At 36.3% G+C, this 144,179-nt stretch overlaps 10 protein-coding genes and 3 non-coding genes across 18 annotated transcripts in view; 6 read left to right on the top strand and 7 right to left on the bottom strand.

Moving 5' to 3' along the window:
* The first annotated feature begins 13,070 nt into the window (after nucleotides 1–13,070).
* On the top strand, nucleotides 13,071–14,499 carry LOC106390544 (homeobox-leucine zipper protein ATHB-12). Its single transcript, XM_022700838.2, has 2 exons — nucleotides 13,071–13,619; nucleotides 14,030–14,499. The coding sequence occupies exons 1-2, from the start codon at nucleotides 13,269–13,271 to the stop codon at nucleotides 14,363–14,365; spliced, it is 687 nt and encodes a 228-aa protein (XP_022556559.2). The 5' UTR covers nucleotides 13,071–13,268; the 3' UTR covers nucleotides 14,366–14,499.
* Nucleotides 14,500–37,314: 22,815 nt separating this feature from the next.
* LOC125585978 lies at nucleotides 37,315–37,872 on the top strand. The gene is made up of 2 exons (XM_048755726.1): nucleotides 37,315–37,333; nucleotides 37,427–37,872. Exons 1-2 carry the CDS (start codon nucleotides 37,315–37,317, stop codon nucleotides 37,870–37,872), a joined length of 465 nt encoding a protein of 154 aa, XP_048611683.1.
* Nucleotides 37,873–51,209: 13,337 nt separating this feature from the next.
* Nucleotides 51,210–51,941, top strand: LOC125585216 (secreted RxLR effector protein 161-like). The gene has a single exon (XM_048753881.1). The coding sequence runs from the start codon at nucleotides 51,210–51,212 to the stop codon at nucleotides 51,939–51,941; it is 732 nt and encodes a 243-aa protein (XP_048609838.1).
* A 3,527-nt stretch (nucleotides 51,942–55,468) lies between these two features.
* LOC106390665 (cytochrome P450 78A9) lies at nucleotides 55,469–57,579 on the top strand. Its single transcript, XM_013831178.3, has 2 exons — nucleotides 55,469–56,542; nucleotides 56,680–57,579. Exons 1-2 carry the CDS (start codon nucleotides 55,484–55,486, stop codon nucleotides 57,310–57,312), a joined length of 1,692 nt encoding a protein of 563 aa, XP_013686632.2. The 5' UTR covers nucleotides 55,469–55,483; the 3' UTR covers nucleotides 57,313–57,579.
* A 5,332-nt stretch (nucleotides 57,580–62,911) lies between these two features.
* LOC125586563 lies at nucleotides 62,912–63,018 on the bottom strand. The gene has a single exon (XR_007323100.1). It is a non-coding gene; the product is annotated as a small nucleolar RNA R71 (small nucleolar RNA).
* A 19,762-nt stretch (nucleotides 63,019–82,780) lies between these two features.
* Nucleotides 82,781–85,082, bottom strand: LOC106394701 (dof zinc finger protein DOF3.7-like). 2 transcript variants are annotated; one of them, XM_013835269.3, is made up of 2 exons: nucleotides 84,731–85,082; nucleotides 82,781–84,108 (listed from the first exon to the last, which is right to left on the bottom strand). In XM_013835269.3, exons 1-2 carry the CDS (start codon nucleotides 84,752–84,754, stop codon nucleotides 83,161–83,163), a joined length of 972 nt encoding a protein of 323 aa, XP_013690723.2. In that variant the 5' UTR covers nucleotides 84,755–85,082; the 3' UTR covers nucleotides 82,781–83,160. The 2 variants fall into 2 exon arrangements, with proteins under 2 accessions (XP_013690723.2, XP_013690727.2); XM_013835273.3 differs by having other exon boundaries at nucleotides 84,630–84,735.
* A 6,193-nt stretch (nucleotides 85,083–91,275) lies between these two features.
* Nucleotides 91,276–91,382, bottom strand: LOC125586657. The gene has a single exon (XR_007323193.1). It is a non-coding gene; the product is annotated as a small nucleolar RNA R71 (small nucleolar RNA).
* Nucleotides 91,383–101,715: 10,333 nt separating this feature from the next.
* Nucleotides 101,716–105,210, bottom strand: LOC125585217 (lysophospholipid acyltransferase 2-like). 4 transcript variants are annotated; one of them, XM_048753885.1, is made up of 5 exons: nucleotides 104,981–105,210; nucleotides 104,289–104,574; nucleotides 104,126–104,211; nucleotides 103,984–104,047; nucleotides 101,716–102,030 (listed from the first exon to the last, which is right to left on the bottom strand). In XM_048753885.1, the coding sequence occupies exons 1-5, from the start codon at nucleotides 105,002–105,004 to the stop codon at nucleotides 102,020–102,022; spliced, it is 471 nt and encodes a 156-aa protein (XP_048609842.1). In that variant the 5' UTR covers nucleotides 105,005–105,210; the 3' UTR covers nucleotides 101,716–102,019. The 4 variants fall into 4 exon arrangements, with proteins under 4 accessions (XP_048609842.1, XP_048609839.1, XP_048609841.1 ...); XM_048753882.1 differs by having other exon boundaries at nucleotides 101,716–102,068; XM_048753884.1 differs by having other exon boundaries at nucleotides 101,716–102,162.
* On the bottom strand, nucleotides 104,683–104,778 carry LOC125586776. The gene has a single exon (XR_007323307.1). It is a non-coding gene; the product is annotated as a small nucleolar RNA R44/J54/Z268 family (small nucleolar RNA).
* A 195-nt stretch (nucleotides 105,211–105,405) lies between the features above and the next one.
* On the bottom strand, nucleotides 105,406–108,564 carry LOC106396799 (auxin response factor 18). 2 transcript variants are annotated; one of them, XM_013837284.3, is made up of 11 exons: nucleotides 108,308–108,564; nucleotides 108,049–108,164; nucleotides 107,867–107,965; nucleotides 107,726–107,782; nucleotides 107,498–107,650; nucleotides 107,342–107,426; nucleotides 106,945–107,035; nucleotides 106,697–106,861; nucleotides 106,506–106,619; nucleotides 105,811–106,440; nucleotides 105,406–105,727 (listed from the first exon to the last, which is right to left on the bottom strand). In XM_013837284.3, exons 1-11 carry the CDS (start codon nucleotides 108,348–108,350, stop codon nucleotides 105,613–105,615), a joined length of 1,668 nt encoding a protein of 555 aa, XP_013692738.2. In that variant the 5' UTR covers nucleotides 108,351–108,564; the 3' UTR covers nucleotides 105,406–105,612. The 2 variants fall into 2 exon arrangements, with proteins under 2 accessions (XP_013692738.2, XP_013692741.2); XM_013837287.3 differs by having other exon boundaries at nucleotides 108,304–108,538.
* A 103-nt stretch (nucleotides 108,565–108,667) lies between these two features.
* Nucleotides 108,668–110,279, top strand: LOC125585218. Its single transcript, XM_048753886.1, has one exon. It carries the CDS (start codon nucleotides 109,630–109,632, stop codon nucleotides 109,768–109,770), a length of 141 nt encoding a protein of 46 aa, XP_048609843.1. The 5' UTR covers nucleotides 108,668–109,629; the 3' UTR covers nucleotides 109,771–110,279.
* Nucleotides 110,280–127,286: 17,007 nt separating this feature from the next.
* On the bottom strand, nucleotides 127,287–130,260 carry LOC125585979. The gene has a single exon (XM_048755727.1). The coding sequence runs from the start codon at nucleotides 130,258–130,260 to the stop codon at nucleotides 127,294–127,296; it is 2,967 nt and encodes a 988-aa protein (XP_048611684.1). The 3' UTR covers nucleotides 127,287–127,293.
* Nucleotides 130,261–142,489: 12,229 nt separating this feature from the next.
* Nucleotides 142,490–144,179, top strand: part of LOC125585219 — a 2,823-nt gene continuing 1,133 nt past the window's right edge. Inside the window, exons 1-7 of the mRNA XM_048753887.1 lie at nucleotides 142,490–142,575; nucleotides 142,640–142,769; nucleotides 142,844–142,963; nucleotides 143,049–143,225; nucleotides 143,332–143,553; nucleotides 143,631–143,893; nucleotides 144,170–144,179. The exon at nucleotides 144,170–144,179 is cut by the window's right edge and continues 1,133 nt beyond it. Of these exons, the coding sequence (XP_048609844.1) occupies nucleotides 142,490–142,575; nucleotides 142,640–142,769; nucleotides 142,844–142,963; nucleotides 143,049–143,225; nucleotides 143,332–143,553; nucleotides 143,631–143,893; nucleotides 144,170–144,179 (1,008 nt within the window). The remainder of the gene's footprint in view (nucleotides 142,576–142,639; nucleotides 142,770–142,843; nucleotides 142,964–143,048; nucleotides 143,226–143,331; nucleotides 143,554–143,630; nucleotides 143,894–144,169) is intronic.

Below are 144,179 nucleotides of genomic sequence, written 5' to 3' on the forward strand. Positions count from 1 at the left end.
GAGAGCTCCGACGCGGCTTGAGCGACGCGGGATGCTGTACCCGCTCGCACGAAGTTGGAGAAGCGAGACAACACCGCGACGCGGGTTCCCTTACCCGCGTTGTCGAAGAGAAACCGTCCATGGATCACACGGGGACGAGCGGGATGCTGTACCCGCTCGAATGATCCGCAGGCGTAACGACCGTCCGACGCGGGGAGAGTGACGCGGGTTGGATCCGATCGTCTCTACCCGAGTCGAGATTTATCCTTAGTCGAATTTTAATGTTTTTAAAGGGCTTTTTAGACTTTTTAATGGAAACCATTAGGTTTTCCAAAGACATATAAATACTCTTGTAATCCCAAGGTTGGGGGCATCTTGTTTTCTATCTAATCAAAAAGGAACCTTTAGGTAAAAGACCTAATCTTGATCATTATCTTTTGGGGATTGCTTAGTTAATTTGATCACTAATCATGATTAACACCAAATCATCATTGATTCTTGGGTTTATCATGAAGATTAGTAAGTAGTCATATTTGGATTCATGGGTTAGGGAGACTAAGGGTGATTAGGCTAGATCTAAGGTGTTGTAGCACAGATCCATCTTGTTCCTTGCTAGTAAAGTGCTTTAATACAGTTTTAGAGTTGGCCTCTCTAAAGTTGAGCTTTAGGCATTTCACACCCGAAAGGTGTTTGATGAAATGCCTGAACCAACTCTACTAAGCTTTTAACATTCTTTACCAAAGAGATTTGATGTTAAAGGTGTTAAGATGGCTAATGGACTTGAAATTAATGATTGCTTAGATAATATTCAACCAAAGAAATTTGATGCTTGAGTTATCTTAGTGAATGAGCATTCATCTAGAGATAGAGTTTGTTTAGAATTGTGTCTAGGTCTAAGGTTGATAGATTGATAGATTGATTGAAAGATACTACCTTTAGATTGAAACTTGATCACCCAAGGTCAATTCCCTTAGCCCATGAATTCTCCCATCTCGTAAGAAAGAAAAGCTTTGTTCTTTATTGCATTTTAGTAGTATTCTAGTTCAAAATCATCTTGCCAATTGATAGCATTTAGATTAAGCATGGTCTTGTATTCTCTTTGCTTTAGAATCACTTAGAACTGGTTTGACATCATTTATACTATAACATTTGATTAAGAGTCTCGAAAATTCTTAACATCAGTAAATTAACGCGGCTAAAAAATTTTATTTTCCCGCGATACCAAACATAGCATTTTAAATTTATAAACGCTATTAAAAAAGTCAGTGTTGGTATACAATAGCAGACTGTCATAAACGCTATAATCTGATGCTATTAATACCTACGTTTCCTATAGTGGATTGTTTTCTTTGGCTAATAATAATAAGTTTCAAACGTTTGTATATTGTTTTGAAGAAAATTATGTGATGTTTGCATAACTAAATTACATAAATAGTTACAGAATGAAAAGATTAAAAAATAAAAGGACTAAAGTATAAATAAAAAAATTTACTCTATAATAGAGTAAGAAATAGAGTTACTCCAAATATAGAGTAAAAATAGAATTACACTATTTTAGAGTGGGATATAGAGTGGAGTTGGGGAAGATTTTACTCTATAATAGAGTTTGGTGTAGAAAATAGAGTGTAGTTGGAAATGCCCTTACAACGACCTTCTTAATCGACATGCCAACTCCGTTTTGCTATATATGGCTACATCAAGGCATTCTCTTAGAAAGTTTAAAAGACTCTAGACAATCTAGAGGATTAGTTCGGACTAAGGTAATTTTTCAACAGTTGGCTATATTTTTTTTTTGACATTTCATAAAATATAGTTTGGCTATCTAGTTAACTTGATGAGAAACGTCGAACAGTTTTATTTATCTTTTTTGGTTTAACCAGAAGATGCAGTTAAACACTAGCAACAGCTCTGCTCTCTCTCTTATCTCTCTCGTATCTTTTAGAGAGAGAGCGTCGAAGATTTGATTGTCGGTTCTTTTCCGACTCAGACTCCCGATGGTCAGTCTTGCGACTCTCTGCGAAGCGGTGGATCCTTTATTACTGTCTTCGCCGGCTTATGGTCTCCGGGAAGGAATGACTCCCATAGTATCGTTCTTCGCCGGCTTCTCACCGGGTTAATCCGGATGTTCTCGATCTACTCTTCTGATCCTCTCTAGTCCATTCGACTCTTGGTCTGCAGTTCCGATGTCTCTTTCCTCACTGTGGTTAGGGTCATAGCCATCTTCAAGCTTATCTGAATCATTAAAGATGGAGTTCACTCAGTCGGAAAAATCGGATCTCAGATCGATTGAAGACCATTGATGTTTTTCTAACGAGTAGATCAGTCAGTTAAATTTCTTTGGCTTGAACTTCCTTGAAGACCACTTTGTTTAGTCGGCTTTTCACCGGTTCGGCTCTGTCGATGACGGAGCTCCATCGCGCTTCTTCCCTAGCACCTGAGGAAGGAAGATTGTCCACATCTTAACGCGTGTTCTTTGAGAGTTGGGCATTCGGACACGTGGTGGCGCGTGTCTCTTTCTTCCCCAACGGGTACTTACCTTGTGGGTTTATTGCCGTAAGCTGCTAGGTTTAATGGACCTTTTGTTCTGGGCCATTTAGTTTTTTTTTTGTTTGTATCTTGGGCTTTCTATTGGGTCTTTTTATGTTTTGTTTGCTTTTGTTTAAATCTTTTGTGTTTTACTGTGTTGGACTAATCTTCTTTGGGCTTTGTTCCATTAATAAATCTTCCAGAGGGAAAAAAAAGAAGCAGTTAAATAAGCCCCCGAGATTTAGGAATGTCAAACAGGTTGATCCGTCCCGTACCGCAGCGGGCTCGTCTTCGAACGGGTCACGGCGGGTCAGGTCCGCGCGGGCTGCGGTCCTTAAAATGGCTGACCAAACCCGTACCGCAAAACATGTAGACCTTTGCGGATCGGCCCACGGAACATAGAATTAGAAACAGACATATGGCTCTTGGACGCTGCAAGACATGATTCATGACGCTTTATCAGCTTCATGACGCTTTATCAGCTTCATGACGCATCAGTAAGTGAGTCTAGTCGAAGATTGAACTAGATAAGGCAATATACTTGTTAGTTGAAGATTTTAGTTGGATCAAAACAATAGTTTAGTTACTTTTGTTACACTCCAAACATATTAAAAATAAACAATGCTTTAGTTGCTGAATCCAAATATTATAACTTATAAGTTCATAACAAATGCTTTAGTTTTCTGAATCCAAAATTAAATAGAAACCAAACACCAAATCAAAGATGCTAATCCCAAAAGTAAATAAAAATAAAACACCAAATCACACTTCTTTCTTCAACTTTATCACCAACAAGCGACAAAAAGATGGAGATTTCTCTTTTTCACCATCAACTTCATCTTCTGCAAATAAGAATAATAGAAGTTAGTTAAATATATATTGAAACCTAAAACTCCAAAATGTATGATAATGTGAACAAATACATATAGGCAAAACTACAAAAGAAGCTCCACTGGTGGAAAGTAAGTTTTCAAACATCTTATGATGGCCCGAAGAAGCTCCACCGGTTCAGATCGAAAGCGCTTGGGAGACCGGAAGTATCATCGACCCTGAAACCACCATCATCGACCCTGAAACCACCATCATCGGATCTCCATAACGTCGAATCGCCTTCTCTTTCACTACAAGAAAACAGCGACATACCGAAGGAAAAAATCGTCGGTATGTCGTCGGAATAACGTTATTCCGACGACATACCGACGAAACAAGTCCTCGGAAATAACTCCTCGGAAATTCATTTTTCCTCGGAAATCCCTCGGAAATTTCCGACGGAATTCCGAGGAAACGAATTTCTGAGGAAACTCCGAGGACCACCAGTTCGTCGGAAAGCTCCTCGGAATATACCGAGGGAGAAATTCCTCGGGATATTTCGATGGACTTTCCGATGGTCCAATCCTCGGAAGTTCCGACGAAATGTTCCTCGGAAATTTCATCGGGAATTTCCGAGGAACCGAGCCCTCGGAAAATTCCGAGGAATGAGTCCCTCGGTATATTCCGAGGAAGAAGTCTCTCGGTATATTCCGAGGAAAAGTTCCTCGGAAATTTCCGAGGGTTCATTTCCTCGGAATTTCAAAAAAAATTAATTTAAAAAAAAAAATTTGAAATTTAAATTCAAAAATATAAAATTAAAATTAAAATTGAAAACATATTCGATAATATTCAAAGTTGTACAAATAAAAATAAAACATTCCGAGTTTTTGAAAAAAAAAAAAACTACGGGTCTTGCACGTTCTGGAACACCTCGTCCGGGTACATCCTCTGCATCATCTCCATCATTTGCTTGTTCAGCCTCTTCTGTGCCTCATAGCCCGCCTGTTGAGCCGCCATCTGGGTCTCCAACAAAGATATGTGATCATCCTTGTCCTTCAACTGAGCCGTAAGTACTTCTGGATCAACAAAGGGCGGTGGTGCAGAAGAAGGAGGAACCGACCAGGTGCGACGACCCAAACCGACCAAACGTCTCTTCTTGTTTGGAACCGACTGAAATAGAAAATAGTAAAATTTAAATCAAGAAATAAATGAATTGAACTTTAAAAAAAAAAGAACTTACGGATTCAACGATTTCGTTGATTCGAAACCGGGACAAGTTGGTCGAAGCCGTCGAATCGTCATCCTCGGTTTGAAGCTGAGACACTTCGTCTTGCACCTGAGTTTGGACGAGGGTGACCACTTCCCTCACAAGACCGTCATTAATCTGGCCGGTCTTCTTGTTGGTATACGCCCTCTTCATTAGGGTGAGATCATCAACCGGCTCGCCATCATTTTCTTCCGCCTTGAAAAAAACATAAATTAAAGAAACATTAGAAATTAGAAGAAATGCACAAAAAATAAAATTTCAAAACTTAAATAATTGAAGAAAAAGCGGCTGAACTTACCATGCGATCCCCCAGAGAGGCAATAGAATGAGGACCCAAGTTATGCTTGAAGATGCCCTTCCCTTTACGGTCGCTCCTGCGGTTGGTGGAGTTGGTGGAAGAAGTTTCTTTCGTCTCTTCCTTATCCCAATGCGCACACAACTCCGTCCAGACCGTGTTGTTTATCGACTTTGGGACCTTTTAATAAAAAAAAAGAAAATAGTTTAATAAATTAAAAAATTATTTAATAAATTAAAAACAACCTCGTTGATTTCCCACTTCTTCTTCCACTCGTGGATCTGCTTCCCATAGTTGTCCATAACTTTATGGACGAAGTGGTGATAGATAAAGAGCGTCTCATTGGAATTCCAGTTGAATTCTTGCTGGAAAAAAAAACACAATTAGTAGAAAATTTATATTAAAGATTAAAAATATAAGTAAAAAATTAGAATACTTGCCGCAAACTGACGAAACCACAGATGCTGCTTGTCGGTAGGAAAGTCAGTGTTTTAGTAAAAAATTAGAATACTTACCGCAAACTGACGAAACCACGATATGGATGATCAGGTGGTAGGAATCTCATGTGACAGTCAAACCAACACGTTTTCCTTTCGTGTTTTAGTTGGAAAGCATCAGTGTTATCTTGACAATATGGACATGATAGCCTTCCATGCGTTGTCCATCCAGATAACATACCATATGCTGGAAAATCACTTATTGTCCACATTAGTACTGCCCGCATTTGAAACTTTTCTTTACACGAAACATCGTATGTTTCAGCACCTTGAGCCCATAGTTGTTGCGACTCATATATTAGTGGCTGAAGAAACACATCAAGTCAAGTGATCTCTTAGGATGCTCTGGTCCGGGAACGAGAATCGAGAACTCTCGTCGCAAGCACAAGTTTGGGGGTAGGTTGTATGGTGTAAGAATGACTGGCCATAGAGAATACTGTCTTCCACTCTTGCCAAACGGGCTGAAACCATCAGTACATAATCCAAGGTAGACATTTCTTCTCTCATACGCAAAGTCGGGATACTTTGATTGGAAATGCTTCCACGCTTTTGCATCTGAAGGATGTCTGATCTCACCATTTGTTGAGTGTTCCGCATGCCATCTCATTGGTTGCGCTGTGCGTTCAGACAGATACAACCTCTGCAACCTTTCCGTCAAAGGCAAATACCACATCCTTTTACATGGCACCGGAACTCTTCCACTCGTATCATTATAACGAGGCTTCCCACAAAATTTGCATGTAACCCGCTGTTCATCCGCCCTCCAATAAATCATGCAGTTGTCGCTGCATACATCTATTACCTGATACGATAAACCAAGACCAGCTACGAGTTTCTGAACCTCGTAGTATGAACCAGGAGCTACATTATCCTCGGGTAGACTACCTTTTACAAAATCAGCAATCGCATCCACACAGTTTTCAGCCAAATTATAATCTGTTTTAATGCCCATCAATCTTGTAGCAGATGATAAAGCTGAATGACCATCTCTGCAACCTTCGTACAATGGTTACTTTCCAGCATCCAACATATCATAAAATCTCTTAGCTTGTGCATTGTGTAAATCTTCCCCTCTAAAATGATCATTTACCATCTGCTCAGTACCTACACCATAATCTACATCTGTTCTAATTGGTTCTTCTAATCTAACCGTTGGCTGAGGTTCGCTAGTACTACCATGTTCATAATCAGTTTTCCCATGATGATACCAAATTTTGTAACTTCGTGTAAACCCACTCAAATATAGATGAGTCCAAACATTCCACTCTTTAATAACCTTTCTATTTTTACAGTTAGAGCAAGGACATCTTAACATACCTGTTTTTGCTTCCGGTTGTCGGTGAACTAACCCCATGAATTCGGTTATACCTCGTTGGTATTCTTCCGTAAGCAATCTCGTGTTCGGATCCAAATGAGGTCGATCGATCCAAGAACGAAAATAATTTGAAGAAGACATGTTTTTTATGAATCAAATTTGTGTGTAAAGAGAGTAAGAGGGAGGATGAAGATATGGAGTGAATGAAGAGGAAGAGGGGTGCTTGTATTTATAGTTGAAATCCTGCCGACAAACCGAGGAAATTCCGACGGAATACCGACTGCAACGGCTCTTTCCTCGGAATTTTCTTGGAATTTTTAAAATCCCCCAACGGCTCTCTAACGGCTATAATATATCCTCAGAATTCATCGGTTTTTTCCGAGGAATACATTTTTCTTCGGTATTCCATAAGAATATTCCGACGGATTGATATTTCCTCGGAATTTCGTCGGTATATTCCGAGGAAATTCCGAGGAAACTAACTTTTGTGTTTCCTCGGAATATCCTCGGGATATTCCGAAGATTTCATTTTCCGTCGGAATGTCCGTCAGAATACCGTTGTTTTCTTGTAGTGTTTCTATCTCAATATTTTAGGTGAAAGCAGAAATAGGGAGTTAGGGTTGCGGGTCTTCAAAATCCTGCAGGTTAACATGTAGTCCATCCCTCTTTCGGCTCGTCCCGCTTTGAGACCGTCCCGCGAGGTCTGCAATATTACGGGCTTACCAAATGGTGACTTAACCCCACTCCGCAACAAGTCTTTACGGATCAGACCTGCAGTCCATGTCCTTGATTACCGTCCCTACCGAGATTGTGCTATAAAATAATGATTACTTTACCAAAAGTTATTTATGAAATTTTTTTTGGAAACGTTATTGTCATCGAATATAAATTGTTTTTAGGACGGTGGTGAGATAAATGTCTTTTCCTTATTGGATCGGCATCTCATCATGGACCCTACTTGAATAAGGTGGATATTAGTATCAGTTTGACGTATCATTATATGTGTATAAGTATAATGTATGGTACACCGGACATGTAAGTTTAAATTCGATCAGTTTTTCATCTTTCATGACATGAGCTCACTCAATGTTTTTTCTAACTGATGAAGCTCAGTCAATGTTTTCAGTTTCAATGTTTTATGTTTAGGTAAAAGTTACTGTGCCTATAATAAATTAACAGAAAAGCAATTATACATGCGGATTACCAAAAAAAGTTATTGTTCGTTTTTCCTACTCTCTTTAGTAAATGTTTTCTTTGGTCTTTAAACACTACATATATAGTGTGATTACCAAAAAAACACTACATATATAAATAATGATTCCAGAAGCTTTACCCGAGTCAAGGCGAAAAAGTTAGGAGAATATACAAGAAAAATACAAACAATACATGACAAGAGGCCTTTAAAAATAAATACTAAAGATTTTGAATAGTTTTATGATCGGTTAGATTCATGCAGATTAACTGAATTGAATCTAATCTATGAAATGATGAAAATTTGAAATTAAAGCCGTATACGATCAGTTTCCTATAACTCGACCTGATGAGAAGAAATAAAGTGATTATACAACATATGAACTAATTAGTTAGGTGGGTCAATACATTAGATTAAAACTTAAACTCAGAGGACCATGTTAGCTACTTCAATAAAACAACTTTTAACATGAGTGAAACGATAATTTGGTAGCTTTGATGTCTCTACAAACCATAACCAATTAAATTTAGAATCGAAACTGAAAAAACAGTCCAGATTTTCTATTCTAATTTAACGATTAACTCTAACAAAAATGAAAGAAAAAGAACTAGAGAATCATCTTCTCTTACGCCTCTTATCAACATTGGCTGTATTTAAGGGAACGTCGACACGTGCTGATATTTGTCGGACGCAATATTCAGTCACAACCACAAATTTATTACCATGTCATCTTTTTGTCAACTTGGCTCTCTGAATGGTGCCAAATGGCACTGCAGCAATGGTTGATTTTGACAACTGCGATTGCTACTTGTCTGAAATTCGTATCTAATTTTTTTTTTTTTTTGGTCGAAGAAATTCATATCTAATTTATTACATTGTATACCAAAGAAAAACCATACCGTTCACTCTTTAAAACAAATCATTCACTCTAGGAGCATCTCAACTATATTTTGAAGTTTCCAAATCTCTATATTTGAAGTTTAAAAATATTTTTCTACAAAATTAAAATTTCAAACTTAACTTCAAAACTATTTGTATTTTATAATATGTTCCTTATATTTGTTATAACTAATTTGAATTCATAAAACTTTTGTAAATAACTAGCACATATTACAACAATATTAATTAATAAAATATTATATTAAAATATAACTTTTTAAACAAAATAAATTAATTAATATTAAAATTCAAACAAAATACCATATTATTCTATAAAGTGATTTTCGTAATGCATATATGACTAGTGCATTTCGAAGTAAAAATAGATCTCCTCATTTTTAATTTTTAGATTAGAGATAAAAATTGTTGAAATTATGAGATATTAATATTTGTAAATACATTAGATCATAACAAAAAAAAGTAAAAGAGAAACATAAAATATTGCTAAAAGACTAAGATGATATTAATACTCGTGAATATATTCAATATGAACAAGAAAGAATTGTACGAAAAGACATCATCAACAACAATAACAACCATCTTCAATTACACACAAAAAAAAAATTGGACAATATTTGAAAATTTTGAAGGTTCCAGATCAAACTTACATGATTATTAGTGTTGTTGTAATATTTAAATTCGTGTGATAGTTATGTATTCATGTAATTTTTTAAAAGTTTTTTTTGTTATATTTTTGTTATCTAAATCTAGTTTTAAATATTTTAAATCTTCTTTTAAAGTTTTATTTAATTTTATGTGTAAACTTAAATTTTGTAAACAAAACTTAAAAAATTTATGAGATATAATTTTTATAAGGATTAAAATAATAAACAAGAAAATATTTATGAATTATAAATAAATGTGAAGTGTAATTGTAGGGACCAAAATATAAATAAAAATATGAAACTTCAAATTTAAAGTTTTGAGAAGTGAAACTTCAAATATAGAGTTTCACTCTTCAAAAATTCAAATTTGAAGTTTTGAAGTTCCTTTTTGGAGAGCAAAAAAACTTCATATTTGAAGTTATAGAGTGTTTTATCCGGGGATACTGGAGGGTTTCTTAGCGTGTGGGTCTCGCGTAGGACCCACTTTTTTTTAAGAAACTGGTTACAAAAACTACTAAATATTAGTTAGTTCTTAAGGGTTTCTTACACTGTTCGCGGACCCCACTAACACGTGGCGGCTCACGATTAGTTCGTTTTTTTTTTTTTTAAATTAAAAAAAAAATAAAAATTAAAAAAAAAATGGGGTTTCAGGATAATGATGGTCTAAGGGTGTTGTGATTGTTAAAAGTTTGGAGTAACCAAGAGAAATAAAAACAGGTGGAAACGAGTGAAAAAGAAATGAAAGAAAAAAGATAAAGTTGGAGTAAAAGTTTTACTCCATAGAAGAGAGAAGGAAAATTTTGCGCCAGAAACTCACGAACAAACAAAATAATTTACTCTGCATCAAATAATATTTTTTATCCTGATTGGTTTTGTTCAATCGTAACTCAGCTGAAAATAAGTTTTACTCTGATTTTTTACTGTAAAAAGGCTATCCAATCGTACTCTAAAACTTTTTGTGATTTTTTATTTTTGAGAAACTTTTTTTTTTTTTTTTTTGTAACTGAATTTTTTGAGAAACTTTCACTCTAAACTTTTCTATGAAATACTACGAAAACATTCGTTATAAATCTTTCACAGATGGCTGACCCAAAAAAGGAATCCATTGCTTTGTGAAACAAACACCAAATTATGTTCAACCATTTGTGAAAGATTTAATGACGAATCTTTAATTTATCTTTGTTTTTTGTGATAAACATTAATTCAATGGCCAAATTATATTCTAATTTCTTTGATTTTTATCACGAAGAAAGATAAATTTAGTTTTAGTAGAGAGATTTGACCCAAGAAAAGAATCCTTTATAGAAATGCATGGTGGCCAAACAAAGGAGTTTAAAAATAAGGAAATATGTTTTACTACTACTCAGTCCCAAAATGAAAGGAGTATATTTTATACGGATATGCAATAATTTTTATTTTTTCCTTTTTAGAATAAAAGCTGAAAAGACCATGTTACAAAGAAATAAAAAGAGGGGGAAAAAGAAATCAAAAGGATTTTAATAAAAATGAGTTAGTTTAATCATCGATTGATATTACAAAAAGTCAATAAATCTAACAATTGAGTTTGCTTGTTAAATATATGCATGAAAGTCAATAAAACTAAAATCCTTTATCTCGTGATCATCTTTCTTTTTCGGAATAAACTCGTGACCATCTATTTGTTTTCCGTGTAGTGTAAGTAAACGCGTAAACTATAAAACTAGTATACCCTATGCGAATGTGAATATAGGCACATCTTTCTTTTTAAAGAATTATAATGTTTGCAGAGACTAATTTTGTACTGCATCTAAACTGAAGACTTGAAGAATTATTTGCTAATAACTTACGGCGTACAATCAGAAATTAACCATGGTTAATTTAGATTTAAATTTGGAAATATAATCAAGATAATTCTTAGAAAAAATATAATCAAGATAAGATTTGAGTTTAGTATATGATAATCTAATAAAAACGTCACATCATAACGTGTTTCACGTAATTGATCTCTAGAGGATTTGCGTGCGAGTGACGACAAATGGGTTCTCAAAATCTCAGAAGACAATTAATCTTATGATTTGTGATGTATTGTGTAACACCCATCGAATATACTGATATGTGAACGTGAAATCTCGCTACGCGATCAAATAAAATTATTGCTTATACGATCTGTTTTACCCATCAATATTTTCTTGACAAAAGAAGTATATCGTAAAGCCGTGCGGTCACATTTTAAATGATAATTGTTGTGCTTTTTTTTTTTGTAAAGGCATTCAGTGATCGTTGTGCTTTTGCATATATAAACATTGTAAAATGATCATTAAGCTGCTAGAAATCTATCACCGATATATTATTTGTGAAACATTACAACTTTTTTTTGTAGCCACGTGTCATCACTAGGATTATTCTTAGAATTATTAGAGATATATGTTGGTCCTTCTAATTATATTATAAGTTTTTTATTAAACTAACCATAAATTCATTATTAGTGTCATTTATTATTTTCTTAAATAAAGATTACGGAATTGTCTAATGTGGCTAAAGTATATATGACAATTAATGATTTTGAATAATAAAGATCTGATAAAAAAATAATATATCTTCTATCAAATTTGTTTAATTTTAATCTATTAAAATAATTTTTAAAAAATCATAATAACCATATTATAAAAATTTAGATTTTTCTGTATATGTTATATTTTGAATTTTAAAAAACGACTATAAATTACTAAAACTGTTAAAAGTCTCACATTCAAATTTTGCGATCCATGGTTTAAAATTTTTGTTATGACAAAATACAAATGATTACAAAATCATATAAATAAAAGTCTAATTTAATTAATCATTCAGATTTAAAATATATATGTATATATATCATTCTAAATTAAACTATAAACCATATTGAATAAATAAATATTTTAATTTCAAAATTTACTTTGAATAAATTTTTTTGATAAAAGTTTTGAACTAACATTGATAAATTTTTTAAAATTATAAATTACTAAAATTATTAATCCCACAATGAAAATTTTGTTATCAGTAATTTAAAGTTTTTGCTATTAAAGATACACATGATAAAAAAAAAAATATGAGTAGAAAGCATCATTTAATAGACATTAATATTAAAAATATACTATGTATGTTAATATCATTTAAATTTAATTACATATCCTATCAAATTTTTTTTAAAAATTGTTTGGATTAATAAAATTGATTTATACGTTCGCACCAATTTAATTATATATGTAATAGTTACTGATTTTTAATTATTCAATATATATTTATTATTTCACTATATGTAAGAACATATAATACATAAAATAATTTATATATATAATGTTTGTCCCGCGCAAGGCGCGGATCTTAATCTAGTATATAGTATAGTAAAATACACTATTTTCTATATAGTAGCTATATAAATAGCGTGGTGGAATAACCGTTCGTAAACATTATTAAAATTATTCTAACTCGAGAAAATTAATACCATGACTCTTTTGAACCAGAGTAAGTATTTTCAGTTGGGAAATTAATATTACTAGTAGTTAGATGACTAGTTCACATCGAAATAAAATACGTCTTAAACTGAAAGAGACATGCGCCAATTCGTGTCGAGCCACAAATTTTGGACCTATATTTTATTTAGCCTGTAGTTAGTTCCACAATGTTTATCACACCCAAAAAAAATCTCAGGCCCTACACTACGTAGCAATAGTGTATTTACACACAGTAACTCGAACATATATATAATGAGGCAATGTCACTCGCCAATACAGAGATTCCAGGAAAACAATAACCAAAAGAAACAAAAGAATCCAAAATTTTCTCTCCTTATAGAAAGCAAGAAACTTCCAGGATCTGGTGAAAACCATGGAAGAAGGCGACTTTTTCAGTTGCTTCAGCGAAATTAATAGTGGCATGACTATGAATAAGAAGAAGATGAGGAAGGGCACTAATCATAAGAGGTTTAATGAGGAACAGATCAAGTCACTTGAGGTTATATTCGAGTCCGAGACGAGGCTCGAGCCGAGGAAGAAGATGCAGTTAGCTCGAGAGCTAGGGCTGCAACCAAGACAAGTGGCTATATGGTTTCAGAACAAGAGGGCTCGTTGGAAGTCTAAACAGCTTGAGAAAGAGTATGATATTCTTAGAGCCAATTACAATAACTTGGCTTCACAATTTGAAATCATTAAGAAAGAAAAGCAAGCACTAGTCTCTGAGGTACATACTTTTCTTCTCATCATCATGTACATCTTTTTTTTTTTTTTGGTCAAACATCTATATATCAAAAAGAGATGGAAACAAAAATTGATCAAATTTATCTAATTAAAATTATGTACTTATATACATACATGTGTGTATTTTATCGACTTAGACAGAATAATATAAATATATTCTAATAGAAAATAAAGTATAAACAAGCCAATAAATCTTGGCACATCCATACATATTCATTGTTTTGGGAAAATAAACTCGATAACATCATTGTTAACCTTTGTAAAAAAACTACATGGTCGAAAAAATCAAATATATCAGAGTGACAAAAGACATCAAATAAACACAAAATATTATAGAATCAAAGAAAGAATATTACCATATTTGGAGTTTAATGAATTTCTATTAATCTGCAGTTGCAGAGACTAAATGAAGAGATGCGAAAGACAAAAGAAGAAAGGAATGATGAGTGTTGTGGTGAACAAAGAGTTGCTCTAAGCAGCAGCACATGGTCAGATAATGGAAAGTATGAGCCAGAAGTCAGGCTAAATCAAGGGATTGTTTTGTGTAATGACGACATTAAGACAGAGTATTTTGGATTTGAGGAAGAGTCCAATCATGAGCTCATTAACATTGTGGAGCAAGCTGATGATAGTGGCTTGACTTCATCCGATAACTGGGGAAATTTCAATTCTGAATCTTTCTTAGACCAATCTAGTAGCAATTACCCTTGGTGGGATTTTTGGTCATAAATAAAATAGTGAAGAGAAAGAGTGTGTATAGTTTTCTAGATAAATAATAAATTTTCTTTTTGCATTGTGATATTATACGGTATGTTATACTTGATTTTACAAAGTCGGAATAAAAATCAATGTAGATTGGACGATATGGTTTTTTATTTATTTTAAGAATTTAGTATTTAAAAAAAAAAGAATCTAGCATTCTACCATATTTGAACTCGAAACTATAACACAAAAGATAGATGGAAGATAAGCTTAATACATACTGTATATATAATCTTTACGAGCAAGACGGTGGATATACGGCTCTCTACAAGAAGCAACCAAAACTTGGAATCCTTGTATTTCCTTTCTCTCAAGATGCTTGCGGATAGCAACTACTTTCTTGATAAGGTGATACAAATCCTCAGGAATCTAAGAGCATTATTAACGCAGGGTTCTTAGTACAAGGTTCTTAACAGAATATAAGAACCCGACTCTTAACTTTTAACTGAAAAAGTTAAGAACCGGTTCTTAAATAAGAGATTTAAGAACCGACTCTTAACTTTTTCAGTTAAAAGTTAAGAGTCGGGTTCTTATATTCTGCTAAGAACCGTGTACTAAGAACCGTGCGTTAATGATGCTCTAAGGAGCGAGACCTTCAGGGAAATTATAAAGAAATGTTAGTTGTCTACCTTGAATGGTTTAGTCTAGAAAAAAAAAACGAACTAAAGGAAACTCTAGAAGGATTTGAAAAGTATCATGAGCTTCCAAAATTTTCAAAATCTTGTTTCAGCCCGTGAGAGCCACGACACCAATCTGAGATAGGGTCAAACCCTTCTTTGCTGAATGGAAAACGGACTCATCAATATTGTTCATCAAAGCAAACTGTGAAGACCAATTAGGAAGACAACACCTTATCAAGAGAGAGAAAACTATATCTGCACGTTGATGACTTGAAAAAACAAGCTTCTCTAACATTACAATTTTTTTACTAAGCACATCCTAAATGCATATGATCCTATCTTACAAAGTTCCTTATCTTACACCAGAATTGAACTTGTGCTTTACCCTTGCGAGAGGTAGCATTACATTCCGAACAAATCGAAATATGAAGTATCAAAAAACAAATACAGACATTATCTACGTATCTCAAATCTTGAACCAACTAGGGGATGCTGGCTTATAAGGCAAAGCAGACAACTAATTTGCTTCTTTCTATCCCACGGTTGTTTGTTCCATGGTTCGTTTTGGTTCCAAAAACCATTACGGGCATTTGTTCCATAGGCCCATTATAAAAGAAAAGCCTGCAATGAATGAATGCATTTGAAACCAATGTATAAACGGTTTATAATAAACACTCGTTGAGCGACGCCGTGCATTGGAGCAAAGAAATTTCTAGAAATGTCAAATTGGAGACAAGGATGTGGCAACAAAAGGACTTCAATCAGCTAGGGAATGTTTAAAAGCACAACCAATAGTGAAGAAAAAGAACCACCAACTACCTGAAAGAGATCGACGAAATCATCAACTCTCAAGGTCCCCGACTTTGAACTGCCTACGATGTTATACGGATGCGGCGTGGAAAAGGGATACAAAACAGGCGGGTCTACCCTGGATTTTCTCAGATTCTGCTACATCCACAGAGAAACAAGGCTCTCTACTACACATGCATGTGATTCACCATTAATGGCGAAACCCGTTCTCTCGGCTCTCGAGTCGGCATTACTCCTAGATGTCTCAGGCATCAAGATTCACTCCGATAACCAAATTCTCATTAGAGCATCACTACCAAACGATAAAGTTTCTCTACATCTTAAGAATGGGCGTCGACAAAAAAATCTATGGTGTGGTTCACGACATCAAAAACCTTTTTGTTATGTTTGTTGACTGTTCATTTACTTCTATCTCCTAGCTAGGGTTGAGAATCAAAAGGCTGATTTCCTTGTAAAAGCCACACTCAGAACCTATGTTAATTTAATGGGCCCGTTGGTGAACTAAAACTATTTTCCCTTCTAATGCATAAATTGTCCCAAAAAAAGACAATCAAAACGAGAATGATCACTTCTGTAGTTCTATGATACAACCAAGAACAAAAATGGTATCACTTCAGTTTTCCCTTTTATCTTCGAATCAATCCAAATCTTGGACCACTGTCATATCCATATATATTAAAGAAGAAGTATCGTAATAAATACATTCAGACTATAGTAGACACGTGGCAGCCTCACAATGATTTGATAATAAATATGCTAACGCGTTCACACTATGTTCATAAATGTGTTCACACTATATACTTTGTATTTTTTAATATAAAACTCACATGCATGGTTCCAATAAAACTTTGGATTTTTCGGTTCGAATCAAAACAAATAAAGAATCAAAAGCTAAACTATATATATATAATTTTTATTGTTTACGGATAAAGTTGGGCAAAATATTTATATATTTTGATTCGATTCGTTATCTGTTTTGATTTGAACCAAAAAATATTGATATCCGTACCTCTACGAAACAAATCAATTACTAAAATACATACAAAAAAAAGCAAATCACAAATACCAATACTTTTAGGAACAAATATCAAATTAGATATGTTATATGCATATATATATATATATATATATATATGTACAGAATTATATATGTATATATATACATGTTATATATATTATAGTTTATATAAGTTTTACAATATTTTTATGAATTAAATTTATTATATTAGGTATTAAAATTTAAAAAGTTAAATAATATTTTATTTTGTAATAAAATGTTATTATTAAATTTTTCAATTATTTTTAAAATTTTATTTTATTTACAGATCAAATCGGATATTCTTTAAAACTCTAAATCATTTTGGATATTAGAGTCACTGACTATCCAGGTGGCTAAAGATTGAATCGACATGAATGCCTCAAAATACTCGGATATTCGATATGTGTCCACCTCTATTTACGGATACAATTGATTTTTCTTTATATGAAAAAATTCACTAATGTCAACGCCTTTTTAATTTTTAATTAATTTTAATTTTATCTTTCATGTATTATTTAGAACAAAAATGTCATTTAATATTAATTAACAATATCTTTATATATTTGTCAACTATTTCTATATACTTTTACATACACATACATGTGCACATTGATGTGAGCACCTTGTAACTAAGTATTTACCACAACTGAAATATCCATTTTTTTTTTTTGAAATTGAAATATTTTTTTCTTAATGCTTCTTTCACTACCGACCAAATTGTAGTGAAATGATTTGTCTTAATAATTTTCTTTTCTTTTTCTTGAACTATTATCCGTTTACAAACTATGATATGAAACCACTGGTTCGACATGACGACTATCTAAAATTCATAACATGAAAATAAAAAAATAATAGTAATTTTTGGTTTTTACAGAAAAAACTAAATAATCAAACATTCTAACCGAATAAACCAAAATAAATATTAATTTAAAATAATAGTTATATTTTAAGAGATTAAAAACCAAAAAATAACTTAAAACTGAACCGCTATCCAGATTAAACAGATTTAATGTATTTTTATTAAAAATCACGAAACTAATAATCACATTCCGCGCAAGGCGCATGTTATTACCTAGTCTACCTATATTTGGTTAAATAAGCGAATAAATTATAAAGACTACTGTTAACATTTAAATTTACACATTTTGATGTGATTCAGCCTTTACTCTTTATAGAAATGAAACTTATTGGATGAGAATATATCGGCTGCCAAAAAAAAGAATATATAAGAATTATGATCACCGGTACGTTTGAGATTCACCTAACTTCTTTGGTGAGATTTTTGAGTTTTAGAGTTAATCGTGTTTTTTTAAACATCAAATCAAATCAAGTCAACTAGAACTTCGTATTCTCTATGGTGCTTACAGTTCTGGAGCTTCTCACCGAAAATTCTTGCAAGTCAACATTCCAATCTTTTTTTATCGGTGCACCAACATCGTTTTTGACTATCATTTGTTCTTTCTTTCGGACAATCGTTTTATAGATTTTTTTTTATCAACCAATTTTTTTTTTTCATAAATAAAAGTTGGGGGAAAAGCCTAGACCCAGGCCCAGGAGGAGTTCATATTACATAAGGAAGTTTTTTCCAAGCCCATTAGACTCTCTCAGAGTGAACGAGTGAACGTGAAAAAACAGAAAAAGAAGGAAGACGTGATAGAGCTTCAATATCTAAGAGAACTCCATAAAGATTCTTTGGTTTACTAATCGAAGCGATGGCTCTGACGAGCCCCAGTGAATCTGAACGAAGCCAGATCTTTGTGACGCCAAGATGAATGGTGTGTAATAGTGATGCTTGAACCGCTAGAGCTTCCGCTACTATAGCTGATTGAACATGGGTCTGAAATTGTGATCCCTGAAGCGTTGAAGTTCCTTGATCTGAGAAGATCTATCCCAGGCATGTTTCCTTGGAGCTCAGATTCCAAGCGGCATCTGTGTTACATCGAATCGTCCCCTGAGGCATAGATAGTAGTAGAGGTATATATGGTACATTTATGTTGTTGTTTGATGTATCCAAGGTCAATTGAGCTACAGACCATTCCATAGTTCCTCCGAGAGCTTTTGTGACGACCTCTGATTGTCAAATTGCGACTAAATTTGAGTTTCTCCATGAATTTTTTTCACACTGCCGAGCATGACTCGCTTTTTAAAGGCTTTATTTTTTATTTATTGTAATATTTTTAATTATACTTTACTGTTAAGTATGCCTGTGTGGGTGCATGCTTTTGTACAGATAGAAATATCACAAATATCGTTGACAAAAAAAAAAGAAATAACACAATCTAAGAAAGAAGAAAGACAAATATCGGTGGTGGGGAATGATAAATTGACCTATTCTAAAATGAGAGCATATATTTTTGGGGAAATACGGATCTAGATTTTTCTTTTTTCTTTTTTTGTAACTTGGATCTAGATTAATTGGTTGTTTCTCTGCATTGATAAACTCCAAAGTTCAAGATTCTTGAGTGCTATTTTATTTTCTTGCTTTTTCTAGTGATAAAGGTGATGAAAGTTTCTGATTCAACCCCAAGATTCGACATGTTGTTTATTTCAACTGATTTTCAAACTCCGAATATATATATGACTCGGTAATATGATAAACCTCAAAGTATATAATTTTAATTTAACATATGGACACCTAATATGTCATCACGTGTATTCTTGTCTAAGCTAGTGAAATTTGAAGTGTGTGTCATATATAGATTCCAATTGTCTGAAAAAAAAATGTGTCTTAATCAGTGAGGAAACAAATGTGTCTTAATCAGTGGAAACCTTTAAAAAAAAAAATTTGTTTATATCATTCATGTATAATAAACTATTGATGATGTAACACCAAAAATTAATTTTATAACCATAACAACTTTTTGATTATGATATTCTTTGTATAATATGTATAAAGATAAAACTGTCATTCATTCCACTGTTTCATCTCACTTTCATTTCCATTGTTAATCTCATTCTTCTGAAACTATTTTTCTTTTCCAAAATTTATATTAATAATGCGATCATTTTTTATTCCATGATTATTTAAAAGTTTTACGAAATTCTTAGAAGTGATATTTTGCATATCGTATAATCATCTGATCCAACAATGTTTCTGATCACGTTTTTTCATATCTTTTGGGTTTACAATTTTACTATTTTTCGATATATGTGGATTAAAAAGCAGAAGACGCGTAAAACTGTTGGAGAAGACGAACAATACACATTGTGTTGTACAATTCCATTTGATAACATAGAATAGTACAACACAACATGTATTGTTACATCATCTCCACCCCTCTTTCTCCTCCTCCAAGCAAAGAATCAAGGTATGTTCTGTTTGATTGTATAGCATAAGAATCCATCGACTATGTTTCGCCGCCATGGATTATTAGGAAATTAATCCAAAACAACGTTTCTTTTGAAGATCCGGTTGGAACAGTCTTCGACGAGTCGCGAAAATGGTTCGTTCAGACAGTTGTTAGTTATTCGAAATTAATGTTATAGGATTCTATTTGGATTCTGAATAAACAAAGTTCGCATATTTGCATCTGTGTTTGCCGCGGTTTTGGCCAGCGAAGTTTCTGGTTGGAAGAACAACTCTGTGTTATACGTGATAAGACTAGACTATAAGATATACATATATAGTATAGAACCAAATATATTTACTAGTTTTTTCTATTGAAATATAGCGATGGTATATTCGTTTGTGCATATTTGCATGCTACTGAAGTATTGTCTCTATGCTTAGCATGTAATAGATAGCACAATTCTTTGTAAGTTATAACCGCACAGTGGCATAGTCACGCAATAGATGAAATCCAACCTTGTATCTAGTTAACTTCTCCGTATGACTATACTATAAAGTATGTAGTATAGTATGTCTCTTTCACTTACATGTGTTACTTGTGAGCTTTTTCAGGTTTTGTGTGTGTTGTGATGGTTGTTCTTCTAGAAGTCAATGCGATAGTGCAACTTAATCGATGAGACACCCTCACAGAAGCCTCCCTTGGCGTCGCAACATAGACATGTGCGGTTGCAGCTTTTTCCAGCGTTAATTCGGACCTACTCATGCAATGAACTATTTTATACCATTTGCTTTCAACTTACGTTAGTCTTATGTATTAACCAATGATGTTTCTTTTATTTTTTCTGACATAATGTTTCTCTCTATCCTGTAAACTTTGTTTCGTGACTGCACCTTTGAGAAAAAAGTAAACTTGATTCCTAATATTGTTGTTATATACATTAACATTTCTAAGCTTTCATATTAACTTTGACCCCTTTTCCAAATTGGTAAAGTATTGTCAGCATACAAAAAAATAAAAAAAATTATGTGTTTGTGTGGAGTATTCTATACTATGTCGTAACCATATATAGTATAGTTTAGTAATGGATGAAATACAACCTCGTAACTGATTCAATCATTTGTGTGACTATATTATATGGTATGTAGTATAGTATGACACCTTTCGCTTTGGAATGTCAACATCACGCGCACGCGCCTGGAATGAGATTTCAGTCAAGTTTGTGTGCAAATTATCTCATCCATCCCACATTACTGTAGCATGAACATATTCTTCATTTTTTTGCCTATTATGTATATTCAGCAAATTCACCCTAAACTATAAACACTTTTTTATAATCAAATATCCATATCTACTACACAAAGAACATGTAGGAACTGTTTTAGGTTTGATTTATATTCATATCATTTAAAATTATCAATCAGGTTATATTAATTTTAAAATATTTAACCAAAAAATATCTTTAAAAAAATTATTTATTAAAACATTTCTCTCATCTCTGCTTTAGAAAAAAATAGGCCTGTAGAAATATTTTTACTTTCTATTTCATTTTCGTTTATTTTTGTACAATTATACAACTATATAAAAATTTGCCCAAAAAAATACAATTATATAAAAAATCCTACAATCTAAATTGCAACTTCATACAATCTAACTAATCACGCACATTATTTTTTGCACAATAATTGCTAGATTAAATTTGTGATTTCCCATTATTACCGTATATACACTGCACATTAAAAAAACCATGAACCTCTCATAATAATAATATAATTTACAGTGTGATTCGATTTTTAAAATATTAAAAAATTAGAATATTTTTTTATTAATGGAATGTGTCTTTATCAAAGTCCAACTTATATGATCTAAAGAGATAATAGCGACGAAAATAGTCTGGTCCTAAAGTTTTAATGGAAAATTGTTTTTTAAGCCAAAAAATAATAAATACGTAATATTAGGCTAATCTCATATAATTTATGTTCTACTAGTCTAAGAGGGGGTTATTGGAACCAGAATTTGAAAAGAGTTGAGTGATTTTAGAATTTGACAGATTTTTAAAAGTTTAGTAGATTTCACAAATGTTTCCAAATTTCTATCAAATATTTTGTATTGATTTCTATAGAGTATTATTGATTATTATGAATTTGCACAATATAGTTTTTCAAAAAGTTTTTGCTTCTAAGGTACAAAAAAAGTTGTAGAAATTTTCAACAATATTTCGATGAGACACTATTATATTATCGTTTGGTGTGTTTACATAGACAAATGCATTTTATGGTATTGGTTATCTGTGTTATGCATGGTTTGTTCTTAGTTATGTTGTGAAAATAATCATTTTTTATCTTCATACTACATGACATATTTTTAACAGTCTTGTTTTCATTGACATTTTTTTTGAGACACCACTCATACAAACGAAAAATTATGCTAGAACACACCAAGTATGAAACTTACCGACAAAGAGATCTTCTGAAAATCACATGTCAAACAAGAAAAATATATCATAAAGTGTGAGAATGTTTTTATTAGTACACAGATTTCAGAAATCTTATGAGTAGACGTACTATTTTCAAAGTCTAGCTTATGAGTTAAAATATAAAGAATTTAGTTCCCAATAACCATAGATTTGAATAGAATAGCAAAATCAATAAAAACTAAATTTTTTGAATAACAAAGGATTTGAATAGAATTTAAAAGTCTTAAAACCAATAACTATGGATTTTGGAAAGACTTTTAAAATCCATAAACCAATAACCATGGATTCTTAAAATTTTATAATTCTTTAAAAATTCTTAAACCAATAACACCCCCCCCCCCTCCCCCCCTAAATATTTTCAAAAAGGCAATATTCCCCTTAATTTCAATTAAAATTTTGAAATTACAATTAATAAAACAGTTGTTAAATATTAAAATATAAATTTTAACTAAAATAATTAAAAATAATATTAAAAATCCCCCCCCCCAAAAAAAAAAACTTAAAGTTCGAAGTTTTCTTTTCCTCAAAGGGATCGACAATCCCGTAAGCGACCGTTCGAGTCTGATAAATATATCCAGAACAACAAAAAAATATGTGGAGCATATACTAATCGAAAGCAGAGGTCAGTCGATCGCAGAAGCTCGATCCCACTTCGATCGGTCGCGTCTTCGGGATCGTCGATCCCATGCCCAGGTAAATCTTCCAAATCGATTTTTTGGTTTTCGTCGGTTAAATCCGGTTTGATTCCTACTTGATTTGAAACCAAATAAACACGAGTTGAACTCTTAAAACTCGATTTCTAATCAATCAAGCTCATTTTTCTCTTCTCTTTGAAGAACAAAGGGGAGAAGAAGATGGCGTGAGAAGAAGTTTTCAAATCGATGTTCTAATTTTTTTAATTTAAAAATTGATTTTATAAATCACGATTGTTTTTTAAAATAGATTTAATAAATATAAGGAAACTGAATATTTCCAAATATTCTCTTACCATATTTTCGGAAATGATTATTCTTATCTGTAGAATCTGTATTCTACTATATGTAGAACACAATAAACATGTTTGAAATTGATTTCTACTAGTTTTAGATTTATAGTAATGTGTAGATTCCGATTTCTACAGGTTTTAGATTTATAGTAATGTGTAGATTCCGGATTCTACAGATTTTAGAACGATAGGTTAAACGCAGAATATGTTTTCCAAATATTTTTAGATTACTATTATTTACGTAGATCACGTATTTTAAACATATTAGATTCAATGAAAAAAAAATTACATTTTTTACTCTGTAGAATGTCAATTCTACTTTTTGTAGAACAAAATATGAAATTATGATTTAAACATTTTTAGAAGTGGAAAAAATACGAGTAAGTTGATATAGGTATTTCATCAGTAGTTACTATTTTTTGAATTTTTTTTTGTTTGTAAAACTATTTATTTGACTTATTTTAGAAAATAGTAAATAGTATTAGAAGAAAAAAAGGTACAAAAAAAGATTAGTCTAATACGACATAGTTATCATTTTTTGGCCTAAAAACGATTTTCCCTAAAATCTATGTTTTCTTTAGTTCATATGACTAAACAGGAGTATTAATTTAGTTCGTGATAAGACTTGAATTCATAACCGAAAGATTTATGCCTTGCTTCAAGTTTTCTTTTTACCACTAAACTACCAAATTTATATCGGTTTATTGGTCGATAGTTGAACTTTGAGTGCCGTTGGAAAGTTTGTGTTAGGACCTAGAAGTTGAAGAAATCTGCAGATTCGTTCTTTAGGTTTTAGTTTGCTAATTTAAATATAAAAATCAAAATCAGATCTTCTCTTTTCCACTAAAAAGAATCTAGCAATGTGATCCATCATAAACTAGGTCTGGGACGGATCGGATATCCGGATCCGGATCCTTATCCGGCGGATCCATAATTTTACTATCCTTATCTGGATCTGGGGTTCTCGGATATCCGGGTAGCGGATATCCTTCTAAAAATTGTAATGTCCGGCGGATATCCGGATCCGGATTTAGATCTTTAAAATAAATAAATAAGTAATATTAATATATATATAAATATTAAAAATAATTTAAAAATAAAAAATATATAATGTTTTTAATGATTTCAATGTATAATATTACAAAATTTACATAAAAATTTACGTATACTATTATTAAAATGAAAATATATTAAAAAGTTAGTTTTTATATATAAATATTACTATTTCTAAAATAGTTATTAATAAAACTTACGGATCCGGATATCCGGACTAAAATATCAAGATATCCGGATCCGGATCCGGTTTTGACGGATCCAACATTTTACTATCCGGATCCAGATTCGGCCCCTCCGGATATCCGGATTTTCGGATTGGATCCGGATCGAATCTCGGATCGAATCCGGATCTCGGATAAAAGTCTCAGGCCTATCATAAACTAGTATGATTTTAATGTTGGACTGTTTGCTTCACACATAGATTAGCAATGTTTGTTATTGATTAATGTCATTATCGATGTAATTTTGTTGATTATAAAACCAGAACTCCCATTAAAACCGGTGAACCATACACTATTCATATCTTAGAATATATGTTTCAAAACAATAATTCTTATTATTTAATTCTAGTAGATTGATCCGCACGTGCCGATATTGATTTTTATCTTCTTATAAATTGATATTTTGTTTTTTATGATTATTGTTGTATATTTTATATGTGTCTTCGTATAATTAACTATATACGTATTTGAATATTTTTCAGTTCTTAGACATCATAATCAAATTTGGATCAATTCGGGTTATACGGTTACATTTGGTTATTTAATTGTTTTCAGATTATTTTTTAGTTTGAATTCAAAATACTCAAACCGAATCGGTTAATATGGTTATTTTTTGTATAAATATCTAAACATGTTTCACACACATTAGTTTTTAGATATTTTAGGTTTCTATACATCAAAATCGAATCCATCCGGATTTGGGAGGACCGATTCGAAACTCACCCAAAAAATTATAATACTCGAATGAGTCTAATTTCAAAACAAAAAAAAACTTGATATTCGAAAGAAACAACTCGTACCTAAACGTGTACCCAAATGTTTATGCTAACTGATTATATAAACAAATAAAAATACTCTTTGTTAACCACTTTAAATTTGTGGGAACCGAAATTCGCACTGTCGATTTCCGTTTAAATAAGGAAACTAGGAAAACCCTAATTTCTCAGAGGTTCCGGATATCTGCTAATACCACACGCCAAGCAATCAGAACACAAGAATAACAACGATAAAGTATAAGAAATCGAAAAGAGAGCAAAGTAGATCTTATTCCGAATTTGCGTTTGGGCGTTACAACAAGGTAAGAGCCTGGGCTATGAGAGCTGTTGGCGAGATTCCTATTTCTAAAACCCTAAGACGGCAATAACCTAGTTGAGTCGCAGCTCGAATAACAAAAACGGAAATATGCCTAATTGCTCTAAGTGCTAAGTTTGCTCTCAGAAAAGTCTTCTCCATGCTTCTCGCCTAGGACTCCTTATATACTGGCTCCTAGGTCGGTTTGCGCTTTTCCTCTTCTGCCCTTAAGCCGTCATAGCGTAAAAATGGAGATATTCCATTTTTTCCGATCTTCGTAATTATCTTCAAAATTTCGTATTTATCCGCGGGAACTTGACATTTATTTTTCCTTGCGAACCAAGCGTAAACCGTCATGCGGCTTACGGGCTGTTGGTTAAGAAATCGTAAGTTGGGCCTCGAGTCATGTCTTAGGTCCCTTTGGGCCGTCTTATGACTCGAAGCTTTTATTACGGCTTCTTTCGATAAAGAACGAATTTTCCGCGGTTTTAACGGTAAAGTTTGATCGATGACTTAGAATAGCGGGGAACGTGAAATGGGTTCGCTACGGTCTTTGGGAGATAACATCGAAGAGTAGACGAGAATGATTGGGTCGGCTCGAGCTCGGTCGCTACGTAGCGACCGAGCGGAACGGACGCTCGGTTGTTACGTAGCGACCGAGCGGAACGGATGCTCGGTCGCTACGTAGCTACCGAACGGGATGGACGCTCGGTCGCTACGTAGCGACCGGACAGCATGCATGTGCGGTAGTAGCGTAATGACCGAGTTTGGTTCGTCCGTGTTCCGATCGTCATACTCGGACCTATCCGTAACCGGTCTGGGTATGTTTCCGATGGCTTATGTTCGATCTAAATAGAATTCGAACGAAGCTTTATCTCGGGAACATACGTTGCGACGTTCTCTTGACCGAGCATGATTTGTTGCGAAAAGACATACTTGTATTTTGCGGGGATTTGGACGTTAACTTCGTCGTAACCGTTTTCGACCCCAACAAATTTTTTTGTCACAAATGAAGCAATTTCATTTAAACATGTCGAATTATTATAATTAATATGTAAATAAATGCTATAGAAATATTATAGTAAATGTAATGAGTGAAATAGTAAAATAAGTGAAAAATGTAAAAGATATAATAAAAAAAATTAAAATAGGTAAATTGTGTTTTGTATTTTTGTAATGAATGATGTCAAATTATTTAGAAAGATAATAAATTAAATGGCTAGATTTGATTAAAAATAAAATAAAAATCTGTAAAAATTCACTTAAAGGTAAGTAAATACTCTCTTTGTTTCAGAAAGATGTATACTATAGGTTTTTCACACTTATTAAGAAAACATATCAGATTTTGTTATTAATGCATTATTTTCTTTTGTCAACTATTTCTCACAACTTTAACCAATAAAATATTTATAAATACCATTATATTTTTTGAAGTTTACAATTTACAATTAATTTATGCATTAAAAATGTAAAACATATATTTTTTTGAAACAATTTTTTTTAAAAAAATAGAGATCTTTTTGAAATGGAGGAAGTATTATTTTGTACTTCAATTTTAATAGAATAGATATATATATATATATATATATATGTTGCACTAAAAAAAATATAGATATATATATATATATACGAAGCTAGAGTTACTCGAAAGGACTAATTAGCATTGTAGCAATACGTTTTAACATTTTAGGTAAGATATATTTTAAAAAAAAATCAAAGAAAAATGCTCTAGATTTATTCACTTTAACAAAAGTTATAGCTACACATTTATTATTCATTTTATCAAGTCAAACTCTACATCAGAATAGTGGAGACAAAAAGATTTAATGTGATCCATAAACATCTGAACAAGTGTGAACTTCTATTTTTTATTTTTTATTTTTTTGTTTAAAATGTAGACTTCTATATATTATGGTAATATATGTAATTATTTTGCAATATTGCATAACCTTTTGAGTTTTGACCAATCACCACACACAGAAAAAAAGCGACTGGAACGATTCAAACATCTTTGAATAAGATTTGCATAGAGCATCGAATCCATTTATTATTCAAACTAAGCAAAAGTGAGTTAGGCCATCAGATATAAATACATATGTATATGATAGTCTTTTGGAGCAAACATATATTATACGATCATTGAGGTAATAATTAACGTATAAACTTAAAATTTGCTGAAAAATAAAATACGTTCATATATATCGATCCTCCGAATTTGCATTTTTTCTTTCATTCGTCTTTAGAGTTTATCAGAAGTTAACTTGAAAATCATGAATGTTATGACTTTTGGAAGACATTTTAAGCCCATTTTGCATTTGTACGGTGCGCATGCATTATAGTTCATTCGTATGATCTCAATTCTTAAGGGAATACATTATACATGTACACTTATTAAATCAATAGTATGCTAGAAAATATAACCTATGATATGTATAAACATGGTGAGTGGTGTGACCAATAACACTACGAAGATTGGTGGTTGCTAGCTAACTAATGTTTTCCATATATAATGGCCGGTGAATCTAGTTCTGGTTTCTTTGTGTCTAAACTTGGTCACATATTTGAAATTTGAACAGATCTCATTTCATATCTTACATGTACTCTCTGGAAATTCTGTAACACAAATATTATGAACTGTAGACACTAAAAAGAATAAAAACTAACTGTAACGAATAGAAAAACTTGAAAACTTGTGATAAACGGAATGATTGATGGACAACAATTTTACACGGCTTAACTACTAAAAGATTGTCTAGTCCCTAATATGTTAAAGGAGAAGCATTGTAATAAATGTGTTTACACTAAACTGGACACATATCACGTGTAGAAACATTGTAATAAATGTGTTCACACTAAAATGAACACATGTTATATGTAGAGAGTTTCTCAGCTAAACTCTACATAAATATGTTCACGCTATATATTTAACGTTTTTTTAATATAAAATTCACGTGCATGGTTCTTCTTTACGTTATTTTTACTGTTTACGAATAGAGCTGGACAAATTATTCATAAATTTTGATTCGATTCGTTATCCGTTTTGATTCGAACCAAAAAATCCGGATATTCGTTACTCCACGAAGCAAATCAAATAATAAATTGCAATATCCGTAAAAAAAAAGCAAATCACAAATATCAATAGTTATAGGAACAAGTATTCAATTTGATATGTTATATGCATATATATACATATATTTAAAGAATTATATATAAGTTATATATTATAGTTTATATAAATTTTACAATATTTTTGTTTTTAAATAATTTCATTTTAAGAATTTTATTTTTCATGTATTATTTTGAAAAAAATGTCATTTAATATTAATTACCAGTATCTTTATATATTTATCAACCAACTTTATATACTTTACATACACATACATGTGCACATTGACGTGAGCACGTTATAACTAAGTATTTACCACAACTGAAATATCTAATTTTTTGGAAGTTAAAATATTCTTTTTCTTAATGTTTCTTTCACTATCGACCAAATTGTAGTAAACTGATTTGTCTTAATAATTTTTTTTTCTTTTTTTAACTATTATCCGTTTAGAAACTATAATATGAAACCATTGGTTCGACGTCACGACTATCTATGATTTATAACATAAAAACAAACAAATAATAGTAATTTTTGATTATCACAGAAAAAAAAAACCAAAAACATCAAACATTTTAACCGAACAAACCAAATAAATATTGATTTAAAAAGATAGTTATATTTTAGGAGATTGAAAACCCAAAAACAACCTAAAACCGAACCGATATCCAGATTAGACAGATTAATGTCTCCTTATTAAAAAATATCGAAACTAATAATCTTATTCCGCGCAACGCGCGGGTTATTACCTAGTGGTTATATATTTTCCATTTAAAATCCCCTATATATTATTTGTGAAACGTTACAACTTCTTTTTGTAGCCACGTGTCATCACTAGGATGATTTTTAGAATTATTAGAAAAATAGGTTGGTCCATCTAATTATATAATAAGCTTTTTATTAAACTAACCATAAATTCATTATTAATGTCATTTATTATTTCCTTAAATAAAGATTACGGAATTACCTAACGTGGATAAAGTATACATAACAATTAATGATTTTTTTTATACATAACAATTAAAGATCTGATAAAAATTAAAGATCTGATAAAAAAATAATGTATCTTCTATCAAATTTTTTTAATTTTAAACTATTAAAATAATTAAAAAAAAACACAATAACCATATTATAAAAATTTAGATTTTTCTGTATATGTTATATTTTGAATTTTAAAAAATGACTATAAATTACTAAAACTGTTAAAAGTCTCACATTCAAATTTTGCGATCCATGGTTTAAAATTTTTGTTATGACAAAATACAAATGATTACAAAATCATATAAGTAAAAGTCTAATTTAACTAATCCTTAATATTTAATATATATATGTATATATATCATTCTAAATTAAACTATAAACCATATTGAATAAATAAATATTTTAGTTTCAAAATTTACTTTGAATAATTTTTTTTGACAAAAGTTTTAAACTAACATTGATAATTTTTTTTTTAAAATTATCAATTACTAAAATTATTAATCCCACAATAAATTTTTTGTTATCAGTAATTTAAAAATTTTGCTATTAAAGATACACATGATCAAAAAAACATATGAGTAGAAAGTATCATTTAATAGACATTAATATTAAAAATATACTATGTATGTTAATATCATTTAAATTTAATTACATATCCTATCAAATTTTTTTAAAAATTGTTTGGATTAATAAAATTGATTTATACTTTCGCACCAATTTAATTATATATCTAATAGTTACTCACTTTTAATTATTCAATATATATTTATTATTTTATAATATGTAAGAACATATAATACATAAAATAATTTATATATATATTGTTTATTCCGCGCAAGACGCGTATCTTAATCTAGTGATAACATATTTTAGGATACTATTTATGATATGGTTGTTGTGTTCACGAGCTTTTTTGATCGGCAAGTTTAAAAACAAATCAGGAGATTTATTCGATATATCTAAGCTCAATATTCCCACATAAAATGATCTAATCAATTGGCATTAATCTATGTAAAAGATTAGCCAACTTTCTAAAGTACAAGGATGCTGTGTACCTAGCTACGACGGTCCACTAAGGTACCATTTATATATAACAAAAAAAAAGCTAATTACCCTTTGAAAGGCATTTATGGTTTAAATATGTTAATCACTATCTAATCATATGACTGTAATCATATCACAAAGAGATTAAGGAATCCATGCAATTTGCTCGCTGATTTTTCACCTTTTGTAAAAGTGGATCGTGTATACAAATTGGTTAAATATATAGCTTACCCACCACCAAGCGAAGTTGAATCATAATTTTCCTTCTTCCGTTTCTTTTATGTCATCTCGTGTGTCAGTTTTAATATCAACTAGGTGGTAATCCGCGCCTTACGCAGAGTGATGGATTAAAAAATATTATAACTTTAAAACTATATAGACTAATTTATTGGGGTATTTTAATTATATTTTATAGAAATACATCTAAAAGAGTAAGTAAAGACTTATATAAATTTATTATGAATTTAAGATGAAACAAAAAAAAAAGCAAGAGCATTATTGTTTTCATAATATAAATTATGAATATAAAATAAAATAAAACATATGCAATAGAATAATAAAATATGAAAGAAACAAATTTATAAAGAAACAAATAAAAAATTGATAAAACCACAACTACTGTTAGAAGTGTCTTCAGAACTCGTGGTTTGCAATTCTATAGAAAGCCATAACAAAGTATCAACTTACCAAACTAAACACATATATTTACCAAATTCAGTAAACGAAATGTTATACCTCTTTCTGAAAACATCGATTTCTGGAACATCGTTAAGTTCAAAAATAATTTTTTAAACCCATCATTGTTAATCACATTCTTTAACCGACCTTATCATGATAAAAAAACAATGTAAGAAAAATCAAAGACGAAATTCATGAATTTTTTTTTGTATGTAGAAAAATAGTAGGTTTTGATGTGGATGAATTTCAGTCTAATGTTATATACAGGGATCACTTATAGGGTTTTGCTTATGAAAGATTAGAGAGAAAAAAATATTATCTCGCCTAAATCAAATCGAATTAGTCCCTAACTTTTAGCTGCCAATTTTAAAATTATGGAAAGTAATATAATTAAGAAATCAACATATAGGAAACAAAATTAACTTTGTAAATTAACTTGATCGAATATAACCAGATTGACGTGTTGTGATGGGTTGAGTCCTTAATTTCAGAATCTTGGTGCTTAATCTAAGGAATTGAATAGAATTTGTATAGGACTTTAAATTAATAAATAATTGTAGCACAAATTGTTCTAATTTCCATACGAATACTGGTCTGAGTCAAAACTTTCCTATAATAATTTTCTGAATGCTAATTTGTGAATATATAATGGAAAGTAAATAAATTTAATAATATTTGCCCAATATATATGGCATTCAATGTCGATCTTCCGCGTTCTAGTGTGAATCAAGAAATAATTTTTCGAATGCCCACTATATATGGCAATTAATTTATACATTCAATGATTTGAAATATTGGGCAAATATTATTAAATTGCATTGAAAAATTGCCATATATATAGTCACTAAATTTGTTTGGGCACCACCTAGTACATACAAGATTAAAAAGGATTAGATTATGCATTATATTATATATAATATTTAAACTATACGCTTACATAGTATGTATACCATTAAAAAAGAAGTTAGATTATGCATTATATTTATGTAGTAAACTATAGTTTATTAGAAATATAGCAACTTTCTACAACGTTGATCAATATATGGTCCTATTTTTTTCAAACTACGAAATGTGTTATCACTCCATATAAAACTCATACACCAGTATTATATTTTGTAGAATGTAAATCATCTAATAAGAAATATATGAAATAAAAACTTGTTTACAATGCGATAATGATTACAATACAGTTGACTACTATTGTTAGGTTGCAAAAAAAAAATACAGCCAAGAAAGAATGAGAAGATATAAGCATGAAAGCAATAAATACATTTTTAAAACTCGCATGAAAATAAGAGATATATGTATAATCCATCAAAACCAATTATATTATGCATAAACATGAAACTTAAATGTCCAATGGCACTATATGTAATTAGTCTAGGTAAGCAAGAGTTATTCACTAAATGTTATGAGAAGAGCTCTCATGATGATACATAAGTAATGACAATCTTGATAATAACACATGAGGCAAAGATTTATTATTTAGAATGCTCCTCAAATAATAGTAAAGGGATTATCTTATTTCTACATAAAATAGTGGAAGTTTTGTAGTCATCGTTTCAAAGCTTGTTGACAAAACAATATAGTAAATCAAGTATACTACTTATATGAGGCCAATTTTCAAAAAAAAGTATACTAATTACATTTATAAATAGCTCTAAGTTACTTTAATTAATTAGTATGGTATTCAGTATGCGATATGAGATTTTTTAGGGTGCAACTGGATTAGCATTTTTTAGAATATAACTGTTTGGAATACCTTATTCATCAACATTCCAAAATAAAACTACCATTTACCTGGAATAGAAAATAAACTTCATTCCATTAATTCTTGTGGAATAAATGGAAACAAGTGGAATGTAGTTGTAAAAGATTCGGGATAAAAAATGATCGTGAATGATGTGGAATGGAATTAATACAAATAAATCAATAATTCTTTTAATTTAGTTAAGATGTTATCCGTTCGCAAAATGTAGATTTACTAAGATTTTAAAATTCAAAACTCTTGTAGATTTTTATGCACAAAATAAAAGCAACATAGATTTTTATGCACAAAATAAAAGCAACATCTTATTTCCTATTTAACACCATATCGTATGTTCTAACACCATATCGTATGTTCATTATGAAACCAACTAATAAAAAGTATTTCTCTCTTACGGGCATGTCTCTGTTCATCATTGTTATATTATATATATATATATATATTTTTTTTGAAAAAATATATGAAACAGTGTAAAAGGTTGTTTTATATATATATATCATATATTAATAGGCTAGTTTTATTTCATATATTAAGAATACTCTTAATAATTTGATCTAAATTCTAGTTACTTTCATTCCATTATGTTCCTTTGAAAGGTTACCATTTATGTTGCAAAATGTTTTCAAGCGACTACTCATTCCATTTAGTAACTTCCTTCATTCCAGTTGTTGACGTTCCACTTTATTTAATTCTTTTGGTTCAGGGTATTCCTAAATTGTGTAACCAGTTATAGCATCATACTACGATATTTTACAATTGCAAGATAGAGCCAAACTTTTTGGACTTCTAAGCAAGCCATTGTAACATTATACCCTCCAAAACCAATGTGGACTGGGCTAGGGGTACTTGAAGGATAAAATAATCCAATACGGTCCTGGTTTTAACTCCCGTTAGCCACCTTGCCGTCTAAATTATGCGTGCCCGGATGCAAGATCACCCAGAAGTTAGGTCTAGTTTATTAATTGTCCTGGGTTTAACCCTTTTTAAAAAAACGATCCAACCATGACTTCTATCAAGAAATGTCTAGTCCAACACACTGTACTTTTTTTTGTGGATATAGTTCAAATATTTTAGAAACCAAAAGAGTGGCTAACCGACATTAACGAGCTCTACAGACGACAGATTAGCATTGATAAGTTTTCTCAAGATATTTTTTTGCTTCTTTTGACCCACGAGCCGCGTTCTGGTACTCGTAGTAGCATTAGCGTGGCAGGGTTATTGTTTTTTTTGTCTTTTTACGCGTTTTTTTATGTTAACACTTATGTATTTGTTTGGTTAGATAACATATACGAGCATCTCCAATGTGATTCATTTTTCACTTTTTACTTCATTTTTCGCTTCATTGGTGTTTTTTTTTTCACTTTTTCATTTTTTGAAAATACACTTTTTTAATTACAAATTGGTCCATCAACTTTAACTTGTTCTTGTTTTTACTTAAATAAACTATAAGAGCTAATATTACCAACTTACTTTTAAAGTTTTTATTATTATTTTTATTATTATTTTTATTCAATCAATTTAAAATATTAAATATACTAGAAACATGTTTTTTAACTAATATTTAGATGAAACACAATTACATAAATAATATAAAAACTGAAAGACTTGATAAACACCAATCTAAATATTAAAAAAAACTTAGCACATCATAAACTAACACTTAATAATCTGGTAAATCATTTCCAGATCCACTAAGATTGTTAAAATATTGTCCAAATGAAGTGGCTGCCTGAGAAGGCTGTTGAGCTTGTTGTTGTTCACTCTTTTCTACTAAAATTCGATTTTGCTCAGATTGAATGTATGCACGAACGCTAGGATCTTGTATAGAGTTCAAATCACGAAATAAAATTTTGTTCTCTTCTTTAAACTTCTTCAAAGCGTAATTCTTGTTTTGAATCTCCAAATGTTGTTGTCTTTGTGCGCTTGTTTTCTCTAATTTCTCCAATAGTTTTTTATTTCCTTCTTCTAAGGTGTTAATAATTATATTGTATGATAATATTTATTTAATATTAATTAGCAATTGTGGTGAAATATTGTTAAAATAAAATATTTGGGTAAAATTAGTAAACTAGCAAAAGTAGAAGATGTTTTTGATAAATAATGATAAAACAGAAAAATAATATATTTGGAATATTCCTTTTTGAAAAAAAAAATTAAAGCAAATCATTGGAGAACATGCTTCTTCATTTTTTGAAGATCTTCATATTTTGAAAAAAAAAATGAAGTTTGCCATTGGAGATCCTCTAACTCGATTGTTGCCGAAGAAACTCGATTAATAAAACTAGAAAAAATAAGTGTGAGCTGCCGACAACACGAAAAACACAAATGGTTATTAGACAGCACCATGCCGAGTTCTGAAACCCGTTTGTACATATATATTTGTGGGTTTTCATTTAGAATAACATATTAACTTTTTGTTCAACATAGAGCCTTTGCTCGTACCTTCTTTATATCGTAGAGACCTCTCTCTCCCCGAGAACGCTCCAACCTCTCTCTACCAGCGGCACAAGGGTTTGGCTTTCTTTTTCCGGCGGTCGCCGCCTCCGTCGCGGCTGCCGGGATCTCGGTGTTTCCCCCTGTTGTCTCCGTCTTCTACGGCTGAGGGAGTGGCTGACTAGCGCTTCAGATATGGTTTGCTCTGGTTCAGATCTACGGTTCGCGATGTCTGAGGCGTCTTGAGGACGGTCTCCTCCAGCGTTGTGGTCACCCAGACTTTGACGGAGTAAAGCCGGAAATTTTCTTTTGCGCTTTGTTAGATGCTTCGAGCGTAGAGGCTCGTGCGGCATCGATAAGCTCCTCGTCGGTCATGTTCGTCCTCCAGCGGTGTCTGGGGGTGAGCTTCTCTGCGTGTCGAGTTGGAGGTCCGGGTTCGCCAGTTCCGGTAAATCTCGTTTTCTCTCTGGTCTGTTTGTTGTGTCGCCTTGTGTTCTCCTTGTTGGCAGCGCGTGGAGGTCTCCGATGGTGGTGGTTCAGTTCGTCCCGCCGGGTCTTTGTGGCAGCGCGTTGGTGAGTTATCTCTGGTCCGCTTCGGCTACGTCCTTAGGCCCAGGAACTCCTCACCCTTCAAATCAGAATAGTATCGGCGGTTGTGTCCTGCTCCGCCTCTTGCTCTTCTCAAATAATCCATCAGCTTGGGTTCGTCACTTGAGGGCGGTTAACGGCTCAGGTTTGGTTTGTGGTGTATCAGTTAGGCTCCGGGTTCTGAGCGTGGCTTCGGATTTGTTTACTTCGGAGGGTTGTCTGTCTTCCGATCTGTCATCTCTATATGAGTTTATGGTTAGATGGGTGTATACGGTCCCAGTGGATTGCAATGGAGGCGGTAATCTTCGGCGCAAGATACTGAACGACGGCATCGTCGGTTTACGGCTTCTCCTCGTACTGCCGATGGTCTCTATTTTCTGGCTTGCTCTGGGCTCGGGTTCGGATTCTTCCCTCGGGTAAGCTCTGGGTTCTTGATGGAAGCTGTAGGAGCCGTTGCAATCAGGGTTTGAGGGCGCCCTTCTCTCGGTAGCTCGGGGCAACCATCGGGTTCACCATCTAGTACTTGCGGTTGATTGGTCTGGCATCGTCTCGTTGTTAACCTGCTTTCTCGCTTGAGTTAGTGCCTCTTTCGGTTTGTTCCTTTGTTGGTGTATAGTTGTTGTTGTTTCTGATTTCCGCTACTTGTTATCTATGTATCGTCTGTCAAAAATTAAAAATGGTAATAATAATTTAACATTTTTACCAAAAAAAAAAAAAAAAAAATCTTTATATCGTAGACACTAAGCGTTAAGAAAAATGATGGTTCACACTCCGGGTCTGTTCCCGTGCTCCTCGATTTACAGTAACCTAGATCATATACTGTAGCGAGCGAGATATTTTGAAATTCCGGATACTATTATTACCACAGCTCCATGGATCATATGGTACATTTGGAAAGCTCGAAACGACAAAGCCTTCAACGGCAAGGACACATCCCCACTGGAGACTCTACAGCTCGCCCAATCCGAAGCTGAAACTTGGCGCCTGGCTCAAATAGTAGACAAGCCCCATGACGACGATGACGCCGCTGAGACTTCTCCCCCTGATGCTGTTCCTCCACCCCACGGGCCGGTGTGCTCGATAGACGCCTCCTGGCACAAAGACGATCACCTCTTCGGTGGAGGAATGGTCCTGAAGACAGAGGATGGGGTAACAACTTATGGTTCATTCTCTAGTAACCGAGTCTTAAACCCCCTACACGCGGAGTTCCAAACCCTGATGTGGGCCATGAAATCCTCTATCCAGCTAGACCATATAGCGATGACATTCGAGACGGACTGCCTCCAACTGGTCCATCTCATCGAAGAAGACTAAAAAGACAACTAGTCATCCTAGTTGGCTGAATTTGATGAGTTTCATCATATTCGTTCTATGTTTATTTCTTGCTCCATATCTTTTATTCCTCGTTCCCTAAATCTCCGAGCCGATAGCCTTGCAAAAGGAGCTCGTTCTCGAGGTTTCTCATTTTTCCATGTAGACTCCCGGCTTCCAAGCTGGATGGCTCCTGAGGCTAACCTCTTGGTAGTTACTTAATAAAATATGGAGCTTTCGATGTCAAAAAAAAAAAAAAAAAAAGGCTGGTTACCAGTTAGTAGTTACTGTTAGCTATTACAAAGTAACTAATAATCAATAGCATATAAAATCTACTTAACATGTTTGGATTAGTACATATCTAATAACTAGAATTTGATCTACACGTTCATGCAGTTTTTTTTTAATAAATATATGATTTTAATATTATCATGAACGTTTTAAATGTATAATTTATATTTTAGTTTTATATATTGTGTGATTCAATAATTTATTATTTAGGTTTTTAATATATAATGATTTGTTTTATACATTTTATTTTGTTATTAAGTTTTATTACATTCTAATATATTTTTGAGTTCGGTACACTAGATTCATAATCTAAAATAATTAAATAGAGAATTTCTTTCAAAATATGTTTTTTTTTAATTTCTACCACTTGCGTATAGTAATTTTATTAAAATTATTTAGTTATACTATATAAAGGATATTTGTTTATGATAATTTATATTTTCATTTTGTGATTAAAATATATACTTTACCTTCTGTTATTTTAGTATATTGCAAGATTTTATAACTAAATATATTGTTATGTTTAAATAATTTAACTCTATTATTTACATATAATCATATTATTTTAGTGTAAGATATTTTTCGAAGTTATGGTATTAAATTTTCTGATTTTTGTTATTGAAATGAGATTTCAGCAGAGAATTTTTTATTTTTATAACATAATTTGTTTTTCTTGTTGCATTTCAAAAACAATTATAGTTTAGCATTTATGAATTTATTTATTTATTTATTAAATTTATAATATTATCATTTTGAGTTTGGAATATTTATTTTTAAAATATTATATTTGGTCAGTAAAACTTTGAAAATTACCAACTGTTTTTTATTTTATAAGATTATATGACTATTAATTTCTTTTTGTTAACAAATTAATACTTTATTTTATAAAAAAATATTTGAAATTTTTGGTATGATTTTTATATTTTCTCATCAGTTTTTTTACCATTAAAAATAGACATTAAGTTTATAGTTAAAATTGATTTGTCAATTGTCATTAATGAATTATTAAAATTTTAAAGTTTTCTAATAACATATTTTATAAATAACACATAAATTAAAAGTTAGTTGTATACTATTATATTTTATGTATAATTTCTTAGATAATATTTTGTTGTGAGTTGCAGAATATTTTGTTGTTAAAAAATTTTGAAAAATATTACATAGTTTATGAATTTAAACCGGTTTTAATGGTGAGTAATATTTTATTTATTTACTTATTGAAATAAAATTATTTTTTAAAACAAAATATTTTAATATCTTAATTTATAATTTAATATATTTTTTAATATTTAATTCATATAATACTTCTGTTGTCATATAATATAGACTATAATTATTAAATTTATAAAAGAGCAAATATTTATTTATTTTTTATAATAAATTTTAATTAATAATAATTACAATAATATTATATTAGTAATTACGAAATTAATCAATGCATTATTTTATAAAAAAAATTAGTTTTTAGTAAGATTTTGCTAGATTTTTTAAATATATTTTCTTATAATTAAAAATAAAATTAAAATTTATAGTTAAAATTAATTAATTATTAATATTCTTATGAATTACTAAAATTAGAAATATTATAAATTTGATTGATTAATATAAATAATCAAATAATAACTATAAGTAACTGTACTTTTGTATTGTAGATTTTTTAGTGATTATATTTTAATAGAATATATACGACCACACTTGGAAATAATTAAATTATGGTCGTGAGTGAAATAAATTAGACAGAAAAACATTTAACAACGATTTTTAGATTGATTTGCCCCTTCCAAAAGGGCAACAAACACACATTTATCATGTAACGTTAAGTTCTAAATATAGGTACGTGTCACCCTACTAAATGGACTTATCATACTCACCAAATGACATCTTCCAGACAAATTAATGGTCGTAATTGCAATAGTGTTCTTTCGTTTTTAGATGATGACAAAACGTTCACATAAAATTTAATTTTGGTCCATATATTTCTGATGGAATTATCTATATATGGAAATCATCTAATAACATGCCTCTCAGTATTTTCTTCTTGAACTGTTATTGGGTGGGAAGTTGCAATCTGCATCTTGATTTGTTGACGCAATTCATCACTTTCTAGTCTTTGGTCCTCACCTTACGAGTACATATTAATTTCTTCTTGACTACATTTAATTGGTCGGTCAAAATATACTATATTTGTCCATATTGATAATGCAAGCTGCTCCTCTAATATGAATAATTCGATCGAATACGAGTAAATGTCGTAATTGTTTTTACAAAAATATTAACTCAATGAAACATATCAATATTGAGTGTGATAACCTGAAAGATGATAAAAATTGATGTGCTTTTGCATAGAAAAAGCTGAAAATTATTTATCTAGATTAATAACAGTCGAGGTAGTGCAATATACTAACAAGAAAAAAATTAGTTTCAAAAAATATATATATATACTAACAAGAAGAAAGCAGATGAACACAACTTAAGTAGCTGTTAATTATTAGATCAACGGTTAGGTACCTCGCATACTTCCATCAGACAATACTGACCGTTGATGTAAGGCATTTGACAAGTACTTAACAGTTAACAGCGAGCCAATTTGTGGGGGGACCAGATGGATACCAGTCATGTGAGTTGTCTGGTTAATATACACTCGAAGACACGCATGTTGGAACCAGCTTGAAGATAGCTTGAAAGTGAAGCAATCCTAATCCTACCGAACTTTGGATATCTATTAGGATTAGGAAATATTGATTGTGTTAAATCTATTAAGATTAGGAGTTATCTAGTCTTATATATAGTGATGCATATTGTGATGCATAAGTGTGACTTTTGATATTGTGATTTGTGACTTTGATTGATTGAATAAGAGAAGGACTTCTTATCAACTTTGATTGTGTGATTCTATAGTTGGTATCAGAGCCACACATATAATAAAGCATTCGATCAACCTACAAAGGCGACAACCATGGGAGACATAAAAGACATACCCGGAGCGGGCATCAAAGAAACCGGACCTACCTCGATCAAATTCCCTATGCTGACCTCCTCAAACTATACAGTCTGGGCCATGAGAATGAAGATTGCACTCAAAGTAAACAAAGTTTGGGAAACTATTGAACCAGGGAACAAAGTAGAGGAGAAGAACGATCTAGCCATTGCACTCCTATTCCAATCCATACCTGAGGCGTTAACTCTACAAGTCGGTGATCTCGATACAGCAAAGGCTGTATGGGATGCAATCAAAGCGCGTCACATTGGAGCTGAGAGGGTAAGAGAAGCTAGACTACAAACTTTGATGGCTGAATTCGATAGATTGAAGATGAAAGATGAAGATACTATTGATATGTTTGCGGGAAAACTTTCTGAGATATCCTCAAAATCTGCATCGTTTGGTGAGATATTGGAAGAGCCAAAACTTGTGAAGAAATTTCTGAAGAGCTTACCGAGGAACAAATATATTCATATTGTCGCTTCTCTCGAACAAGTTCTCGACTTGAACACAACAAGCTTCGAGGATATAGTGGGGAGATTAAAAGCTTATGAAGAAAGAGTATGTGCGGAGGAGGAAGATACAACCGAGGATCGAGGAAAGCTAATGTATGCTAACATGGAAGATAGCTACGGCAATAACTACAGCGGCAATCGCGGTAGAGGCCGTGGTGGACGATCGACGTGGAGAGGACGAGGTCGCGGCCGCTCTAGCAACTTTGAACGACAAAGAGAGGCATATAAACAAGGCCAAAACAGAGAAAACAGAGACATCTCTCATATTACGTGTTTTAAGTGCGACAAGCTTGGTCACTACGCGTCTGACTGTCCAGATAAGGAATTAAAACTACAAGAGGTAGCTGAGAAGAAAGAGGAAGAAACACAAGAAGCTGATGAATTGATGATGAATGAAGTAGTTTATCTTAATGAGAATAAGGTAAACCCTAAGAACTTTGAGAACGATCTGGATAATGTATGGTACCTCGACAATGGCGCGAGTAATCATATGAGTGGGAATCGATCCTTTTTTCAAGAACTTGATGAAACAATTACGGGTCAAGTCAGGTTTGGAGACGACTCTCGTATTGATATCGTAGGAAAAGGTTCGATACGTTTTACATTCAGAGGAGGAGAGAAAAAAGTTCTTAATAATGTGTATTACATACCCGGTCTAAGAAGTAACATAGTTAGCTTGGGACAAGCAACCGAAGCCGGCTGTGAAATTCAAATGCGCAACGATATACTTCTACTTCTTGATCGATCCGGTGAAGTGATGTTGAAAACCACGAGATCAAGAAACCGTCTCTATAAAGTTGTCTTACAAGCCGATCAAGTGCGTTGTCTGCAAGTAATAACTAACGATGCCACTAAGTGGCATGCTCGTCTTGGCCATATTAATACAGAGTCAATGAAGTTAATGGTGAATAAAGAACTGGTTATGGGTATTCCCAAACTCACGTTTGATAAGGAGACATGCACATCGTGCCTCCGTGGAAAGCAGACTCGACTACCGTTTCCACAAGCAACAACACACCGATCATCAAAACCTCTCGAGCTCGTCCATGGGGACCTATGTGGACCTATTACACCTCCCACACCAGCCAAGAAACGCTATGTGTTTGTTCTTATTGACGACTATTCACGCTACATGTGGACTGTATTGCTAAAAGAAAAGAGTGAATCGTTTGAGAAATTTAAAAATTTCAAGATGATTGCTGAAAAGGAAACTCAGGAAACGATCAAAACATTACGTACTGATAGGGGTGGAGAGTTCGTTTCACTAGAGTTTCAAGCTTACTGCGACAAACACGGCATCAACAGGCACCTAACAGCACCCTATTCACCGCAGCAGAATGGAGTAGTTGAGCGCCGAAACCGAACTCTCCTAGAAATGACAAGAAGTTTATTGAAACACATGAACCTACCAAACTATCTATGGGGAGAAGCTGTGAGACATGCTACCTATCTGATCAATAGGGTAGCAACAAGATCTCTTGATGGAAGAACACCATATGAAGTTCTTCGTGACAGAAAACCAAACCTCAACCATCTCAGAGTGTTCGGTTGCGTATGTTATGCGAAAACAGATACCGTAGGGAGGAAGAAACTTGATGATAGGTCGAGAGCATTGGTACATCTCGGAACCGAACCTGGTTCAAAAGCATATCGCCTGTTTGATCCATCAAACAAACGCATAGTGGTTAGCCGTGATGTCTTGTTTTTGGAAGAGAAAGAATGGAGTTGGGACAACAAAACAAACGATGAAACAGAGGAATTCTCCATAGTGATACGAGGATCAAACCGTGGTTCTATAACTGCGGACGAGACGACAAGTGATGATCATGACAACGATCTGGAAGACGCTTCTGATGAATCTAACGGTGATGACGATCCTGATCATGATAACATACAACCACAGCTAAGACGATCAACACGAGCCACCACGAAACCGACATACCTCGAAGATTATGTCTTGCTTGCTGAGACCGAGTGTGAACGTTTGCTGACAATAATTAACGATGAGCCTTGGGACTTCATGGAAGCTAAGGAGTTAAAGGTTTGGATTGATGCTTGCAAGGATGAGATTGCCTCCATCGAGAAGAACCACACTTGGGACCTAGTCAAACTACCCGCTGGTGTGAAACCCATTGGCCTTAAATGGGTATTCAAGATAAAGCGTAATGCTGATGGGAGTATCATCAAATACAAAGCACGTTTAGTAGCGAAAGGGTATGTTCAGAAGCATGGAATAGACTATGACGAAGTGTTCGCTCCAGTAGCAAGGATTGAGACCATACGTCTAGTGATTGCGCTTGCGGCTTCAAGAGATTGGGAAGTTCATCATCTTGACGTTAAAACAGCATTCCTTCATGGGGAGTTAAAAGAAGATGTGTTTGTTGCACAACCGGAGGGATTTGTTGTTACAGGAAAAGAAAGTATGGTTTATAAACTAAAGAAAGCGCTTTATGGTCTAAAGCAAGCACCCAGAGCATGGAATACAAAGTTGAATCAGATTCTTCGCAGCTTAAGCTTCTCAAAATGCTCAAAAGAACCCTCTCTATACCGAAAAGAAGAGAAGCGAGGCTTGTTGATAGTTGTAGTGTATGTTGATGACTTGTTAGTCACGGGATCATCTCTTTCAATGATACTAGAGTTTAAAAAAGAGATGTCGAAGAACTTTGAGATGAGTGATCTTGGGAGATTAACATATTATTTGGGAATAGAAGTACAACAACACGAAGGGTTCGTTGTGTTAAGCCAAGAGAAGTACGCCCTAAAAATACTAGAGGAGACAAGTATGAGTTCATGTAACTTAACACACATACCCATGGACTTGAATGTGAAGTTGGCCAAGTCACCGAAGGAAAAGAGTGTCGATGAAAAGGAGTATAGGAGGAACATTGGCTGCTTACGATATTTGCTACATACACGCCCTGACCTTTCATTCTCAGTTGGAGTTCTTAGCAGGTACATGCAAGAACCTAAGGAAACACATGCTGCTGCGATGAAGCAAGTGCTGAGATATCTGCGCGGCACCTGCTCACTTGGTCTTCGGTTTAAACGCAGCAAGAACCTAGATTTGGTAGGCTATAGTGATAGCTCACATAATGTCGACATTGATGATGGGAAGAGCACCACTGGCCACGTTTTCTATCTCGGTGAAAGTCCTATAACTTGGTGCTCGCAGAAGCAAGAGATAGTTGCTTTGTCATCATGTGAAGCTGAGTTTATGGCTGCTACAGAAGCTGCGAAACAAGCAATTTGGCTTCAAGATCTTTTTAGCGAGATCATTGGGAAAGAGTGCAAACGAGTAACCATAAGGGTTGATAATAAATCTGCGATCGCTTTGACGAAAAATCCGGTGTTTCATGGACGAAGTAAACATATACACAGGAGATTTCATTTCATACGAGAATGCGTCGAGAATGATCAAGTGGAAGTGGAACATGTCCCTGGAGATGAACAAAGAGCCGACATCCTCACTAAATCACTTGCGAGAACAAGGTTCGTGGAGATGAGGATTCTTATTGGTGTCTATGATGTGTGTGAGAGTGAGATCAAGCTTAGGAGGGAGAATGTTGGAACCAGCTTGAAGATAGCTTGAAAGTGAAGCAATCCTAATCCTACCGAACTTTGGATATCTATTAGGATTAGGAAATATTGATTGTGTTAAATCTATTAAGATTAGGAGTTATCTAGTCTTATATATAGTGATGCATATTGTGATGCATAAGTGTGACTTTTGATATTGTGATTTGTGACTTTGATTGATTGAATAAGAGAAGGACTTCTTATCAACTTTGATTGTGTGATTCTATAACGCAAGTGTGCATTTCTAAATTAAACCACCATCCTGCAAAACATCGACGATCAAGCTGCGGGGACGTTTTGCATGAACCTACGCGTGGCTTAAAGAGGAGTAAAGGTTCGTGATTATCGAAATTAAAAACGAGATCCAACGGCTATAAATTAGGAGCTGCAGCTGTATGCACTACACCACGTTACATCATATTACAACCGACAATAAGATTCACATAATCTATTCGTGCCTGAAAAGAATGTCTTCACACGCACACACAGTCAATTTGTGCCCTAAACCTTACCTAAAGGTCAGGTCATAGTTCTCTATAATTAAATATATGTAATTGTTCTTTTCAAAAGAAAGATATATATATCTAATTGTTAATTTATGTGCTAACCATTTGTTTTTCTGTTTGGCGACTATATAACATTAACTTAAATGACAATTTGCTTAAATTAATATTTACATTTAAATAACATATTTGATTGCTTTATTTTTACAAGTTTAAGATATGGTTTTATACAATAATGACTTTCGTTCAGAAACCTATTTTATTTAGAATCTCTCTCTGGATATACGAATATACTCAACTCCATTTTTTTTTGTTTCACTTGATTAAATGTCGCTTTCTAGTTTCGACTCGTTTTTGAATTGCAGTCGATAGATCCCTATTATTAATTTGAATTTCAGCATAATTAGCGGATGTGGTCTGACGTCGGTTTAGAAAATTACGATAAACTTGACGAAACATGACGTTATATGTATTGTTTTATTGTTGTCTGCAAATATACTTGGACGTCGGAAATGTGACGATGCTAGTACTTTGTATACATTAATTAGCGGACCATTGTCTACTGATGAGTTCATGCTAAATTTAGATATACAGTTTAGTATTTTAAAGTGCTATTGTTTTATAGGCCGTATGATTACAATAACAAGAGTATAAAAGGACGGACGTGGACAAACCATTAGTTGTTCAAGTTCTTGATTGCCTCCCACGTCTTCGATGAATAAAAATATGTAGAAGTGTCAGCAGATCAGCCTAGTAAAATACATTAATCAAAGAACTAATCAAACTTTAGATAATTAAAATTCTTGCAAAGTATAGTTTAATCAAATTTAAGTATATAGAGAGAGATAGTAGTTAATAGTTGATTTGGTCACATTCAACTGGAACAATAGTATATATAGCTAAATTTTGAAGTACTTATAATCTATTATGCTTAGTATCTTCTACAAGTTCCCTGATTAATTGACTTCTGTGATTTTATATCAATGGATACCACAAAGCATATATTAATAGCAAAAATAACAAAGTTCCCTGATTAATTGACTTCTATGATTTTATATCAATGGATACCACAAAGCATATAGTAATAGCTAAAATAACAAAAAGAGAGATCTCATCAATGATGCCGTCATGCGTAGTAACACAGATTACGCGTATAAAACCTGTCATTCAGTTCATGACGGCGCAAACCGTTAAGATAAAATCTCATTTGCGTACAATGCAATTCAAGGTTATTATTAGAATTATATAAACCAAGTTCTGGTTAGATTGGTTAAGGTTTCCTTTCGCCTAAACAATGGTTTAGTTTCACAATACTAAACCGTATGTATATATACTTTACTTTGTACAGATTATAAAGTTACTTGTCCATTTTGACAGATTAATAACAAACTCGTTTACTCTTAGCTCAAGCTTTCTAATATGATATCAGAGCGAGAATCTCGCGTTTTTCGCTTCTTTTCTCGAGAAAACGATCGGAAAATCTTCTTCTCTTGACGACGACCTCTCAATCGAGCTCATGAGTCTCTCGATTTCACATCTCGTCTTCGTCAGGATCTTGTTTCAGGAGTTTTTCGCTATCTACGTTTTCTTCTCGAGAATCTATCAAGTTCTGTTTTCGTTTTCTCTCTTTCATTGACCTTCGATTTGTGTTTCTTATCTACACAATCGATTTCTTGGTGATTTGATTTCTTCTTGATTGATCGAGTTCTCTTCGAAGTGTTTTGCATTGATTCTTTGCGGTTACGATGGATAATGGTGAATCTCGCGTTCCGTCTCTGCAAGATCCTTATTCCAATCCGCTCTACGTTCATAGCGCCGACCACGCTGGTATTGCTCTCGTCTCTGAGAAATTAGATGGTTTGGGTAACTTCAATACTTGGCGTAGATCGATGCTTATGGCTTTGGGAGCTCGAAATAAAGCTGTGTTTGTTGATGGAACTTATCCAGAGGTAGATCAGAATCATCCAGATTATGCGTCTTGGTCTCGTTGCAACAATATAATATGTACTTGGATTGTTAATGTTGTGGAGAAGTCGATTGCAAAGAGTATTATATACTTGACTACTGCTAGACAGATGTGGTTAGACATCAATGATCAGTTCAAGCAGCTTTGGGAGGAGTTGAAGAACCATGAGAGTCCATACACCTGCTGTTGTACCCGTCTGAGTTGTGACAGCTTGAAGAGGATCATTGAGCATGATGAGCAAGATCATATTTTGAAGTTTCTTACTGGTCTCAATGACACTTTCACGGCGACTAGAGGACAAATATTGATGATGGAGCCACGACCTAATATCTCCAAGGTGTTTAACCTTGTTTGCCAGGAGGAAAGACAACGGTCGATGAAGAGTACAAGCATTGTTGCTTTCAATGTCTCTCACACTACTCCTGATGCAACTCTTGTGGCGGCTTACAATGCTGGCTATAACAAGAATAGGTCTCGGCCCATCTGTTCTCACTGTGGTTTGGCAGGACACACTATTAACAAGTGCTATAAACTTCATGGTTATCCGCAAGGATATAAGCCTCGACAGCAGATTTCGGTTCAAACTCTAGCTCCTCAAAGATCTAATCAGTCATGGCCACCTCGCAAGGACAATGTGGCTAATATGGTTCTACAGGATACTGGAGGTATATCAATGCACAACCAACAAGGAGTTCACTTGGGGACAGTCACACAGGAACAAGTCCACCAGCTTCTGAACGTCTTGAGTACTCAACATACTCCTCGTGTAGACACTCTTTCTCAGATCTCAGGCAGTATTATTTCTTTATCTGATGGCACAGCTTCTACTTCTAAACCACAGCCTCATCTTATCGCACACACTCTTTCTGATCACCAACCTTCAGGTAACACACCTACTTCTCATTTTATTTCTGCGGGAATGAAGAATGGCCTTACTACTTTAGACCCTGCCTGGATAATAGATACTGGTGCAAGCTGTCATGTGTGTTTTGATTTGAAAATGTTTTCAGATACTAACTCAATTAGTGATACAATTGTCACGTTACATGATTGAACTCGTATTCCAGTTACTCTCTCTGGCAAAATCAAACTTAGTACACGACTAATTTTGACTGATGTTTTGTATATTCCAAATTTCAAATTTAACCTTCTTAGCATCAGTGCTCTTACACATAATAGCTCTATAACAGTTTTTTTTCTTCCACTGGGTGCTTCATTTTTCCTGATAATCCATTCATAATGCTTCAGAAGCGTATTCCGGGTTGCATGATTGGGAAGGATAACCTCCGTAACAATCTATATGTACTGGATACTCCTGCTCTGTCTTCTCATTCATCGTCGCATTTAGCTTCTTTGGATTCTTATCAAGCTCTTTCTCAACATCATCGTCAAGATCATCTCATATCATCTGTTTCTTCCGAGATTTGGCATCAAAGGCGTGGACATCCATCTCTTTCCAAAATTCATACTCTTTCAAAGCAATTAAAGATTCCTGTTGTTAAAGATGATCATCCTACCTTGTGTAAAATTTGTCCTTTGGCTAAACAAAAACGTGTTTCATTTCCTTCTAATCCAAAAATTTCTAAAGATCCTTTTGATTTCATACACATTGATGTTTGGGGTCCTTTTCAACATTCAACTCATGATGATTACAAATATTTCTTTACTCTAGTTGATGATTGCACTCGCGTTACTTGGTTGTATCTGTTAAAAGACAATAGTTCTATTGCTAAAGTGTTTCCTGAGTTCATTCAGTTTGTCAAAACTCAATATCATATGAACATTAAAGCGATTCGTTCTGACAATGCGCCTGAATTGGCATTCACTTCTCTCCTTCGTACTCATGGCATTGTTCATTTCTTTTCCTATCCTTATACACCTCAACAAAACTCGGTGGTAGAGAGAAAACATCAACATATCTTGAATGTTGCTCGTGCACTCATGTTTCAATCTCATGTTCCTTTAGAATATTGGGGAGAATGTGTTCAAACTGCGGTTTATAATAGAACTCCCTCTCCATTGCTTCAGGACAAGTCTCCTTATGAACTTTTAACAAAAGTCATTCCCACATATGAACACTTAAGAGTTTTTGGATGTTTGTGTTTTGCATCAACATTACTGAAAGATAGACATAAATTTAGTCCTCGTGCATCACCTTGTGTTTTTCTTGGTTATCCTGATGGTTTTAAAGGTTGCAAAATTATGCATCTTGATACTAACACCATCTCTGTTTCTCGAAATGTTGTGTTCCATGAATCGGTTTTTCCCTTTCAAAACCATCAATCTTCTACTGATTACTCACGGTTCTTTGATCAAGATGTGTTACCTTTACATGTCCCTGACTCTCCTTTTCCGGCATTTTTTTATCTGGGGAATGATATTTCGGATTCAAGCTTGTTTGTTGATCCTTCTCCTGGCCCTTTTGTTCCTCATTCAAATGATAATATACCTTACACATCTTCTTCTAGTCAACCAAGTACATCTTCTTCTACTAACCCTTTACGAGGAACTAGATCAAAATGTCAAACAAAAACTCCAGCATATCTTGACCAATATCATTGTTTTCTTCTCAATCAATTGCCAACTCTTCCTGTTCATCAAACACACACGACTTCATATCCAATTTCTTCTTTTCTTTCATATGATAAGTTTGATGATGACCATAGGAATTTCATTCTTTCTATCATAACTCATAAACTTCCTCGCACGTTCAAAGAAGCTATGCTATCAGAAGAATTTAGAAAATCCATGCGATCTGAAATGGGTTCTTTGGAAGATAGTGGTACATGGTCTGTGTGTGAACTGCCTCCAGGGAAACAAGTTGTTGGTTGCAAATGGATTCAAACCATCAAGTACAATCCTGATGGAACCATAGAACGCAACAAATCTCGTGTCGTGGCTAAAGGCTACTCTCAGTTAGAGGGGTTGGATTATCTAGACACGTTTTCTCCTGTTGCCAAGATCGGCACATTCCGTCTTCTTATGGCAATAGCCGCTGCAAAGGGATGGTCAATCACTCAGCTAGATGTCAGTAATGCATTCTTAAATGGAGACTTAGATGAAGAAATCTATATGCACCTACCCTAGGGCTATGAAGAGTTGACGGGTAAGAAAGTGCCTTCGAACTCAGTTTATAAATTACACAAGTCCTTATATGGCTTGAAGCAGGCATCTAGACAATGGAATCACAAGCTCTCCGAGGTGATACTTGGTGATGGTTTTACTCAGACGCATTCAGATCATTCTCTCTTCATCAAATGTGTGGATAAGAAATTTCTAGCAGTTCTTGTCTACGTTGAACATTTGTGGGGAATGATGACTCTGCTGTGACTACATTCAAGACGACACTACAATCAGCTTTCAAGCTCCGTGATCTTGGTCCAGGAAAGTATTTTTTGGGGTTTGAGATTGCCAGAAATGAGTCAGGTATCTCGATTAATCAACGGAAGTATGCATTGGAGTTTATTGAAGAAGCAGGCTTACTTGGTTGCAAACCTCTCTCTGTTCCTATGGAACCAAATGCTAAACTTTCAACTACTACTGGCACTGCTTTGATTGATGTTGCAGTATACATAAGACTTGTCGGACGGTTGTTATATCTTACTCATACGAGACCTGATATAACATACGCAGTTCACAAGCTAAGCCAGTACATGTCTGCTCCTACAGACACTCATCTACAAGCGGCTTATCGGGTTTTACGCTATCTGAAGAATGACCCTGCTCAGGGTCTCTTTTACTCAGCTTCGTCTCAGATGAAACTTACAGCATACTCAGACGCTGATTGGGCTGCTTGTCAGGATACACGTCAGTCTATTACCGGTTACTGTGTGTTCTTGGGAGATTCACTGATCTCTTGGAGGTCGACGAAACAACAGACGGTGTCAAGGAGCAGCTCTGAAGCAGAGTATCGCGCCATGGCAGATGCCACTTGTGAGCTTATTTGGTTGACGACTATATTGACAGAGATGCACTGTCCACCATTGGCCCCGGCGACCTTGTTTTGCGACAACCAATCGGCTCTGTATATTGCTTCTAATCCAGTCTATTATGAGCGAACAAAACACGTTGAGATTGACTGCCATGTGGTTCGTGAGCGCTTGAAGAGTGGTTTCTTGAAGACTCTACATGTTAAGTCTGCACTACAGCTCGCGGATGTTCTTACCAAGGCAGTCCAACCAGGTCTCTTCAAGAATTTGATAGAAAAGATGGGAATACATAGTTTATGTCTTCCATCTTGAGGGAAGGATATTAGAATTATATAAACCAAGTTCTGGTTAGTTTGGTTAAGGTTTCTTTCCACCTAACCAATGGTTTAGTTTCACAATACTAAACCGTATGTATATATACTTTACTTTGTACAGATTGTAAAGTTACTTTAGCATTTTGACAGAGATTAATAACAAACTCGTTTACTCTTAGCTCAAGCTTTCTGATAGTTATTATAAGTCTTGTAATTACACATGTATATCACACTTACACTGTTAATTTTTAGATGACAGTGTTTTTTAAGATGACATATAGTGTTGCTAATAAACTAATTCAGATAGATAAGTAATGGATAAAAAGTTAAAAATAAAAGATGAACACACTTTCGTACCACGGGTGAAAATTTAATAATGCATTAAGGCGTTACGATCATGGACTGTGTCGTTATAAATAATAAAGATATACTTATAAATTGCCTTACACGCTTATTGCTAATCCCCTGTATATTATTTGTGAAACATTACAACTTCTTTTTGTAGCCACATATCATCACTAGGATGATTCTTAGAATTACTAGAGAAATAGGTTGGTCCATCTAATTATATAATAAACTTTTTATTAAACTAATCATAAATTCATTATTAATGTCATTTATTATTTCCTTAAATAAAGATTATGGAATTGCCTAATGTGGATAAAGTATATATGACAATTAATGATTTTGAATAATAAAGATCTGATAAAAAAATGTATCTTCTATCAAATTCGTTTAATTTAAAACTATTAAAATAACTTTTAAAAACTACAATAACCATATTATAAAAATTTAGATTTTTCTGTATATTTTATATTTTGAATTTTAAAAAATGACTATAAATTACTAAAACTGTTAAAAGTCTCACATTCAAATTTTGCGATCCATGGTTTAAAATTTTTGTTATGACAAAATACAAATAATTACAAAATCATATAAGTAAAAGTCTAATTTAATTAATCATTAAGATTTAAAATATATATGTATATATATCATTCTAAATTAAACTATAAACCATATTGAATAAATAAATATTTTAGTTTCAAAATTTACTTTGAATAATTTTTTTTGATAAAAGTTTTGAACTAACATTGATAATTTTTTTTAAATTATCAATTACTAAAATTATTAATCCCACAATGAAAATTTTGTTATCAGTAATTTAAAGTTTTTGCTATTAAAGATACACATGATCAGAAAAACATATGAGTAGAAAACATCATTTAAAAAAAAATAGACATTAATATCAAAAATATACTATGTATGTTAATATCATTTAAATTTAATTACATATCCTATCAAATTTTTTAAAAAAAATTGTTTGGATTAATAAAATTGATTTATACGTTCGCACCAATTTAATTATATATGTAATAGTTACTGACTTTTAATTATTCAATATATATTTATTATTTCATAATATGTAAGAACATATAATACATAAAATAATTTTTATATATAATTTTTATCTCGCGCAAGGTGCGGATCTTAATCTAGTAATTATGTATTATATAGTGCTGCAACGGTGCAACAAACACAATGTGTTCATATTATATAATCTGTTTTCCTACAAAATTATAATTAAGTATCAATATCAAAATCTTGAGGTCGTATGCTGTGATCGAATAAATATATTTATCTGCACCAAGATGTAAGTAATTTTATGGGCAACTCAAGTAAAACTAAACGTTGTTTTCAATGATATTAATCATACAATAATTTCCAAAATTTATAGATTTGATATAAATCTCTCGAAAGGGAATAAAATGACTAAGTGATATTATATATGTACAAACTAAGTCAGCTTATTAAATCTAAAGCTTACAAATACAATGAATTGCTTCAAGAGTGATTCTACAAAATTCCATCAGTTTTATTTAACGGTCACAAAAAGTAAAGTTAATTACTATACATTCATCACATTAACATCTCTTTGATATAACGTTTTTAACTTCTTTCTTTTTTTAAAGGCATTCAATTTAAAGACATAAAAACATTCATGGTATAGTTTTGCAACCATTAAAATTTACAAAGCATGATGAGACAATCTTTATATTCATCTAAGCATTAACTTAGAAAAGAGATACTTATGGTACATAAGCGTAGTAATGTTTTTAATTTTGTAACTGTTTTTTCAGTAATCTTCTGAAATAAACACTCATTTTACAGTCAAACTCATTTGTATGAAAGAAAAAACGAACTTACGTTTTGCTTTATAAAATGATAACTTTTGGAAGTGGTTTAAAATCGTAGTCACTTTTAGTGTTTGAACTTTTAAGTTTGATGTGTATTTGTCTAATAGATTGGTGAATAAAGAACCAATTAATTCATTGTATTAAATCAACTTTTTTCCTTGTGGCTGCAAGATATCGCTTTTTAAAAAAAAAATATGTTAGCATAAAATATTGATTTGGCTTATGTTTAATCAATTAAAAAAGGAGTTATTCTAGGTTCACCAGCCAATAGGATTTCATTATTTCAAGTTCGATATCTTTTAAAAAAAGAAACAAAATATTATCGAGTTATGTTATGTTTTTAAAATAAAAAAAAAGTAAAAAAAAAATAGCAGCTACAGAAAAAAGAATTAAAAAAAAATTTTAACGTCGTCAGCAAAAACACTAAACCTTAAATCCTAATCCCTAAACCCTAAACCCTTGGGTAAACCTAAACCCTTGGGTAAACCCTAAACCCTTGGGTAAACTCTAAACCCTTGGGTAAACCCTAAACTCTTGGATAAATCCTAAACTCTAAATAAAAACACTAAACCCTAAAACTCTAAACCCTAAATCCTAAACCCTAAACCCTTGAATGTTTTAGTGTTTAGTGATTTTGATTTAGAGTTTAAGATTTATCCTAGAGTTTAAGATTTATCCTAGAGTTTAGGGTTTACCCAAGGGTTTAGGGTTTAGGATTTAGGGTTTAGCGATTAGGATTTAGGGTTTAATGTTTTGCTGACGACGTTAAAAATATTTTTTTTTGTAATTACTATTATTTTTTATTTATTTATTTTTACCTTTTAATTTTAAAAAGATAATATATGTTGATAAACTCAAGAAAACTACTTTTCATACGTTATTTTTATATATATAGTGTATATATATCCTGCTTTATCATTTTTACATCTAACGATAAATGAAACTGAAGTTATTCTTTTACACCCAAAAAAAAAAAGAAACTGTAGTTCTTATATCACTTAAATACAAATGTTGGTTGCTCGAAAGAAAACAAATGTTGTAGCGTTTCTGTAGCTGCTAGGAACACAAAATTAAATTGAAAAAGTACAAGCTCAAATTTTGTATATTTTAAGCAAAGAGAGCAAAAGAAAGCTTGGCCAAATATATCCAGTAAAAAGTACAATACTTGTGGTAAATAGAGAATGAAGTACACACCAAAGATCATTATTAAAATAGATCCATATTAAATATAAAAGACAACATTCCCCTTGGAATATAAAACAACAAAAATATAAAATAAAATAGTCTTTGAATTAATCTCATTAAATTTTCACAAGAGGGGCCTAATTTTTTCCTATATAAACACATGAAGGCAGCAATTCATCTCAAACCCCACAGCAAAAAAAGCCACTCACCTTTTTCTCTCTATCTCTCTCTCTCTGCTTCCATGGCCACCAAGCTCGACACAAGCAGCTTATTGTTCGCTCTCTTGTCCAAATGTAGCCTCCTTACCCAAACCAACCTGGCTTTGTCACTCCTCGTAGCCTCCATCGCTTCTCTCGCTCTCTCTCTCTTCTACTGGTCTCATCCCGGAGGACCTGCATGGGGAAAATATTTCCTCCATCGCCGCCACCGAACCACCGTGATTCCCGGACCAAGAGGCTTACCTTTTGTCGGAAGCATGTCTCTCATGTCAAACGCTTTAGCACACCGCTGCATAGCCGCAACCGCGGAGAAATTCGGAGCCAAACGTTTGATGGCGTTTAGCTTGGGAGATACTCGCGTGATCGTCACGTGCAACCCTGATGTAGCTAAAGAAATTCTAAACAGTCCGGTTTTCGCTGACCGTCCGGTTAAGGAATCAGCGTATTCCCTTATGTTTAACCGGGCTATCGGTTTCGCTCCTTGCGGCGTTTACTGGCGAACGTTGAGGAGAATCGCTTCTTATCATCTTTTCAGCCCTAAACAGATTAAACGCTCTGAAACGCAGAGACGTGTTATCGCGAATCAGATGGTGACGTGTCTGGCAAAACAGAGTAGCAGCAACGAAGGACTCTGTTACGCTCGTGACTTGATCAAAACGGCATCGCTTAACAACATAATGTGCTCTGTTTTCGGGAAAGAATACGAGCTTGAACATGAGCACGATGAAGTGAATGAGCTACGTGGTTTGGTCGAAGAGGGTTATGATTTACTCGGAACACTTAACTGGACCGATCATCTCCCGTGGTTGTCGGAATTTGATCCTCAGAGAATCCGGTCTAGATGCTCTAGTCTCGTACCGAAAGTAAACCGGTTCGTGAACCGGATTATATCTGACCACCGTGATCAAACTCGTGACTCGCCTAGTGACTTCGTTGACGTATTACTCTCTCTTGATGGTCCGGATAAACTATCCGACCTGGATATGGTCGCGGTTCTCTGGGTATGCACACGTTCCTTATTTTATTTTTAATAAATAGACAAAACAAAAACATAATAAATCATTTTTAAATAATGCCATTTTAGGTAATATGACAACAGTTATGGTAATAACGTAATTGCGATTTATGGGTTTTACAGGAAATGATATTTAGAGGAACTGACACGGTGGCTGTATTGATCGAGTGGATTCTTGCTAGGATGGTCCTTCATCAAGATATTCAGACAACAGTTCACAACGAGCTTGACCAGGTCGTAGGGAGATCAAAAGCCGTGGAAGAATCTGACGTGGCTTCTCTAACATATCTGACGGCTGTGATCAAAGAAGTCTTGAGGCTTCACCCGCCAGGTCCACTTCTGTCGTGGGCCCGTTTAGCAATCACAGATACGATCATTGACGGCCGTCGTGTGCCGGCAGGGACCACTGCAATGGTTAACATGTGGGCTATAGCGCATGATCCACACGTGTGGGAAAATCCGTTGGAGTTTGAACCCGAAAGGTTTGTAGCCAAGGAAGGTGACGTTGAGTTCTCGGTTCTTGGGTCGGATCTAAGGCTTGCACCGTTTGGGTCGGGTCGTAGGGTTTGTCCTGGGAAGAACATGGGTTTGACCACCGTGACGTTTTGGATCGCGACGCTCTTGCATGAGTTTGAATGGCTTGCACCGTCGTCAGATGACAAGACCGTTGACTTGTCCGAGAAACTGAGGCTCTCGTGTGAGATGGCTAATCCTCTCGCTGTTAAGTTGTGCTGCAGGCGCAGTATAAGCGTATGAAAAGATTATTATACACTGAAGGAATAAGAAAATGTATGCGAGTGCGATGCAGAAAAGAAAAGAAAGGAAAACGAAAATAAGAATAGGATGTGAAGCTTTTTTATATTAACATTTTGTTGATACGCAACGTGTGTGGTGGTGTGAGGAGGAGTGGTGCATTGTAAATATAATGAAAATCATGAGCTAATATACTATGTGGATGTCACAGAAAAGATTAGAGCTACTTACGTGAGTTTCTATTTTTATATTTAAACTTAATTTTCTATCGTTTGGATATCTATCTTATGAAAACTAACTTAATACTGTGGATTATTAACTCCGGATTTCTGGAAAATGATACTTGAACGCCAACAAAGCCCTAATTACATGAAAAAATAGTATAACACTCTTTCATCCACTTACTAGGAAACTAAAAGCACATTTATCATCAAGAATATAACTATTTTAATTATTTTTACGACCAGAAAATTAAAAATATAGAAATGGTGATGGTGAATTCATTTTAGGCTACAAGTTGATATACACATGTTGTAATATATATAATTTAAAGTGATTTTAGACAGAATATTAATTAATAATAAATAAATCGGTTTATATCTTTTAAATGTCACTTAATATATTTGATAATTTTTAAGATGATATTATTTTCAGTACATCATTTTAAATGATGGGTTTTCTACACATTTATCTTAAAAAATTTGAATTTAGTTTGAGTTAAATGGTGAAACCAAGGTTTTTTTTTGACAAAAGGGCTTTCTATTAAAAAGGACAAACATACAAGTTATGGTTAAGTTATCATATTTTTAGGAAATATAGAAAACAGAGCAGAAGCTCGTTTTAGCAAATGAGAAGCTAATGCTTATTTATAAGGAAAGATGCAAAATTGCAAATTACAGAAGAAGCAAGATGTCAAGATCTCTACTAGTTAAAGAGTCCATGATCTCCACGCCCTTTTCAACTGGATTGAATATTCCCATTGATCGATGTTTAAAATCAATTGATTTTTTCATAAATTTTTGTGTAAGACATTATTTTCATATAGTTTAAATAAATTTTGAAAAATGCTTAAAATCTGTACATGCTTAACTCTTCAAATGATCGACCGACAATTGTAGTGAAATTTTCAAAAATTATCAGAATAAAGCTAAGGGGTTGTTTTCACGTTTTTTTGCCTCAACAAAGATAAATAAAAGATTCGTCTTTATGAAAGTTGCAGATTTGACATACGCTTGTCTTTATTTAATGTATAACGACAAATCATAATTCTGTTGATCTCGTTTCATAACAAAACTAGACATTTGTACAGATATTTTAACCTAAAAGTGTAGACATTATAAATATATATATATATATATATATATATAGTTATTCATAAACTCTTATGTATTTGAAAGATTGATGATTTATAATTTGTACACATATTAATAAAAATTAAATACCCACTTTGATTTTTGTTTTATTTTCAAAATTTTGTAAACCTCAATAAAATTATACCACTCATATTTTAGTTTTAAATTAATGTTATTATTTAAAATAAAATGCATTAACTAGAGTTTAAAACATCAATCTTTCAAATACAAAAACAAAAGCTAAACATCAAATAGGATATAGTTAAAGCAATTCCAATAACTAACATCTTAATATAGAGAACTAAAATTAGCTTACCAAAATCTACTAAACACCTATTATAGGAGAGTGGATCTTTGACATATGTCATTAGGAAACCTATATACTAGTCGCTTACTTATATTGGAAAAATGAACAAAAACATTTTTTCAAAAATAATATGATTGTTTAATATGAGAAGAATATTGACTGAAACCACTTTAAAGTGTGTGGTGGAACATAAAAATTTATAACTAGTTGTAGAGTATATTGATATATAGTATAAAAAGATTGTGACACATGAATTATTAAAGAGTGGTGCTATTTCTCATCCAATGAGTAGCAGGCACGAAACCATTGGGAAAGAACAAAATATGATAAGATCTGAATAAATTGGGGGTCTAATCATCATATACACTTCAGTGATCTTAAAAGAGGATATAAGTATCTCTAAGGATTTCTTATTGTCGAAGCATCTTCGTAATGCGTCGTCATGTATGTTTCTCAAGATTAAATAGATTGATCTATTACATCACGTAGGGGCATTGTCTCTACGCAAACACAGAATTGTAGACGAAATTCTTGTTTCATCTCAATATTTGTTAAGTAATAATTATTTTTTTATGTATTAAGTAATAAGTTTTTTTTGATCTTATTACGTTGGTTATATGTTTTTTTTTAATTTTTAAACTTGTTATTTTTACCGGACTTTTAAAACAAATACATGAAAACTTGTAGAAATAACTATAAAATGAGTGACAATTATTATATGGGCTTTAATGGATTTTAAACGAATATATGTATTTCTCATAAGAAGACAATAACATTGGCATGTTGACATTGAACATGTAAGCTATTTTCATAAGACAAGAGGAGTGAGCAGGTGGAGATGTTGTTGCCGTCTTTGTGTCTGTTGGGATTGTCTCTTGTATTTCCTGATGTGGATGTGTTTGTTTATCTTTTATTTGATGAGAAATATGTAAACAAAAATCATTGTTGTTGTATTTATCAGAGTTTGTAATTTACTCTACTTTTTTGTTTAGGTAATTTCACTGATCTTGGTTGTCGTCTTCGTATTCTTTGTAAGCATCTTCAAAAGTAAGTTTGTAAATTGTTAAATAGCTAGCCGTGTAGTTTGTATTTGTTTAGCTGGCTCAATGTATGTGTCGTTAATTTTTAGTTGAGTTGATTGGTTTGGTATATTTGTTTTGAAGTTTATTTGTAAGATTAGACAAAAAGAGAGGTGATTATTAATGAGTCGTTTTTTTTTTATTCTAGTTTTTGGTGTTTTGATTGTTTGGGTTATTGTGGTTTCTTTTAAGCTGTAAAATAAAGATTTGTGTAAAATTAGATTGATAAGTAAGGGAGATAAATAGATGACCACAAATCTTGGGTAGAAAATATTTTTGATTATTGATGTTAGCACAATATAGACAGTAATATAAAAGGAATTATGTGTTGATTGTTTCTTACGGATCAATGAGGAGACGGATAACGACTCAAGTTGTTTCTTTGGTGAGGTCAGAGCCCTGGATAGAACGGATTTGCCCAACCACATCTGCGAGTTTAAATATCAGTTATGATATCGAAACATAATATAAACCCAGATGCAATATGATAATATACATGGGAGTTCTAGGTTTGTGTTCGCAATCACTTTGAGATTGTCGAACAGTCTAATCTTGACTGGAGATTGATCTCAGGAGCACCTGTGATGAATTCATCAATAATGGTTAGTGAGATGAAACGAATGAGGAATGGATGATCAGTTATCTTGTACATGCTTGAGCACCTAGCAACCTCAAAACGATCGACTTTCACAATGGAATCTGCTTTCAACGATGGCATGTAATGATTAGCACGTCCGACGGGAGTAAACTGATATCTTGCATATTTACATTGTTTTATCCATTTATTCATGTGCATTTTCATCATATAGATTAGGATTTAGCCATGTCTAGGTTGCATTTTGCATACATGAGTCTTTATCAGGTATTGGAGTACCACATGGAGTTCTTGGAGACATTTGGGTGCGTTTGGAGCTCAAAAGAGGTGATTAAGGTGATCATTGGACGAGCAATGCATGGGAGCGACCTACTGGAGCGACGCCATGAACTCACTCGCCATTTACGCTTAGGAACGACCTCCTAGAGCGACAAGGCGAAGTCGCTCTAGCTCCTAGAGCGACCTCACCACAGCGACACCCAGAGGTCGCTCGGGTTGTGTCGATTTGAGAGCGACGAACAAGCCGGGAGCGACCTCCTAGAGTGACACCCTAAGGTCGCTCGCGTCTATGGTTTCTGAGCAAGCCGGGAGCGATGTCTTCAGAGCGACACAACCAGTTCGCTCACGAGGAGACGACCCGGGAGCGACGTCTTCGGAGCGACACAGCCAGGTCGCTCGCGAAGAAACGACCCAGGAGCGACCTCTCGCAGCGATGTGCCGAGGTCGCTCCGCGTCTATTTGTTTGGCCGATTTCATGTTTTCTCAAAGGCCTTTTGGTCATTTCATTATGCACATTTTTACTTTTCAAAACCTATGTTTTAAGTACCTTTGGTAGCCACCAGAAGGGAATCTCTTTTCGGAAGAACAACTAGTAAAACTTCTTTTGATTCAGATTTGATTGCTCTCATCTTGTGTTCTTGTTGATTTCTTATTTATTTTCTCTACATGATTAATCTGAAATCCAATATGAGTTTAAGAAGAATCATGGAGATTAGTGAGTAATCACCTTTTGAATTCATGGGTTAGGGAGATTAAGGGTGATTAGGTTAGTTCTAGGATGTTTTAGTGTAGATCATTCTTGTTCCTTACTAGTAGAGTATTTATAATGCATCTTCTGAGTTGGCCACTCAAAAGTTGATCAATAGGCATTTCCCACCCAAAAGGTGTTTGATGAAATGCCTGAGACAACTCTCCTAGGCTTTTAGTATACTTTTCCAAAGACATTTGTTGTTAAAGGTGCTAAGATAGCTAATAGACTTGTTAGTAATGATTGCTTTCACATTATTCAACCAAAGACATTTGATGTTTGAGATATGTTAGCAAATGAACATTCATCTAGACATAGAGCTTGCTTAGAATTGTGTCTAGGCTTTAGGTCGATAGTTTGATTAATCATTTGTCATCCTTAGTTCGATACTTGATCACCCAAGGTCTAATCCCTATGCCCATGAGTTATCTTTTCCCTTAGTCAAGAAAGTATCATTCTGTAATTACTTTCTAGTATTAGTAGTAGTTTAAAACTCATCTAAATCATTGATTGCACTTAGATTAAGTGAGTACTTGCATTCTCGGTGCTTTGATATCCCTCAGAACTGGTTCGACATTCACTATACTACAACATTTGTCTTAGGAGACCTGAAAACTCCTAACATCAAATTGGCGCCGTTGCCAAATTCTGATTCTCCTTCTTCACCTCCATTTACTTTACAGGTGTATGAACTTGAGGAGCAGGGGTCCATCAAACCTAGTTCCAAGAGCCGCAGACATCAGAGCTTTAGAGAGAGAGTGTGCTAGAAAGAGAAGAGAAGAAGAGCAACAGTCTCACTTGCAGAGATTGGATACTGATATGGGAGACATACCTCAAAATGATGCCAACAACGTTCCACACAACCAACAGCGAGCAGCTCGACCCATTGGCACTTATGACCGCCCCAACATTCATGGTCATAGATTGGGAATCCGAGCACCAGCCGTGGCAGCCAACAACTTTGAGGTCAAGTCAGGACTCCTCAACGTGATCGAGAACAACAAATATCATGGCTTGGCTTTAGAGGACCCATTCGATCACTTGGCCAAGTTCGACAGCTACTGTGGGTTGTCAAAAACCAATGGTGTGTCCGAAGATGCCTTAAAGCTCAAGCTATTCCCTTTCTCTTTGGGGGATAAGGCACGATAGTGGGAGAAGTCTCTACCAAGCGACTCAATCACCACTTGGGATGAGTGCAAGAGAGCATTCTTGGAGAAATTCTTCTCATCCTCAAGAACTGCTAAGCTGAGAAATGAGATCTCCAGTTTCCAACAGAAGAACTTGGAAGGATTCAGTGAAGCTTGGGAGAGATTCAAAGGCTATCAAACCAAATGCCCACATCATGGTTTCTCTAAGGAGAGCTTGCTCAGTACCTTCTACAGAGGTGTCCTTCCTAAGTACAGAGCCAGATTGGATACAGCTAGCAATGAGTTCTTCTTGGGAAGAACTGAAGATGATGCAAAAGAGCTGGTTGACAACATGGTGAAGAGTGATGCAGTCTACAGTGCAGATCACGACAGAGGCAGTAGAGGTGATGATAAGCAGACGAGGAAAGAGATCAAAGCTTTGGAAGACAAGATCGACCTACTCATTGCTGAAAAAGCCACCCAAGAGCAGCTGAAGTTTGTTGGTAACTCCAAGCAAGAAGATCCACCTGTTGTCCATGAGGTTGAGGGTTTGGAAGGTCAGGAAGAGCTGTGTTTCATCAACAACAATGGTAGCTGGTACAAAAAAGAGCCCAACTTTCAGTACAACAACTACCAACAGAAATCTTATCCCAACAACCAACAGAGTGGTTATCCGCCTAGAAACAACCAGCAAGGCAGCTATCAGCCTCAACAAAACCCCTCGCCTGGTTCCTCTGCTCCTCAAGAGAGCAGCACTGATACCTTACTGAAACAAATCTTGGAGTCTCAGACTAGAAGTGAGAAGCATGTTGGTTATGAGTTGAAGAACCTTCATTCCAAGATTGATGGGAGCTACAATGAGCTCAACAACAAATTCTCACATCTTGCTTCTACAGTCAAGAATTTAGAGGATCAGTTTGCTTCCATGAACACTCACCAGAATCGCCAGCAAGGATCTCTACCTGGAAAATCTGACCAAAACCCCAAGGAGGCCAAAGCTATCACCCTTAGGAGTGGTAAGCAGTTACCTCCTACAACCCTCACCAGGGATGCTGAGAAACTAGGTGAGGAGGTGGCCATCAACTTAGATGATGAAGTGGTGATTGTTGATGAGAAAATCAATGATGAAATCTTGGAGAAGATTGTGGAAGCCAAAGGTAAAGTAAAGGTTGGAGAAGAGAAGAAAACAGTGAAAGATGGTTAAGTTGTTGCTCCAGCAAATGAGAATTCTTTTGTTCCTCCTCCCTATGAACCCAAACTACCATTCCCTAGTAGATTCAAGAGGCAGCTGCTAGAGAAGTACAAGGCTCTGTTTGAGAAGCAAATGAGTGAAGCTCAGGTTGCAATGCCCATCATCGATGCTTTCATGTTGATTCTTCCATACAACAAGTTCCTGAAAGATGTTGTAGCTGCAAAGAAAAAGAAGATGGAAAGCATGATGATTCTTACCCATGAGTGTAGTGCCATCATCCAGAGGCTTGATGTTCCAGAGAAGTTAGAGGATCCAGGATGATTCACACTACCTTGTGCACTTGGACCTATGGTATTTGAGAAATGTCTCTGCGATTTGGGAGCTAGTGTCAGCGTGATGCCTTTGTCTGTTGCAAAGAAGCTTGGATTCACTCAGTACAAGAAGTGTAGACTCTCTCTGGTGTTAGCTGATCGTTCAGTGAAGTACCCTATGGGCATCTTAGAGGACCTCCCTGTGAAGATTGGAAGGTATGAGATACCTACAGATTTTGTGGTGCTTGAGATGGGTGAGGAGGCTCAAGATCCATTGATTCTTGGAAGGCCATTCTTAGCTACAGCAGGAGAAATTGTTAAGGTGAAAGAGGGCACGATTGATCTCCATTTGGGTAAAGGGCATGTTCTCCACTTTGACATCAAGGGGAAAATGAGAAAACCAACTGTGTTCGGGCAAGCCTTCTACATTGAAGAGATGGGCATTCCTGCTGATGAGCACCTTGAAGAGTTACCACCTGAGGACGACGAGGAGGGAGCATCTCCCTCTACTCATTCCCCATAGAAGGTAACCCACTACTTTCCCTTGTATATACCATTTCGTTTTTGCATATTAGTTTTCTCTTTTTGGGTATCTCTCTCTCCTTGACAACACAGAGACTGTGTCATTTAAGTTTGGGGGAGGTACCAAGTATTTGATCACGTTTGCTTTGATGATTTTGAGTCTCATGCATTGCATTATACATATATATTTGCATAAAAAAAAAAATCATTTCGTTTGCATCATTTGCATTTCTAGGAGAGTCTAGAGCATATATGTTGCATTTACTTGCATTGGGAGCAATGATTTGAAATGCCTTGTAAAGAACATTACTTTGCACCTGAGTAGCTTATGCACCTCTCAAAAAGACTTGTATGCTTCGAGCCTTGAAAACTCTTCCTGAAACTTGTTGATTGCTGAAACTCAACCTTTGAAGCCAACTACAACCTTGTTTGAACTGAACGAACTTAATGCTTCTTGCTTATGGTCCCTTGTGTACTGAGTCATGGATATACACACTTGAGTTGTCACATCCTTTATGCCAATCTTTTTTTTGACAAACTCTGGTGGTACACCATTCCCAAAACCCTTCCCTCCTTTTGAGCTTTTATTATTTGATGAGTGAGGCCTTTTTCGGAAAGCCTTACATGTGCATAATGTTGAGAGTATCGGGAACGACAATGCTTGGTCTGCATTCTTGCTAGATTAGGCACTCTATTGTCTAGCTATAGGTGGGGGTGAGTGTGGTGACTATGGTTTGGAAGCATGAAAAGTTCGAAGGAAAAGAATAGACTCTTTATGTTTAAATGGATAATCGTATTGGAATTAATAGATAAACGTCTAGCTCGAGTTTATGAAAAGTCTTGGCCCCCGAAAAAAAAATATATATATAAAAAAAAAAAGAAGAGAAAAAGAAAGAAAAAGGGGCTAGCAAAGTTGTTTAGAGCTAAGATTTGTTTAGAAGTTGAGAAAATCCTTTATAGATTTCAAAGAAAAAGAGTTTTATGTGCAAAGTATTCTTGGGATCTTTTGGTGAGAGATGGAAGTTGAGTTTGACATTGGGAAGTGATTGTGTAACTTGTATGTTTGGGAAAAGGGTAGAACAATGGAGATTGAGCATTGTATGCATGAGTGGGTCCCTTTCTTAGATATATTATGTGCAATGTCAAGGCTACTTGTTTTGAGAGTAAACCACTTTAAAAGATCATGGATTCTGAACCTCTTGGCCCACTTGAATAAAAGCCTTCCCTTACTTAACCAAATGACTTGGACCAATTGACCATTTGCAAAAATTCACTTGATGCTATGCTTAATGAACTTGAGAGTTGGCTGATTTGCATGTGTGAATGCATGATGATGAGTGTAGGGATGAAAAGAGTTGAGATAGGCCTAGAGAAGCTAGAGTATAATAAGAGAGGGTGTACTAATGCTGAATTTAGATGTTGATTTGAGTGCTTTGTGTGTTTCTTTTGGCTATGAGCTCCCACCTTCAAACCTCTCTCCCTATGAGTTCTAGAAAGTTCACTTGAGGACAAGTAAAAGAATAAGTTTGGGGGAGTTGATATCTTGCATATTTACATTGTTTTATCCATTTATTCATGTGCATTTTCATAATATAGATTAGGATTTAGCCATGTCTAGGTTGCATTTTGCATACATGAGTCTTTATCAGGTATTAGAGTACCACATGGAGTTCTTGGAGGCATTTGGGTGCGTTTGGAGCTCAAAAGAGGTGATTAAGGTGATCATTGGACGAGCAAAGCATGGGAGCGACCTACCGGAGTGACGCCATGAACTCGCTCGCCATTTACGCTTCGGAGCGACCTCCTAGAGCGACAAGGCGAAGTTGCTCCAGCTCCTAGAGCGACCTCACCACAGCGACACCCAGAGGTCGCTCGGATTGTGTCGATTTGAGAGCGACGAACAAGCCGGGAGCGACCTCCTAGAGCGACACCCTAAGGTCGCTCGCGTCTATGGTTTCTGAGCAAGCCGGGAGCGACGTCTTCAGAGCGACACAGCCAGGTCGCTCGCGAGGAGACGACCCGGGAGCGACGTCTTCGGAGCGACACAGCCAGGTCGCTCGCGAAGAAACGACCCAGGAGCGACCTCTCGCAGCGACGTGCCGAGGTCGCTCCGCGTCTATTTGTTTGGCCGAATTCATGTTTTCTCAAGGGCCTTTTGGTCATTTCATTATGCACGTTTTTAATTTTCAAAACCTATGTTTTAAGTACCTTTGGTAGCCACCAGAAGGGAATCTCTTTTCAGAAGAACAACTAGTGAAACTTCTTTTGATTCAGATTTGATTGCTCTCATCTTGTGTTCTTGTTGATTTCTTATCTATTTTCTCTACATGATTAATCTGAAATCCAATATGGGTTTAAGAGGAATCATGGAGATTAGTGAGTAATCACCTTTTGAATTCATGGGTTAGGGAGATTAAGGGTGATTAGGTTAGTTCTAGGATGTTTTAGTGTAGATCATTCTTGTTCCTTACTAGTAGAGTATTTATAATGCATCTTCTGAGTTGGCCACTCAAAAGTTGATCAATAGGCATTTCCCACCCAAAAGGTGTTTGATAAAATGTCTGAGACAACTCTTCTAGGCTTTTAGTATACTTTGCCAAAGACATTTGTTGTTAAAGGTGCTAAAATAGCTAATAGACTTGTTAGTAATGATTGCTTTCACATTATTCAACCAAAGACATTTGATGTTTGAGATATGTTAGCAAATGAGCATTCATCTAGACATAGAGCTTGCTTAGAATTGTGTCTAGGCTTAAGGTCGATAGTTTGATTGATCATCTGCCATCCTTTGTTCGATACTTGATCACCCAAGGTATAATCCCTATGCCCATGAGTTCTCTTTTCCCTTAGTCAAGAAAGTATCATTCTGTAATTTCTTTCTAGTATTAGTAGTAGTTTAAAACCCATCTAAATCATTGATTGCACTTAGATTAAGTGAGTACTTGCATTCTCGGTGCTTTGATATCCCTCAGAACTGGTTCGACATTCATTATACTACAACATTTGTCTTAGGAGACCTGAAAACTCCTAACATCAAAAGCCCATGAATCACGGAATCTGCAAATAATATTATTCAACAAAGAATCAGGAAATCAATAAAAACAATTATGTTAAATAAGTGTGATAGATCGAAGATTAGCTTACCTTTTCATCAAGGAAGATAACTGTGATTCCCTCAAACTCCATGTCTTTCTTGAAGTTAAGGGAATTCCAGAAGCGGAGGAAGCCAGAGGCTATGCTCTGACTACTACGACCAAGACAGAGAGACTCGAAGGTTGAGTGACAGACGCCGGGATGCCGGTTTGAGGAGCTGGAGAGGCAGATAGAAACATATTCTAGAAAATGGTTAAAGCTAAGAAGAATCAATGAGTTTTGTGGAGATGCAGATTGGGTTCATCAAAGATGAGAATCATATATATAGGGTTTACAGAGGGGATACAAATCAGGAACATTTATGATCAAGCGATTTAAGATGGAGACATGAAGAGTTCACCGTTGAAAAATAGATTACGAACAGACACACAACGCAGCTATGTAACTCAGACTTGTTTGAGACAATGATGAAAAGAATTCAAACTCATGTTAAACGGCAACAGTTTACAATATGAGAAAACTATAATTGTTGCAAACTTGAGCTTTTTTATATAACATGTTGAATCTCATTTAAAAATGAAACTCATAATACACTTGTAGGCCCGACCCTCAAATGAAGCTGAAGAAGCAAGGGCTTCCGACCTTCATAAATATATATTAGGTTCGGCCATCAATGTACAAAGTATCATTTAACTTAGTGGTATAAATGTTGATGTTTATATATTAATAATCCAGGTTCGAGCCATGGATTTGACACTTTTTAAAAGTGAAACCCACAAAACACTGACGTGACACACTGAAGAGTGAACAAAAACTCAACTATTATAATATAGATTTCCGAGTACGTAGTTGACCCCAAAAGAAGATACTAATTGCTTCCTTTTGCAGAATTTTAACGGTTATTATGTGTATTACATAGATTTATTTGTGAAGCCTTCATTAGTTTAATTAAGTGATAAATTGGGGCTTTGATGCGAATTTAATATATATGTTAATTGTTCTATAAATTTGGATTTTGAAATTAATATGTGAAAGTGAAAGTAAGATTTTTTTTATGTTTTTTTTCTTTGAGATTTTTTATGTTCTCTTGTGACTATGTGTGACTGACTGACTGTTAAAAAAAATATGATGCTCGGCCTCTAATGAATATGTCCGTTGGGAAAATATTTGGTGAATAAACGGAGCCCGTGAACATTTAACTAGCCTTTATTATATACTAAAATCCATTTTTAGGCCATCGTTTTTATGTTGGCCCGTTACATTTGGCCCTTAATATTGATTCTAGTTGGAATTCATTTTCTACTGTTGGTGCTTTTTTTGGTCAAATCTTGATTTCTACTACCTCATGGAACGCCTGTACATCTCTTGTACACTAGACTTCACATACATGCAGATCTTGTACCTCTATTTAGCTGTTTCACATGAAGCTCTCGGTTTGATCCTTTTTAGGAAAAAAGTTTTTGATCCTCATTTGGTTTTCAGGGTGAACGTGGCAGGCCTCGTGGTGATAGGAAGGCAACTGCAAATCAGAAGCCTACAAAGTCATTGTTTGTCATCAACTTCGACCCCCATTCACTACAAGAAAACAGCGATATTCTGACGGACATTCCGACGGAAAATGAAATCCTCGGAATATACCGAGGAATTTCCGAGGAAACACAAAATTGGGTTTCCTCGGAATTTCCTCGGAATTTCCTCGGAATATACCGACGGAATTCCGAGGAAACTACAGTCCGTCGGAATATTCCGAAGAAATTCCGAGGAAAACTCTGTTCCTCGGAAAACACCGATGAATTCCGAGGAAATATTATAGCCGTTGGAGAGCCGTTGGGGGATTTTACAAAATTCCGAGGAAATTCCGACGAACTAGTTTTGTCCGTCGGAATTCCGTCGGAATTTCCTCGGTATGTCGGCAGGATTTAAACTATAAATACAAGCACTCCTCTTCCTCTTCATTCACTATATATCTTCATCCTCCATCTTACTCTATTTACACACGAATTTGATTCATAAAAAATATGTCTTCTTCAAATTATTTTCGTTCTTGGATCGATCGACCTCATTTGGATCCGAACACGAGATTGCTTACGGAAGAATACCAACGAGGTATAACTGAATTCATGGGGTTAGTTCACCGACAACCGGAAGCAAAAACAGGTATGTTAAGATGTCCTTGCTCTAATTGTAAAAATAGAAAGGTTATTAAAGAGTGGGATGTTTGGACTCATCTATATTTGAGTGGGTTTACACGAAGTTACAAAATTTGGTATCATCATGGGGAAACTGATTATGAACATGGTAGTACTAGTGAACCTCAGCCAGCGGTTAGATTAGAAGAACCAATTAGAACGGATGTAGATTATGGTGTAGGTACTGAGCAGATGGTAAATGATCATTTTAGAGGGGAAGATTTACCCAATGCAGAAGCTAGGAGATTTTATGATATGTTGGATGCTGGAAAGCAACCATTGTACGAAGGTTGCAGAGATGGTCATTCAGCTTTATCATCTGCTACAAGATTGATGGGCATTAAAACAGATTATAATTTGGCTGAAGACTGTGTGGATGCGATTGCTGATTTTGTAAAAGGTATTCTACCCGAGGATAATGTAGCTCCTGGTTCATACTACGAGGTTCAGAAACTCGTAGCTGGTCTTGGTTTATCGTATCAGGTAATAGATGTATGCAGCGACAACTGCATGATTTATTGGAGGGTGGATGAACAGCGGGTTACATGCAAATTTTGTGGAAAGCCTCGTTATAAAGATACAATTGGAAGAGTTCCAGTGCCATATAAAAGGATGTGGTATTTACCTTTGACGGAAAGGTTGCAGAGGTTGTATCTGTCTGAACGCACAGCGCAACCAATGAGATGGCATGCGGAGCACTCAACAGATGGTGAGATCAGACATCCTTCAGATGCAAAAGCGTGGAAGCATTTCCAATCAAAGTATCCCGACTTTGCGTATGAGAGAAGAAATGTCTACCTTGGATTATGTACTGATGGTTTCAGTCCGTTTGGCAAGAGTGGAAGACAGTATTCTCTATGGCCCGTCATTCTTACACCATACAACCTCCCCCCAAACTTGTGCTTGCGACGAGAGTTTTTGTTTCTCTCGATTCTCGTTCCCGGACCAGAGCATCCTAAGAGATCACTTGATGTGTTTCTTCAGCCACTAATATATGAGTTGCAACAACTATGGGCTCAAGGTGCTGAAACATACGATGTTTCGTGTAAAGAAAACTTTCAAATGCGGGCAGTACTAATGTGGACAATAAGTGATTTTCCAGCATATGGTATGTTGTCTGGATGGACAACGCATGGAAGGCTATCATGTCCATATTGTCAAGATAACACTGATGCTTTCCAACTAAAGCACGGAAGGAAAACGTGTTGGTTTGACTGTCACAGGAGATTCCTACCACCTGATCATCCATATCGTAGGAGTAGGAATTTGTTTACGAAGAACAAGAGGGTGTTTGACAGTCCACCTCCGGAAATTTGTGGGAAAGATTTGAAGATACAACTAAGAGATTTTGGTGCAGAAAGGACGCCAGAAGTCGGTGGACATGAGCGTTTTCCGGTAGATGCTGTTGGAGAACTACATAACTGGCACAAAAAAAGTATTTTCTGGGATCTGCCATACTGGGAGGATCATCTGCTAAGGCATAATTTAGATGTCATGCATATTGAGAAGAACTTTTTTGACAATCTCATGAACACGATCCTTAATGTTCAAGGTAAAACAAAGGATAATTTGAAGTCAAGACTGGATTTAGTCGATATATGTGCTCGTTCAGAACTTCATGTTGATGAGAATGGTAGGGCTCCTTTTCCCATATACCGACTTGATGCAGCGGGAAAAGATGCGTTCTTTGATTGGATTTCAAACGATGTGGAATTTCCAGACGGTTACGCATCAAATTTGCGTAACTGTATCGACAGAAAGGAAGGAAAGTTTACTGGCTTGAAAAGCCACGATTGCCATGTAATGATGCAGCGCCTCCTTCCGTTCGCCTTCAAGGAAATATTACCACGAAATGTTCATGAAGCAATTGCAGGGATAAGTGGTTTCTTCCGCGATTTATGCACGAGATCAGTGACTCTTGAAGGTATTGAAAATTTGAAGACTAACATAGCCGTGATTCAGTGCAACCTTGAGAAGATATTTCCTCCCTCATTTTTTGATGTTATGGAGCATCTTGTTATTCACCTGGCAAGAGAATTGGAACTTGGTGGTCCTGTGCAGTATAGATGGATGTATCTGTATGAGCGGTATATGTTCCATTTGAAGAAGATGGTGAAAAATTTAAGTAGGGTGGAAGGTTCTATAGTCGCACAGATGATCAATGAAGAAACTTCAAACTTTGCCGAGTACTACTTTCCAGCAGAAGTTCAGACCAAAAACAGAAGACCTGCTCGGCATGATGATAGAGGCGAACGGGCAACATATCATGTTACGGTTCCAGACATTTTCACAGACGTTGGACGACTTAGCGGAAAACCAAAGGACCGTCGACTTACTGAGCAGGAGCGCAGTCATTTGCAAACATATTTGCTCACCAACTGCGAAGACGTTCTTCAATATGAGAGGTAAATAAATGAGCTTACAAATTTTTATTTTAACAAGTTGAAATTTAAATCTTAATTAATTACATTATTGTCATCATATACAGGATTTTCATGGCAGAAAAGCGGTTCGAGTATAGATACGCCACAGAGGACGAACTAGAAGAAATGAAGCAGAGAGAATTTACTGGATGGATGTTTACTTATGTGAGTGCTTTAAACAAATTAAAATATATTTTATCACATATTTATACTAATTCACATTTATTGATATAATATATATATATGTGCTATTAATAGGTGTCTGCTGGTTTGGCCAGAGGTGAAACATTTGACGATTGGATACGTGAGATGGTCGTTGGACCAAACTTTGTTGTGAAGTCATATCCGAGATTTTGTACTCGAGGATATGCATTCACAACTCAGAAGAGGAGACGTTCGAGTACGACTTATGATGCTGGCGTTTGTTCTGCATCAGGAGATGATGTATACTACGGACACATACATGAGATTTTGGAAATCAAGTATTTGGGCATGGTTGGATTGCGCTGTACTGTTTTCTATTGTGATTGGCACGACAACACCCCAGATCGAGGTGTGAGAACAGATGCATTTGGTGTTACATCAGTAAATTCGAGGCGAAAGCTGCAATATTATGATCCTTTCATTCTTGCTTCCCAGGCCGATCAGGTAATTAAATGTTAATTATTCAGAATGATTCATCATCATGTGTATTAATTTATAATTTTTCTAAATGTTACAGGTTTGTTATATCAAGTACCCCCGGGTAAGGAACAGAGATGATCCATGGGTTACTGTTACAAGACTCAACCCGAGAGGCCGAGTTCAGGGAAGTTCTGAGCTGGAAGACCCACTACAACCAAGCACATCCGGCAACTGTAGTGCAGCAGAAGATTTAGCTGGAGTTGGCCTTGTAGTCGATTTAACCGACTTTGGAGAGGAAGCCGTCGTTCACGTAGAGGATGAACCAGTAATTGGAGAGTTTCACCAAGATCCAGATTCAGATTCATCTGGTGATGATGACTCGGAAACAGACTACCATTGAACTTATTTTTTTTTTTTTTAAGAAATACCGAGGAAATTCCGAGGAACACTTGATATAACCTCTTTCCTCGGATAATAGTTATTTGGTTTATCTAGCAAGGCAAAGCTGAATACGAATTAAAAGCTACACAAAACACAACCAAATAAAACAAAGAAACCATGTAAAAGAAATACGAACTCATAATTAAGAAACCTAAAAAAAAACTCAGTTCAAAATTAACAGAAAATAAGACCATAAAACGTTAGAATAGAAAAGAAAATAAAATAGCCGGTGATAGCTCCTACTCCTCGTCTCCTGCTCCAGATGTTCCTGCATCGTTGGGTCTCTTGGACCTCTTTCTTACCCTGTGTGTACCACTCGAACCCGAACCAGAGCTGGATGGAGAGTTGTCCCGATGAACTACATCATCCTTTTGGCAACGACACGGCCTGATACGTGAAATGGCAGCCCAGATCTTGTGTAGCATGTCGTTGTTTGTCTTTATGCTCTGATCTCTCCAATGTTGTTGCTGGCGCGAAGTGGCGTTCGGTGGAAGCTCTTGCAGCTTGTACTGGCTGGAGTCTGATGGGAGTAGCTGATGGGGTTGTGAATCATCTGGAATGGCTTGTGCAGCCTCATCTTGTCCTTCTTCATCAACCACGCCCTTGCCTTTGGTCTGATATTTTGGCGTGAAGAAGGATGGCTTGTCTACTAGTGCGGTAGCAGGGGGTAGGAACTCAACTGCAGCCTCTGAAAGTAGAGCAGTCAGGCCGATCTGAGGCAGGTGGCAGTAGAGTGTTTTCTTCGCTCGGTCCTGGAATACGTAGACGTAAGGACCATCCCGATCGATCCTCGAGTGGGGACCAGCTATGAACTCCTTACTTACTAGAGAAATGACATCCAGGTAGTTCCAAGCAATGTTGTTCGATCTGTCCAGTGCTACCTGGTGGTTCTCACAGTCTACACCCACATGTCTAAGGATCCGAGTAATCACTGCACCAAATCCACATGCATTGCTCTTGGATTTGGTTACTTTCCCCTTGTATCCTGCTAAGTTTGCGGCCAGCACCGCTCCCATGTTGAAGGCAGTAGCAGGTGGGAATGTAGAGTTTCCAAATGCCGGTAGCAAATGCCTCACACCTTGGTACAGGAGGCACAACTCCCATTGCGTGACTGATGCGGCTGTGGTTGTCCCGTATAGCAATGAGCCAATGAGGCGTGTCGCATATCTCAGTACTGGGCTCCGGATAAGTGACTCCTTTGCCTGAGAAGATCTATAAACCCCTGTGCCAATCGTTTCCCAGAAGTTCAACAGCTCTGAAGTCCAATAAAGACCATATGTCCTCTCCCCCGCACTCAATCCAAATAGTCCGCAGAGGTCTGTGAAAGATACCTCATAGTATACTTTCTGCACTACGAATGCCAGAAAACCTTCCTGATGGCTATCATCGGGACGGGTGACGTATGCGGATGCTATGAACTGGCGTACCAACTCCGGATAAGTGGGTTCCTTGAGGTTGCATAGTTGGCCTAGACCCATGTTCTGGAACAGTCCTTCAATGTCTGCTTTGATTCCCAATATTGTCATCGTCTCAGGACATGCTAGTTGTGTAGCCGGAACGGCTACCTTCTTCATGTTGTTGTAGTGGGTGGTATCAGACTTATCCCACTTCTTTGGCCTTTGCTTCTCCAGCTGTGACGAACCCGCTTCTTGTGTGTTTTTCTTTGCTGATGTTTTCGTGCGCTTCATTCTCTACAAAATAGAATCATTGCTCTCAACATGGTTATAATCAATTAAGAAGGCAAAGCTGAACATGAAAATGAAAAGCGAAATCGAGTTGTGATAAAAAAAAACGAAATTGAAAAAAATTCTCTATCCCTAAATCATCTCAAATCATGTTCCAAACTCGTTGATCACAGACAATTGTGTTCTATTCCATGTTTAAACATCTGTTTCATGCATATTTGATCAAGGAATCAACACGGAAATAAGAAATTCACAAAACCCAAAAAATTGCTCAAGAACACGATTTCAGAATGTGGAGATTCGCGGAGTATACCTGTCTTAGGGTGAAGACGAGTGTAGGAATCAGGTAGAGCTCGAAAAATCAAGTGGAATAGAGCCCAAAATTGTTCAAATCGGATGATTATAGAGAGAGAAAGGGGGGGGGCGAATTATAGGGGAAATCGGAGGGGATGAGAGTTCTAAGGTTTAGATCCAAAAAAGGTCGGGTTTTGCCTTATAATTCTGTTTTCCGAACACGCATCGATCGATGCGTTTTGTTTCTATAACGCATCGATCGATCACATTCTTACGGCCCGGGCCATCTTGGTAATCGATCGATGCGTTTTTGTTCTATAACGCATCGATCGATGCGTTTTTAAAAAAACATACAAGATTTTCCGAGGAAATTCCGAGGAACAATTCAGATTGTCGATCGATCGATGGGATACTCTCATCGATCGATCACAATCTTACGGCCCGGTCCATCCTAGTAATCGATCGATGCGTTTTTGTTCTATAACGCATCGATCGATGCATTTTTAAAAAAACATACAAGATTTTCCGAGGAAATTCCGAGGAACAATTCAGATTGTCGATAGATCGATGGGTTACTCTCATCGATCGATCACAATCTTACGGCCCCGTCCATCCTAGTAATCGATCGATGCGTTTTTGTTCTATAACGCATCGATCGATGCATTTTTAAAAAAACATACAAGATTTTCCGATGAAATTCCGAGGAACAATTCAGATTGTCGATAGATCGATGGGTTAATCTCATCGATCGATCACAATCTTACGGCCCGGTCCATCCTAGTAATCGATCGATGCGTTTTTGTTCTATAACGCATCGATCGATGCATTTTTAAAAAAACATACAAGATTTTCCGAGGAAATTCCGAGGAACAATTCAGATTGTCGATAGATCGATGGGATACTCTCATCGATCGATCACAATCTTACGGCCCGGGCCATCTTAGTAATCGATCGATTTGTTTTTGTTCAAAAACGCATCGATCGATGCGTTTTTTAAAAAAAAATTACGTTTTGAAACCCCAAACACTAGTTCGTCGGAATTTCCTCGGAATATTCCGAGGAAATTTCGAGGAAGAAGAGGGTTTCGTCGGAGTTCCCTCGGAATAATCCGAGGAAATTCCGAGGAAATAGGGTTTTTAAACCGAAAACAACGTTTTGCCGTTTGAATAACACCTATATAACCCTTATTAAGTGTCTTACGTTCATTATGAAGTCAAAAATTTGTTCCTTACCGTATAATTAACACTTTTCCGATTGTATGAACGAAATCTCGCAACATAAGAGAAACACTTATACCTTTTAACGAACGGTAAAGGGAATACTTTCAATTAGTTTTGAAATTTGTTATTTCATGGTTTATGCTCATGTATACAAAGAATCCTCAATGGTATGCATTACAATTGTATAAGAAATGAAATACGGCAAAAAAAATTGATGTTTTGAAACCCCAAACACTAGTTCCTCGGTATTTCCTCGGAATATTCCGAGGAAATTCCGACGGATATTTTACTATCTGTCGGAATTTCCTCGGAATATTTTCATTTTACCGGGCAAATATTTCGCGAAAATTGAAATTAGAATTCCGACGGAATTCCGACGGATAATGTCCGTCGGACCCTAGGTTTTATAACCACGAGCCCCTTCTTCTTCCCCATTTCTCTCTTCTTCCTCTGCGCGACTCCTCTCTTTCTCTCCGGCGATTTCCCCCTGAAATCCGACGATATCTCCGGCGATCTCCCTCTTCTCTTACACAAATCATGTAAGGACCCTATCCCACTCTCTTAGGTTCTATTTGTTAGGTTTTTGTGTAGTTTTGATAGATTTTTGTTAGGGTGATTGGTTAGGATTGTGATTTGGTTGTATAATAGGTTTAGAATTGTGATTTGGTTGAATAATTTGTTTTGTTGAATTGATTTAGAATTTTTTTATAATTTTTTTTTTTTTGTATTTATAAAATCGATTTTTGTATATAAAATCGATTTTTGTATTTTACAAAACGATTTTTCTATATAAATTCGATTTTTTGGATTTTACAAAAAAAAATTCTATATAAATTCGATTTTTTGGATTTTACAAAACATTTTAATTATTAAACAATTTTTATTTATTAAAACTATTTTTTGTTTATTAGAACTATTTTTATATATTTATTAAAAAAATTTAATATATATAAATCTTTTTCTGTGATTAAATTATTTGGGATTTTTTTTTAATAAAAAAAATTAATTTATATATTTCTGTATTTATTAAATATATTTTTTTAATTTACAGGTCTCATGATGATCAGACCCGGCCTCGACAGCGTCGTGGTCGTGGTGGTACGGGGAGCCAGTCTCGGGATTCCAGCCATTTTCAGGATTCCCCTTCGCCCCACAGCTCCAACCATACATCTCCCTCTGCTGCACCCGCTCATGCTCCTCTCGCTCCCGCTGCTGCATCCGCTCCTGTTCCTCCGGGTCCTCCGGGAGTGATGAGGGTTGCGGAGTTGGTTCAACAGCCCGGTCGTGACCATCTTCCGTATCTCACTCCGTATCCACATGGACGGGGTCAAACATGGTAATTAAACATTTTTTTTTCTTTAAATTTGGATTCATTATTAACCGTTTGTTCTTTTAATAAGGTTCAACCGATCCGGGAACGGGATCAGCGCATGGATCAACCGTATGATGTACTCGGCCCTCGACAGTGGACATCCGACTTTCACTCACTTCCCAACCGACAAGCAGGTTCTGTGGTTTCGTCAGTTTGCGGTAAGTATTCTAATTTTTTACTTATATTTTTAATCTTTAATATAAATTTTCTACTAATTGTGTTTTTTTTTCAGCAAGAGTTCAACTGGAATTCCGATGAGACGCTCTTTATCTATCACCACTTCGTCCATAAAGTAATGGACAACTATGGGAAGCAGATCCACGAGTGGAAGAAGAAGTGGGAAATCAATAAGGTTCGATTTAATTTATTAAACAATTTTTTAATTTATTAAACTATTTTTTAATTTATTAAACTTTTTCTTTTTTTTTTAATTAAAAGGTCCCAAAGTCGATGAACGACACGGTCTGGAAGGAGTTGTGTGCGCATTGGGATAAGGAGGAGACGAAAGAAACTTCTTCCACCAACTCCACCAACCGCAGGAGCGACCGTAAAGGGAAGGGCATCTACAAGCATAACTTGGGTGCTCAATCTATTGCCACTCTCGGAGATCGCATGGTAAGTTCAACCGCTTTTTCTTCAATTATTTGAGTTTCAGAATTTAAATTTATTGTGCATTTCTTCTAATTTCTAATGTTTCTTTAATTTTATGTTTTTTTTCAAGGCGGAAGAAAATGATGGCGAGCCGGTCGATGATCTCGCCCTAATGAGGAGGGCGTATACCAACAAGAAGACCGGCCAGATTGATGACGGTCTTGTGAGGGACGTGGTCGACCTGGTCCAAACTCAGGTGGTAGACGAAGTGTCTCAGCTTCAAACCGAGGATGACGCTTCGACGGCTTCGACCAACTTGTCCCGGTTTCGAATCAACGAAATCGTTGAATCCGTAAGTTCTTTTTTTTTTAAGTTCAATTCATTTATTTCTTGGTTTAAATTTCTAAATTTGGCTTTTTTCTATTCAGTCGGTTCCAAAGAAGAAGGGACGTTTGTTCGGTTTGGGTCGTCGCACCCGGTCGGTTCCTCCTTCTTCTGCACCACCGCCCTTTGTTGATCCAGAAGTACTTACGGCTCAGTTGAAGGACAAAGATGATCGAATATCTTTGTTGGAGACCCAGATGGCGGCTCAACAGGCGGGCTATGAGGCACAGAGGAGGCTGAACCAGCAAATGATGGAGATGATGCAGAGGATGTACCCGAACGAGGTGTTCCCGGACGTGCCAGACCCGTAGTTTTTTTTTTCCCCAATCTCGGAATGTTTTATTTTTATTTGTGAAACTTTGAATATTAATTAGTATGATTTCAATTTTACTTTTAATTTCATATTTTCGAATTTAAATTTCAGAAATTTTATTTTTTCAAAAAAATTAATATTTTTTACATTCCGAGGAAATTAATTATATTTTTCACTAGATCGATCGATGCGTTTTTGAACAAAAACGCATCGATCGATCCGTTTTTTTAAAAAAATATAGCGAGGGACATTTCCCTCGGAATTTTCCGAGGGACAACTCCCTCGGAAAATTCCGAGGAACGGATCCCTCGGAATATACCGAGGGAACAGTTCCTCGGAATAAACCGAGGAAAAAGTCCGTCGGTATACTCCTATCGATCGATGTATATATGTCCAAACACGCATCGATCGATGAACTTCCGAGGAATTATCCCGACGAAGTTCTACCTCGGTATATTCCGAGGACTTTTCCGACAAACAAGGGATCCTCGGAATTTCCTCGGAAATTTATTTCCTCGGAATTCCGTCGGAAAATTCCGAGGGATTTCAGAGGAAAAAAGAAATTCCGAGGAATTATTTCCGACGACGTGTTTCGTCGGAATTTCGTCGGAATAACGATATTCCGACGAAATTCCGACGATTTTTTCCCTCAGAATCTTTGATGTTTTCTTGTAGTGATTACAACAAACGAGCACCACATTGAAAAGCACTTGGACCCCTTTGGTAAGGTCATCAACGTACGTGTTAGACGCAACTTCTCATTTATTCAGCATGCAACTCAAAAAGATGCCAGGAAAGCCCTTGAAGCTACTCAAAAGCAAAACCGCCGCCTGCTGCTATTTTTTCCAAATATCTAAGATTATTGCTAACTTCTATTTGTGACTGCAGCAAAATATTGGACAGGGTTGTTTCTATTGAGTATGCGTCAAAGGATAACCGTGTGAACACACGTCACTTGTCTTTTCCATGAGTATTAGTGAATGATATCGACTCACAGGTCTTTTATTCCTTTGGTTTCTTTGGCCTGAAGATAACAACTTTCTATATTTTAAAGAAATATATAGTTGACTCATGGATCCATCGCGTTGTGTTTTCTTAATAATCTTGAATAAAGTGACCATGCGTAGATAAATCTGGATTTGTTATAGACTACCAGAATATCGCGTTTGATTTTATCTTAGATATATTTAAATATAGTTATGTATTATTCAAATATAGTCAGTAATTAAACAATCAAAACAATAAGAACCCAATGAAAAAGACTTTTTCTTGGGTTCACCCCCTAGGGTGAACCTTTAGGTTCACCAACCAATAGAAAGTTGTCATTTTAGATCTAGTATCTTTTAATTAAGGAAACAAAATAACTTGCCAAATTATATTATGCTTTTAAAATAAAAAATAAAAAATTAAATAAATAAAAATAACAATAGTTCTAAAAAAAGATTATTTAAAAAAAATATTTATTTTTAAGATTTAGAGTTTAGTGTTTAAGATTTATAATTTAGAATTTATCCAAATGTTTAGTGTTTTTCCAAGGGTTTAGGGTTTACCTAAGGGTTTAGGGTTTACCCAAGGGTTTAGGGTTTACCCAAGGGTTTAAGGTTTTCCCAAGGGTTTAGGGTTTAGGATTAGAGTTTAGGGTTTAGTGTTTTGTTGACAACATGTTTAGTGTTTTTCCAAGGGTTTAGGGGTTTACCCAAGGATTTAAGGTTTACCCAAGGATTTAGGGTTTAGGATTTGAGTTTAGGGTTTAGTATTAGAGTTTAGGGTTTAGTGTTTTGTTGACAACATTTTTTTTTTTTAAATTCGTTTTTTATATATTATTTTTATTTATTTTTAAATTTTATTTTGAAAAAATAATATAATTTGCCAAGTTATTTGGTTTCCTTAATTAAAAGATACTAAATTTAAAATGATAATTTTCTATTGGTTGGTGAATCTAAAGGTTCACCCTAGGGGGTGAACCCAAGAATAACTCAATGAAAAATCATGTTTGGTTGGCGGGCACTATAAAGGGGACATCTACTTCCGCATTTCAAGCCAGCTACTAATCATCATGTGTTCATACACATGATTATCCTTATATATGCTATATACTATATATCCTGATAAGAGTATACGTAGCAGTACACTATTTGATATTAATAAATTTCTAATACATATCAACATACACATAATTATCCTTATATACAAAATATATATCCTGACAAAAGTATACGTAGCAGTACACTATTTGATATTAATAAATTTCTAATACATATCAACTTTTAAAGGTTATGGTACGATTTATTTATATATAGACACTTATTTATTCCTTCTAGTGTAGCTTCAACAATTTTATCAGCTTTTCTATTTTGGATCCCCATGATGTTATTCCTTTTAACAAGTGTGAGAAAATTTCGTGGTGTGCGGGTCATGATAACTTTTACCTAAGTAACTTGTAATTTCTCTGAAAAGGTAGAGCTTAAATGAAATTATGCTACAATATTGTAAGTAATACGACATATAAAATTTATTATATGAAAATTTATACGTCAACTGTGATTACCACTTACCATGAATACATTTGGAGGAATGTTTTTCCAGCTAAACGAAGATTAATCAGCGGATTAGGTGGATGAAACGTGAAGGTACGGTTTCATTATTAGAAGTTTAGAACTAGGAGTATTTATTAAAGATAGAAGAAAAAAGTGTCGAGTGGAATGTGACATTGCGGTAAATCTGGTAATAACGAGAATTCAAGGAAACCGTGCCGTCGTCTCCGAATCTTAGTGGGTGTTTGCTTTAAGACGATGATTAGTTAATAATATGACCAAATTTACAGATCTACACACACTATACAATTATTTATTAGTAAATGCTACAAACGGCTTTTAGTGCGAGTAGGTTAACTTAGCCCTGAACACATTTAAATATTTAATTAACGTATTAATTCCCTTGATCATTAGTTCGTGTAGTCATAATAATACTCACATTAAAGGGATGTGCATAGTAATGAACTTAAGTTGAAATGCTTTAACATAAAGAAAATACTTTAACAGAAAAAAAAAACACCTAGAATTTACGTTGAAAAGGATAAAGGATTGCGAAATTCACGCACGGGCACAAAAGTCAAAAAGCTGAAGAGCAAAGCTCTATAAGTATATATTAATGTCCCCAAAATGCGATGCTATGGGATTTGATAATCATGACTCTTCGTGGATAAAGATCCCGATCATATTTGTTTGTTTTATTTCTCATTATTTGGATAGTACAATTATACTTATAAACCAAAGCTGAAAATATACAACAAAAATCAAAGTTGTATCAATCTTTAGGTTCACACAATATAAATTATAAATTGGATTATGATTTATAGAAAACATGAATAGATTACACAAATACTTCTACAGATAGAAGAAATGATGAATATACACAAAGCCCTCGCATTCACTTATTCTTCTACCCTCATACCCCTCACCATTCCTATGATACAAAGACCCTTTTGCTACTAAAAAAATACCATCAAACCCAATTATGAAATAAATATATATTAAAAAAAAACAGAAAAGATGAAATAAAAAGACAATCTCTAAACTAAGTTCTGACAACTTTAACTAAAGTACCCCATGTGAGAGAAACAAAAGATCATCAAAGTAAAAATATGATAGAATAAGGAGGTAAATAAAGTGAAAAAGAGAAGAAAAGCTATGAAGTTCATGATACATTCTTCACCACGAAGATCCTCCTGTATTACTGAACATCCCACTCCAATATGTATTATGGCTCTTCTCTTGGTTTGTGCTTGAAAACTCTTTCGTGTCAGAAAAAGGGAACAACACCCTACTTGCTCCATTCATATCATCAGCATGATTGTTATCTTCAGCTCTGTGGTTATTGTTGATGGTGTTATGTCCAATCCCTTGATGATGATCAATGGAGAACGAAAGATTATTGTTACTCTGTTTGTAATCAGCCATTGTTGGAATCCCTAAAGATGAGTAAAGGACTGAGTTTGAATCCATCATTTGACCAGGCAATAACGTGTTCATGCCTCTTGAAGAGGCTCCATGAGATGATGAAGCATATATTGAGGATGAAGTATTGTTGTTCTCGACCTTGGGCATATGAAGAAACTGAGACATACCATGATGATGATCTTGCATGACTGGGAAAGACAACAAGTTGAGATCTTTTGACGACTTATTAGGGATTTGGGTTGCAAAAAAAAACGGTGGGTTTAGATCTGGAAGCTTGGGATTAGAAGGTGAAGCTAAAGGTGTTGAGGATCTCTTGTTCTTTCTTGAGCTTCCTCCCACAGGAACGTTACGAAGAGAGCCACCTTCGGTCCAATACCTTCGACAACCTTTGCAGAAGTATCTTGGTTGCGTGAGACTGTAGTTGTTGTAGTAACAAAACTTTGTGTTGGTTGCGTTACATCTTGGACAATTCACTTTCTCTTGCGGCCTCGCCTTTCTAGTACTTTCCATCGTAGTAGCAGTGTTGTTGTCATTTCCGGCGCCGGATCCGCCGTTGGATGCGTTGGGGTTTGGTCTCGCTGTGGTGGCGATGAATGTTTGTTGCTGTTGTTGCTGCTGCTGTTGCTGCTGCGAAGTGTTGTTGCTGGTGTTTGAAATTATCTGCTCCATTGGTTTTACATTTATCATTTCTTGAAAATCCTACAAGAATTGAGATAATGTTTTAGTCACTGATCATGTCAAACAGAACAATAACGAGTGTAAAACGAGTCTTGAATCACGTCAGGACTAGGGTTTGGTGAGATGAATTAAAATTTAAGAAATAATTAAGCACAACAGAAAGAAGAAAATAAAACTAGTTTTTTGTGGTTTAATAAATCGTCGGTGCTTTAAAAGAAAATTATAGGAAGCTAAGTAAACCACAATTTAGAAAGAAAAAGAACTTGGTAAGACCTGAGCACCAAGACCAAAAGGTAAATAACAAATCAAACCTTTTTATCCATTAGTTATCAAAATCTACAATTCATCACATAAAAAGGTGAATATAGAGAAAAAGGTTTCATTTACTCATTCGAGAACTTCGAAAGTTTCGAAAGGATAATTCATCATGCAAATAACATACACAAAAACGTTTTTGTATCTATAAGACTATGCATATAATCACAAGAAGCATAATAAAAAAATTGTTCCATACATACATACATACATACATACATACATACATGTACATGTTAATATCCATGTGAGTATAGAGAGAGGGAAATTGTTAGAGTTAGAAAATAAGAAACAAACAGATATAGCAAAGAGAGATCTTTTGACGTACATGCGTCCACTTCGTAGCATCCATGAACTTTGACAAAGAGAAAGGCAGAGAGAGAGAGAGAAAGGGTAAAGAGCAAAGAGAGAATGTTTTGGAAATAAATTTCTTTTTAGGATGATATTGGCTCTATGGGTTAGCTTTCACTTTATGGATGATGAAAGACAGGAGGCAAGAGGAAGAAGAAGAGAAGAAACCTGCAAAAATAAAATATAAATTTTATATCAGAAAGCAAAAGTAGGGTTTGTTGTTTTTGACTAGCGATAATAATGTCTCCTGGCCTCCCCCTCTAGTTCTTTTCTGGTCCTTCTTTTAAATATTTTTGAAGAAAACAAATTATGGCTAAAAGTCGTTCCATTTAATATTAAAAATTAGTTAGCTAAGATTCATCCTACTATATAAAAGGGACTAAATTACAGGCTTTTGGTACTATCCACCTCAGCCAAAATATTCTCATCCAAAAAGAATTAGAAATAAATATCATTTAGAAGATAATTAACTAATATACCACTTTTGATATTTCTAGAAATTTTAAATTTGTAACTGCTAATTTATTAATAGAATCATATATCTATATTGAATTATGTTCTATTTTTAATCGTTAGATTTCAAGGATAAATAAATTATTAATTTATAATATATATAGTTTATAACTTTATATTGTAGTTATAAATAAAGAGAAAATAACCGGGGAGGGTGAAGAAGCTCATGTAAAATTATGTAATTAAAATGGTAAAATGGTGAGTATAATGAGGTGAATCTAAGAAAATTTGTTGTACAAATTATGGTGCTTTATTTGTCCATTATAATGATTTAAAATAAAATATATATTCACATAAATAAGTCAATATTTGTTGTTTTTTTTTTGGTAAGATGTTAAGATTATCATTTTCTGAAAGGTTACACTGTTGTTTTTAAACAACTTATTACATCAAGGAAACAAAAACAACCAACAACAACTCAAAGTAAAAAAAAGCCTTAAGGAGGTCTTATACAAGAAAGATAAAAAGAAGTAGAGAAGAAGAGAAAGAAGAACTTGCCGGGTAAGAGAGGAGACGGTCACGCATCATACGGTCGAGAGAGGATGACTGATGAAGGTGAGGAGACAGCTGTGAACACACGAGCATTACGCTCTTTCCACAGCAGGTAGATGGCTGACTGAAAGTAGAGCTTGATGACTGGAGTAGCATGCACATCTGCGTTGACGCGAGGTTGATTGATCCAGGATGCAACAGAGTGTAGATCAGTCTGAGGAGAAATCCAAACTTAAGCAGCAAAAGGCTCCTATATCAAGCGAGAGAAATAGCACTCAAAGAAGAGATGATGGTGAGTCTCTATTTCCAGATTACAAAAGACGCACGTTCCGAAGACATTTAACCCCCAACGCCTCAAGCGATCCTTGGTTGGCAGTCTTCTCCCCAAAGCCAGCCATGATATAAACGCATTACGTGGAATATGTTCCTTGAACCAAATAGTCTTGTGCCAATATTTATTGTTGATAGTGTTTATATTCTTTTCTGACATTAGTATCCATATTTTTTTAGTAAACTGATCCAAAGAGATTAGTTTGTGGAGCTAACCAAACGAGGATTATACTGTTTACTTTGGAAAAAGTAATAGGTTGAATGATAGATGGCATGCATGCTTTTTCACATGGAAATCTGCACATATATTAAAATTGTAAGATTTGAATCATAGAGAAAATATAGTGTATATGACTGAAGTTGGTCCATTCCGAAACTAAAGATGGCTAAAATTCTTCTTTGTAAAAATGCATAGATGTGAATCTTATATGAATAGAGTTCTCCATTGCTTATAGCAGTGTAATAAACTCCGTGTGTAAAGGAGAAAAAATGTTATATAAGTGAAAACAAAAATTATGATTTTTTTTTTGTGCCTATAGGCTCTTCGCAATTTGAAGAAAAAAAAAACATATTGTGTAAAAATCTTTGGCTCGGTCAAATTTTATCCAGTTGTTTATAAAACTGTTGTTATCTGATTCATGTAATTTTTCAGTGATGATTTAAAAGCTCAAAAAACCGATCTATACTGACTTTTTGATATTTTTTTCTGTGATTTGAATTTAAAAAGAGATAAAACTTTCGATAAGTTATGTAAACTCAGAACAAGTATTTAGCTTTAGAAAGCATTTACATATTTCAAACTTATAATATATACATATATAATGTTTAAAATTATGCATATAAAACCTGTGTAAAATGTGCATGAATATGTTTCTCTTCTTTAATGTGTTAATCGTACTATATATAACATTATTTTAAAATTTCAAAAAGTTTATGTCACATACAAAAAACCATCAATAAAAAAATATAATTCTCCATCTACAACAAGAAAAATGAAAAATTATAAACATATAAATTTAAATTAAGAAAAACTAACATTGGAAAAAACAAGAAGTTAATGTAAAAGAAAAAAACCGAAAAATAATATTATAAATAAAATAAATTTATAAGACACAATCTGCGCGAAGCGCGGAAAAAATATCTAGTCTTTGATAAAACCGATCGTGGACTTGTTTCATCTATTTCGTAAACTTAGAACATCTCCGACGGTTCTCTATTTCTTTCTCTATATTTTCTTTTCTAATATTTGCGAAGTGATTTATACACATGTCGTTGCTACAATCATTCTCGCTGAAAAAAAGATGACATGACACTTAAACTAGATGACACGGTTTTAGAAAATAGTGACAAGATATCATATTAATTGTGAGATGTAAAATTTCCTTATAAAAATTTAATTTTTTTTTGCAGTGATTTTAAATATGGTAATAAAAATAAATCATATATCATCATTAATGTCAATTTTCCATAAAAATATTTATTTATGGTAAACTATTAAATATATTAATAATTCATATATCACAATTAAAATAATAATATATATGTATATATGTATCTCACATTAATAAAAATAAGCTAAATAAAGTAACACTAATCCAAAAAAATTTGATAGTTAAATATTTAAACATTATTTAAATTTATTCGTTTATCTTCATCATTTAAATTGAAAAAAAAGATTTTTCAGTTTAACTAAAACAAACAAAGTCTCAAATTTATTAGAATTTATATTTATATGTAAAAAAAAATTATATATATATTTAAAATTAGATGGGAAGATATATATATATTTAAAATAAATAATCATTAAACACAATGATATAATTAAAACTATTTTTATAAAATCTAATTTTATCTTTATTAAAAATTAAATCAAATCAAATTTAAATAATTATACCAAATAAAAAAAAAATAAGATTACAAAAATACGTTTATGATTATTTATAACTATTAAAGTTAAAATAGAAATTAATAATTTTGAAATATAAATCAAAATTTTCTTTTGAAATAAAAAATGTTATGTTAAAAATTACTATTTCTGCGCATGGCGCAGGAAAATTCATAGTACTCTATTACAGAGTAAAATATAAATGAATATTACCTTATTATTCTAAAATAGAAAAAAATATGGCATTCTTCTATATTCCACTTTATAATAGAATAAATCTATCGTAGAATAATTATATGGGAGTAAAAGTTACTCTATAATAGAATTATTTTATTTTAGTGTAAATTATATAGGAAAAATAGAGAGTCCGGTGATCTTAATATGAGAAAGATACATGATTTTAGTTAAAAAAAAAATATGATAAAAACAATAATCGGGTTTAACCAAGATGAATCTTGAGATTTCACTCTTGAAAGAAAAATGACTGATTTCCTGGCGCAGGATTTTATTTAGTTGGTAAGTTCAATAACATTAGTGATTATATATTTAGCTTGTATAGAGTTGAAATCAGGAATATACAATACTCTACACATCACGCGGTTAAATTTATTTGTTCGGCAAATTCGAATTTAATCACTTGTCATAATTGCATGTATTGCGATTGCATTGTCAATGGAAAATACTAAATTAACCTCATCACCAAAGTGTACAAGTTTATACAATCTGAGGACGCTCATTACGAAGATGGTTAGTCACTTGTAACATAAATTGCAAAGTATAAGTCTCTAGATCTCCTTTATAAAATTTCCAAAGAATGACACATTAAAATGTTTTTTTAATGAATTTCACATTAAAATAATAATAGAAAGCTTGAGTGGGATTATGAGTACTATTCCCGCCCACCCATTTTGTCAATTACCTTGTCAATTTTAAAATCATTATACCATGTCCATTGTTGAATTACATTTGAAATAGCTTAGAGAACAAGTTAATATTTTCCTAGAATAGGAAAGTGAGTTGTGTTTAGGAAATATTCTAATATGTTAAACCTAATGAGTTTAGGAAGTTTGAGTTATATATAAGGAGATGCAATGGTGTTGCATAACTTATGAGTTTGAGATTGTGAGATTGAGGTTTTGAGTTAGTTTCCTGATATCTTATGAATTTGCATGATTTTAGCCATTCATCCGTATACATTTTGATCATATAGACTAAGATTTAGTTATATTTAGGTTGGATTTTGCATACATGAGTCCTTATTAGGGGCTGGAGTGTGCTATAGAGTTTTTGGAGGTGTTTAGAGATATTTCTGGTGCAAAAGGGTGAAAGATGAACATGGATGGAAGTCTTAAAGATATCTTCTGTTACTAATATTTTGGAAAGACATAGTAAATTGAGTTAGCTTTCTAATGGAAGTGGTTTCAAGTCATTTGAAGCTGTATTGGAGGAGTTATGATCGATTTACTAGAGGTATATCAACCATGGTCGAACCCGGGTAGACCACCGCGGGCGAAGAAGGCTGGACGACAGAAGCTGACGCGGGTAGACCAGCGTGGGTTGGACGACCCGCTACCCGCGCGGACAACCCAGGATGACCCAGCGCAGGTAGACCAGCGCGGGTTGGACGACCCGCGCGGCCGACGGGTAGACCAGCGCGGGTTGGGCGACCCGACCTCTACCCGGGTCACATTTTCAGCTGGTCGAATTTTAGTGTTTTTAAAGGGATTTTTAGACTTTTTAGTGGAAACCATTAGGTTTTCCAGGGATTGTATAAATACCTTTGTTATCCCAAAGTTGGGACTGATCTTATTATCTAAAAAATCAAAGACCACTTTGGAGTGAAAGATCATTATCTTTTGTGATTGCTTGATTGCTTTGATCATTAATCATGTTTAGGCTCAGCTCAACTAATGATTTAGTGTCTATCATGATAATGAGTGAGTAGTCATCTTTGGATTCATGAGTTAGGATGATTAGGATGATTAAGTGATGATCTAGAATGTTTAGAATAGATTAATATGTTTCCTTGCTTGATTGAGTGATCTTAATGCTAATCTAGAGTTGACAATTCAGATTAGAAACCTAGACATTTTATTGCCTGAAAGGTGTTCGATGAAATGTCTGAGCCAACTCAACATGCTCTTAACTTACCCTATCAAAGATATTTGATGTTAGGGGAGTTTTGATAGTTGTATGATCTGTTCTTAATAATTGCTTGATTGACACAAACCAAAGACATTTGATGTTTGATCATTGAGAGTAAATGAGCATTTGTCTTGATAAAGAACTTGCTTAAAATTGTTATCTAGACTTAGGAAAATGTGTTGATTGAAATCTTGCCATTTTAGATTGAATCTTAATCATTTGACATCAAATTCCTACACTCATGTGTCCTCCTTTATCCATTTGATTGAAAGTTGCTAGTTAGTTGTGTTAGAATCTTGTTAGTTTAATCAAACCACTTCATTGAACTGAATGCACTTAGATTAAGTTTGAACCTGCATTCTCTTTGCATCAAAATACTTAGAAATAGATTGACATCTTAAATACTACATGATTTGAATTAGGACCCTTGAAAAGTCCATTTCAAATTTGGCGCCGTTGCCAATTCTAAGTTGATTTTGACATTGAGATTTGGTCCTTACTTGAGACTAAGTCTTATTTTCCTTATATCTAGTTATTGATTCTCTCTCCTAGCCCTTTTGTATCTCAGGTGCATGAACTTGCGGAGCAGAGGCCCAACAGACCTAGTTCCAAGAGTTGAAGACATTAGAGCACTTGAAAGGGAGATTGCAAGGAGAAGAAGAGAAGAAGAGCAACAAGCTCACTTAGACAGATTGGGATTTGTGATGGACCAACATCAAAATCAGCCTCAAGATGGAGAGGGCATTGGCCAAGGAGCTGCCAACCTTAGGCCACAACACCCACAGCGCCAAGCTAGAGCTATTGGCACACATGATGAGCCCAATATCCATGGGCATAGAGCTGGCATCAGAGCACCAGTTGTGGAAAACAACAACTTTGAGATCAAATCAAGCTTGATAAACATGATCCAGAGCAACAAGTACCATGGTCTTGCCTTGGAGGATCCACTAGACCACTTGGATAACTTTGATAAGCTGTGTGGAACAACAAAGATCAGTGGTGTCTCTGAAGATGCATTCAAGCTAAGGATGTTTCCATTCTCTTTGGGAGACAAAGCGCACACATAGGAGAAGAGCCTTTCAAGATATTCAATCACCACATGGGATGAGTGCAAGAAAGCTTTTCTCACCAAGTTCTTCTCTACTTCAAGAACTGCTAAGTTAAGGAATGAAATCTCTGGATTTCATCAAAGGAATCTTGAAGGCTTTGGAGAAGCATGGGAAAGGTTCAACAGCTACATCTCTCAATGTCCTCATCATGGCTTCAACATGGAGAATTTGCTTAGTACTTTCTACAGAGGTGCTTTGCCTAAGTTTAGAAGCCAGCTTGATACTGCTAGCAATGGTTTCTTCTTGGGGAGAAGTGAAGCAGATGCTTTGGAGATTATAGAGAATATGGCTAAGAGTGATTCAGTCTACAGTGATGAGCATGATAGAAGCAACAGAAGCAGTGGAGGTGATGATACAAACACAAAGAGAGAGTTTAAGGCTCTACAAGATAAGATGGATTTGCTTCTTTCGGATAAGCCAAACAAGAGAAAGTAAACTTTGTTGGTGAGCAGAAACAAGAGGAGACAGTTGTGGTTCATGAAGTTGATGGTCTAGAAGGTCAAGAAGAGCTATGTTTTATGAATGCTAATGGGACATGGTACAAGAATGAGCCTAACTTTCAGTATAACAGTTACCAACAAAAGCCCTTCTACAACTACCAACAAGGTGGTTACCAAGGTAGGCAAAACTACTCTCAAGGCGTCTCTTCCAAAGGAAATCAGTCTACACAAGGCCAAGCCGGATCTTCTACTTATGCTCCACAAGAGAGTAGCACTGATGCAATGTTGAAACAGATCTTGGAGTCCCAAACTAGAAGTGAGAAGCACATTGGATATGAGCTGAAGAACCTTCACACCAAAGTTGATGGAAGCTACAATGACCTCAACAACAAGTTCCTACAACTCTCCTCTCACTTCAAGGCTTTGGAGAATCAGTTTGCCTCTATGCCTTCAACCTCCAAGCGCCCAATGGGATCTCTACCAGGAAAATCAGAGCAAAATCCCAAAGAGTATTGCAATGTTATCCTATCTACTACTTCTTTTGAGATTGAGTTGAGTGATCATGAGAAAGAGGTGGATCAAATTGATAGCTTCTTGTATGGAACAGAATTTGTTTCCCAGGCTGCAGCACAGATTCTGGATAAGACTGAACACAAGGCTATGGAGAGGGTAAAGGCACAAGCTGAACTAAAGGTTGCAGCAGAGAATCTGAAGAGAGATGAGCACAAGGCTGAGAATCAAGTTGAAAGAGAGGATGTGCAGAGGCTAAAGGAAGTAAAGTTGAAAGGAACCACTGAGGTTGAGCAGTCACCTTATGATAAGCTCCCATTTCTTCAAATGGTCCTCACCAAAGCTCAAAAGAAGGTGATCTCCAAGTTCAGAAAGGACATGAGTGTTGTAGGAGTCAAGCTTCCAGAGATCTCACATATGCGTGATGCTCATGTTCAAATGATGCTCATCATGGACATTCTAGCTCACAAAGAAGAAGTAGCAAAGCTTCTAGACATCTCTACTGTGCAGCTTGATCCACCAGTCACACCAAAGTCCCTTCCCAAATTAGAAACCCAAGGGAAGTTCACCTTGTCTTGCTCCTTTGGTAAGTTCACACTTGATGATGCTCTTGTTGATTCTGGTGCAAGTGTGAATGTGATCTCAATGGAGATGGTGAAGAGTCTTGGGATTGAAAACATGGAACCAAACACATCTTTACTAATGTTTGGGGACTCCTCTTCTACAACTCCAATTGGTCTCATCAAGGACTTTCCTTTGAAGATTGGAGCTTGCACCATTCCTATTGACCTCACTGTTTTGAAGATGGCAACTGGGAAGAGAGTCCCATTGATCCTTGGAACACCATTTCTCACAACAGTAGGAGCTTGCATTGACTTTGCCAACAAGAAGGTCACACTCCTCAATATAAACAAAGTTGTTTCCTACCCAATCAAGTATCCAATGATGAATGTTGAGTACTGTAGAACCATCACTTGTGGAGAACCTTCCATTGAAAAGATTAAGGATGAAATGGTTGTTAGTGGAAAAGAAAGTCTTGATGGAGAGTCCTCTAAAGAGATGTGTGATGAGCACTTGGAAAGTGCTACAAAAGAGGAGGTGAGTAGAGCCACAAAGGCTGCTCATGACAAGAAGAAGATGATGAAAGAACCTCACCCTCCACCTCTTGATATGATGCCACACACTCTCACTCTTCACCCAACGAAGTTCAAGGATAGAGCTATTGAGTACAAGATCAAATGCAAGGGAAAGTCTACACCATTCTCAAGTGCAAAGGCCATAATCACTCCACAGCTCCAAGATGATCCAATCAAGCTTCAAGAGCTTCTCTCACAAGTCCTCACCATCACTCTTGAAAGTGGGAAGGATCCTCCTTCTCCACTCTCCGCTTGAGGTACCACTCCAACCTTTCCAATGTATATACCAGTTTTTCTTTGCATTTATTCTTTCTTTTGGGTATCTCTTTCAACTTACTAACACAAAGACTGTGTGAACTAAGTTTGGGGGAGGTACCAAGTATTTGATCATGTTTGTTTTGATGATATTGAATTGAGTTTTGCATTGTACATACATATTTGCATAGAAAAACCAAAAATATTTTGAAAAATTTGAAAAACACAAAAAGAAGCATGTAGTTGCATCACTTGCATTCTTAGGATTGAGTCTAGAGCATATAGGTTGCATTCATGAATAGGGAGAAACCTTGTAAAGAACACATGTCTAGAACTCAAAGTGACACCCTAGTTAAACATATCAAGTTGCTTAAGCATCCCTTAAAAGCCTTGCATGGTTCGAGCCTTGAAAACTCTTCTTGAAACTTGTTTGCTTGCTTGATATTGGCATTGTTTTTAAAATCAGCTCCAAACTGAACTTGGCTTGAATGAACTTAATCTCTCTTGCATATGGGCACTTGCATACTTGATCATGGATCTCATACACATTTGAGTTATCTTATTCCATTATACCACTCTTTGTTAACCCAAATAGCACTCCATACCCTACAACCCTAGCCATTCTTTGAGACCAAACATTGATTTGCATGAGTGAGACCTCTTTTGATAGCTTGTCATGTGCAATGTCTTGAGAGTATTGGAGGCGACATATATTTGTTCTCATCTCTTGCTAGCATAATGAGCTATCATTTGGGGATGGTGAGTGGGTTTGTGTATTCTAAATATTAATATTTTGGGTTTGGGGAGTGAGAAAGATGGACAAAGTGTCATGGGAAAAGAAAAAAAAAATCCTAGGGACAAAAGGAAAGAAGGAAGCTCTAGATTGTGTACAAAAGAACCTTCCCCTTATAATAAAAAAAAAAAAAGAAAAGAAAAGAGAATCAATGAGAAGGTGGGGAAGGAAATGAGAAAGAGTTAGAGCTAAGTGTTGTAAAAAGTGAATAAAAGTCCCTAGTTGGTTGAGTCAAAAGAAATAGAGAGTTGTTCTTTGGGTGAGTGATGTGAGTGGGTGCTATTTTGGTTTTAGAATGGGGATGAAAAGGGTAAAGCTTGTAATCACTTAGGAAAAGGGTAGAACGATGAGAATGGATATATGTATGCATGAATTGCTTCTAGTCTTAGATAAATTTTTCATAATGATCAAGCTCCTTGTTCTTGAGTGACAACCACCTTGAAATGATGCATTTGAACCCTCCTCTTCATTCACATTAGACCATTTGCTTGCCTAGCCAAATGATTGAGATCATGTGCCCATTTGTGAAAATTAACCTTGTGTGTGTGTGTGAATCAATGTGAGGGCTGGTTAAAAGAACTTGTTGGTTGATAAGCGTTGCAACTTGTGTAGAGGTTTAAGAGTATTGATAGGCCTAGAGAAGCTAGAGTATAATAAAAGAGTTTGCTCATGTTTTTTGCTATGTTTCTTTAGGATGTCGAGTTGAGTGCTAGAAAGTGTTTCTTTTCGTTATAAGCTCTCATCTTTATATCTCTCTTTCTTGAGTTTTTGAAAAGTTTACTTGAGGACAAGTAAAGGACTAGTGTGGGGGAGTTGATATCTTATGAATTTGCATGATTTTAGCCATTCATCCTTGTACATTTTGATCATATAGACTAGGATTTAGTCATCTTTAGGTTGCATTTTGCATACATGAGTCTTTATTAGGGGCTGGAGTGTGCTATGGAGTTCTTGGAGGTGTTTAGAGACATTTCTGGTGTAAAAGGGTGAAAGATGAACATGGATGGAAGTCTTAAAGATACCTTTTGTTACTAATATTTTGGGAAGACATAGTAAATTGAGTTAGCTTTCTAATGGAAGTGGTTTCAAGTCATTTGAAGCTGTATTGGAGAAGTGATGATCGATTTACTAGAGGCATATCAACCATGGTCGAACCCGGGTAGACCACCGCGGGTTCCCTTACCCGCGCGGGCGAAGAAGGCTGGACGACAGAAGCTGACGCGGGTATACCAGCGCGGGTTGGACGACCCGTGCGGACAACCCAGGACGACCCAGCGCGGGTAGATCATCGCGGGTTGGGCGACCCGACCTCTACCCGGGTCACATTTTCAGCTGATCGAATTTTAGTGTTTTTAAAGGGCTTTTTAGACTTTTTAGTGGAAACCATTAGGTTTTCCAGGGATTGTATAAATATCCTTGTTATCCCAAAGTTGGGACTGATCTTATTATCTAAAAAATCAAAGACCACTTTGGAGTGAAAGATCTAATCTTGATCATTATCTTTTGTGATTGCTTGATTGCTTTGATCATTAATCATATTTAGACTCCGATCAACTAATGATTTAGTGTCTATCATGATAATGAGTGAGTAGTCATCTTTGGATTCATGGGTTAGGATGATTAGGATGATTAAGTGATAATCTAGAATGTTTAGAATAGCTTAATATGTTTCCTTGCTTGATTGAGTGATCTTAATGCTAATCTAGAGTTGGCCATTCAGATTAGAAACCTAGACATTTTATTGCCTGAAAGGTGTTCGATGAAATGTCTGAGCCAACTCAACATGCTCTTAACTTACCCTACCAAAGATATTTGATGTTAGAGGAGTTTCGATAGTTGTATGATTTGTTCTTAATGATTGCTTGATTGACACAAACCAAAGACATTTGATGTTTGATCAATGAGAGTAAATGAGCATTTGTCTTGATAAAGAACTTGCTTAGAATTGTTATCTAGACTTAGGGAAATGTGTTGATTGAAACCTTGCCATTTTAGATTGAATCTTAATCATTTGACATCAAATTCCTATACCCATGTGTCCTCCTTTATTCATTTGATTGAAAGTTGCTAGTTAGTTGTGTTAGAATCTTGTTAGTTTAATCAAACCACTTCATTGAACTGAATACACTTAGATTAAGTTTGAACATGTATTCTCTTTGCATCAAAATACTTAGAAATGGATTGACATCTTAAATACTACAAGATTTGAATTAGGACCTTTGAAAATTCCATTTCATTTCCTCAAGAGATTAATAAGAGAGTTTCTTATTTGTGAGTTCATTGATTTGTGTTCGAGTCTTTGATTTCAATATTTGGTATCAGAGCTTTATATTAAGTCAAAGAAAACATGGGGGATATCGTTGCAGTGAATATCAACAAGAGCAGTGGCTCCTCGTCCATCAAGTGTTCGTTGTTGAATGATACTAACTACACGGTATGGACAATAAGGATGCAAGCAGCATTGAAGGTTCATAAGGTCTGGGAGGCCATTGATCTAGGAGACCTTGATACCGTAAAGGAGATTTGGGAGGCGATCAAGATGAGACATACGGGTGCTGATCGCGTGCGAGAGGCTCGTCTGCAGACCCTAACAGCCTATTTCAACAGACTAAAGATGAAGGATACCGACTCTACTGATAGCTTTGTCGGGAGGATCTCTGAACTATTAACAAAATCAGCAGCCTTAGGAGAGGTTATTGAGGAGTCAAAGATTGTTAAGAAATTTCTCCAAAGTTTGCCGAGAAAGAAATATATACACATCATAGCTGCCTTAGAACAAGTTCTTGATCTAAACAAAACTGGCTTTGAAGACATTGTGGGAAGATTAAAAGCTTATGAAGAAAGAATTTCTGAAGAGGACGACGAGAAACAAGAAGATCAAGGGCAAAATAAACTTATGTATACGAATGCAGATTCACAAGCACAACCACAACAACCTTATCAAGAGAGATACGACTCATCTAGAGGGAGAGGCAGAGGTGGTCATTATGGGTATCGAGGAAGAGGTCGCGGGCACTATGGTTATCAACAGAACGGAGGCTATTATCGTCAAGAAAGAGATGCATCCAAAGTGGTATGCTTTTGATGTGTTAAGATAGGGCACTTCGCTCAGAACTGTCCCGATCGCTTGCTTAAACTCCAAAAAACACTTGAAAGCGAAGCAGATACTACACATGAAGCTGATGAATTGATGGTAAACGAGATTGTGTTTCTCAATGAACGGAAGGTTATACCAAATAAACTTGATACTGCTACTGCTGGAGACAACTTGTGGTACTTGGATAATGGAGCCAACAACCACATGACAGGAAATCTCGAGTATTTTTCACAAATTGATAGAAGGATAATTGGGAAAGTGAGGTTTGGAGCGACTCTCGTATAGATATAACCGGAAAGGGCTCAATTGTTATCGTAACCAAGAATGATGAAAGAAAGATACTTTCTGTTGTGTAATATATCCCTGATCTTCGAAGTAATATTATATCCCTTGGACAGGCTACAGAGTCAGGCTGTGAGGTAAGTCAGGCTGTGAGGTAAACATGAAGGAAGACTTCTTGTTCTTGTATGATCGTGATAGAAGACTGATTGTAAAGGCAAGGCGAGCACCAAATCGCCTATACAAAGTAATCATGGAGGTGGAAAATAAGAAGTGTTTACAAATGGTTCATCACATGGAGTCTTCAAAGTGGCACTCGCGTTTAGGACATGTGGGTCTGAGCAATTTGAAGCAAATGGTCAATATGGATATGGTGATTGGTATGCCTCGTTTTGGAGTTGAGAAGGAGACATGTATAACATGTTTGCGTGGGAAACAAATATGAAAATCTTTTCCTCAAGCCAGCTCATACCGTGCGACAGAAGTACTGGAGTTAGTACACAGAGATCTATGCGGTCTGATCACACCACCTACAGCTGGAGGAAACAGATACGTTTTTGTTTTGATCGATGATCATTCGAGATATATGTGGACCATTCTCATGAAGGAGAAAAGCGAGGCTTTCACTAAGTTTAAACGATTTAAGGACTTAGTTGAGTAGAAGATGAGTGCAAGGATCAAAACGCTTAGAACCGACAGAGGAAGAGAGTTCACATCACTTGAATTCAAAGAGTATTGCGATATCTCGAGTATCAAACGTCATCTTACAGCTCCATATTCTCCGCAGCAGAACGGAGGTGAAGAAGAAAAAGAACGCTGTTAGAGATGACACGAAGCATCTTAAAACACATGGACGTCCCAAACTTCTTATGGGGGGAAGCGGTAAGGCATGCAACCTATCTCATTAACCGGATAGTGACGAGAACTCTGTTACTACATGCTCCATACGAAAGTTTCAGAGGAAAGAAACTGAATATTGGGCACATAAGAGTCTTTGGGTGTGTTGGTTATGTGAAAGTTACGACACCACATCTAAGAAAACTGGATGATAGATCAAGAGCTTTGGTTCACCTTGGAACAGAACCCGGGACAAAAGCTTATCGGCTGCTTGACCCATCGAGTCGAAGAATAATTGTTAGCAGAGATGTGGTCTTTAACGAAGAACAGAGGTGGAAGTGGTTAGAGTTAGAGAAAGAAGTACACAATGATTTTAGTATCATCAACTTCAGTAACAGAGAGTTTGGAGTTGAAGTTGTACCACGATTCAGCGACAAGAGTGAAGATGAAGCTGCTCCCGAGCCTCAGGAAGAGGATAATAGTCAAGAAGAGGATAATATTCAAGAAGAATCACCGGTGATATTACGACGATCTTCTCGTACGATCAACAAACCGAGCTATCTCGACGACTACGAGCTCTTGTGTGAAGAAGACGGGATGTATGAGTCGCTTTGTGAGATAGAATGTGAACATCTCCTGATGCTTGTGAATGAGGAACCATGGAACTGTGAAGAGGCAAAAGAGTTAAAAGTTTGGAGAGATGCGTGTGAGGATGAAATCAAATCGATAGTGAAGAATGATACTTGGGTTCTGGTTGATCTTCCATCTCATTGTAAAGCGATTGGTTTGAAGTGGGTCTTCAAAGTTAAGAGGAACTCTGATGGCAGTATCAACAAGTACAAGGCACAGCTGGTTGCGAAAGGTTATATACAGAAGCATGGAGTAGACTTTGATGAAGTTTCCACGCCTGTTGCGAGAATAGAGACAGTTCGTCGAATAATTGGAATGACAGCTTCACACAGTTGGGAATTACATCATCTCGATGTTAAGACCGCTTTTCTTCACGGTGATCTAAAGGAAGAAGTCTTTGTGTCACAGCTAGAGGGGTTCGTCATCAAAGGGAAGGAGACAAAGGTCTATAAGTTAAATAATACTCTCTACGGGCTACGCCAAGCCCCGAGGGTATGGAACGAAAAGCTCAACGCCGTGCTTCACGAGTTAAAGTTTGTGCGATGTCTTAAGGAGCCGTCCCTTTATCAAAAGAAAGAACAAGAACATCTATTGGTAGTAGCAGTTTACGTAGATGATTTGCTCGTAACAGGATCTAGCATGGATATGATCGTCGACTTCAAGAAGGGTATGACAGCAAAGTTTGATATGTTTGATCTTGGTAGATTGAGTTATTACCTTGGAATAGAAGTTACACAGAGAGAGGGAAGCATAGTGTTAAGTCAAGAGAAATATGCTGCGAAGATTATCGAGGAAGCCGGGATGAAAGGATGCAACCCGACACACATACATATGGATGCAGGTCTGAAGTTGGGCAAAGCCGATGAAGAGAACAGTGTGGATGAAAGGGATTACAGAAAGAACATTGGCTGCTTGCGCTACTTGATACACACGAGACCTGACCTTGCTTGTAGTGTGGGCATCCTAAGTCGTTATATGCATAATCCAAAGGAGTCCCATAAGGCCGCATTAAAACAAGTTCTGAGATACCTACAGGGAACACTATCATATGGATTGAAGTTTGAAGCAAAACCGAAGGAGGGCTTGGTTGGTTACAGTGACAGTAGCTACAATGTTGATCCAGACGACAGCAAGAGTACGACCGGTCATATCTTCTACCTCGGTGGCAATCCAATCACGTGGTGTTCTCAGAAGCAAGAGATAGTCGCGTTATCCTCATGTGAAGCTGAGTTTATGGCTGCAACAGAAACAACTAAGCAAGCAATATGGTTACAAGATCTTCTTAATGAGATACTCGGCCATTCAAGGGAGAAAGTGATGATACGTATTGATAATAAGTCGGCAATAGCTTTGTCCAAGAATCCAGTGTTTCATGGGCGTAGTAAGCATATTCACACAAGGTTCCACTTCATTCGAGAATGCGTCGAGAAGGGTCTTGTGAGCGTGGAGCATGTTGCTGGGGTGAAACAAAATGCTGACATACTAACTAAAGCACTTGGGAGAATCAAGTTTAAAGAGATGAGAGATCTGATCGGAGTTCAAGATGTGTCAAATGAAGATTTCAAGTTTAAGGGGGGTGAATGTTGAAGTAAACTTGAAATAGCTTGGAGAACAAGTTAATACTTTCCTACCGAGTTATGGAATAGGAAAGTGAGTTGTGTTTAGGAAATATTCTAATATGTTAAACCTAATGAATTTAGGAAGTTTGAATTATATATAAGGAGATGCAATGGTGTTGCATAACTTATGAGTTTGAGATTGTGAACTTGAGGTTTTGAGTTAGTTTCTTCAAGAGAATAATAAGAGAGTTTCTTATCTGTGAGTAGTCATCTTTGGATTCATGGGTTAGGATGATTATCCATGACTACGTATATTTAATATCTTCATTATGTGTAATTTAGGTTGCGAAGTTTGGTGGCAAACTTGAAATTCTAATTACTTATTAGGTCATGTGAATTAATATGGCCGATAAAACATATGTTTTTTTCTTTCTATTTGTAAATTATGTAAAGTACTACATGTATGTATATGTTGACTGTATTTAGAGAATAAGAATTGTTCTTTGGATGTGGTAATACTTTATTTTATTAATTGTTGTGTTATTACGACGAAGAAAGGGGACAGCAAAATTTCATCTTTTATTTTGAGATCTGCTTTTCGTAAAAGGACTATTATAAATTACACCACACACACATCACACATGGCTATATAAAGCTAGTATGATTTTATTCTTAAATCGGTAAAGCTATAACAAATCTCGCGTAAATCGGAGAGTTTTTTTATAAAAAGTTTGTAATCGAGGCCGATTATAAGAAACCAAAGAAACTTTCAAACAAACAGTACTGCATGAGTCATAATGTTATATCTAACTTTTGCATTTATGAATAATCATGATAGGAATGTTAAATCACGTGTTATTAAAACGTAAATATCCAACGTGCGACTTTCTCTAAAATGCTTAAAATCTCAAATTTTTAGTCAGATGATCATTGCGTCACTAATTAAAATTAATTAGAGAAAATAATCTAAAATTAATTACAGAAATAGACAGCAAAATTTTGTTTATGTAGCATAATTTAAAGGGAAAAAACAAATTGGTTTAACATATATTCGAAGAAGAATTAGAGATGGACCGACAGGAAGCGACAAAAAGGAAGTGGTAGGCCCCAACATCTTGGGGCGTGATTGAAATGTTTTAACTTTTTTCAAATCTAAGGACTGTTTTCTTTGATCAAGTTCTTTCCCTTTCCTGACGTTGGCACAATCCTCTCTCTCCAACTGCCACCTCCACCTTGCCTGCCGTTTTTCTCCAGCCTTAAACGACCCCTGCCACGTCCAGTTGTTTAGCCCACTATCTGCGTAGCCTAGAAAGTACTCGGTCCACTTTATATTTGGGCTTCTCAACACATTTGTATAAAATATTATACATGAGGTGCCAGCCCCCTTTCACTTCCTTGACTTTGTAGAAAGAAAAGTAAATATATAGTTACTCTCGACAAACGTGTTATACGCTATTCAATTTCATTTTCCTACAAGAATTAGTAACAGTTACCATGCACATGATAAACGATGGGTAGCCAAGTACGGAACAAATAACTAACGAAAGCATCTAAGTAGTAAACCCACTTCAAGATAATATACTCTCATCTAATAAATGAAAACGGACATTTTTTAATCTAGATACATAAGCCAGTTGTCTTGATCGTGGGAGGATTCCTTTGAACTGAACTCGAGGAATCATTCTCATCCTCCATCAATTCATATTCATTAAATTCTAATTATATGTTAAAACAGAAGTCACAACCTTGATTCATGTGTGATTTTTTTAAAAATGGACATATTCCTAAAAAGTAACGTTACATTTAGTCTTTAATCTTATCATTTAAATTTTGGACCTATCAGAAATTTTTATTGGGCTATCAATAATTGGATTTAAACAATAGATGATCCATTGGATTTATAGATAATATAAATTAAATAGATATAATTTAATGTTGTAATACTATACTTCCATGTGTTAAATATTTAAATATTTGTCGATGTTAACTTTTAAAATTATAAAGATTTTTTTTTAAATAACAAAAATCATATTATCTAACAATGATTAATCTTTACTATCTTAAACCAATGAAAAAAATTTTTAAACTATATAGTTTATTTTAAAAATTAAACAAAAACTAAATGTTTAATTATTTACTCGATAATATAAATCTACGAAGCAAAAAGTTTAATTTTTTAAAAACTTTCTAAATTTGTGAAATGTTATAATATCTTTGAATATGACAATAAAATAATATTTTACTAATCTTATATATATAGTTACGATTTTAATAATCCGAAAATATATATATATAGAAGAAGATACAAATACATGTGATTGAAACAATCTATTCCATGAAAAAATTAAAAATTGATAGACACATATATATTATAATATATATCAATTTAGAATTGAAAATAAAATATTTATATAAAAATAAATGATAAAAAAAACACACGCGGTTGCGCGGATCGAGATCTAGATGTAATTTTACATATTAAATTTCAGATCTTCTCGTGAAATGCAAATAAAAAATGATAGAATCTTTTTATCAGGCCTATAAAAGCCCAGTTAATTTGTTGGTCCAGAAAGGTCGAAGCCTGGACGGAGTAAACGCATCTTCTTCAAACCATTTTTCAGCTTATTACTATTCCATGGAACTTTTTTTATTTTGCTAAAACTATTCCATGGAACTTGCAAAAGAAGATACTAATTTTCTTGAATCTGTGGCTCTTTGTGATTGTGACAAAACAGGGCAACATTTGAAGATATAGAAAGTAACTGGCTAAAACAAGTTGAAGTTTCGGGAAGAGTATAGAGTGAAGAAGACGACAATGGCTTAAATAACACGTACTCTTTCCATCCATGTTTTACTGATGTAATGTACTTTGTGGACTTGATGGTTATGGAACATAAGCAAGTCCATTGGTAAGAACCCATAATGGGCTCTAATCAATAATTTAGTAATTAATTTAGTGATTTGAAAGGTTTAGAACCTTTGTTACTCTAATTTAATTTTTCATCATCCAATGGGAGAACCTCATTGAGGTTCTTAAATTTTATTTTATTTCTAAAATTGAATGATTGGATTTTAGAAGAAGCCATTTAGAAGAGAAACAGGAAGTGAAAAAAAATCTTGTTCTTTTAGGTGAAATGGGAAGAGAAACAAAAAGTGAAACATGTTTCAAGATATTGATAAAAACGTGAATGAAAGTTAAAAGGCGAGAGAAGCATCATACCTTTTGAACCATCGATCATCAATGCTGATTGAACAAAGAATATAATGTAGCCAGGATACAGTCCCTGCAAAGAGAAACAAATAGAGATTTTGATTACATAACAAAAAAAGATTGAATCATCATGGAAGAAAGGAGCACTCACATGCCACATGGCACTAACGGTTTGAGTAGCTAGCAACGGGAAGAAACCAGCTGTCTTCCCAGGCTTCACAATTCTTTCATACACATCTGCAATTTAAACACCAAGAAACACCGTTAAAATGCGATAATGGCAATCTCAAAGAATCTCATCCTCAACTACTAACAGTGACGGAGCCAAGTGCTGACTTGTATGTTCCACACAAGAGGAATCTGAACTGCACTCTTAGCAAGCTCAACACCTAGTATATCAACGTTCTTTGCACGGTCCCATTTCGCCTTTGTTTGAGTGTTCTCGTCGGTCCAGCCACTGAAACCCAAACCGGAGATGATGATGGAAGCCTCTGAGATCGACCATATGAAGTAGTACTTCCAACGAGCCGTGAATGTACTGGTAACCGAATCTTCTCCAGAACCCCCATTCATGGTACACCGGCTCAGTGAAAAAAAAAGCTTCAAAAAGACATAACAACATTGGGAAGAAGCCATTAAAACAAAGCTTCAAAAACAATTTCAGTAAAAAAACACAAAGCTTTACAAACAAACTTTTAGATTTTGGGAAGTGCATCAGAGAGATTCCCATTTAGACAATAGTCATCATTCTACTTCTCGCTAAGGAGAATCTGATGTCCCTGTCTTTTTATCGTCACTTGCACCATACACCCCATAAAAAATAGAACACCAAGAAAGAGCTAATCATCATATTCAACTATAATCTATGTAAACAAGAATACTAGCCTCTAATGCAACACTAAGCTAACGCAGAGGAAAACATCTTACAATCCAGAGAAAAACAGATTAATAAGTTCAATACAAATTAAGTATGAAAAGAGATCAAATCGGCTAAACAGCGACTAACCGGAGAGGTGAAGAACAAAACCATAAACAAACTGGATCGTCTTTGAATCGTTTTTATGGGTGAAACAAATCAGAATCGTCTTTGAATCCAGACAGAGAAGATGGAGTGATCGCGATTGGATCGCCGACAAAGATCGAGACAGAATCGAGAGAGAAAGTCGATTGATCGAGATTGGAGGAGGAAGAGAGAAAGTCGAGGAAGAGAACAAACTGATTTCGACAGGAAACCCCGACGAAAGAGAGAGAGAGAAATGGGAGATCCATTAAGATAATGACACGTAAGGGCTCTTACCAATCCTAAAAATCCCACATTTAACACCGGTTCTCTGATTTTTATTCCTTTAGAACCTTTTTTTTAAGACACACCGATGGAGGTGGTCTAAGTTAGTAGTACATAAAAGAAAGATGAGAACCGACACAAACAGAAACATTTAAAAACGCCAACTTGAAAATTGACACGAAAAGAAACCAAACAAGGCCCAAGAGTCCAAGACCATGCAAGCCTTTTATATACACAGAGTGAAAACCATAGTCTAGAGAACCCTTACACGACCATAAGTTACTAATATAATAACCCTTAAACTTATGTAGCTAACCATACTTTCATAGTCATACCTAATTACACGATTATTATTAATCCATACTTTCATCATTCTCTAACGACGAAGAGCTCTTCAACATCGTTGTCATCTTCTTAACCTCATCACTCGAATATATAAATATCTTCTTAGTCATCTTGGAAAACTCACTGCACAAAGACAAACAAAAAACATTCAATAATGCAACCGTTAAAAAGGTAAAAAATGGTTTTACTACTTAGTAGTTGCTTACTTCCATGGATCATCTCCAGCAAGCATCATGTCACCTTCATCATCCGTGAAGACAACGACCCATTTCTCTCGAGTAAGAAGCTGTCCTTTGATCTCAAACATCTCCTCAAGCTCCTTAATCAGTTCACCATACGATTTCAATAGTGTTAAATCAACTGCACGACCAACAGCCACCCCTTGCATGATTACTTTGGTTCTTGTCCTCTGTTTTTGTTGCTTCTTAGGCTCATTAGCTGCGCTTGGAGTGATGGGTTCTTGACACTTGTCTGGAGGAATTGGAGCAGGAGGGTTGCTTGTGAGATCAAATCCAAACAACCTATAGCAACTACTCGCAGAGGGAGGAGGAGGAGGAGGAGTCTCTTGGTTCTGAGGAAAGCCATACAAGAAAGTGGGCGGAGCTGGAGTCAAAACTGATGATTCCACAGGTCTTGACCGTTTGCATTTGGGTTGTGATTGCTGAGCAGGTGTTGAAACTGGGGGAGATGACAAGAAAGGCTCAATCTCCCATGGTGAGACTCTGTCTGGTCTCTGAACTGTTGTTGGCTCATCCCATTGGACCTGCAATGATCTCCATGTAGAAGCTGGCCATTGTGAAGATAGATCTCCAATTCCCACTATAGTACCAGTAAACCTGAAGAAACTCAACGATTCAGAATCAAGAACACTGAAGTAATGATCAGAAAAATGGAGTCTTACATCCTTTCAGGAGACTCTTCTCCTTCAAATCTCATTCTGAATCTTGTACCAAGAGAGAATCCATGCTTCATAGCTTCCATATACTTGTTGACACCTACTATGAACTGGCTTATCCTGAGAAGACAAAAAATTTATTATCTTAAGCCCAAGTCCTAAAAACATAGAAGAGTATAATCATGTAATAATGTTACCTAGGCTTGTAAAACACAAGGAAGATAGTTTTGGTAACAACAGCATGAGACGCTGTAGCAAGGACTCCCAAATGCATGCTCTGGCTCGAGATAACCGAAGTAGGCATTGTGCTCTGATGCCTAGCTAAACGCCTCACTCCAACTCTTAAATCCCCATTCTCACCCCTATAAAAACACAAAAGTGTCTTTCATGAGTTTCATTAAAAACTAAAACAAGACTAGTAAAGTTTCTTCAGAAGTAGTAGTACCTCAAGAACACAAAGGCATCTCCAGCTACAAGTCTTTTTGAGGATACAAATGTACTCCAACCCGTTGTAAGCAAATGCCTCCTAGGTTGTCCTAAACCCAAAAAAAAAAAAAAAAAAAAATTAATCCCTTAGTTTCCAACAAAATCAAGTTTCAGAAAGAAAAAAAATTCCAAAAATACATTTTTTATATTTTCAATGCATTATTACTTACTGAAAAATTGTAAACTTCAAAAGTAATAATTATGCTTATTGAAATTCAATTAGTTAAAACTTGTGGGAAATATTTAGTTACAATAAATAATATATTGATAGTCAAAATTTATTATGTTTTCGAAAATTCTAAAACATATATTTTCTTAAAACGAGAGAGTATATTTCAAGATATAGTGTCAATTACCTCGGAATATATGCTTAAACCTCCATTCAAACCCATGAAGATCTCTAGTCACAAGTTCTTGAGTAGGAGTAGCTTGTCCCATGTCCTAAAACGTATTCAATGGAGTGAGAGAATAGGAGCTAAATTGAGATTATTTTTTATGAAGGAAGTTGTTACCAAGGCAGGCAAGCATTCAGTGGCGTGTTTACGAAGAACAGAGAATCCACCATGAGTGCTTGTATCTGACGCCGTTAGAATCTTTACAAACGAGTGGAACACTTGTTTTGTTGGTTCAACAAGGGGTGGATCAAGACTTGTAAGTTCGCTTTGCTACGAAAAAAAAAAAAAAATTAATCCTTTTTATTAAATACCAATTAAAGAAAAAAGTCTTGTTTTAGAACTTACATCTTCCTCTGGTTTTAATGTGATCTGAGCGTAAACTTCATCTGTGTCATGCTCAGCCTATACACATCCAAACATGTTAAAAAAAAACAGATTCATGGTGGGGGAAAAAAAACAAGAGTTGTTATGATTCAAAGTTTTCACCTTTAACATGACACTGAGAACTCGACAAAGTATCTTGGGAGGAAGTTTGAAATCAGGTATGTCTTCTGATTCAATTCCCTGATTAGTTGAAGCCACAAGCTGCAAGGAGAAAAAAAAAAAAACAGAACTCAGAAAGAGAATGAGGTAAAGAAAAAAAGGTTAATTTGGTAAAAAGGACATACTTGTTCCATGTGACCCTGAGGGAAGTAGAAAACTCTCTCTTCAGTGAGAGGAACCTCCACTAATGGACCTGCACAAGCTTTCCATAGCTCTGTGTATAGCTCATCGTTATAAGACCCTGAAAACAAACCAAAATGCAAACTTTAAAGTGGGTTTTTCTTTAAAAGCGAGAAAAAATGAAGGAAAAATTGAATCTTTACGAAGTAACCAAACATAGACAGCAGAAAAATTGAAACTTTTAAGTCTCTGCGTCTTACTTACTTGAGAAAGAGGTTCTGAGATCATCAGCATCTACATTCGCCATTGAAGAACCCGGAAGAAAACAAACACGAGAAGAAGAAGACCCTTCACGAGCTAAGCACTACTCTTAACACCCATGAAAGAAACACAGAGAGAGACGAAAGAAAAAGACCCATGAAAGGAGGATATAAAAAAAAAAAAAAGCAAATAACTTTATAACAGGACACCAACGGACGGTTATGTCCGTATATTGATTTTGATTACTGAACGTAATTCAGGACACTGTTTGATAAAAATTTCTCTCTCCAAGGTTTTTTTTTTTTTGTCTTCTCCTCTCAGAATCCGTGTTGTTTTGCCTCAACAATCACAAACTTCTCGCCGTTTTCCTCCACTTCTACTCCAGACCTAACCCCGATCTGCAGCAAACCAAAGCTGCTTCCTTTTTTTTTTTCCTGAAGATGTCTCACGGTATCGTGCAAAAGATTCACACTCTTCTTCTCTCTCTCTCTGTATTTATATATTTAAGATTCTGCAGACCTGTTATTTCCACCCTCGGTAATTAAATTACTTAATTCATTTTATTAAAAATTTCTTTAAAAATTTTAAAATTATTTGTCATGTCACCTCTTAAAAGGAAATCGAATATTGTTTCCAAAATATAAAAATCTTTTTGGGGTCAGAATATCCAACTTTAAATTTAAGGAAAACGAAGGGTCTCTCTCTACGTTACATAAATATTACGGAGATATTTTGTAACAAGAGAAACGTAGTACGGTGCATTTAACAACGGAGAGCCAATCTCAGCCGTCCGATAAAGACCACACTGTGTAATAAATGAGCTACCATCTCCATAGAGCATGTGAAGCACTAACGCTAGAAACTGATCCCGTTTCCGTTTAAGACTTGACGGTGCCGTTACCCACGCATCGTTTTATTTTTCCTCTTGTCTGGATCGTGGCAGGCAAACGTGTCGGCTTCTGTATTATACCCCGGCCAGAGTTTTTACTTTTTTCATTACTAGCACTGTGGAATTGGTTAATTACACAATGTGCCTTTTTTTTACTAGGACCCACTGCCATGGCTAAAACCCACACGCCACAAGCCACAGCCATGACTCGTTATGGGACGAGCGCCTTGGTAAGCGTGCGAGTTGTGTTAGCACGTGCCGAGTCAGGTCCAAGTCGCGCATGTGCTTCTTTTTACCCATTTTCTTCACGCGCTTTCTTTGTTTTTGTTATTTACGATTACAACAAAACGAAAGCCGTGATTATTGTATATAATAAGGTGATAATTATGCATATAACGATCATCGTATTAAGAAAAAGGATTAATATAACGTTCAAATGAAAAAACATATAAACCGTGAGAGAGGAGGGGGAATCACGCGCTTCAGGAAACGAGAGTGGAGAAAAGTGAAAATGAAGAAGCCATGCCGAAGTGTCGGAAGAGAAAGTGGTCCCCATCTGGACACGTCAGAGAGATAAATTGCCACGCTGTAAGGTCGTATTCGAGACTGACACATGTCAAATGCTGACTTGTCCTACCAGTTTGCTCAATTACAGAGGAAGAAAACCTGATCTCTCCTATACAAAACTCTTCCATCCCTATTTTATCTTATTTAATTTTCCCGATGATAGTGAAGGCGATCCAAAAATATAAAATATGTTTTTAGTTTATGTATACATTTTAAAATCCAAATTATACTGCATCGGAAAAAGTTTCGACACGACTACTGTAACTATCGGGTTTCAAATATTTTTATGAGATATTACCTATATATATATAACTTAATTTATGTGTTTATAATATAACCTAAGTTCTACCTTAGCTAGAACGATGGAAGATTTTCAACTATTTCATAATATAATTTATTTTTTGATAAACTTCACATTATTTTTTTTTGTAAATTATTTATCGTTATAAACTGGATTGTTTATCAGTGAAAAGGTACAAAACAAAGTTAATATAAACTATTTTCTTAGTGTTTGCGATTTTTACCCCCCCCCCCCCCCAAAACATTTACTTATTAGTTGCTTGGCACAGTTGAGCTTTTTATGTTGTCCTCTGGATAGTTACTAGTTACCACTTACCACTCGAAATTATATTCTAGGGTTTTTTTTTTTTTGTGCAACAATTCTAGGGTTCTCTTGCTGATTAATAACATAAGAAATGCTAGTGTCTTTTGCATCATATTATTAACTATGATGGTTGTCTACATTCTCTAACTAGTTCACTACAAGAAAACACAGTTTTAGCAAGGAAATTTAACGAGGAAAACTATTCCTCGTGAAATTACGATGACTTAACGATGAAATTGCGAGGAAATAAAGTTTCGTCGTAATGGCCTTGTAAAATACCGAGTAAAGCTTTTCCTCGTAAAATCGTCGTAAGTTAACGTGGTTTTTCCGAGAAAAATGTGTTTCGTCGCAAATTCGTCGTAATTTTAGCATGATTTTTACGAGGAAATAACTTACGAGGAAAGAACGAGAAATCCACCAACTTAACACGTTTTTTTTGCCACCAACCTAATTTTTCGTCGTAAATTCCTAGCAAAATTCAACTACCAGATTCGAAAATTTTCTATATATATGGAGGTTTGAACATAATTTTAAGCACACCAACAAGAAAAAAAAAAGTGAAAAAAATGTCGGGCTTGGGAAATATTTTCGAGTTGCGGAGGTGGATGTATATGCATAGAGATGCTAACGGGAGAGTGACGAAAGAATATCTTGCTGGGTTGGAGCGTTTTATGCATCAAGCAGATTCTACACCGCTCGCCCAAGAAAGCGGTAAAATATTCTGTCCTTGTAGGAAATGTAACAATTCAAAGTTGGCAAATCGTGAAAATGTTTGGAAGCATTTAGTAAATAGAGGTTTCACGCCAAATTATTATATCTGGTTTCAACATGGAGAAGGTTATAGTTATGATCAGAATGAAGCTAGTAGTAGTAATAACAACTTTCAAGAAGAACCGGTTGATCATCAATTGCATAATGCACATAGTTACCATCAGGAGGATCAGCCGATGGTAGATTATGATAGGGTTCATGATATGGTAACTGATGCATTCGTAGCTCATGATGATGAAGATGAAGAACCTAACATAGATTCAAAAAAGTTTTATGAAATGTTAGATGCGGCAAATCAACCACTTTACAGTGGTTGTAGAGAAGGTCTCTCTAAATTGTCATTGGCTGCTAGAATGATGAATATTAAAACTGATCACAATCTACCTGAAAGTTGCATGAACGAATGGGCAGATTTATTTAAAGAGTATTTGCCGGAAGACAATGAGTCTGCTGATTCTTATTATGAGATTCAGAAACTGGTTTATAGTCTTGGGTTGCCTTCGGAGATGATAGATGTTTGCATCGACAACTGCATGATCTACTGGGGAGATGATGAGAAGTTGGAAGAATGTCGATTCTGCAAGAAACCACGATTCAAGCCGCAAGGAAGGGGACGTAATAGGGTACCGTACCAAAGGATGTGGTACCTACCAATTACAGATAGATTGAAAAGATTGTACCAATCGGAGCAGACTGCTGGAAAGATGAGGTGGCATGCCGAGCATACTCAGACGGATGGTGAGATGACTCATCCATCAGATGCAAGAGCCTAGAAGCATTTTAACAAAGTACATCCGAATTTCGCTAGCAATAGCCGGAATGTGTACCTCGGATTATGCACAGATGGATTTAGTCCATTTGGAATGTCAGGGAGACAATATTCATTGTGGCCTGTCTTTCTTACGCCATACAACCTGCCACCGGAGATGTGCATGCAACGGGAGTTTTTATTCTTGACCATATTAATACCCGGTCCGAAGCATCCAAAAAGGTCACTTGATGTTTTCCTACAACCACTGCTCAACGAAGAAGAATTTTACGATGCGAGCTATGCTTTTGTGGACCATAAGTGACTTTCCTGCCTATGGGATGTTGTCTGGATGGACTACACATGGGAGATTAGCTTGTCCATATTGTAATGGAACGACAGATGCATTTCAACTGAAGAATGGTAGAAAGACAAGTTGGTTCGATTGTCACCGTCGATTTCTTCCAGTTGGCCATCCGTACCGAAGAAACAAGAATTTGTTTAGGCACAAAAAGGTTGTGAGAGACACTCCTCCTCCATATCTAACTGGAGAACAAATTGAAGCGCAAATCGACTACTACGGAGCTAACGAAACAGTTCGCTGGGGTGGTAATTGGCATGTCCCTCGTAATATGCCTGATTCTTACGGTGTTCATCACAACTGGCACAAGAAGAGTATATTTTGGGAGTTACCATATTGGAAGGATCTCCTTCTGCGCCACAACCTTGATGTGATGCATATAGAGAAGAATTTCTTTGAGAACATCATGAATACAATATTGAATGTCCCAGGGAAGACAAAAGACAACATAAAATCGAGGTTGGACTTGCCGGATATTTGCTCAAGAAGTGAGTTACATATAAAAAGCAATGGCCAAGTTCCCGTTCCAATTTTTAGATTGTCTTCAGAAAAAAAGTCGGTTTTGTTCAATTGGGTGGCATCAGAAGTGAAGTTCCCTGATGGGTATGTTTCAAATCTTTCAAGATGTGTTGAAAAGGGTCAAAAGTTCTCCGGGATGAAGAGTCATGATTGTCATGTCTTTATGCAACGACTTCTGCCATTTGCATTTGCGGAGCTACTTCCAACAAACGTACATGAAGCACTTGCAGGTAGTTTACAATAGGACAATAATATTAAATTGGTTTAGTTTACAATAATAGTATTTGACTAACAATGTGTTTAATTGTTTTTGGAATAGGCATTGGAGCATTTTTCAGGGATTTGAGCACACGCACTCTTAAAGAAGAAGTCGTAGAACAGCTTCAGGAGAACATTCCTATCTTATTGTGCAACTTGGAGAAGATATTTCCTCCAGGCTTTTTTGACGTGATGGAGCATCTAGCTATCCACCTCCCATATGAGGCATTGCTTCGTGGACCGGTACATTACGGATGGATGTATCAGTACGAGCGAGCCATGAAATATTTGAAGGGAAAAGCAAAGAACCTCGCCAAAGTTGAAGGTTCTATAATTGCTGGAAGTTTGACAGAAGAAGTTTCTCACTTCACATCGTACTACTTTGCGTCAAAAGTACGTACACGAAGAAGAGCTCCAAGAAGATATGATGATGGTGGCGTTGCGCCCACATATGCAGTTGTTGGTGTTCCAGAAATCTTTAGCCAGATTGGACGACTTGGTGGGAAATCAAAACAGGTTTGGTGGTCGAGTGAAGAAGACGCTCATAGTGCACACACCTATATTCTACTCAATTGCGAGGATCCATTGATGCGTTATTTTGAAAGGTAACTTAAATTGAGTATACATTATATAATTGAGAGAGATTAATTCATGTAAAATGTGAATTTACAGCATGTTTGTTTCACAAGTCGAAGAAACATTTCCTGGTATATCCACAAGTGACGTAGACAAAAGAAAAGATCAACACTTTGTTAAGTGGTTGAAGAATCAGGTATTAATCAAATACTTTTAAAATTTTCATACATGAATGATTTGTATTTCAACGTTCTTTTTATTTTTAAATAGGTTGATTATGACGACGATGCAGATTATCCTAAGTGGTTACACGAAGTAATTCAATCTCCACTTGTAAAGGTCACCACATCACAGATGTATTTCACACGAGGCTATACTTTTCACACATATGAGTATGGTAAACAGCGGGCAACCAGTAACTATGGAATTTGTGTGAAAGGAGAAACAGATTTCTACGGAATCTTGACGGAGATTATTGAAGTCGAATTCCCAGGGATATTGAAGCTAAAATGCGTCCTCTTCAAGTGTGAATGGTTCGACCCCGTCGTCAATAGAGGTGTTCGGTTGAACAAATTCGGTGTAGTAGATGTCAACGGTGGCCGGAGGTACAACAAATTCGAGCCCTTCATCTTAGCTTCACAAGCAGACCAAGTTAGCTTCCTTCCATACCCACGGATGAGAGAGTCGGGTATAAATTGGTTAGCCGTGATCAAAGTTACACCTCGAGGACGAATCATCGTAGGAGAAGAACCACCATTGCAAGAAGAACAAATAAATGAAGTTCATGAACCTGAACAAGAAATTGATGACATCCTTCTCATTGATCCGCATAATCACGAGTATGAAGATCTTACCGAAGATCCCACGGAGGAAGCTGTTGAAGACGAGTTTCATGTAAATGATGATGTTTCAAGTGATGACGAGAATGTCGATGAATCCGATTAATGTATTTCATATTTGTATGAGTTTGATTTATTATATATAATTAAAGATAATGGGAGTTTATTTATAAATAAGATATCGACATTAATTATAAGTAAAGGAATTGTGTTTTTATAATTTTCGGTTTGGATTAGAATGAATTGCTTGAGGTTAAAGGATAGAAGTGTTTGATATATGAAGTAGAAGATAAAGAAGATGTGGTTTGGGATTTGGGGTTTCGTTTTAGGGGTTTAGAGACAGTCGTCGTACTTTCCACGTTATCTCACGGGAATTTTACGACGATTTATAATACATTACCTCGCATATTCCACGGTAACAGTAAACGTCGTAAGAGCCTCGTTAACTTACGTGGACTAAGAGACGATTTATAATTAAAAAAGCGGACCTCGCTTATTCCACGTAAGACTAAAACGTCGTAAGAGCCTCGTTAACTTACGTGGAATGAGCGAGGTTAGCTTTTTTATTTTACTTTTCGTCGTTAATTCGTCGGTAAATATAAACCCTAAACTAAAATGAAACCCAAATCCCTAAACCCCAAATGTGCAAACCCTAAAACTCCCCATCCTACTTCATATAAACTAAAAAAAAATTAATTTTCAATTTTATATAAACTTAAAAAAAAAAAGAGAAGAAAGATATTGGAAACACATATGACGAGATACGTAAGTGTAGCCCACATAAATCTACATCATTTGTATTCAAATATCTTCTTCTCTTTTTTTTTTATGTTTTTAAACCTTTCATATATGATTTGTAGAGTGTGTTTGATTTGTTGTGTGATATGTCAAATTCAAAATTTGTAAAATTGTTTTCCAACGTATTAAACCTTTCAAATTCAAAAAAATATATATATTGAAGTTAAAGGGTTAGAAATATATGAAGTATAAGATAAGAAATATAAGGAAGATAGGGTTTGAGGTTTGGAGATAAGAAAGATAGGGTTTGAGGTTTGGGGTTTAAAATTTTAGGGGTTAGCAAAAAAAGCCTCGCTATTTGCACGTAAAATCGATGATAAAAACAAAAATCGTCGCAAGAACGACGTTAAATAAAACACGGGCCTCTGTATATCCTCGTTAATTTGCTTGGGCCTTGCGACGAAACAAAAGACGGGCCCACGTAAAATCGATGATAAAACAAAAATCGTCGCAAGAACGACGTTAAATAAAAGACGGGCCTCTGTATATCCTCGTTAATTTGCTTGGGCCTTGCGACAAAACGAAAGACGGGCCTCTGTCTTTCCTCGTTATTTTGCGACGAATTGTCGACGAACACTAATCCTATATATAGGCGAAACCGCAGCCCTCTTCATTTCCTCTCTAATTCCTCTCTACAGCCTCTCCATTTCCTCTCAACATGGTAACTCTCTTTCCTCTCTAAGTAGTTTAGGGAATTTAGATTAGGTGGTTAGTTTAGGGAATTTAGTTTACGAAATTAGTTTACAAAATTTAGGTTTCCTCATTTTATTAATTACGTAGTTAATACTGTTCATAATTTTTTATTTACTCTTGACTTTAATTTAGAAATTTAAATTTTGCAGACTATTCGTAGGCACCAGCGTAGTGCTCACTACTCGCAGATGTTCGGTCCACCGGGTAGTCGGTTAGACCCGTCTTCACTTCCCGGTTCTTCTTCAGCTCCTGGTTCTTCGGGTCAGCAGGAGACCGTCCCCGAGACTCAATCTTCTCAGAGAGTCTCGCCTTCTTCTACGGCATCGCCATCAGTTCCTCATGTGCCTCCTCCGGTAGCTCCTCCTCCGATGCCAGCTCCTCATGTGCCTCCTCAGATGCCCGCCCATCAGGTTCATGCTGATTTGATGGTGCCAGCGAGTTGTCCTTACTCTCAGTACACTGTTGAGGACATTCTCGGTTTGCCAGGCAGAGAAGGCTTACCGATCATAGACCCCGACCGACCTGAAGGAACTCTTTGGTATGTATGTTACATTTATTTTTTAAAATTCATTTGTGACTTTAATAAATATTTAAAACTTTGAATTTGTTTTTTTTTTTCAGGTTTGGGGTTGATAACTGCCTTGCAACAGAAGTAACCGAGACGATTAAAGGTTACTTCTCCATGGCACATCCCAACTGGAAATCCACTCCGATCTACATCAGAAGGACGTGGTTCAAGATTTACGCTGTAAGTTTTTACAATTTATTCCTGATTTATATTTTTTTAAATTTTATTTTTCTAAACTAATTATTAATGTTTTTTTTTTGCAGCAAAAATTTAATTGGTCCATGGGGGTCACTGAGAAGGTGCGGAAAGAGTTTATCGACAAGGCGAAGAAACGTTTGTTGGACACGGTCTCCAACTGGAAGGGTGACTGGATCGTGAAGGGCTATGAGCGGGGCAAACCCTCAACCATCACCACGGACGTGTGGGATGGCCTCATCCGTTACTGGAGGGATCCTGATGCCATGAGAGTCGCCCAGTCTTGCTCCGCCTCCCGTAACTCGGTAGATGAGCATGGCCACAGGGCGATGCAACATAGTACGGGCCAAAAACCACACGCCCGCGTCCGTTTGGAAATGGTACGTAATTTAAATATTTAACTTTTTGATTTTTAATATATATATATATATATATATATATAATAAAAACTTTCTTAACTATTTTTAGGCCAAGGAGTTGGGACGTTTACCGACTCTTATGGAACTTTTCGATCGGACCCACAAAAACAAGGCGGGCGCATTTGTAGATGAGAGGTCTGAGAAGATCTACAATGATGTGGCAGCTCGTATTGACGAGCGTGAGACCCAGCTGGCGCAGGAGTCCGCCGACGGATTACCCGTCGTCTTATCCACAATAGAAGTGGATAGAATTTACGAGGAGGTAAATTTTATATAAATTTTTTATTAATTCCATTTTACTTTAAAATTTAAATTTTAATATATATTTTATTGTTTTTTAAGGTCGCTCCTAAGAAAAAGGGACGTGTGTTGGGGATTGGTTCCGTCAACGATGTTCCGAGAGCGACTTCCTCTTATGGCCAGAGACGGGATGATGAAGTCTCTCAGCTGCGCGACGTGTTGGAGACGACACAACATCAGCTGTCGTCGACACAAAACGAGTTGGCCTCGACAAAATCGTCGTTCACAGCTCGTATGACTGGTCTCGAGAACTTCTTGGACGTCATAGCGGCCACAAATCCGGAATGGGAGGCCATGTTCAGGACCATGAGACAACAAAACCCCATTCCAGGCGAGACATCCGTGCAAGTCAACGAGGAAGATCTCTCGAGAAGGAGCGAGGAATTCTACGACGCGGCAATGCAGCATTAGTTTTTTTTTTGTTATTGTATTTTAAAATTCAAAACTTATTTATATATTATATAATTTCATTTTAATTCGGCCAAAAAAAATTTTTCTATTCGATTTAATTTCAATTAAAATTTTATTAATAAATTAAATAAATATAATTTTTATTTATAAATTCAGTAAATAGAAAACAAAGTAATTTCGTCGCTAATTCCCGATGTATTAACGAGGAAAATTAACGACGAAATATCGAGGAACAATTATCGAGGATTTTACGTGGATTTAGTTACGATTCTATTACGACGAATTGTTTTCGTGTTTCTTACGTTTTTATTACGACGAATTTATTTAGAGGTTTTTGCGTGTCTTTTACGACGAATTATTTACGAGTTTCTTACGAGGAAGCACAACGACCGCGTTACGTGGAAACCCCACGTGGTCTTTACGACGAAAACTTAATTCTTCTTTACGAGGAAAATATAACCTCGCTAATTAACGAGGAAATGGCGACGAATCTTCTCTTACGACAATCATATAACGACGAAACGCCTTTCATCGTCATTTCCTCGTAAGCCTTCTTTTCCGAGGAAATAACGACGATTTTGGCCGTCGTTAAATTTGTGTTTTCTTGTAGTGGTTGATAAACATGGATCAGATGAGAAAAGACGATTTATTTCATTGAAAACTTTTAAAAGCAGTTATTTGCCCAACTTCTTTATGTAAACAGTGAGCCTTTGAGTGGCGGTTGTATTACACGCGCGTCTCCCATCGTTCTCTCTACCCTAAAATCTCCGATTGAAAAGGGTGGAGCCACTGCGGATCTCCGGCGGCCTCGTCGGTGTTTGTAGTGGTCTCCCCCTCAACGGAATCAGCACAAGGAGACGGAATATGCAAGATCTGGTGTTTCTAGAGGTGTTCTCGCTTCTCACTGCGACTCGGGAGAATTTCTGAAGCGGAAATTCCTATGAAGCTCCACCGCTCTGGTGATTCGTCGGTGAATGGTTGGAGTCTACTGTTAGAGGACGACGGCGACCCACTGGAACTGCAAGTCAGTCATCGGGGTGGGGGCTTAATCTCCGATGGGAAGGTTTGGTTTGGCAGTGTCGGTGGATCTCACCTCTGTAGATGGCGGTTCTCTTAGGTCCTGAATCTCGCCGGCTCGTCATCCTCCTTCCTCCGCCATGAAGAGTTGATGAACACACAATACATCGGACCTGTGAGACGGTGAAGCTGTCACAGTTAACGGCGGGTTAGGGTTTTGGAGTTGGCTTCCGTATCGAGGTCGACGTTTATGGCCACGGGACACTCCGAGGGTGGCTCCGTTGAAGGTAACCGGTACGGATCTGGCGGGCCGTTGACACCACCGCCGTGAGAAGTCACTGGAAACTGGATTATGGGGTCACGGTGTCTATCGGAAGAGGGAGTAGTCTTCCTTTGTCGTATTTCCCATAACCTAAGCTCCTCTTTGTTTTGCTTGAGCTGTGTTTTAGTTGAGTCCAAATCACTTGTAACCTATGTATTGATGTTTCTCCGGTACACCGGCACTTGTAAGATTCCGATTGCCCTTCGGGGATGATTTATTAAATGTATATATTTTAAAAAAAAAATGTAAATAGTGCAATAATGTTGTACGGACGAATCCTTGCAAAGCAGCGAGGAGATTTGAAAGAATCGAATTTCATCACCAAATATGAGATTAAAGAGTAAAATACAACAATATTGGAAAAGGCAAGAGGTTGAAATTACCATATAATTTATTCAAAGGAACAAAAATTATTTTCACAGTTTTTTTTATTCTGCATGGGATTTCATTCCATATCAACAACGTCCTAATTGCAACGTCATTTGTAGTTGCGTTCTTTTTCGTTGAAAACTTGAATACTTTTTTAAGTCAGTGGCTAATTTGATTAGCTGCGACGGATATTCTCTCTAGTTGTAAATATTTAAACACAAAAAGGTTGAATAGCAAACTAAATAAATAGGATTAGGAATATATGATCGTTCAAAGTGAATGTGAACCCATGGATGGGAATAAATAACTAAACATTAGTTAATTACTAACTTTTAATTAAAAATTGATTAATGCATGTAGTGGAATCCATTACACAACATTAATTTATTTGTGTTTATTCTTCTTGGTTACTGTTGTACTCCATTTGATAATATAGTTAGTCACTTGTTTAGTCATAGTCGCCACTCACCACGTAATTAAACAAGAATAAACGAATATTCTTTATTTTGTATAATCATATATTGAATTAATCAACGGTACTCATTTGTTATAAAAGAAAAGTTTGTGGAAAATACCATCATGGTTATTAATTATGTTAAATAATGTAACTTGTTTAACCTTAAAATGATTGTTTGGCATGAGTTGAAATCCGGTAGATAAAGAAAGATTTGATTCCAACGTCGTATATAACTCAAACAAAAATAGTTTAACTTTCAACTTTATACATATATAGTGATTGTAAATTATTTTGTACGTTTTCACTATTTGACCGTACACCACATATCTTCCCTGTCTTCCATAATGTTTATATCGATAAAATATACATAATATCAGAAATGTGTACAGTTATATATATATATATTGGAAAAACTTATTTATATACATATTGCTTTCTTTTGCCTTTGGGTGGAGCCTAATCAAGAGCATTTTAGGGGTAAAAGTTTCACGAACCCGTAGCATAGGTCTTGTTAGACAATAAACAATGTAAAATATATAGCATATATTATTCGGCACTCATGTTATATCTATATTAATATGTCTTCCAAGTATCTGTATTGATATTAGTACTCTGTTTTTTGTTTGTTTAAATCATCCATTTTAAGTTATACCAAAAATGACTCTTCACTTCTCTCAAAGGGTAAGGAGTCTAAGAACTCTAAAAGCATCCACAATGGTGGATTAGACGAAGGAGTCCTTAGAATTAGTTTAATATTTTTTTTTTTTTGAATAGTTAAAGAGTCTAATCAAAATAGTGTGTCCAATGGTGTTCTCCAATTAGGAGTTCTTAAGAATAAAAAATATTTTTTTTTAAGTGAACTTAAAATTTTATTTATTGCATGAATAAAAATAAAAATACAATAATTAAACTTAAAGATATTCTTAATTATTAATACTCATCACCAAATTTATTCCAAATATGCTCAATTAAATCTTTTTTCAATTGTTCATGTATACGCCTATCCCGAAGATCTTTCTGATTCTGATTGACAAACATGTTATTGAGATTTGTAGGCCTGTCGGTTTCGGTTTTTACCTGTGAACTTCTGGTGACGCTTCCTTCTTCCAATTTCGATATGTCGATACGAGTGTATCCATTGCGTTCATTTTCGACTATCATATTATGTATTATGATACATGCTCGCATAATCTTCCCTATATTTTCTTTGTCCCAAGTAAGAGCCGGGTTTTTGACAATCGCAAATCGAGCTTGCAATACTCCAAAAGCCCGTTCCACATCTTTCCGGGCTGCTTCTTGAGTTTTAGCAAATAACTCTGCTTTAGGACCTTGAGGAAGTGAGATAGATTGGATAAATGTTGACCATTTTGGATATATACCGTCTGTGAGGTAGTAAGCGAACTTATACTTGTGTCCGTTGACCACGTATTCTAACCTTGGTGCTCGACCTTCTATAATGTCCTCAAAAACAGGAGACCGATCAAGGACATTAATATCGTTTAACGTACCTGGAGGACCAAAAAAAGCGTGTCATATCCAAAGATCTTGTGAAGCTACTGCCTCTAAAACAATTGTCGGTTTTGTTGATCCACGTGCGTACTGTCCTTTCCAAGAGGTTGGGCAATTTTTCCACTCCCAATGCATACAGTCAATGCTCCCAACCATCCCAGGAAACCCGCGTTTCTCTCCAATATCGAGTAGTCGTTGAAGATCTTCTGGCGTGGGTCTTCGTATATACTCATTTCCAAATAACCGTATTATTCCGTCAGTGAAATTATGTAAACACGAAAGTGTCGTGCTCTCACCAAGTCGGAGATATTCGTCCACCGCGTCAGCCGCAGAACCATAAGCAAGCATATAAATTTCTGCCGTACATTTCTGTAGTGGAGAAAGACCAGACCTCCCGGTAGCATCTCTTCTTTGTTGAAAGAATGGAACGTTCACTGAGAGGTTATGGACAATATGCAAGAATAATTCCTTGTTCATACGGAAACGGCGTCTGAATAAATGTGATTCAAATGCGGGATTGTCGCTGAAGTAGTCATTCCATAGATGGTTGTGTCCTGCTTCACGGTTTCGTTCTATATAAGCACGTTTCCGTTGCTTATTGGTTTGGGCCTCGATGTTGATGAAAGTATCTTCGCAGATTTCGTCGAAAATTTCGTCCAATCTTTCTTCCAAATCATTGGATGAAGATGACGACATCCTGGTTTAGAAACATATGTATAAGTTTTTTTTTATCTCAATACACATGTATAAGTTATTCTGTTTTTTTATGTATAATGTATAAGTTAATTTTTTAAACCTTAATACACATGCATAAATTATTCTTTTTTTTTATGAATAATGTATAAGTTAATTTTTTAAACCTTAATACACATGCATAAATTATTCTTTTTTTTTTTAAGAATGTATAAGTTTGTTTTCTTTAATCTCGCAACACATGTATAAATATTGTATAATGTATAAATTGAATTGAGATTAAAAAGAGAAAGAACTTGAGAAACACAACAACATAAGATAGACAAAGTGATAGTTGCATAAGTTAATTTTGTTTATCTATATGCATACGACTTGTGATAGTTGAATTACCTAAACAGAAGAGGAGAACTTGAGAAACACAACAACTTGAGATAGACAAAGTGATAGTTGAGAAAGAGAAGAACCACATTTGATGAAGAACACAAAGTTTGATAGACAAAGTGATAGTTGATAGTTGAGAATATTACAACCTCTCCGAGAAACAGAGGAGGAAACAAGAGGAAACAAGTTTGATGAAGGAGCTACAAACACTACAACTACTTATAGTACATAAGCTAAACCCGTGACAGTCTTCACATGCGGCAAAGACCAAAACCCGTGACTTGGTTGGTCAACAACTCCATAAGCATCCATGACTTGGTTGGTTAGTACAACTACTGCTGCACCTGCAAGAAAGATGAAACAAAGACCCGTGACTTGGTTAGTACAACTCAACATCGCAATACAAACAAGATAGCTAACTACAAACAAGATAGCTAACTACGGAACATCTACAAACAAGATAGCTAACAAGATGCCAATTCCAAAGAGACCACTAACTACGCAAATATGCCAATACCTAAACTCATATCATCTCAGACATAAGTTTGAGTTTAAGAGATGTTTCCATCTCAGTGAGTGGCTCTTTTTTGGCCAGTAGACGTTCAAGCAGTTTCTGTTTAGAGACTATTTTTTTGACTTCCATGATGGCGTGTATCGCTGCCAATGACTTCTCTTTACCACTCTTTTTCTTCTTCATAGCAGCTTTAGCAGCCTTAACCCCCATAGGTCTACCCTGTGGTTCTCCCACTTCATCTGCTGTATCAACCTCCGAGACTTTGCGCTTTTCCTTCCCACTGTCCTTAGCCACATAGGTGAACGACCATTTCTGGTCATGCCTTAGCTCCCTCCAGGCATGTTCCATGCTAAACTTGACCGAGTAATGATTGTAGAAAAGGTCCAGTGCAGCTTTCATCACATCATCATCATTTTGTCCACTTCTCTGCTCCCTCAAAGCTGCGTCGTAGCATCCTACGAACTTGCACACTTGCTCGTTAATCCTAGCCCACCTCTGCTTGCACTGACCAAGCTCTCTAGGTGTTGTTTCCACCAGGTGAGGGCTTGCATTGTAGTACTCGACGATCCTCTTCCAGAACGCACCGGCTTTCTGCTCATTGCTCACCACCGCATCCTTACTGGTGTTAAGCCAAGCACCAATAAGGATCTTGTCCTCTTTCAGAGACCACTTCCTCCTCTCCTTGAACGTGGATTCTACAACAGCTTCTTCAGGACCTTGGCTACCGAACCAAAATGGTTTGGGTGATTCAAGGTCAACAGAACTTTGACTGTTCAAAAGGTTAACATAACTACTTGTGTTCTCCATGGATAGAGAATGGTTTGTGTCGCTCTATTAGCAACACAGAGGGTTAAGTAAAGGAGCTTTAACTACAAAACATTCAAAGGCAATAAAATCAGAGTCGATGAGAAGGTAGAAAGCACACAAAAAGCATTTAACACCTATCAAATCAGACTAACACCGTATTCTACATAGCTAAAACATTTAAAACTATCAAATCTAAGGGGTTAGGAAGGTAGAAAGCAACAACTAGCATTTAACACAAATTTAGCTATTTTTAAATTTAAATACGCTATAGTGTTACCAAACAACACAATCGGTTTCTAAGAAAAGAGAGTACGCACCTTTATACATACACTCTGAAGGTCAGAGACGGTCCTTGTAATCCTTTCAAGCTCTGCCTGAAAAAATAACATATGAAAAAGTTAAAAGTTTTTAGCTCTAACATAAGATTCAGTGAAAAACTCAAGAGAGAAACTAACCATGAAGATACATGACCGCCAAACCTATTAGAACTAACCCATAGACCATTACGTAAACTTCCAATGCGAAGCCATGTATAACCTCTACTTCCTTCTTAGATAACTGCCCAACGGTCCTCTCTAGCATATCCAGCTTCGACGCATTCACATGACATTCATCCTTAAGCTCTCTAAGCTGTCTCTGAAAGTCACTCATCTCTGATGTTGCGACAACAGGATCACCACCACCACCACAACAAGGCGTCGGGATTCCATCATCAACTACTCTCTGATACAGGCTGAGAATCAAGCAAGACCAAGGATCGACCAGAGGTTCAAGAACTCGAACTGGACAGATCGGACAGACGGCTATGGACGGCTAGGCGGATGCGATGGAGAGGGGAATGGCCGATCTGGTTCCTGAAACAGATGAGTATTATTTTTATGAGTTTTTTTATGGATTTAAAATGATGAACTGAAAGAAAACTAAAATGATGAACTAAGAACAGAAACAAATATGACTTTTTATGGGTTTTTAAATTGAATGGAAATCTAGAACTATATGATGCAAGAATGAACAAAGTAAGAGAAGGATAGAGATATGGGGGATGGATCCTTGTTGCTGGATGTGTGTCTCTCTCAACAAGAACAGTGGATGGAGGTGGATAGATATGGGATTTGGCTTGTTGGATGTGTATCACTCTCAAGACAAATCGATGGGTGGTATGGAAGTGAAGAATCGCCACAAGCTTGGTGGTTTGGAGCTTGATAAGACTCGGCTGCTCTCTCTGTTTCTCACAGGGAAAAGACTTAGGGTTTCTGAGTTTGCAAAAGCAAAATTATTTCATAAAGACATGAGGCCAAAAATCGCCTAGCACATAGAGTTATATAGGGTTTTTCCCTTTTGGGTCTCAAAATAAAAAGGCCTTAAAACATGCTGGCCGAAAATAAGGCTGAAACAAAAGCCCAAAGTCTTAACCAAATAAATAAATAAAAATAAAGATAAACCAGACAACTGGTTGTCGGTTTGAGAAGGCCTAAACCAGAATTCATAGTATGCTTGCATGTTGCTTCGTTAAAACCTTTCGGAAAAACCCAGTGGGACAAAACCCGATAAGGAAAAAGAGTACAACAGCATACCAATCCTTCTGATGTCGGCTAGTTCTCAGAACCATGAAGAGTTGGAGTAGATGATTTGGAAATGGGATCTGGTCCAAGCTCGGATGTGGAAATGAGACGTCCGGCTTGGTTGAGTCTGAACTGGATCGGGCCGGTCGCGTCCTGAACCTCTGTTGGGCCGGCTTGATCTTGAATCTTCAACTGGACCATCTCCTCAATCAGCAGCTGGTCCTGGTCAGTCTGTCCATCTCGATCAAGGATTTGTTGGACAGCCTTGGTGAAACCTTCCCGCAAAGCCCTGGTTCCACTCCGGGTAGTCGGACCGCGTCTAACTATGGGAACCTCTACTTGGATGGCCTCATCATTCCCTCCCCCTTGAAGAGGTTCTGGCCTCAGAACACCATCATCTGCAAAATCATCAAAGCTATCTGCATGGAAAGGAGACAAATCCGAGACATTGAAAGTATGTGAAAATTTAAATTCAGCCGGGAGGTCAAGGATATAGGCATTGTCGTTGATCTTCTTTAGGATGCGGAATGGTCCTGTCCCACGGGGAGAGAGTTTGGACTTCCTTGCTTCTGGAAACCTCTCGGGCCGCATGTGTAACCACACCAAATCTCCGGGTTCGAACAACACCTCCTTCCTCTTCTGGTCATACTTGGCCTTGACCTTAGCCGTCTTGGCCTCTATTCTCTCCTTAACCTTCAAGTGCATGTTCTTAACAAACTCGGCCTTATTGGCTCCATCACGGCTGCGGTACATGGAGCTGGGCAGTTCGGTGAAGTCTAAAGGAGTCTCTGGCTGAAACCCATAAACAATCTCAAAAGGTGACAGGTTAGTAGTAGAGTGCCTAGCATGGTTATAAGCAAACTCGACAAAAGGCAAACAAGACAACCAATTTCTTAAATTCTTACCGACCGTAGCTCTCAACAGTTGAGAGAGTGTACGGTTTACTACCTCAGTCTGGCCGTCGGTTTGGGGATGGCAAGTGGTGGAGAATAGCAGCTTGGTTCCCAACTTGCCCCATAGTGTCTCCAAGAAATGGCTGAGGAACTTGGTATCTCGGTCAGACACAATGGTTCGAGGAACACCATGTAGTCGGACCACTTCCTTGAAGAATAGGTCGGCGGTCTGAGTAGCATCATTAGTGGCGTTACAGGCTATGAAATGGGCCATCTTGGAGAACCTGTCTACCACTACAAAAATGGAATCCTTGTGGTTTATCTTGGGTAAACCCAGCACAAAGTCCATAGAAATGTCTACCCAAGGGTGGTTAGGAATTGGCAATGGCATTTGTAAACCGTAAGGATGTGACCTGGACTTGGTTTTAAGGCAGGTAGTGCACTTGGCACATATGCTCTCCACGTCCTTCTTCATGTTTGGCCAAAAGAAATGTTCAGTTAGGACACTCAAGGTCTTGTCCCGACCAAAGTGTCCCATGAGGCCGCCACCATGGGCCTCCCGAACCAGCAGTTCCCTCATGGCTCCTTTGGGAATGCACAACCTCTTTCCCTTGAACAGGAACCCTCCATGCTGGTAGTATTGTCCGAAAGCTCCCTTCTCAGTGTTCCTGAAAGCTTCATTAAAATCAAGATCAGTGGCATAAGATTCTTTAATATGTTCGAAACCCATGATCTTGGCCTCCATAGTCACAATGAGAGTGTGTCTCCGGGACAGTGCATCGGCCACCACATTGTCTTTGCCCTTCTTGTACTTGATCACATAGGGAAAGGTCTCCACGAAATCGAGCCATCTGGCGTGCCTCTTCTTGAGCGTGGTATGTCCCCTCAAGTGCTTAAGTGTCTCATGATCTGTATGAATAACAAATTCCTTAGACAAAAGGTAATGCTGCTAAGTTTCAAGGGACCTTACTAGAGCGTATAGTTCTTTGTCATAGGTTGGGTAGTTGAGGGCAGCTCCACTCAATTTCTCACTAAAGAATGCCACTGGTCGGCCTCCTTGAGTAAGAACAGCTCCAATGCTTGTACCTGATGCATCACACTCAATCTCAAAAGTTTTATTAAAACCAGGAAGTGTAAGAACGGGTGCATGAGTTAAACTATATTTAAGCTTGTTGAAAGACTCCTCTTGGGCAGGGCCCCAAACAAAGGATACATTCTTCTTGATCACTGAGGTCATGGGAGCAGCAATGGTGCTGAAGTCCTTGACAAACCGCCTATAGAAGCTGGCTAGGCCATGGAAACTTCGGACATGCCCAATAGTGGTCGGCGTGGGCCAGTCTTGGATGGCCTTGATCTTCTCCTCATCGACCTTCAAACCCTGTGAGCTCACAACAAAGCCTAAAAATATTAACTGGTCAGTGCAAAAGACACACTTCTGGAGATTGGCAAAGAGTCCTTCCTGCCTGAGTGCCTTCAGAACCTGTTCTACATGGCTAATGTGATCGGATAAGCACTGACTGTAAATCAATATGTCATCAAAATAGACAACTACAAATTTACCAATGTAGGGCCTTAGAACCTCGTTCATAAGCCTCATGAAGGTGCTAGGGGCGTTGGTAAGACCAAATGGCATCACGAGCCACTCATACAAGCCTTGCTTGGTCTTAAAAGCAGTCTTCCACTCGTCACCCTCCTTCATCCGCACTTGGTGATAGCCACTCCTAAGATCAATCTTGGAAAACATGGTGGAACCACTCAGTTCATCTAACATATCATCAAGTCTAGGAATGGGGTACCGATATTTTATGGTGATGTTGTTGATGGCTCGGCAGTCAACACACATACGCCATGTACCATCCTTCTTAGGCACCAAGAGGATGGGAACTGCACATGGACTGAGACTCTCCCGAATGTACCCCTTGTCCATAAGGTCTTGGACCTGTCTCTCCAGCTCCTTAGCCTCCTCCGGATTGACTCGGTACGCGGCTCGGTTTGGAAGTGGGGCGCCGGGCACAAAGTCTATCTGATGCTCAATGCCTCGGAGGGGTGGTAAGCCGGCTGGTATCTCCTCAGGAAACATGTCCTTGTACTTGTCCATTAGCACTTGCATCTCAGCTGGGCAATCTGGTGCCTCAAAACCTGCAAAACAACCTTCCTTGAAGACCATTAGTAGCACCTGTGTATCCTGCTGCAATGATTTAATCACTTTACTAGAAGAGATGAAAAGGTTAGTTTTACTAAACAGCCCAGACTGGTCCATGGCTCTCTGAATTTCGTAGACCTCTTGGGGGCTGAGAGGAGCCAGGCTGTGTTTCTTGTTGTTGTGGGTGAAGCTGTAGGTGTTAGTCCTCCCATGGTGAATGGTATCCTTGTCAAACTGCCAAGGCCTCCCTAACAGCAGATGTCCAGCTTGCATAGGAACCACATCACACTTCACCTGGTCCTGGTACTTACCAATACAAAAGGGCACAACAACTTGCTCCGAGATTTTAAGCTCCGTCTCATCATTGAGCCATTTAAGCTTGTATGGCCTGGGGTGTGGCGACTTTGCTAGCCCTAACTTGTCAACAAGGTACCTGCTGGCCACATTAGTGCAAGAGCCACCATCAATAATTAGACTACATACTTTGCCCTCCACGCTACACCTCGTATGGAAGATGTTCTCTCGTTGGACGGTCTCTGGATCAAAGAGAGCACTGAGAGCTCGTCTGACCACCACTAGCTCACCAGTCTCAGCATAGTCCACTATCTCATCTCCTGATTCAGCCGACCCTACATCGACCTCGTCTTGGGACTCATACTCGCCGTCCGCCTTAAGGATCATGACACGCTTGTTCGGACAGTCCCTGGCGTAGTGCCCCTTCCCCTGACATTTGAAACAAGTAATATCACGGGTTCTTTGGGCTGGAGTTTGTCCCTTACCTGGTTCGGATGAGCCTGGTTTGGACTGATCGGATTGGTTCTTCTTGAACCGGCTTTCCACTTCAACGGACTTGTTTTTCTCAGCTCCTTTGGATCCGGATGGAGCCCATGGCGTCTTGTTCCTGGCACTAGAGGCGTTCTTCCTCCTAATGTGCTGCTCGGCCTGGACGGCATAGTGGAGGAGGTCGTTGAAGTTGACGTAAGTCTGCCTCTCCACCTTGCGAGCGATGCGGTCTTGAAGACCTTCCAAGAACTGTGCCATCATAACTTCTTCGGTTTCGCGCGTCCTGAGCTTGTTCTTGAGAGCCTCGAACTCTTCAAAGTATTCCTCCACGGTCCTAGTACCCTGAGACAACTTGCGAAAACGTTTTAGTAAGTCCCGCTGATAGTAAGAGGGAATATACCTTGCTCGGAGTTTAGCTCGCATCTCATTCCAAGTCTCGATCCTATAGACCCGGCCAACCTTGGCTACTTCCCTATCCCACCAAGTTAGGGCATTGTACGTCAGTTGGGCTGCGGCTAGGGCGATCTTCTTGGCCTCGGTATAGCGGTAGTACTCAAAGATGTACTCCATGCGCTTCTCCCATTCGATGTAGGCGTCCGGGTCAACCTTTCCAGCAAAGGTTGGTGGAGTAAGTTTGAGATCCTTGCCCCCTTGCCAAGCGACCTCCTCATCTCGGAATCTCCTACGGATCGGGCTACCATCGCCTTGGACCCGATACTCCCGCTGGTTCCCACGCCCAGCCCGTTCGTACCGCGGCTCGTCCGGTTCGGTACGGTCAGTGTCCGAGTTGTCCTCACTGGATTGGGATTGTTGCTCTTCTGGAATGGGTTGGTTTCTCCTCCTTGGCTGTGGAGCATTAGCTCGGTTTCTCCCGGCTATCTGAGCCAGCTGCTCAGTCACCGTAGCCAGTGCGGCTTGGAGTTCAGCATGGTTAGCCAACAGCTGAGCATTGATCTCGGCTTGTGTTGGTGCTCCATCTAGGTCGCCCATGTCTCCTGCGACCAGAGAAAGAAAAGAAACAAGTGATTTGCAAGGAAACAAAAGAGAATGAAATAATATTTATCTAAGGCATGCAATGAATGTAAAACTTCCTTTTTAAAAAAAAAAAAAAATAGGAAAGTAACTTGGAGTGCAAGCCAAGACAAATTGAATGCAATTAAATGAAAATCCGAATCAAAAGAAAGGAAAGTAAAAATCGAAATTTAAAAAATGGAAAGTACAATTTTTTTTAAAAAAAAAATATGGGAAAACTTAAAGTGCAAGCCAAGTAAATTAAATGCAATTAAATGAGAATCCTATCAAAAAGGAAAACTGAAATCGATGGATGCCAAGAACAGATTTCTAGAATGATGGATGCACAAAAATGGATCAAAAGATATGCAAACAAAACCGGTTTGAACTCGCCAAGAACAGCAAGAACAAGTGCAATTTTTTTTTTTTTAAATAACAAAAGTAAAGGGGTAGGATACAACCGTAGGTGTAGGAGCTTTGAGCTCTGATACCAAAATGATACAGGCTGAGAATCAAGCAAGGCCAAGGATCGACCAGAGGTTCAAGAACTCGAACTGGACAGATCGGACAGACGGCTATGGACGGCTAGGCGGATGCGATGGAGAGGGGAATGGCCGATCTGGTTCCTGAAACAGATGAGTATTATTTTTATGAGTTTTTTTATGGATTTAAAATGATGAACTGAAAGAAAACTAAAATGATGAACTAAGAACAGAAACAAATATGACTTTTTATGGGTTTTTAAATTGAATGGAAATCTAGAACTATATGATGCAAGAATGAACAAAGTAAGAGAAGGATAGAGATATGGGGGATGGATCCTTGTTGCTGGATGTGTGTCTCTCTCAACAAGAACAGTGGATGGAGGTGGATAGATATGGGATTTGGCTTGCTGGATGTGTATCACTCTCAAGACAAATCGATGGGTGGTATGGAAGTGAAGAATCGCCACAAGCTTGGTGGTTTGGAGCTTGATAAGACTCGGCTTCTCTCTCTGTTTCTCACAGGGAAAAGACTTAGGGTTTCTGAGTTTGCAAAAGCAAAATTATTTCATAAAGACATGAGGCCAAAAATCGCCTAGCACATAGAGTTATATAGGGTTTTTCCCTTTTGGGTCTCAAAATAAAAAGGCCTTAAAACATGCTGGCCGAAAATAAGGCTGAAACAAAAGCCCAAAGTCTTAACCAAATAAATAAATAAAAATAAAGATAAACCAGACAACTGGTTGTCGGTTTGAGAAGGCCTAAACCAGAATTCATAGTATGCTTGCATGTTGCCTCGTTAAAACCTTTCGGAAAAACCCAGTGGGACAAAACCCGATAAGGAAAAAGAGTACAACAGCATACCAATCCTTCTGATGTCGGCTAGTTCTCAGAACCATGAAGAGTTGGAGTAGATGATTTGGAAATGGGATCTGGTCCAAGCTCGGATGTGGAAATGAGACGTCCGGCTTGGTTGAGTCTGAACTGGATCGGGCCGGTCGCGTCCTGAACCTCTGTTGGGCCGGCTTGATCTTGAATCTTCAACTGGACCATCTCCTCAATCAGCAGCTGGTCCTGGTCAGTCTGTCCATCTCGATCAAGGATTTGTTGGACAGCCTTGGTGAAACCTTCCCGCAAAGCCCTGGTTCCACTCCGGGTAGTCGGACCGCGTCTAACTATGGGAACCTCTACTTGGATGGCCTCATCACTCTCGGCTCCGGAGGTGAGTACTTAAACGGCTCTGCCGCATTGTAGCTACTCTCGCCTTTATCCGCGTACATTGCAGCTTCTGCTTCAAGCAGGGAAGTTATGTCGAACTCGTCAGATGAATATGGCTGGCTGTACGAATAATCTTGTCCCATGCTTGGTTAACCTGAACAAACAAGAACAAAACGAGAACAAATGAGAACAAAACATCAACGAGAACAAACGATCGAGTTACCAAAGATTAAGAAGAAACCACAAGCTCCCCAAATCGTTTCAGTCGATTGTAACTCGGTTCTATAAACCCTAACTACACACGAAAAGATCCCCAAATCAATTCGAAACCCAAAACTTTTGATACCCTAACTTCATCCGAAAAATCCTCAAATCGATTGAAAACACAAATGTTTTGAAACCCTAACCGAGAACCCAACCCTAAATCGAGAGAAAAATAACATCGAACCTAATCTAAATCCCAAAAACTCGAAGAGAGGGCTTCGATTTACCTTTGTTTTGAAACCGATCGAATCGCCTGGAGGAGAGAGCTCTATTTTTTCTTGCGCTTCTTCCGTCGAAAATGTTTTTTTTTCTGACAAAACCAAACACAAAAACTCGAGCAACGAATCACAGCACGCCACGTCTCTAAGGATCAACCACGATAAATCCTTATTTACGTATTGATCCTTAGCTTATTTACCCTAAATAATATTATTCTACTCTAATTCCTCTAGGTTTCACCGCTAAGGACTTGCAACGTTTTCCCGTTGCAGATGCTCTAACCCCGTTAACGATCAAGATTAACTCCGATATAGTATAAATTACTCTCTAGTCAATAACATCATGCAGCAAGATTATCATATTTTGCAAGTAACACATAAAATACTGACAACTAAAGACCGTGCACATTGTATTTCAAATTATCAAACGGAGTTAATTAGTACGTACATATCACTAGTAGAAAAAATGCTTATAGATACGAAATGGTCACGAAGAAACGTGACTATTTTTTAGTTACTCACGAAATTATCACGAAGTAAAAAACGTGACTAAAAAAGTCACGAAATTGTTACGAAGTAAAAAACGTGACTAAAAAAATCACGAAATAGTCACGAAACTAAAAACGTGACTAAAAAGTCACGAATTTGCCACGAAGTTTTCGTGACTATATGATACCCTAAACCCTAGATGGAGCTTTAAACCCTAAAATCTTCACACAAACCTAAAAACATAATATTTTAACCTCAAATCTTCAAAACTAAACTCATGATTTGTTGTTTTTCATAACTTAAACTCAAATCTTAAATCTAAACTCCAAACACTATATACACCTAACTATAAACCTCAAAATACGATATATATACTACATACCCTAGATTAAAAACCCTAAGCCTTAATTTTAAAATAACTTTTCAGTTATTACAATATTCTTAAAATCAATATCTACAAAGGATCAAAATTTTCAAATCTATTTTTCAAATCTTAATCGAAAACTTTAAACATATAACATATAAATCCTATTTCCTTTCATACCCTAAAGTATAAAAACTAACTTCTAAACTTTTAACTAATTTTAATTATAAAATATAATAATTAATATATATTGATAAAAACTAACTTCTAAAATTTTAACTAATTTTAATTATAAAATATAGTAATTAATATTCCAAAACTTAATTTAAAATCATAAATATAAACCTCAAACCCTATATACCACTCTATTTCTTATATCTATACTCTAAATCTTATATTTAAGTTTTAAATATATTTTTCCAAACTTCAGTTTCAAATTTTAAACTAAACCCTATTTTATATCAAACACTAGACTCAATTTTGGACTTATGATGGAATTTTGGCACCAATTGCTCTTTTGAAGTTTATCATAAATATTATATATGTTAAAAACAAATTAGAATAGGAAATCAATGGAAAAAATAGGAAATCAAATACATAAGATCTGATTGGTCAACATAAAAGCAGCATACACTACAAGAAAACAGCGATATTCTGACGGACATTCCGACGGAAAATGAAATCCTCGGAATATCTCGAGGAATTTCCGAGGAAACACAAAATTGGGTTTCCTCGGAATTTCCTCGGAATATACCGACGGGATTCCGAGGAAACTACAGTCCGTCGGAATATTCCGAGGAAATTCCGAGGAAAACTCTGTTCCTCGGAAAAAACCGATGAATTCCGAGGAAATATTATAGCCGTTGGAGAGCCGTTGGGGGATTTTACAAAATTCCGAGGAAATTCCGACGAACTAGTTTTGTCCGTCGGAATTCCGTCGGAATTTCCTCGGTATGTCGGCAGGATTTAAACTATAAATACAAGCACTCCTCTTCCTCTTCATTCACTTCATATCTTCATCCTCCCTCTTACTCTATTTACACACGAATTTGATTCATAAAAAATATGTCTTCTTCAAATTATTTTCGTTCTTGGATCGATCGACCTCATTTGGATCCGAACACGAGATTGCTTACGGAAGAATACCAACGAGGTATAACTGAATTCATGGGGTTAGTTCACCGACAACCGGAAGCAAAAACAGGTATGTTAAGATGTCCTTGCTCTAATTGTAAAAATAGAAAGGTTATTAAAGAGTGGGATGTTTGGACTCATCTATATTTGAGTGGGTTTACACGAAGTTACAAAATTTGGTATCATCATGGGGAAACTGATTATGAACATGGTAGTACTAGTGAACCTCAGCCAGCGGTTAGATTAGAAGAACCAATTAGAACGGATGTAGATTATGGTGTAGGTACTGAGCAGATGGTAAATGATCATTTTAGAGGGGAAGATTTACCCAATGCAGAAGCTAGGAGATTTTATGATATGTTGGATGCTGGAAAGCAACCATTGTACGAAGGTTGCAGAGATGGTCATTCAGCTTTATCATCTGCTACAAGATTGATGGGCATTAAAACAGATTATAATTTGGCTGAAGACTGTGTGGATGCGATTGCTGATTTTGTAAAAGGTATTCTACCCGAGGATAATGTAGCTCCTGGTTCATACTACGAGGTTCAGAAACTCGTAGCTGGTCTTGGTTTATCGTATCAGGTAATAGATGTATGCAGCGACAACTGCATGATTTATTGGAGGGTGGATGAACAGCGGGTTACATGCAAATTTTGTGGAAAGCCTCGTTATAAAGATACAATTGGAAGAGTTCCAGTGCCATATAAAAGGATGTGGTATTTACCTTTGACGGAAAGGTTGCAGAGGTTGTATCTGTCTGAACGCACAGCGCAACCAATGAGATGGCATGCGGAGCACTCAACAGATGGTGAGATCAGACATCCTTCAGATGCAAAAGCGTGGAAGCATTTCCAATCAAAGTATCCCGACTTTGCGTATGAGAGAAGAAATGTCTACCTTGGATTATGTACTGATGGTTTCAGTCCGTTTGGCAAGAGTGGAAGACAGTATTCTCTATGGCCCGTCATTCTTACACCATACAACCTCCCCCCAAACTTGTGCTTGCGACGAGAGTTTTTGTTTCTCTCGATTCTCGTTCCCGGACCAGAGCATCCTAAGAGATCACTTGATGTGTTTCTTCAGCCACTAATATATGAGTTGCAACAACTATGGGCTCAAGGTGCTGAAACATACGATGTTTCGTGTAAAGAAAACTTTCAAATGCGGGCAGTACTAATGTGGACAATAAGTGATTTTCCAGCATATGGTATGTTGTCTGGATGGACAACGCATGGAAGGCTATCATGTCCATATTGTCAAGATAACACTGATGCTTTCCAACTAAAGCACGGAAGGAAAACGTGTTGGTTTGACTGTCACAGGAGATTCCTACCACCTGATCATCCATATCGTAGGAGTAGGAATTTGTTTACGAAGAACAAGAGGGTGTTTGACAGTCCACCTCCGGAAATTTGTGGGAAAGATTTGAAGATACAACTAAGAGATTTTGGTGCAGAAAGGACGCCAGAAGTCGGTGGACATGAGCGTTTTCCGGTAGATGCTGTTGGAGAACTACATAACTGGCACAAAAAAAGTATTTTCTGGGATCTGCCATACTGGGAGGATCATCTGCTAAGGCATAATTTAGATGTCATGCATATTGAGAAGAACTTTTTTGACAATCTCATGAACACGATCCTTAATGTTCAAGGTAAAACAAAGGATAATTTGAAGTCAAGACTGGATTTAGTCGATATATGTGCTCGTTCAGAACTTCATGTTGATGAGAATGGTAGGGCTCCTTTTCCCATATACCGACTTGATGCAGCGGGAAAAGATGCGTTCTTTGATTGGATTTCAAACGATGTGGAATTTCCAGACGGTTACGCATCAAATTTGCGTAACTGTATCGACAGAAAGGAAGGAAAGTTTACTGGCTTGAAAAGCCACGATTGCCATGTAATGATGCAGCGCCTCCTTCCGTTCGCCTTCAAGGAAATATTACCACGAAATGTTCATGAAGCAATTGCAGGGATAAGTGGTTTCTTCCGCGATTTATGCACGAGATCAGTGACTCTTGAAGGTATTGAAAATTTGAAGACTAACATAGCCGTGATTCAGTGCAACCTTGAGAAGATATTTCCTCCCTCATTTTTTGATGTTATGGAGCATCTTGTTATTCACCTGGCAAGAGAATTGGAACTTGGTGGTCCTGTGCAGTATAGATGGATGTATCTGTATGAGCGGTATATGTTCCATTTGAAGAAGATGGTGAAAAATTTAAGTAGGGTGGAAGGTTCTATAGTCGCACAGATGATCAATGAAGAAACTTCAAACTTTGCCGAGTACTACTTTCCAGCAGAAGTTCAGACCAAAAACAGAAGACCTGCTCGGCATGATGATAGAGGCGAACGGGCAACATATCATGTTACGGTTCCAGACATTTTCACAGACGTTGGACGACTTAGCGGAAAACCAAAGGACCGTCGACTTACTGAGCAGGAGCGCAGTCATTTGCAAACATATTTGCTCACCAACTGCGAAGACGTTCTTCAATATGAGAGGTAAATAAATGAGCTTACAAATTTTTATTTTAACAAGTTGAAATTTAAATCTTAATTAATTACATTATTGTCATCATATACAGGATTTTCATGGCAGAAAAGCGGTTCGAGTATAGATACGCCACAGAGGACGAACTAGAAGAAATGAAGCAGAGAGAATTTACTGGATGGATGTTTACTTATGTGAGTGCTTTAAACAAATTAAAATATATTTTATCACATATTTATACTAATTCACATTTATTGATATAATATATATATATGTGCTATTAATAGGTGTCTGCTGGTTTGGCCAGAGGTGAAACATTTGACGATTGGATACGTGAGATGGTCGTTGGACCAAACTTTGTTGTGAAGTCATATCCGAGATTTTGTACTCGAGGATATGCATTCACAACTCAGAAGAGGAGACGTTCGAGTACGACTTATGATGCTGGCGTTTGTTCTGCATCAGGAGATGATGTATACTACGGACACATACATGAGATTTTGGAAATCAAGTATTTGGGCATGGTTGGATTGCGCTGTACTGTTTTCTATTGTGATTGGCACGACAACACCCCAGATCGAGGTGTGAGAACAGATGCATTTGGTGTTATATCAGTAAATTCGAGGCGAAAGCTGCAATATTATGATCCTTTCATTCTTGCTTCCCAGGCCGATCAGGTAATTAAATGTTAATTATTCAGAATGATTCATCATCATGTGTATTAATTTATAATTTTTCTAAATGTTACAGGTTTGTTATATCAAGTACCCCCGGGTAAGGAACAGAGATGATCCATGGGTTACTGTTACAAGACTCAACCCGAGAGGCCGAGTTCAGGGAAGTTCTGAGCTGGAAGACCCACTACAACCAAGCACATCCGGCAACTGTAGTGCAGCAGAAGATTTAGCTGGAGTTGGCCTTGTAGTCGATTTAACCGACTTTGGAGAGGAAGCCGTCGTTCACGTAGAGGATGAACCAGTAATTGGAGAGTTTCACCAAGATCCAGATTCAGATTCATCTGGTGATGATGACTCGGAAACAGACTACCATTGAACTTATTTTTTTTTTTTTTTAAGAAATACCGAGGAAATTCCGAGGAACACTTGATATAACCTCTTTCCTTGGATAATAGTTATTTGGTTTATCTAGCAAGGCAAAGCTGAATACGAATTAAAAGCTACACAAAACACAACCAAATAAAACAAAGAAACCATGTAAAAGAAATACGAACTCATAATTAAGAAACCTAAAAAAAAACTCAGTTCAAAATTAACAGAAAATAAGACCATAAAACGTTAGAATAGAAAAGAAAATAAAATAGCCGGTGATAGCTCCTACTCCTCGTCTCCTGCTCCAGATGTTCCTGCATCGTTGGGTCTCTTGGACCTCTTTCTTACCATGTGTGTACCACTCGAACCCGAACCAGAGCTGGATGGAGAGTTGTCCCGATGAACTACATCATCCTTTTGGCAACGACACGGCCTGATACGTGAAATGGCAGCCCAGATCTTGTGTAGCATGTCGTTGTTTGTCTTTATGCTCTGATCTCTCCAATGTTGTTGCTGGCGCGAAGTGGCGTTCGGTGGAAGCTCTTGCAGCTTGTACTGGCTGGAGTCTGATGGGAGTAGCTGATGGGGTTGTGAATCATCTGGAATGGCTTGTGCAGCCTCATCTTGTCCTTCTTCATCAACCACGCCCTTGCCTTTGGTCTGATATTTTGGCGTGAAGAAGGATGGCTTGTCTACTAGTGCGGTAGCAGGGGGTAGAAACTCAACTGCAGCCTCTGAAAGTAGAGCAGTCAGGCCGATCTGAGGCAGGTGGCAGTAGAGTGTTTTCTTCGCTCGGTCCTGGAATACGTAGACGTAAGGACCATCCCGATCGATCCTCGAGTGGGGACCAGCTATGAACTCCTTACTTACTAGAGAAATGACATCCAGGTAGTTCCAAGCAATGTTGTTCGATCTGTCCAGTGCTACCTGGTGGTTCTCACAGTCTACACCCACATGTCTAAGGATCCGAGTAATCACTGCACCAAATCCACATGCATTGCTCTTGGATTTGGTTACTTTCCCCTTGTATCCTGCTAAGTTTGCGGCCAGCACCGCTCCCATGTTGAAGGCAGTAGCAGGTGGGAATGTAGAGTTTCCAAATGCCGGTAGCAAATGCCTCACACCTTGGTACAGGAGGCACAACTCCCATTGCGTGACTGATGCGGCTGTGGTTGTCCCGTATAGCAATGAGCCAATGAGGCGTGTCGCATATCTCAGTACTGGGCTCCGGATAAGTGACTCCTTTGCCTGAGAAGATCTATAAACCCCTGTGCCAATCGTTTCCCAGAAGTTCAACAGCTCTGAAGTCCAATAAAGACCATATGTCCTCTCCCCCGCACTCAATCCAAATAGTCCGCAGAGGTCTGTGAAAGATACCTCATAGTATACTTTCTGCACTACGAATGCCAGAAAACCTTCCTGATGGCTATCATCGGGACGGGTGACGTATGCGGATGCTATGAACTGGCGTACCAACTCCGGATAAGTGGGTTCCTTGAGGTTGCATAGTTGGCCTAGACCCATGTTCTGGAACAGTCCTTCAATGTCTGCTTTGATTCCCAATATTGTCATCGTCTCAGGACATGCTAGTTGTGTAGCCGGAACGGCTACCTTCTTCATGTTGTTGTAGTGGGTGGTATCAGACTTATCCCACTTCTTTGGCCTTTGCTTCTCCAGCTGTGACGAACCCGCTTCTTGTGTGTTTTTCTTTGCTGATGTTTTCGTGCGCTTCATTCTCTACAAAATAGAATCATTGCTCTCAACATGGTTATAATCAATTAAGAAGGCAAAGCTGAACATGAAAATGAAAAGCAAAATCGAGTTGTGATAAAAAAAAACGAAATTGAAAAAAATTCTCTATCCCTAAATCATCTCAAATCATGTTCCAAACTCGTTGATCACAGACAATTGTGTTCTATTCCATGTTTAAACATCTGTTTCATGCATATTTGATCAAGGAATCAACACGGAAATAAGAAATTCACAAAACCCAAAAAATTGCTCAAGAACACGATTTCAGAATGTGGAGATTCGCGGAGTATACCTGTCTTAGGGTGAAGACGAGTGTAGGAATCAGGTAGAGCTCGAAAAATCAAGTGGAATAGAGCCCAAAATTGTTCAAATCGGATGATTATAGAGAGAGAAAGGGGGGGGCGAATTATAGGGGAAATCGGAGGGGATGAGAGTTCTAAGGTTTAGATCCAAAAAAGGTCGGGTTTTGCCTTATAATTCTGTTTTCCGAACACGCATCGATCGATGCGTTTTGTTTCTATAACGCATCGATCGATCACATTCTTACGGCCCGGGCCATCTTGGTAATCGATCGATGCGTTTTTGTTCTATAACGCATCGATCGATGCGTTTTTAAAAAAACATACAAGATTTTCCGAGGAAATTCCGAGGAACAATTCAGATTGTCGATCGATCGATGGGATACTCTCATCGATCGATCACAATCTTACGGCCCGGTCCATCCTAGTAATCGATCGATGCGTTTGTGTTCTATAACGCATCGATCGATGCATTTTTAAAAAAACATACAAGATTTTCCGACGAAATTCCGAGGAACAATTCAGATTGTCGATAGATCGATGGGTTACTCTCATCGATCGATCACAATCTTACGGCCCCGTAAATCCTAGTAATCGATCGATGCGTTTTTGTTCTATAACGCATCGATCGATGCATTTTTAAAAAAACATACAAGATTTTCCGATGAAATTCCGAGGAACAATTCAGATTGTCGATAGATCGATGGGTTAATCTCATCGATCGATCACAATCTTACGGCCCGGTCCATCCTAGTAATCGATCGATGCGTTTTTGTTCTATAACGCATCGATCGATGCATTTTTAAAAAAACATACAAGATTTTCCGAGGAAATTCCGAGGAACAATTCAGATTGTCGATAGATCGATGGGATACTCTCATCGATCGATCACAATCTTACGGCCCGGGCCATCTTAGTAATCGATCGATTTGTTTTTGTTCAAAAACGCATCGATCGATGCGTTTTTTTTAAAAAAATTACGTTTTGAAACCCCAAACACTAGTTCGTCGGAATTTCCTCGGAATATTCCGAGGAAATTTCGAGGAAGAAGAGGGTTTCGTCGGAGTTCCCTCGGAATAATCCGAGGAAATTCCGAGGAAATAGGGTTTTTAAACCGAAAACAACGTTTTGCCGTTTGAATAACACCTATATAACCCTTATTAAGTGTCTTACGTTCATTATGAAGTCAAAAATTTGTTCCTTACCGTATAATTAACACTTTTCCGATTGTATGAACGAAATCTCGCAACATAAGAGAAACACTTATACCTTTTAACGAACGGTAAAGGGAATACTTTCAATTAGTTTTGAAATTTGTTATTTCATGGTTTATGCTCATGTATACAAAGAATCCTCAATGGTATGCATTACAATTGTATAAGAAATGAAATACGGCAAAAAAAATTGATGTTTTGAAACCCCAAACACTAGTTCCTCGGTATTTCCTCGGAATATTCCGAGGAAATTCCGACGGATATTTTACTATCTGTCGGAATTTCCTCGGAATATTTTCATTTTACCGGGCAAATATTTCGCGAAAATTGAAATTAGAATTCCGACGGAATTCCGACGGATAATGTCCGTCGGACCCTAGGTTTTATAACCACGAGCCCCTTCTTCTTCCCCATTTCTCTTCTTCCTCTGCGCGACTCCTCTCTTTCTCTCCGGCGATTTCCCCCTGAAATCCGACGATATCTCCGGCGATCTCCCTCTTCTCTTACACAAATCATGTAAGGACCCTATCCCACTCTCTTAGGTTCTATTTGTTAGGTTTTTGTGTAGTTTTGATAGATTTTTGTTAGGGTGATTGGTTAGGATTGTGATTTGGTTGTATAATAGGTTTAGAATTGTGATTTGGTTGAATAATTTGTTTTGTTGAATTGATTTAGAATTTTTTTATAATTTTTTTATTTTTTGTATTTATAAAATCAATTTTTGTATATAAAATCGATTTTTGTATTTTACAAAACGATTTTTCTATATAAATTCGATTTTTTGGATTTTACAAAAAAAAATTTCTATATAAATTCGATTTTTTGGATTTTACAAAACATTTTAATTATTAAACAATTTTTATTTATTAAAACTATTTTTGTTTATTAGAACTATTTTTATATATTTATTAAAAAAATTTAATATATATAAATCTTTTTCTGTGATTAAATTATTTGGGATTTTTTTTTAATAAAAAAAATTAATTTATATATTTCTGTATTTATTAAATATATATTTTTTAATTTACAGGTCTCATGATGATCAGACCCGGCCTCGACAGCGTCGTGGTCGTGGTGGTACGGGGAGCCAGTCTCGGGATTCCAGCCATTTTCAGGATTCCCCTTCGCCCCACAGCTCCAACCATACATCTCCCTCTGCTGCACCCGCTCATGCTCCTCTCGCTCCCGCTGCTGCATCCGCTCCTGTTCCTCCGGGTCCTCCGGGAGTGATGAGGGTTGCGGAGTTGGTTCAACAGCCCGGTCGTGACCATCTTCCGTATCTCACTCCGTATCCACATGGACGGGGTCAAACATGGTAATTAAACATTTTTTTTTCTTTAAATTTGGATTCATTATTAACCGTTTGTTCTTTTAATAAGGTTCAACCGATCCGGGAACGGGATCAGCGCATGGATCAACCGTATGATGTACTCGGCCCTCGACAGTGGACATCCGACTTTCACTCACTTCCCAACCGACAAGCAGGTTCTGTGGTTTCGTCAGTTTGCGGTAAGTATTCTAATTTTTTACTTATATTTTTAATCTTTAATATAAATTTTCTACTAATTGTGTTTTTTTTTCAGCAAGAGTTCAACTGGAATTCCGATGAGACGCTCTTTATCTATCACCACTTCGTCCATAAAGTAATGGACAACTATGGGAAGCAGATCCACGAGTGGAAGAAGAAGTGGGAAATCAATAAGGTTCGATTTAATTTATTAAACAATTTTTTAATTTATTAAACTATTTTTTAATTTATTAAACTTTTTCTTTTTTTTTAATTAAAAGGTCCCAAAGTCGATGAACGATACGGTCTGGAAGGAGTTGTGTGCGCATTGGGATAAGGAGGAGACGAAAGAAACTTCTTCCACCAACTCCACCAACCGCAGGAGCGACCGTAAAGGGAAGGGCATCTACAAGCATAACTTGGGTGCTCAATCTATTGCCACTCTCGGAGATCGCATGGTAAGTTCAACCGCTTTTTCTTCAATTATTTGAGTTTCAGAATTTAAATTTATTGTGCATTTCTTCTAATTTCTAATGTTTCTTTAATTTTATGTTTTTTTTCAAGGCGGAAGAAAATGATGGCGAGCCGGTCGATGATCTCGCCCTAATGAGGAGGGCGTATACCAACAAGAAGACCGGCCAGATTGATGACGGTCTTGTGAGGGACGTGGTCGACCTGGTCCAAACTCAGGTGGTAGACGAAGTGTCTCAGCTTCAAACCGAGGATGACGCTTCGACGGCTTCGACCAACTTGTCCCGGTTTCGAATCAACGAAATCGTTGAATCCGTAAGTTCTTTTTTTTTTAAAGTTCAATTCATTTATTTCTTGGTTTAAATTTCTAAATTTGGCTTTTTTCTATTCAGTCGGTTCCAAAGAAGAAGGGACGTTTGTTCGGTTTGGGTCGTCGCACCCGGTCGGTTCCTCCTTCTTCTGCACCACCGCCCTTTGTTGATCCAGAAGTACTTACGGCTCAGTTGAAGGACAAAGATGATCGAATATCTTTGTTGGAGACCCAGATGGCGGCTCAACAGGCGGGCTATGAGGCACAGAGGAGGCTGAACCAGCAAATGATGGAGATGATGCAGAGGATGTACCCGAACGAGGTGTTCCCGGACGTGCCAGACCCGTAGTTTTTTTTTCCCCAATCTCGGAATGTTTTATTTTTATTTGTGAAACTTTGAATATTAATTAGTATGATTTCAATTTTACTTTTAATTTCATATTTTCGAATTTAAATTTCAGAAATTTTATTTTTTTCAAAAAAATTAATATTTTTTACATTTCGAGGAAATTAATTATATTTTTCACTACATCGATCGATGCGTTTTTGAACAAAAACGCATCGATCGATCCGTTTTTTTAAAAAATATAGCGAGGGACATTTCCCTCGGAATTTTCCGAGGGACAACTCC

The sequence above is a fragment of the Brassica napus genome, chromosome C4 (assembly GCF_020379485.1).
Source record: "Brassica napus cultivar Da-Ae chromosome C4, Da-Ae, whole genome shotgun sequence".
Taxonomy (NCBI): domain Eukaryota; kingdom Viridiplantae; phylum Streptophyta; class Magnoliopsida; order Brassicales; family Brassicaceae; genus Brassica; species Brassica napus.

Excerpts from the sequence above, each read along its gene's own strand:
- LOC106390544 (XM_022700838.2), top strand. The coding sequence starts at position 13,269 with ATGGAAGAAGGCGACTTTTTCAGTTGCTTCAGCGAAATTAATAGTGGC. Across the intron at positions 13,620-14,029 it reads AGCAAGCACTAGTCTCTGAG|TTGCAGAGACTAAATGAAGA; the intron begins GTACATACTTTT and ends ATTAATCTGCAG.
- LOC125585216 (XM_048753881.1), top strand. The coding sequence starts at position 51,210 with ATGGAACCAAATGCTAAACTTTCAACTACTACTGGCACTGCTTTGATT.
- LOC106390665 (XM_013831178.3), top strand. The coding sequence starts at position 55,484 with ATGAAGGCAGCAATTCATCTCAAACCCCACAGCAAAAAAAGCCACTCA. Across the intron at positions 56,543-56,679 it reads ATATGGTCGCGGTTCTCTGG|GAAATGATATTTAGAGGAAC; the intron begins GTATGCACACGT and ends TGGGTTTTACAG.
- LOC106394701 (XM_013835269.3), bottom strand. The coding sequence starts at position 84,754 with ATGGATGCTACGAAGTGGACGCAT. Across the intron at positions 84,109-84,730 it reads ATGCTACGAAGTGGACGCAT|GATTTTCAAGAAATGATAAA; the intron begins GTACGTCAAAAG and ends CAATTCTTGTAG.
- LOC125585217 (XM_048753882.1), bottom strand. The coding sequence starts at position 105,004 with ATGGTTTTGTTCTTCACCTCTCCG. Across the intron at positions 104,575-104,980 it reads TTTTGTTCTTCACCTCTCCG|CTTTTTTTTTCACTGAGCCG; the intron begins GTTAGTCGCTGT and ends GTCTTTTTGAAG. Across the intron at positions 104,048-104,125 it reads CCGTTAGTGCCATGTGGCAT|GGACTGTATCCTGGCTACAT; the intron begins GTGAGTGCTCCT and ends TTCTCTTTGCAG.
- LOC106396799 (XM_013837284.3), bottom strand. The coding sequence starts at position 108,350 with ATGGCGAATGTAGATGCTGATGATCTCAGAACCTCTTTCTCAA. Across the intron at positions 106,862-106,944 it reads GATGCCTTTGTGTTCTTGAG|GGGTGAGAATGGGGATTTAA; the intron begins GTACTACTACTT and ends GTGTTTTTATAG. Across the intron at positions 106,441-106,505 it reads GAAGAGTCTCCTGAAAGGAT|GTTTACTGGTACTATAGTGG; the intron begins GTAAGACTCCAT and ends GAGTTTCTTCAG.
- LOC125585218 (XM_048753886.1), top strand. The coding sequence starts at position 109,630 with ATGAAAAAACATATAAACCGTGAGAGAGGAGGGGGAATCACGCGCTTC.
- LOC125585979 (XM_048755727.1), bottom strand. The coding sequence starts at position 130,260 with ATGGGCGACCTAGATGGAGCACCAACACAAGCCGAGATCAATGCTCAG.